Raw genomic sequence first — 118,878 nt, 5'->3', positions numbered from 1 at the left:
ACCGACCAACAGACCAACATTGCCATCTCATTAGCATGACTAAAAACAACACTGGGTCAAAAGAACCAATTGATGGTGGGTAAAGTAAGGCCATTATTACCTTGTTGCTATACCAGACAATACTAAAGAAACACCATATGAACAATTTCTCCCCTTGCAGTTTTGAAAGAACAAAGCTTTAATAGAAAATAGTTTTCCCTGACCTCTAATTCCCACATCTCAACATTTTTCAGTCATTCAAACAGAAATATTCTACAATGAAGTAATGAAGTAAAAAACAAACTGGCAATTATTATCTTGTTTCCCCTGTAAGGCACACTTTACACATGTAGTGTGGCGGGAAGATGCAGCGAAATGTGGACCACAAGGGAAGGTGTGTCCATCAGTAAAGTCATCTGTAATGGCTTTGATAAAAAATACACACTCCATCCCATATCACACCAGCTTCCCACCTCATCCCAGCTGCTTCCCGTCTCTTTCCCTTCATCATCTTCCCTCAAACTCCCATCTAATCCAATCAGAGTAAAGGGAAGCTGTGGAGACAGCAGCTGTATGGCAGAGTAGAGGGCCATAAAACGCAGAAGGCCGAAAGAGGAAGTCTAGGGACCTGGTGAGTTATTGCCCCCCAAACGTACACACCGGGCCCTGGGAACAGGGAACTTCTCACAGGGGGGGTCAAGTATGGACTGTTTTCCACAGGCCTGGACCTGCTCTGCACTCTGTGTATTCTTTATCACCTCATCACAGACCAATGATGACCCTTCACACGTTGCTGTCATAATACTGCATGAGTCTATTTAAAAAAGAGCAGACCTTTAACTCAGTAATAAAACCAACGCAATAAATTATCTTTTTTCCCAGCACTACATATTTACCCAGATCTCATGCTGAGTGCTCCAATTGCCCTTTAGGTGTGTAAGAATATGCCATAAACAAAAACAGGATACAGTGGGAAGAGAGAAATGTCAGAGTAAGCAACAGAGGAGGAACAAAAGAAATTCACATACATAAATGTATGTCACAATGGAAGAGATGCTTTGTTCACAGCCATGAGTCAATGTCTGGTTTTCCCAGCATTTCTCATTAATTTCTACATTTCTTCAAATAGAGATCACTGTTGGCTTATTAATAGTGTCATACCTGACACCCATCCAAACACACAACGCTGAGCTTAGGCTGTGAGAAAGTGAGGGCTGAAGTGTGAATTCCAGCCATGCCTGTCTTTTAGCAGCTTGTGAATTTATGATACAAGTAACCCTGGAAGATATGCCGAGCACACTCACTTTACACTCTCTTTAACTTTCAGCATGTGAGTAAAACACGCAAACATGCAGGAAAAACAGGGTCTGCACACTTGTTTTGAATTGAGCATGAAGAAAATGACTGAGAAAGACTCCACCAGGCAGAGATGTTGTACAAATTCATGACCAGACGATGTCAGACACCCATAATTCACTTTCATAAATAATATGTTTGCATTACATGATATTTATAAATTGTTTTATTCTATTCTGTCACTTTATTTTATGTCCTTGCATGGTCATATACTGTTTTGAATCTGTCTGTGTTTTGTGTATTGTCTATATTTGGGTAAGCGTGTTATGTATGAATTATAAAATGGCAAAATAAAACCAAACCAACCATAACTTCAACCCATATTATGCTTTATTCCTGGTTTTGTATCGTTACTCCTCTCTATCCTGTCACCAGTGCTCTCATCCCGTCTGTGGTAAATAGGATGGACTGTGGCAGATTAGTCTGACCTACTGAACCCTTGGGCCTCAGGGGCCAGGACATGATGGAAGAGGGTCTAAATGTGTGTTTCAGTGTTTTTGTATGTTTATGTCTTGGCACTGGTGCGTGCATAAGTGTGCGCATACATCTGTGCTTAAATGTGTGTGTTAATGTATGGGAGAATGATTCAGATGACCTTGGGCGGGAGCTGGCAGGGCTGAAATTGCCCTCGCTGAGACCTTTCTCATATCCAAATATCATCAGCGACATAACGTGCAGATTTGTTATGTTGGATTACATGTAGAGGTCACAGGTCCTCTACTATTACCTCCTTTACCAAATCAGCCCTAACATTTAAACATACCTCCACCCTTCAAGGCACTTAACAACAACCACAAGAGTTTCATCTTTCAGTTTGGTTATCAAGTATTCATTGCACCACTGAACAGTGAAATCAAAGGCACAGTTCAGGATTCAGATTACAAGAATCATATGGTCATTTTGGGTAGAACTGACCCACTGCCACAGTGTAGAGACTATAATTTAGTCAATGATTTTTCCACATTAGATTCTATTCATTGCAATATTTGTGACTTCCTCATTGAATTGAGTCACCAAAACAAACACAAACCTGTAGTGATAAGTCTAATCGGTCTTTTCCGGAAACACACTGGTTTTTAACATCAAGTCTAGAGTAGTGTTAGATCCATGCAGTGGCTGCATGTTCACATGCTAATGTGTTTCAAAATTTACACCTTTATTTTGTTTTTATCTCTCTATTTGCCTCCTGCTGCAGACAGTAAAATGATATTCATCCCAGTAGCACAGTTTTAGAGGACTAAAGAATGTTTGCTCTTCACAAATGAGAATTTTGCTTGCATGAGTGCATCCCCTTTGTGTGTGTGTGCATGACTATATGTTTGTGTGAAATCTTATCAAAGTATCTAAAATCTGTTTCCTGGTCATTGGTCGTATTACTTAAGTGTTATACAAACTATACTCTTGACTTGTGTTTCTAACTTAGTAACATAGTCTATTGTGATGTGATTATAGCTGAATCCTGTTTTAGACTCACCAGCAGGGACTCTGCCAGTGTACAAGTGGCAGTGTGTGTGACTTACATGCCAGTTAGGTTACATACTCTGGTTTGTCCTTAAGTTGTTTGTGACTAAGGGAGTTTGGAAGCATGTTGGTGTTATGTATGTGTGTGTGTGTGTGTGTGTGTGTGTGTGTGTGTGGGTAGGAAAGTATAAACCTTGCAGAACCCAGATGACACTGCTTGGGCTGTTATTTTCCCACAGTGCAATATAAATAGCCTCCTAGTGTGGGGTGACGGTGGGCAGGCTGAGGCGCTCAAGGGAGGATCCCATCTACACACAACAGCACATTCCTGTCCACCTGGCCCTGCCAGAGCCCCAGGTCACCTTACAGGATGTGTTCACATGCACACGCCCCTCCTCCACCTCCTCACACCTTTCCTTCATCACCTGTTTCCCCACCTCTCTGCCAACTCCCCTCCTCTCCTTATCAGGGACCCCTCGACTGAAGTCTCTACCCACATCACGCTTGGTCACACCAGGCCCTCGCGCTTGCTGACTCTCCACCTTTGACCACTGTGGAACGCCATGACGCACGCATTCACTCACACAAACACACACACACACACACACTATCTTAGTTTCTCACACAAACATACTCACGAAATCCTTGTTTTCTCCAAGGAAGCTGATCACTGCAGAACACTACATTAATGTGACATATGCTGTATGTCCAAAGCCACAGGATATCAACAACTACTGAGTTTTGCTGGAGATGGTGTTACAAGTTTTTCCTCGATTTGCATGCTATCTGCAACGTGATGCTGTTGGCTAAGTGACGGGGAGTTACAAAGTAATATATCAGCTTGAATTAATCAGATTATTACAATCTCAGATGATAATTTAAACGTAATCGTAATGGAATGTATGGCCACAGTTAAATCAATTATGAGCGATTACACACGGTGATTGCACTATGAAATTACACTTTTTATCTATGGCTATTCTGCAGGGCTTTTATCTTTATATTTTACAATAAAACTGAGGCCAGTAAAACACTTGCACAGGGTTTACTTTCTTTGTTAAGTATCCCATGTCTGACCGAGTAAATGATTATACCGATTTAGTGCTGATCTGTGTGCTTTCTTAAATTATGTGCGCATTATCTACCCCGATGTTGACATTTGGCTCATATAACTTCAAGTTCACACAGGAAAATGATTTACTGTGATTAAATGCTTGGAAACCCTTGTATCAGCTCTGCATCTCTGTAAATTAAACACTATGTGGCTTCTCATCTTGATGACCCCGGTCTTGCGGCCAAACCAACCCTCGTTGATGCTTGTGTCGATCTGATATGTTCTTAAGTCTTAAATACTACATGCTATTATAGTCACGCCAACAGAGCAGAACACCACCTTCCACCCCAGTTCTACTGATTAAATTCAAACCTTTACTCAAAATATCCACAGGTCTTTTAGCCTATTACAGAAAGAGGGTGCACATAACACAAATGAAAGCTGTCTGCAGACAGCTTCTTTTACAGCAGTCAAAACGGGTCAGTGAGGAGGAGGTGATAATCAACCCTAAATATACCCCCCTTAGCTTCCTGTCCCCCAGATCTGCTTACACTGTAAAGATGACATTAGACAGACGATGCTTCAACACGCAACATGTGCAAGAGTCTTGACGGGGACACAGACGGCATCAAAACTTCACACCCAATGCTCCTACATGAATGCTCATCTCAGCACAGCCAGCACAAAGTTCCTGCTAGTCAACACTTATGCTAACTAAACCTGAGATCAGTGAAGTGTACATATCTGCATTAAAGGTTAACAGTGTTGTTTGCAAAATGCTATGGTGCAAAAAGTGTAATTGTAGGTATGAAGTGTGTCTGAAGCACATAGAAGCATCCAGAACCAATGAACGACACTCGCTGCAGTTATGTAAAGCTGTTTATGCAAGCAAATCTGCTGCTAGAGCCAGGCAATGAAAAGTAAATCAGTCCCTGCCACAACTAATTATAGAACGGAATCATATATACACACACTTCATACTGACTCTCCAGCCGGCCATCTTAGAACGTAAAGGCCAGGTGACGTTCTACTTGAGTGACAGGCACTGATTTGGTTTCCCATGGCCATCATGCTGGGGGATGATGGCGTGTTTATGGTTAAGGGGAGTGAAAAAGAACACACACACACACACACACACACACACACACACGCTCATACCTTCTCTAGCGTAGTCAGTCATTACTATCTACCCCCTGAACACCATGTTCTGCAGTATAAATCTACAGGCCGACAGCTGGAGTCACCTTGACTGATGATCTCTGAATCAGCGTGAAGATGGGCCACGGTGATGAAAGCGGCTCTCCCGCCAGCATGGCAGAGACCGATGGCTGTAATCCAGGCCAAATTTTATTACTAGTCTGTGGTATACCTGAAATATTAAAGACTCACACACATGCGGTGGATGCAAAACTGTCATGACACACCCATTGTTTTGCATTTGTTTCTGACAGTTTTGAGTGTTAATTTTAGTTTGAAAATGAAATGAGTAGCGTACTAACAAACCTGTGATTATCTAATCTACGTTTGTTAACTGATAAACTGGGTGGTTTCATATCATCTCAACCAAGGGATTTGAAGTTGGGGTTGTTGATGCATTTAATACAACTGTGGTTCAAAGGGATATGAAGCACCAGTGATGTTTAGCTTTCCCAACAACTTTTCAAATGCTTTTTTTTTCCTCTTTGAAATTGTGTCAGACTTGTGTGGTAGAGGTCTTTCATCAGAGCAGTGGCAAGGAGGAACTAATCAGTGTTTTCTGCTCACGAGGCAGATCCACACCCTTTCTCGAGCATCTTTCCAAAACTATAGAAGCCCACATCTGGAGTGACATCATTAGGAAAACAGTGCTGCAGACAAAGTGATCCTCTGATGTGAGTTACTGTCGGCATACATGGCCAATGGCTTTAACATGAAATAATTGATTAATCAAAGTGTTGTAGGAGAAATTCTGAATTGAATTAAATTGAATTAACAACCTTACAATCTTGTGACAAAAAAAAAAATTACAACATAAGAATGCAGGGTTTACTTAGGAAGAGACGCATCTGTGACAGTGGATTCATATGTTTTGGTGATAGATAATAAAAGCAAACACAAGACAGGGTTTATCAACAAAAACAGCATCTGACCAAATGCCTGAAGAGCGTTTGTTGTCGTGCCAGCACCTGACACCCAACCACGCATGGAGAGCAAGAGCTTGACATTGGCCCCAGCAACAAAAGAATTGTCAGTACGGACCCCTGAGGAGATCAATTTGCTCCCCCCTTGTTCAGGCCTTTCAGCAGGGTTGAATAGAGGACAGAGGGCCGGTCGCGGCAGCAGGAGGCTCGGCAATGTTTCTCTAACGGGGTGTAAAGACAAACAAATCACTGGGACGAGATGTGGTCTTGTTATTGTGATGAGCCTGTGATTTACACCTGGATCATTCAGGCTGATAAGGGATAATTAGTCTGGGATTACTGTGGTTAATAATGGCTCATAAAGCTAGTGTGAGAGTGTTTGTCTGTGTATGAGGAAAGGGGTTCTTATGAGCGTTAGACATTGTTACAAAGGTTGAGCTTGCTTGTGATTTATATCTGTGTTGTGTATTTTGAAATACTTTTCTTCTGATAACCCACAAAAAACGCGTTTCATTATGTGGGCTACTGACAACGCCAATGCGTTAACCCTAACGCCTATGATGACTGGGGCCTCAACTATATCGATGAATCAGAAAAAAAAATGCTCTTCATCATGATGTCCTTAAATGACTTCTTTTTTCCGACTATAGCTTATTTAATTTGCAATGGTATTAAAAAGAACAAAAAAAAAACCCAAAAAACATTTTATGAGCTGGAATCTGAGAATATTTGGCACTTTTGCTTGAAAGATGACAAAAGAATTTCTAATCAATTATCAAAAATGTTGGGAATTCATTTTCTGTGGATTGACTAATTGATTAATTGCCCAATCTATAGTAATCCTTTAGCTGGTTATGGTTATGTTTTGATTTTTTTTTTTTATGACATTCAAAAAATTTGACTCCAAATGAGCCCCCATCAAAACAACAACTAACTCACTCAACTTGTGGACTCAGACTTTTACAGAAATTGAACCTCAGAAACCTGAACCTGATAAGTGTTGACAAACCTGAAACGTGCAGATAAATAGACTGCATCAGCACTGATTAATCAGGTGGAATGGAAACTCACCTTCATTTACTCACCTGTCTAAGCTCTATCTTTCCTTTTATTTCACGAGACACTGTAAAAGAGGGTGTTGTATGGGTCTTCAACAACAACAACAAAAAATCACCGTGTTAAAAGTTTAAGCATAGCTTGTTTTGGAGATCAGTAAAAGTTGTTGTTTTCCTCTACCTCTCCAACGTTTTTCAAAGTAAAAATGTTCATGTCCAAACTACCTGTAAAATACAGCTGCAACGTTGTAGACCTGAAACCTGGCACACGACCTGGCATTAATGGTTATGCTAATGTAAAAAGGAGACAAAGAGTGGGTGTCAAAAGACATGCCGGGGAAAAACGTGCATTTCACTGGGTGGAGAAAAGAAAAGAAAAAAACATTGAACGGGTTAACTTTGAGTCATACCAGGCTCAGAGAAGTAGAAAAATGAGAAAAAAAATTCCTCCGCCGTGGCGACACAGAAAGAAAACTTGTGGTGTCTTTTTATGTTGTGTCCCGGCTAAAATTAACGAATATATCGAGTAATAAGACTTTTCTAAAGTAACGACAAACACCATCATTTTGATATCAGCTTTTATCAAAAGTTTTTAACATCTTTTAAGCCCGACGATAGGTCCCCGCTGACTTCAGCGGAAGGATATGTGTTTGGTTCTTCACTCCCATTGACTTCAGTGACTGGTGAGCGTTCAGAGGTGGAAGACTTTTTAGCTCCGTGTGCCACTGAGTAGAAGTTAAATTTATGTGAATTTTATACAGTTTTAACGTAACGGCACGTAGCAGTAACGCATGTCAAAGAATTACTGAGATGCTATAGTTTGGCACTACAAGTAGTTTTTTCCTCTTAATTGCGTGTTAGCCGTTTCCAACGAAAATTTTTGAGAACTAACCGTCCCGGGAGACAGCTCGACTTTGGGCTGGCGACCTTATGTGGATTTTACAGAAAATATGGAGCAGATACCCGGTTTCTCCTCGGGCAAGTCACTAGTCGTTGTCTTCTGCTTCATCCACCTCTCTTTGGGTAAGTTTTTTTACTATGATAAAGTTGCATGGTTTTCTTTCCTCTAATACTTCAAAACTTGTCTTGGTCACGTTTTGCTGCCTCTGCATCTGCGGCACACGGGGCAGACATAGCATCTCTACACTCCCTGCTGTTGCACTTGTGTCTGACTAGCTAGGTGTGTTGTCTTGAAAAAGTCAGCTACTTTTTAAAAAAGCAAAAACTGTTCCTGGACGTAACATTTAGTTTAAAACCAATTGAAAGGCAGCATTGTAACCGTATTTTGTGGTGATTGCTTGGTTCCTTCTGCGTTTGTATAGGTATGGCCTTTTGTCCAAAACATACAACAGCTAACGTAACGTTATTCTGACATTACTATAACATTATTTTAGGGGTTCAGTGTATCCCTGTAAAACATTTTTAGTAATGGTATTCCGCAGTATTTTTTCTGTCAGTGTTATCTTTACTACCCAATTATAAAATCCAAAATACTCTCGAACCATATTCACATAATTTAAAGACTATAATTGATTGCTCACCCCCATAATGCCATTGAAACTGAAGTAACGTTGTCCTAAAGTCAGAGGATCAAGGTCTGATTAATGTGGATACTAAGGCCTACTAGTCTGAGCTCAGTCGCACCGCTGCCCAGATGTTGAAAAGCAAGAGAAAGAATTCAAAATGGACACTTGAACTTATTTAGCCTGTCATGCTGAATTAGAGGAGTAGACAGTGATGAAGGACTGAATAAAATGTGGGTAATGGGGCAAATCTATACAAGTATCATGATAGTTAAATAGGGTCTGGGACTAACTGTCTTATTTTTTCCTCTTTATAAAACGATACACATGTGTTATTTAACGCTACCACTCTTTTTGAACACCTGCCTCTCCTATATTTGGGTCAATTGTCTAAACAAGTGCATTCTCTTTAAATATTCTAAAATGTAAAATAAGAAGGAATGAGTGGGTGTTAGAATTGAGAAATGGTGGAAATGACCTAGATGTATCTGGAGATTATCTTAATCACTGAAATGAGGCACTTATACTGTACATTTGTCATATAATTGCTAGCAGTGTCCATGTGTATGTAACATGGCAAAGAAAGGGATGACTGGTTTCTGTCTTTCTTTATTAAGCACAGATTAGTGTCCACTAATCAGGGTTCAATAGCAGGTCCTAAATACATGTTTAGGCCATGGGTCAGCAGTTAAAAAGGATGTGTATGTGTTGTGTATAAAAACAGGAAAAAGATATCTTTGGACATTATTACATTACACTACCAAACCTTAAAACGAATAAGAGAGTTGTTTGAGGAAGGTCTCTAGGACAACAGGTGGTGTGATTGTCAAATTGTAACCCAAATGTGCAGCATGTTGCTAGGCCAGGATCATTTCCAAAACAGCAAAATGTCATGAACAACATTGATTTCACTTAGACTATACACTTTTGTTTGTGTTTTCTAATATAGGTTATACTTGAGATTGAATGAAAAATATACTGAAATATAGAAAAGCATATGTTAAGAAACATGGGTAGATTGAACAGGGCAAAGGCACAAAAAAGCATTAAATGCCTCAGTTTGAGATAGGATAAACCAAAATATGTAATTTCCTTGAGATGAGAAATGTTTTATTTGAACTTACTTTGAACTGAGTTTGGTTGGGTTTACCACCAGTTGGATTCTCAGCTCATCTTGGTTGTAATATTTAATACCTGAAACTATATGTAGACCTTTCTGGCATGGTTAATATTATGACTTTTGGCGAAGATGTCTATTTCAAGGGTCAGGCCTTTATTTATTTGTAAATATAATTGTACTGAAAATCCTATGTGTTTTTTACCTTAATTTGACTTTTTCATGAAGTGATGTTTTACAGCATATATAATCATTATTGATGATATTGTTATGCTTTTTTAGCTATATTTTTCTCAGTGGCTGCTGTGAGAAATGTGCTGGAAGAAATAGCGAGTAGCATTTTTAGCCTTTATATAAGTCAATATGACCAGTAAATGGATTTAATCTCATGATTTTTTCAACATGGTTTTTTTTAGCCTTTTAGTTCAAAGTTGACACATGCAGCCCTGCTATTCTTTCTCATGTTTTTTTTCATGAACTATAGGTGAACAGAGAAGTTACACAAAAGAAGAAAAGACAAAGTAAAAGTGCTGCAGGCAGTGCAAGGAGAAGCACTGGAATGTTGTTGGTGTTTGACATTCCTCCCTCCCTCTCTGTTCAACCTCTCTCTCTCTCTCTCTCTCTCTCTCTCTCTCTCTCTCTCTCTCTCTCTCTCTCTCTCTCTCACCGTGATTTTCTTTTTCTCCCTCTTTCCATCCTCACCTATCCCTTTTTCTAATGCCGATGAGTGAATGTCCAAATAGTTGGGACACAGCACTTTAGTCTGTAGCACTGAGGAACTGTGATCACAGCCTGTGATGCGTGCAAAGCGCAAGTGGCTTTCCATATGGCAGGACAGCATGGTAGAAGGTTTTGCTTACCTTGATGACAAGAGGGAGGTTTGAGGTTTACACATATTGCAGTAAGTGCCTTATGTAGCTATATCACTGTGGATGTTTGCACCATGTGAAAATGCTTCATCAACAAAACTGTGTGAAAATGTCTATGTCTTGCTGTGTAGACCATTTTCGATCATATGGTAAGGAGTTGGCAGTCCTTTGCTAACTGCTGTGACAAATACAGCTGCACTTCCCATAGCTTCTTCACAGTAAAAGCCTGCCAGATGTTTGCTGTTTGAAGGTTTTTAATGTGAAGCAGCAGGTTTGAATTAGCACTATCTTAACTTCACAATTACAGCTGTAGTATGGCAAATGAGTTTGGGTTATAAAATGGCTGCAGTCTGCTGAACATGAAAATCTCAAAGATGATGCTCTCTATCTCATCACCTGTATGACTGCACATGTTAAGCCAATCAGTTTAGTGCATCACAGCTCAGTTGGTGTAATGGTGAACAGTTTGACCTTACTGCAAGCAGGATGTTAGCAAAGCATGTTATTCCTGTGAAAAAGGCCACACTTGTCTGGTCCGTAGATGATAATGTCAGTGTTACAAAGCTCTGACTGCAAAGGGTAGTTGGTGACATATTCATTCATTAACTACTAATAACAACATACTTGAAGTACATTGGCATTTGTCAAAAAGTTCCTCTGGTTTGATTTGCTAACTAAGCAAAAAATGTTGCTAGTGATTTGCATGTAGTGCTAATGTATGTGACTTCTTCCAAAATAAGTACATACATAATTTAATCATAATTTTAATGCATATAATGGACAGTGAAGCCCATTTGTGTTGATGCAGGCACATTGTTACCACTTTTCTACAGTCCAGTGTTGTAGCTGAATGTCAATTTTATTCTTGAGGAAACGTAGGTTTCATCTTTGTGGCACACGACTTAGTCTTACCCCCATGGTGTGGGCATGTGGATGGTTGCATATATTTGCTCAGTGCAAACAGCAGACAGCTGACATGCGTGTGTGTATCTATTTGCGTGTGTGTATGTATTGCATTGTGGATACAAACTGACAAAGGCCAGCAATTGTGCCACCCATGGTTTACTTGCATCTGACCCAAGCTAGAGCCTGGTGTGAAATGTGATTTATCTGTGCCATGCTTCGCCCTGTGCTCTGAAGACAAAGCTATTTATTGAGTTGCCCACCACACTGCATTATTTACTGACCACCAGCTCTACCCACTGCCTTGTGGCTGTGTTATTAATATTGTTTAAGACATATTCTCTGTGACATCCTCCAGGCTTTCCCCTTGGTTTATTTCTTATCTCTTCTTGTCTGCTCGCTGCAGTCTCAGTAAGATAAATTTGTTCATCATGTTTCACATTGCATTCAGTTCAGCCTTCTCTACCCTATTGATTGATAGTGTAGTGTAGCCAGGCCTCCAAGTGTTTCTGTCCCATGCTTGTTGGTTGTAGTGGGAGAGTAGCAAATAATGTGTGGAACTGTATGAATCATTGGGACTGTTCCCCAGATGTATGTGTCTTTATTTCCATCGATTTTTAAACCTATAGACCTACAGTGATTAAGGTCTTGAAATTGAAATGCATAGCAGACACGGTCAAGGTCATAGTTATGGTACTGTTACCATTTTGCTTCAGTCTGCTAATACAACACCCATACCTGCTTGACCAGTTTGCTCTCTGTGAGTTTAATCCTCACACATTAGATAATTACCAGTCAAAATGTGAATGAAGCTAGGTGGATGTCCTGCATGAATCACATGCACTGTTACTATAGAAGGCGGTGATTGTGGATGTGAAGGTCGAGGGGATTACAGAGCGTTGTGTCTGCACTGTTGAACAGGTTAGCAAATTAACAGGGAATTACTGCGGCCTGCATTCCTTGGCCAGCACAGCCCCGTAATCCTGGAGACAGGCAGGCAGGGCGCATGGAGTAATGAACCAAGCAGGGCACATTAGGTAGGAGAAGGAGGGAAACTACACAGAAGAGTTTAGAAAAAAAATGCTTTGTAATAAATTACTGCAGTATTAATTTAGTTCTATAATATTTCTTTTTGTGTAATAACCAGTTCTCACCAGTATCTTTTTTATCAATCTCATTTCAATGGATATGAATGTGTTAAATAGAAGTTTTTAAATGTGGACAATGGACAATGATTTTAGATTTTTTAGATGACATTTTAAATTTGAATTGAAAACTTTTCCTAGCATTGCAGATGATAACCTAGTAGTGCTGGATTACCTGTGCTGAATGATTTTAGGTGGGACACAGGATTACCTAGTTAAAACCTACCTAGTTTAACAAGTCCAGTGCATAGAAAGAAACGGGCTGTGGCTAGTCCATTTGCTTCTACTAATTGTCACCCAGTCACAAACCTGTTGTCCTTAAAACTCTTCTCTGATTAACAATGACAGGGTTGTTTGTTTTGGAACAGCACTGTCACCTCACAGCAAGAAAGTTCTTTGTTCGAGCTTGCCAACTGGCTAGGACCCTTCTGCGTGGAGTGCATGTTTTCCCTGTGCCTGCATAAGGTTTCCTCCAGTGCTCCAGTTTCCTCCCACAGTCCAAAAACTTGCAGGTCAGGTTAATTGGCGACTCTAAATTGCCCATAGTGTGAACATGAATAGTTGTCTGTTTCTATGTCTCAGCACTGTGATAGACTGGCGACTTGTCCAGGATCTACCCCACCGATGTGAGCTGGGACTGGTTTATGACCTCAAGGAAAAGTGGTATAGCTAATGGATGGATTGACTTTGCATATTTTGCCTGAGAGACTGGAAAAAAAAACATCAGGGGAGGATATAGGGAGAAACCTTTATGTTTGGATAAACCAGACTAGCAGAAATAATTTGTGATGGTTAACCACCCATGTATCTCAGTATGAGAAAAGAATTCTCATACTGAGATATGAGTTCTTGTTGTTGGTCATTGTTGAATGCTAACAAATAAAACTGTATCAAAATGTGTCATAGCAAAGATATGAAATGTTTTAGAACATACACTGAAAAAAAACATTTGACTCAACTGGATGAAAGGGAGTTTGACTTTCTACCATGTGCTTCTGAATACATAATATCAAAACATATATTACGGTAATGCAGTGACTATTATTAATGTTGTAACTGCAACCCATGTTATTTGGTAAATTCAATTCCAAACACTGGAATATATTTAATCATAAAATACTCTAGTCTACAGTTCAACAATCTCAAAAAGTCACAAAAGTCCTGATTTGTTTCAACACAAAACAAAAAAGTTAAAAAGGAGAAAAGTCTGGATATGAATGAGCCAGGGAAAGTCCCTACATTCTGCACTCTATGTTTCTGTCTGTCTCTTTCTTTCTCCCTTCAACAGCCACACACACACACACTCAGACACTCAGACACTCAGACATGCACATACACATACACCACACATACACGCCAGCAAGCCAGCAGTGTGTCCTGCTTTACCAAAACAGCTCAGCCCTGCCCCATATGCTCAGCTTTAGATGAGACTCTCCCAACTTTTCTAAGTAATTACAACAGCGAGGCGACTGTCTCAGTTGGGAGGTCAGCAGAGTAATTACTGGGGCTGTCGCAATCAAGATTTTTGTCCTCCATCTTAGTCTCATTTTCATCAATTCAAACTACTGGCTCCTTTATTTCTCTTGTACTAGTCTGTGGTTCACTCATGCATTTCTCATGAATATGTTCAGGAATAGGTTACTGTGTTTTAACCTCAGGCAGGGGTGTTTTTGAAAGCAGGTGTACCAGGAGTGCAATGGGTTACATTAAACAAAGGATCGGAAGTGGATCAAGTTTATACTGATACTGTTGCATTTAAAAATGATTATATCTGTCCTGATCAGGATCCAAGAGATCAGCTTGATACATCCCCAGTAATCACACGCTTTTGTTGCTGCTGTTGGCACTGACCTGTTTCTTACTGTAAGTCACCACCCTTAAACTGAAGCTGACCAGGGAGACTAAAACCTTAAAGCTCGAGCTTAGCTCGTCTGCTTGGTTCCTCTGCTGTTTGTGTGGGCTAGCTTCCCTCAGGGTAATAGTGTTTAGTTTGAGCCGCGTCTCCCTCCTTCCATGCTGAGCAAAGGGTATTTTATTGCAAGTTACCATGACAACTCTTGGCTGGCTGGATATAGAGGCTTGTACAGCAATTCCAGGAAATGGGGTTACTTCCTTACTCAACGCGAACAACTTCCTGCCCTCCGCTGTATGGATGTGTGCCAGGGCTCAGGGACACCCATTCGTGTGCAGTCTTTGTCTATAGTTTCAGAATTACTTCCCCATCTGAGTCCACAGCTATTAGCTCAAAGGCCTTCTATCGCCCCCCCCCTCCTCTTTCTACCTCTTTGACAGTCTTTGTTTTTCTCATGACATGGCTGGATCCCTCTAGGGACCCTCTGTGGTGTCAGTGACAAAGCAGTGGCGAGTGCTGAGGGAGGATCCAGCGTAATGCCAGCTGAGCACAAACAACCAGACTGCCCCTTTCATTTTTGTTCCGTCTAGACAATCAAAGGCTGTGATCTGCTTCTCTTTCCTTAGAGCTTATTTACACCTAAAGATGTGTGTATTCAGTTTTTTTTTTTTTTCAGTTTTCCCAGGAAAAAGAGCAGATTTGTTGAAACTCATTTTTACATAGAATTTACCTCACCACACATCCAAAAGTAGTTTCGGTTGCTGTCGTTCTCACCTCTTTCAGTAGAGACAGCTCAATATATTTTTCTCATAAAAGAAAGTGAAAAGTTAAATGGAGAGAAAAACAGATGAACTGCTGATTATGCACAACAGTTTTTTGAAGTAGTAATCAAAACAAGACTACGGGTCTACAGCCATGCTAGCAGCTCTGTGAGTCTGTGCTTAGGCACAGCAGTGCATTAAGCTCTGATAATAGGTCTACTTGAAAGGAAAGTTTTCACAATTCACCCTCTTCAGAACTTGAATGTCTGTACCAAATGTAATGGCATTCTAAAGCTGTATTGATTAGTTGATTAACAGATTAGTTGTTTGAAGAAAGATAAACAGGAACTATTTTAATAATTAATTATTTTTGGAGCAAAAATGCCAAATATTTCATGGTTCCAGCAGGTCATGTGTTGGGATTTCCTGCTATTCTTAGTCTTACATGATAGTAAATTGAATATGATTGGATTTTGTATTTTGTCAAACAAAACAGGTTATTTGATTATATCACTTTCATCGTTGGACTTTTTAAATTGTCATTCTGGATCTGTGGAGACCAAATGAATAATTGATTAATTGAGGAAATAATCAACACATTAACTGATGATGAAGACAGTTGTTAGTTACAGCCTTATGGCAATCCATCGAATAGTTGACAAGACATTTAAATATAAACCTAGTCAGGGGATAACCAAAATCATTTGAATTTATTCTTATCTTGATTTCATATAATAGTTGTCATTTGGTCTGGACCAAAGTGGTGGACAGACAAACTGACACTGCCATCCCTAGAGCCATGCAACTTGTATGCCTAAAACATGCCCCACCTGGATTTTTACTGGTTGTGACATCTAATTTTTATCTGTTTTCTAATATTCAAAAGAAACACAGATGCGACCTGTGGTGACTTTCAGATTTCCACACTTTAAGATGCAGTGGTGCCACTGATGATGATGATGATGCAAGCCATCTGTGTAACAAACAATGACGGGCTGTCTCAACACTCTAATACACGGGAAACTAGAACGTGTCTGACAATGTTGAACCCTGGGGCTGGATTAGGTTATGTCAGGTGAACATTAGCTCATTGTTTACTGATACAGGGCAAATTTTATATTGTTCAAAGCTTGTGCTTATATATTAACTTTTTTTTTTATATAGAGTGCAAAGACAAATGTTTTACATTTTCAAGAGTTACAATCATAATATTTTCTATCTGCCTCCCACTTGCAGGCATTGGCATTTTCTCTTATATTTTAAGTAACAAGTCTCTTTTGATCTAACGTATGGTGCTGTCATCAACCAATGTGTTGATACAGAGTTGGCTGACATGCAACAAGGGCCCCCACCTGGAATCTAACAGGGGACCTTGTGGTTAGGTACACCCCAGACACTTGCTATTTTTATCCTCATGTTGGGGCTTTGTGTTGGAGTGGAGTGTATGACATAATGCTCTTTCTACAGTAGAATAACTCAAAGCAGGTACCATGACAACAAGGTCTTCTTGAAAAATCTGTTTCCATTAGCCTTTATCACATCTGCTGTTTTTTGATTTGCCACCATCTTTTTTTTTTTTTTTTTGCTTTTTCTCTTTTTCTTTTTAGCAGCGCACTGAATAGTTTTCATTTGCCTCTCAGTAAATCTACATTACTGAAACTCACAGCAGATCAGGTTCTTCTTTTTTTGTTAGCATTTAAGTATCCATGTTAGGGCTGCCCCCTAGTTGGCCAAACAGTAGTCAATGAGAAGAGTCTTAATCGAAAAGATTGCAGAAAAACTCCACAGGAACTGGCAACACTCAATCAGTCATAGACAGACATTGTTTACACCATGAAATTTCCTGCTTTCATAAAAAAAATCTTTGTCGGGTCAGCCCTAATGTATTTTTTTAAAAATTTTATCTTTCTTTGGTTCTTTGTCTCAGCAGCATTTTGTTGTTTCAACACTGTTTGAAAAGTGCTCTACAAATAAGATTATGAATATTACAATGTTGAGGTAACTGAGGGAAGTTTGAGAAGACAGTTCTGACATTTGTGTAGATCCAATGTTTTCATACTCTGCATTATGGCATTTATACAGATACAAATTCCATCACTTGAGACTGCACACTCCTCTTCCCAGCCCCACTCAACTGCAGACACTATAAATCTCCTGTTCTCAACACACGCACACACACACACACACACACACACACACACACACACACACACACACACACACACACACACACACACACACACACAAAAAGACTAAGGATTTTTGATCAGGAAGTGTCTAAATAATAGTAATCATCTGGTCAGGTAACTTCTCTGTGTTTCCTCTCAGTTCACACCATCTGGCTGTAGTTTCACTGTTGACTTTGTCGATCGGGTCTTATCAAGGCTCTCATTCCTGGGAAATTCTCCTGTCTATGGGTCATTGATAGTGAAGTGTGAGAACAGCTAGGTAGAGAGGATTCAATGCTGGTCATATGAGCTTGAGTTACGAAACATCAGTCTGCCATTTTAATGTGTATTGAAATAGGGTTGTTCATAATTAACCGCTTAACCGTTAAGAGACAATAAGAATTTGAATTTATTGTATTTTAATCTTTTAGGTTTAATTCCAGTCCGACTGCCCCTCTGCTCTTTTTTAATCACACGTTGTTGCTGTAAGTGAAGCGTTTGGTCTTAGTGGGTAGTGACCTGTAGCATCTCCCTGAGGGAAGGAGCTGGAAGAGATGATGAGCAGGATGTGAGGGGTTCCTAGATGATCTTCTTTGCTTGCTTTACAGTCCTGTGAGTATAGATTCAAGCAAGTGGGTTGCCTCTGATTTTGGATGGGTTGTTTGTGCATCAAGTGACAGCTTGGTCCACCACAATTCGGTACAGGGTTTCATCATTATTGGGGATGAGGCCGACAATCGTTGTGTCATCTACATATTCTATTATTCACAGAATTCACAGACTTGTCTATGGATAATGTAAAGTGAGGAGAGCCAGGGGGAAACAGCACAACTATAAGTAGCTCCTGTACTGAAAGTAAGAGGGTGAGGTTAGGTTATTAACTTTCACCCTCTGTGGTCTGTTCCACAGGAAACTACGAATCCAGTGGCATTGGCAGAGTCAATGTTCATGTTCAAGAGTATTATTTAAGAGTTTGAGTGAGTTTATGGGATTTAAGGCAGAACTAAAGTCTATGAACAGAATGTGGCAACCTGAGAGGCAAATTTATATGGGTGCATCAGTGGAGAGGTGCAGGATTTCAGGTATTACAGAATGAGGCTCTCAAATGCTTCCGTGGCCACAGATGTGAGGGCAACTGGTCTGAAGTCATTCAGGCAGGTGATCTTTGTAGACTTACAGGTAAAGAAATGACGGTAGAGAGTTTAAAGCGCTGTTCAGTCTCTTGAACGTAGTTCTCACCTCATCCTCCTGGATGTAGAGAGGGTGGTATTGGAGTGGGAGTAGGGGGGATGGCTGGTGCCTAAACCCATTTAGATTTAGCATGGTGTGTGTGTGTGTGTGTGTGTGTGTGTGTGTGTGTGTGTGTGTGTGTGTGTGTGTGTGTGTGTGTGTGTGTGTGTGTGTGTGTGTGTGTTATTTTATGTGTGTTCTATTTTGTGTGTGTGAGTTAAAGTGGCGTAATAGGAAGCGGGCTGTCCCAGATCTGGTAAGATCATTGCGTCTGGCATTACAACAGCATGTATGGGAAGCTCGTCAAACCAGGGTACGTCAGCATCTTATTCCACTCTCTTCTCTTGGTCCTCTCAGTGCCCCACCCACAGCAGCTTTACTCTTTTTTGACTGATTTTGCTATTGTCTGCTATCTAGCCATAGTCTATGGTGCTGCCCTGATTTATAGTTCAGAAATCAATTTGATGCCCTTTTTATGATTTACCATATTAAACATTATTTTGCATTAAATGTGGTCTTAAATTAAACTAAAAGTGAAAGTTCCACTATATCACAGGTCTGTGTGCATATGTGTGAATTTTTTGCATTGTGCTATTATATTTACCTGATTTACGTGTGCTGACTTGTAGCAAGTGTGCATGCTGTATGTCTGCTAAGTACAGAAATAGTCCCAAAATACCACAGTATATTGTGTGATGTCTTGTAATGCAGCAGTAGTCTGATATCAACTCTCACTTTATTACAGCGGAGTGTCTGTGCAAGTATGCACATAGAGACATGTGTGTGTGTGTGTGCGTGCTTGTTGGGATTAGGAATTTCACAGTGGTTTATGTATGATATCCCCATGTCTAATGGACTATGTCTGTCAGTCTGGCTCTAAGGCATTAGTCTGCCCTCACTCTCTGATCAGACCAGTTCAGAAACTAGACCTTGTATGTTTAGCACTTGAAAATGAACTATGTGTGTTAAACTTTGAACACCACAAAATTGTGTTAAAGAAGGTTTATAATGGTTAATGTGTCTACTTAAGACTACTAAGATAGAGTGACACTGTGATTAATCTAGGTGCAGGAAGTAACACCACTGCTGAGCACACTTCCTGTATTGCAATGACTGTTTTGTAAAGACATTGTTGGCGTTTCTTCGAAATCAGCTGACCTACCCTCAGTTCTGTAAAAAGAGCGCTGATCTGCAAAGTGGGGATACATCACACAACCACTTAAACATATGACACTATAAATGAAACAAAATGTAAATGTGGCAGCATTTGTATAAACGGTGCCAATGATTTACTGGAGTTTTGCTTAATTAATCACTTACACTTAACAGTGGCTCCCTTCATTTGGCTACCATATCACATTGATAAATAAAGACTGAGAACACCACACTTCTGTTCAGCATGTTGGGCTGGTATGGTGTGCGTGAAGACCACTTGAGCCATGTGTCTCTGGTGGTTTGAAAGCCGTACAAAGGCTGATGTGTCTGGCTATGAGTATCTCACTGGCAGGGAGATAGTTGGGCTTTGTTGTCTTCGTCAAGGCTCATTTCTGTCTGCCTGCCCATTCGGCCGCCCTGTGACCACTGGCTGATTCCAGGGTGGCTTTGCATAGTTGGCTAGATAGGTGGTGGGCCCTCTGCATTATATCTCTGTAGTGATGAGGGGAAGGAGGAGATACCTTTAGACAATATAGAGGGTTCCCCTCAGAGGGGTGAGAAGTGCACGTGGGGGGTATCTTACCACCTCTGCTAACCAATTTTCTGGGGGAAACTCTGAATGACTTTTGAGCAGTGCCAGCTTTGAAATTTAGCAACAAGGCTAAAGCTACTCAGCTAATTTAAATAGGTCATTTATTTGACATGCATAAAAATAGTTTTTTATTTTTAGGCACATGAATCCAGAGGACATCACCATTATGGTGTCTGTGTATGTCTGTGTCTAGACACAGCAAGTCTAGACCAAGACATGATGGAAACTGCATACCATTATACTTGGTTCTCCAAGTGGATAACCAACTGACTGCTCACAATATACAAATATGTGCATTTTAATTAGGAAACTGACATTCCTGAAACTACTAGAACCCCTAATTGTTTTAAGGTGTGAAGACTGTCTTCAGTATGTGAAGACAAACATTTTTGAATCTGTAAATGAATGGCTTAATTAGCTTAGTTAGTAATACCAATGACATATGTAATAAAATAGCCCCACTTAAAATATTGACATCTAGCAGATGAAGTGCCTCTTTCATTGTCCACTCTCTAACTCATCTCTTGTCTTTTGCAGCTCTGCAATGTATGGATGATAAGGCACCTTGTGTGAACAACGCCACATGTCTGACCTTTGCCAATGGCACTGAATACTGCAGGTAAGATTGACTGGCCAAGACTAACATGCTTTTGAGTTAAACTCATGCTGTCATCCCAACACTACAACAAAAATGTGAACACAGTAATAGAAACAGCTCATAAGGGGATTGTTGGATGTGAAAGCCAGTACAGAAATAGGGTTTTTAGATCAACCACAGCTTGTCCATGGGACCATAAGGTTTTGCTCAGGCATGAAAGGGGGAATAAAAGACTGCTCTGTCTGACAAAGTAAACCAGTACTGGGAACAATACCAATACACACATTTCCACCTCCAAGATCTTATTCATGAGATTTTGGGGGTTTTGTTACAAACTCTCTTGTTGCTTTAGAACTGATAGCTCTAGTCTTTGCCAACATATTTTATTGTCAATTGATTTGTTGTTGCTGGGGGATGTCAAGAAAATGACAAGACATTTTTATTAACCCGCTCATTGTAACCGATGAGAAAAAATTATAATTAACTTGACTGACTGAATCAAAATGACAAGTAGGGTATTAATTGTTACCACACATGTTAGTGATACCTTTTGTTCCTTGGCACATGCCACGTTGTTATGGAAACATATAAGTTGTAAATAACCTGTAAGTAAGCCTCCTCTACTACCAGTGGTGCAATCAGACCATTAGGGAAAAGTTCTGTATTGTAAAGGAGAGCAGGGGCCTCTGTGATGTATGCCTTCCACTTTCTGACAGCTTAGCGTAGTTTGTAATTAAGACTGAGCTATCTTTATAAATGTGTTGCCACTCCCAAGCCAAATTCCCAACGAAAATACACACATAGCTGGTTCATGAACCTGATCATATTTCATCAAATGTGATGTGAATCGCACTGCATGTCTGTTCCCAGAGTTTTTGGAATTACAAAATTCTGCTGCTTCTGTAAAAAGGGAAGGAGGAAACAACACTCCGTAATTAGTGTTTGACTTTCCCTCTGTCTATTTGAAGTTCAAATAGTGCAGGTGCAAAGAGGTTCATTGTGTGTAGTATCTGTATGTGTGAGTGCGTGTGTACATTTGAGAGTCCTGTAGACTCTTGGTAATCTTTTATTGAGAGTCAACTATTGTATTAAATTAAACAGAGGATCTTAATGTCAACTCTTAAACATACAGACAACCAGTTAAGTGAGGCTTGTATGGGTGTGATGTGATGTGATGTGGTCTTGCTGCATCTAGTTAGTTAGAAGCTGCATTTTTAACTAATGTGATGCAGGTGATGATTGTGTGGTTTAGGCCAGTAATAAAGATATAATAAAACATAGGCTAGGGTGAATATATTAACGTTATCTAAAGATGAGCAGTCTGTTTTCAATTTTGGAGATATTTGTCAGGTTGAGGAAATAGAGTTGGATTATCTTGGTTAGATGAGTCCAAACAACAGGACCGGATCAAAAATCACACCCAAATTCAGAGCTGTGTTTTTAATATGGGCTGACAGGCATACAGTACCAGTATAACAGTGCTTTATGACAATACTTACTGGCATGTGTCTCCGAAACAACACTCAACTCATTTGCAGCACTTTAAGGCTTGACCACATCCTATTAGGTTTTATTTTTACTATGTTGTTTTTATTACTTTTACTATCATTTAGTCGCGATTATAAATAATATTACATGTAATAATTTTAGTGTATTACTACTAGTGAACTAGTAATTCTTAATTTTTAAGGGGTTTCTGACTATTAGATCTTTCTTCTATTTAGTCTCACTCATTCTCAGCCAGGCTGTCTCCATTGCTGACAATTAAGTCAGTATTTGTTTCTCTGAATTAATGATATTGACGATAAAAGAAAAACAGTAGCGAGCCCTCTTGCCCTGGAGACACACAGAGGAGTCTCCCAGTTTAGAAAAGTCAGCTGACAGAGCACAGGCCTACTGTTAGACTGATTAAGTAGTTGTTCAGTTTTTTCTGCCATCCACAGGCAAACACGAACAACACACACGCACATAAAAACCACACACTCATACACACACAAATGCACGCACTTGCCTCTGTCTGGCCTGTCTCATCCCATCTGTGCTGTGCTGCTGGTCAAAAGGCTCATTGTGTAAAAATGTAATTACATGTGTATTAGTCTTGTCAATATATTAAAGGAAGCCATTTGTAAGTAAACAGTCACTGTAGCCTTTTGGCTCAGACAAGCGTAATTATGTCACATGGATCACGCCTGGGGTCAGACTGAGTGTAACTTTAATTAAACCAACAATTAATATGACAGGCTTACATTAATAAGGGGCATCAATGCCGTCAACTGGTGCGACAGTTATGTTTCCTCTGAGTTTACAGTTAGCCAACTTGTTTTTAATGCTGAGTGTGGGAAGGAAGAACAAGAGCCATAATGTTAACTTTTTGCAGTTTATGTAATAACAAAAAAACAATGTTCATAGATAATACAGGTGAGGGCAAAATTGTTTTTGTTTGATATCAGTAAAGAAACAGCTCCACGGTGGAGACGAGGCCCTGTTTTGATTGGCAACAGAATGAGCTCCTGTGTATCTTGTCATTCTACAACTTGTCTCAAGTGCCTTATTTGCAGATTTTCCATACATCGTGGAAACTCTGGAAAGCTTAGTAATAAGTATGTGTCTGTTTTCCATTGTTTAATTCCTTTTAGAGACTTTTTTAACTTAAGTTTAGCTATTTTTTAAGGGAGACAGAAAATGAAAAGGGAAAAGGAAAACTTTTAAGAAAGCAGAATCCAAGGTACCAGAGCTCTATGCTTGCATACAGTACAGTGGCATTGTCTAATAATATGACAATGACAAAATGGAAATGGAAATTTTTACTTGCATGAAAAGATCAGGTTTCTCATTTTAGAAACGAAGAATGCTGTGTGAGAGAGTTAAAGTACATGGGAGAGGTCGACCTGCAGCCTTGCAGGGCAGGTTGCAGGGAAGCTGTCTAACCGGTGAAACTGCAAGCCATCAGCTCTAGGTGTGAGAAAAAGGTGTGTGCTGTGAGTGTGTCTCTACCTGGATTTGTGCATGTCACAAGTTTGCATGCTAGGTATTTGTAACTTACATCATTGCTGAGGGAACACAAGTATTGTTTCATGAGGTATTGGCTGAGGGCACAGAAACATTGTTAGCAGGCCACAGAGGATTCCTAACACTTGCATGGAGTCTGACTCGGTGAGTTAATACCTGAGCAGAGAGAGTGAGACTACACGCATTATGTTGTCCAAACTCTATTTTCCTCAAGAACAAGATCTCTTTGTCTGCTGTAAGGCTATGGTGCAAACTGATTAACTCTCCCTTCCTCTCCCTCCCTCTCAGTGCCTCTTTTTTCTCCTGTCTCTTTTTTCTCTTGTAGTCACTGTCATGACTTTATGTATTTAAAAAAAAAGCTTTTCTTAAGAGTGAGGACTGAGTTACTGTGTTGTGTAGACCTGCTGCCTGTTTGATCTGACAGGTAGAATTTGCCTGCTGGGCAGACAAAGGAAGAGAAAAGGCCAAAAGAAAAGAGGATGTCTATTTTCAGGTAATTTGAGGAGGAATACCTTGGAGCACAACTCCTTACTAATGATGAGAGAGCAGTGCTAAGGGGGGAAGGGAGACGAGGGAGAAGCAGAGCGGAGAGAGGAGTGTAATTTCCCTCTTGCTACGCCTCCTTCATCAAACTGTCACTCATCCATCCATACCTCAGTCCCTCCCACTGCCTCAGGGATTTAGATGCCTCTGGACACAACTCACCTGGCCTCTTAATCCTTTTCCCACAATCCTAGACTCTTTTCATTACAGTCTCTTCTACTACTTTATTTTTGTTTAATCATCAGTCCACTTGCCTCTGCCATTATTTTTCAGGTCTTCACCCTTTACCTTTTATTATAGTCATACTTGCTCCATCTTCCATTCATATCTGTGTGTTTGTAGAGCTTTGTTTAAGACCTTTTGCCCTCACTTTAGTTCTCTGTCAGTGTCAGCCACTTTGTGTCACCTCGCAGAAACCTGTGTTATGATTATACTGTATGTCCACATCTCCTCTCAAAGTCTTGTGGCAGAGGAAAGAGAGAGATGTTTCACACCCCCACAGCAGAAACAACACCCCATCTATATGACACAAATACACACATTTGGTGGGGCAGCTCTGGCTCAGGACGTAGAGCGGGTTGTCCACTAATGGGAAGGCCTGCAGTTTGATTCCCAGCTTTTTCTGTCCGCATGCCACTAGTGTCCTTGGGCCAGATACTGAACCCCAAATTGCCCTCAATGTAACAGTGGTGTGTGAGAAGTGCTAAATGTGTGGGGGGAAAAAAACCCTGTATGAATGTGTGTGTGAATGTAGCTTGACATATAAAGCTCTTTGAATGGTCAATAAGACTAGAAAGGGCTGTATAAGTGCAGTCTTTTTACCGTTTACACTCGCTCACACAGATTTGGATTAGATATATGATCCAAACTAAAGTTAACACATGATGGAGTAGGAAATTGGAATTGGAACCCACAGCACTGATTTCCTGGTCTCGCCCTCCAAAATACTTATCTCCTTCCCACAGCCCGGCTCACTGCACTGTAGATGTGGTTGAGACTGGAACCACAATGATAAGAGTTTCTTTGTGTAAATGCTTGTGTATGTACTCTGGCTCTGTGTGTGTCTCTGGATAGTCAGGGGCACCTTGAGCCTGAGGCAAGTTCACATGCTGGCACAGAGAGGTGTGAGGTTCAGTTAACATGTTACATTCATTAAGATTACTTTGATTATCCATTAATCAGTTTTTTTATTGTTGAATTGATTCATTGTTTATTTTTGAAACGTTATTGTCACAATTTCACAGAGCCCAAGATTAAGTTTTCAAATTGCTATTTATGTCTAATCACCACCCACAAGCTGAAACCAGCAAATATCTTGCATAGTTGTTTAAGTAACATAAAAGAGCAATCAAATACTAAAAGTGTCAGTTAATTTTCTGTTAGTTAACTAATTGATTAATTGATTGATTCTTTCAGCACTAATGCCAGCTCACTAGACTGAAAGCGATGAACATGCCATGTTGTCAGTGGTTGCTCGGCTTTGACGCTGTCTTTGAGGGTTACAGTGATACAAGAAAACAGACACTCAGACAAACAAAAACAAAACAATAAAGGGTAAAACACACAAACAACACGCTGCTTGGAGGCGTGGAGATTCAAACCCCACTCTCAGAAAGAGGAAGCCTTACAAAACAGTGGGGAATGTAGCAACCAGACCATAAACCCACATACAGTGAGGTGATAAGTGGCTCTCTGTCACACATTGATGATGACACCATGGGGTCAAAAGTACCTCAGTTTTGTCATAAGGTCACACAATCTTCCTTCATGTAGAGTCTCTGACCAGTGTGAGTTTGGTTGGTTGATTATTTTTTAAAAATCAATCATTAATGCACCAGCAACTTCTGTCAATTAAATGTAATTAAATTTGAATTCCATTTAAAGTGTTTAGGAGACAAACACCAATGAAATACATCAAAGAGCCATAAAAACACTTTTAAAAACACGTAAAAGAATCTATACTTGGTAAACAAATGCAATTTAGTTATCACGTGATCCCAATAGGAGAGTATAAACTATATTCTTTTCTGTTACAGATTTCTAAATCAGTCAGTGGTTGTCTATGCATAGCGTAGACCTAGATATGGAACTTTTATAAGCCAACAGACCTATAGTTGGAGAGCCCACTTTAAACAACCACACAAACAGGATAATGAAAGAACAACATAGAGAGACGGTTAGAAGAAGCTTTCAGAGAGAAAATGGGTCCCGTGCTTCCTCAGATGACTCTTTATGAACATGTTTCTAAACACAGCCTGAGATTTTACCACATGGTCCTGGTTTAGACTCCACCCTGCTCTGCACTCCTTTATTCTGTCTACACTGATGCTTTTCAGTCTGGCTGCCTGGCTTCCTTCACTCTCAAAATGTCTCGCTCTCATTACTTTTCTTGCTTTTACTTCCACCTCATTGTGCTCTTGTCACTGTACCCGCCTTCCTCTTTTTTGCTATTAGTCTGTGTAACTTTGACATCACTCTCACACCTCCCTCTGCCTGCCTCGTCTTTGATGATATTTTTTGCTGCCTCTGCTCTTCGCTATGAAAATGAGAAGAAAAAAAAAACTATGCTGAGAAGCGTTGAAGCCTGCCAAAAATCCAACTCACAAAAAGTACATCGCTTCTAACGATTATTGAAGTAATAGATTCATAGTTTCCATCCCCCGAAAAAGAACCCATAATTTAACCTTTTCCTCTAAGTTTAGGTTCATTTTATTTTTCCACTGGAGAACAGACCTCTTCTCATCTGTGGCACCCTCTGATCTATGGGCCTAACTGGGTACACTACTGCTAGTGTCTCACTGCAAGACCTGTTTTACGGTGTGGCAATGTGGCAAAGACCTGGCACAACTCACTGTCATTCTGTGATAGTGCCAGTAGCCTCTTTGGGATTTCTGAATTAGGCCATAAGCTCACCGAAGCAGTGGTGGCTTGAGGTGGTGGTGTTACTGAGAAATATTTTACATTTCTGTTTGTATGTAGTTTCTATTCTTTTAGATTGACTGCGCATGATAGTTATTGAAAACAGTAATGGAGACTGCATGTGAGATTGGAAGGAAGTAGAAAGGCTTTAGTCAGCTGCCCACGCGTACACAACTGTAGGGCTCTTTTCTTCACCTTTTTGCTTTAGTTTAGTTCTTATCTATTACTTCAGTTCTTTTGTATATACACTCATAGCAGCAGTTAACAGCATGCACAGAAAAGTTGTCAGAGTATTGAATGTGGACTCTGAGTGTAAGTAGAACAGATTGGGTTATACACTGGTGTACCCCAACCAATGAGATATGTGAGTGCTCTCCAACCAGTCTTGGGAGCTCGTCAAGCAGGCTCCACCCTTCACCTTTGAGGTCTAGAAAGTGCTTCCCTGTCTTCTGGGTCTGATATGACTGTGAAAGTCCATCTCAGCTTATCATTCATGTGGTCCAATGTCTCCAGAAAGTTTTTGATTCACACATAATATGAAGAGTTTGGTCTCATGTAATGGCTCACACTAGTCATTGCTTTGAGCATCAGAGATTCTGCATACATTTGCCATAATCTGTATATCAGTATTGGAAAATTGTAATTATGATTTGTGCCATGTTGCCCAGTCCTGGACCAGTTTTGTGATTTGAACTTGCTCCAGACTTTTGGGTCTTTTAAAGTTGCAGTTATTATCTAAATGGCAGCAGATCTTATTAAAGGAACTACTCCATCCAACTCGAGCATCCTGAAGTTCACACTTCTTAAAATGATCCACTGTTTGCTACAGTTTGGTGAGCCCAGGATCCTTTGTTCCTGGTTTTCCTCCACCACTAAGCTGACAGCATGGTCATGCATAGAAGCAAAAGTAAAGAGAGTTACGTGTTCTGCATTTGACTTGCGATGTCCATACATGCAGACACAGGACTACATTACAGTGAATAGACCACCTATGCTCCAGCCAAGACAAGGAATGATCCAGGGATTGAAATGTGAGCTGGTTTATGCTCTCCCTCTTTTTCTCTCACATTGTTGCTCTGTGATGGCTGCAGGGGGAGAGCATGATGGAGTTATTAAGCGTCGCTGAGACTAGAATAGCAACTGGAGGAGGAGGTGGTGTTGGGGTTGTAGTTGGGGAAAGGAAGGTGGAGAGGTAGGAGGAGAGAATTGGCACAAAAGAAAGGGGGAATGAGCGATTGGGGATGGGAGGAGAATGAGGAACCGGGAGCCCAGGACATAGAAATTAGGAATGGAGGAGGTGGGGAACATTACATGAGTGAGTGAGAATCAGTCCACCCCTCTCTGCACATTGAAACCCCTACGGCCAACCAGGACAGGCAGAGGTCAGCATGAGGTAGTGGAGGAGGGAGAAAATGAAGGACAGAAGGGGTGCAGAGAGAGAAGGGGGGTGGGGGTGTGTGAGAAAGGGGCGCTAATGTGAACCAGCTGTAGAAACCCGACACTTCAGAGTGGGTTAGAAATGAGAGGTGGAGGAGTGAGAAACGGAGGGAAAGAAGGGCTGCAGGAAACTACACAGAGTTAGAGAAGGATGGAGAAAAGAGGAGGGAAAAAAAGTCCACATGGAGCAAAACAAAGAATCCCATAGATGAGTTTGGCTGCAGAAACCCTCTCTGCTGTTTTGTTCATGAAAGCTGAGCTGACTGTGTGTGTATAGGTGTCAATGTGCATTTGAGTGCAAATTCAAGCTTGTGTTCTGTAGTGTGTATGAAAATTTGTCAGAAAAATCAGACAGCTTCCTGTGTTGTACTCAGCAACAGACTAGTGTGTCAATGTGTTGGGTTATCTCTTCCTCAGTGAGTCACAACTCCCTGACAATAATGTGAATCATGCACAGCCATGTCTGATTGCCTTAGGCTCTAGTGATACAGCCACAGGCTAATAATGAGCGCTCTATCTGGCAGTGAAACCTGAAGGACAGGGTGGTATCGTTTCCTGACGCCATGGCATTTGGTTCTGTCAACACTGGTTAGATAGCAGCGATTGAAATTAATAGAGCTTACTGTGCATCTCTCCTGTCAGCACTTTTGAATTTTTACTAAAATCTTTAAGTAGCAAATTAGTTTTGAAGGGTGGTGTTGAGTTGCAAGACAACTTTGCAACAGAAATTATAACACCTGTGAGTTATTTTCTCGTTAGACTAATGAGAAGTTCTATTTAATGCAACAAAGAAGTGTCACTTGCAAACAAAGTCATATTTAAATTCCAAACTCAAAAGCCTGTCAATTAGGCTAAACATTACAACAAAGCACACGTTTTAAATTTCCCCTCTCTCTCTCTGAAGTCGGCATACTTGACTTTGCAAGTACGTCTCATATTCCCTATAGTTTTAACAGTGAAAATGTGTGAATTGTTCCCAGTGAAATGTAAACCTGGCATTAACCTGGACACGGTGTTCTTTGTGTGTCAGCCTGCTAATGTGATGTATGTCACAGGGCAGAGGGCTGTGTCATTACTCTGGGAGAGGGGGCGGAGAGGTCGTCCAGGAGAAAACAGAGGAGTCCTAATTCCCAGGATGGCTGTCGTGTTGTGATATCATGACCAAGCTGTGTTTTTGTTTTAGTAGTGGGGAGGGACGTCTTTGTGTGTGTGTGTGTGTGTGTGTGTGTGTGTGTGTGTGTGTGTGTGTGTGTGTGTGTGTGTGTGTGTGTGTGTGTGTGTGTGTGTGTGTGTGTATGTAGGGGGTTGCCGTGCAGACATGCTGATATATGGACGCAGATAGGGAAGAGGGAGGATGGCCATGGCTAATCTGACAGGGTTGAGGTGAAGCGGGATGCAGTTTGTATTTTCTTTGAAGATCTGATATCACTAATCTACCATCTTGTTTATCTGTTCATCAGCACCACGAGTGTGTGCAAATAGAAGTTTTTAGGGAGATACACTGTGTATTTAAAGATAAGGCTGGCATTATTTGATGTTTTGCTATTGTCAACAAATCCCATGCAAAGACCCAAAACAATGTGTTAGTCTGACAAAGTACTTTCCAATGTCCCCTGCCTCTCTATGCCTAAACCATAAATCTTTAAGTTAAGTTTATACTTTCATGTTTAAATAAAGTTTTATGGAAATTCTACTGAGGTTGAGTAGATGGTGCATTTCTTGAGGATGATTTTTGGGCTTTGGCTACACAGACAATACTTATTACAACTAGGATCAATGAATTTGTTGACAACAAGAAAAATAATAAATACTGCTATACCTGCCCTTTACTTGAAGATGGTAAATACATTTATGTCATAGTAAACTTATCTCAATCTAGTCTAAACAAATTGTAAATTATAAAAAAAAGTATGGACACATTGCACAATATGTTTATTCATTTAAATGAATAAACACTAGTTTGTGTACATATCAGTGCATTTGATAAACTGTACATTTGTGAACTAAATATCTTAGAGTGGGAATTTGTTGTCATATGTTGTTTGTCATATTTGAAGAGACAGTGAGTGACTCACACATCATACCAGGCAGACGTATCAAATGTTTTTGATCTGTGAAACTGCTGTCTGGCATGATTCATGACTCTCCTACTTTCCCATGCGCTCACGACCTAATATCTTCAAGCTGCTTTGGGGTGGAGTGGCCAATAATAAATAAAAGTTAGTAAGCATGAGACTGACTTTCAAATAATTCTCATCTCCACTGATTTGTCTCCATTTCATATGACTCATAACATTTATTCTACTCTCTTCCCTTTATGTTTTTACAAGCTACAGGTCTGTGTATTTCTAAAATAAACATATTTTTCATTTGGAATTAGTGTATTTGTTTGCCTGTGCATATGAATGAGTGTGTCAGGTACTGTGTGCTGTATTTCTGTACTCCTATTATGTTACCTGAGTCCCTCTAGGGAGGCTGGATTAGAGGCCTGTGTAAGAGGCAGCAGGTTGCTCAGTCGCCCACAGTCCCCAGACAACGTGTCTGCCATGTGCCATACACACACTCAGAACGTCACAGGCTGATCAAAATAGCATACACAGGAAATTACCTGACCATGATCTTTTTTGCTCAGTAAGGAAATAAAACCCCTCACCAGGTACTGTCATACATAGAGAAGTGGTGAGTGAAAGTGGGAGGGACTGAGAAAAAACTGAGGAATAGAAAGTGACGAAGGGAGCATGGTCTCTGATGAGATCCCTAGTGGACACATTGTGAAATATTGCAATTTCCTACCCACTGCTCAGCACGCAGCTGAATCACTGTACTGACAAAGAAGAGAAATCGAAAGAAATGTGTGATGAATAAGCAGAGGGAAAAACAACCACATGATTTGTAGACCAAATGTGGTAATAAGTCAGTAGATGTGCTGCTTTTCTTTCAGTCTTGTAGTCACTATACAGTTCTTTGTGAACAACTGGCAGTTGTCAAGAGTTCCTCACTTACTGTATATAGATTATGATGGATATAGATGTAGATTGATATATAGATTATGGCATTATCTGTTGGCAGGAATATTGTCTTTCTATTACTGCCCAGCCCAAATAATTGCTGATGCTTTCTGCTTGTTGTTTTTAGTTTCTACCAGGCTTCAGTCAACAACTTCCAGATGACTCCACCTCACATCCTTCTGCTTTTGAACTTCTTCTTTGCCATCACTGACCCCAGTTTAACCCTCCACTAAGCTCAGCTTCCCCCTTTTCTCTTAGCAGGACTCATGGGGCAATAGCTCCGGGTTCAGAGCAGTTTGTTCAGTATCAATAATCGAAAGGTTAATGGTTCAATTCCTGTATCATCTTAACAGCATGTCAAATATCCTTAAGCATGATGCCAAAACCCATACTCCTTGTGTCCAGCAGCTCATGGCCTTATGAATATGTGTGTGTGTGGGTGTGTGTAAACTGTCGAGTATGAGGCTTAACACTGTAAATAGCTTCATATGTTCATATGTAAAGACACTAAATGGATGCAATCCAATCAGCATTTACCATATGGTTTGATATTTGGACTAACTGAACAACTAGTTTCTCTTTATACATAACCACACATTTTGCTAATACTCCTACTTAGGGATGTGGTTTCCCACATAATGTTCAGATCATTATACGGCACTGGCAAAACCTTGTATTAGACAGTGGTGTTTACTTGCACAGGTTCATTAGTGTCTTTGATGTGTGTGCTACAGGACTACAGGACTTCTCAGCTATCAATGCTCTCACCAGCATTTGTCTGATGTGGTTACATGCATTACATGCACCTGACTGAAACTCACTCTTTTGTTTTGTTTGTTTGTCTCTCCCTCAAGCACACACACATACATATTTGTTTGCTTAACTCATCTTTCAACTTTATCGTCTGCATTGACGTGTGATTAGCTTCAAACCCTGGTGTGTCCCTGGTGTGTGCATGTCTCATCACTGTTTTGTGTGTTTTTGTGTGTTTGTCCAGGTGTGCACCTGGCTTCCTGGGTGAGTATTGCCACCACAAGGACCCTTGTCAACCTGGCTACTGCCTGAATGGAGGTAACTGCTCAGTGTCCATGTCAGCTGGTGTACCCGTACCAGGCAGTGCCACCTGCACCTGCCCTCTTGGTTTTACTGGACAGCACTGCCAAACTCCCCAGAACTCTACGTGTTACCCGAACAACCCCTGTGCCAATCGCGGTGTCTGCACCCTGCTCTCCCTGGACAAGTACAAGTGCGAGTGTGCCAGAGGATGGACAGGTGAGACAATGTCCCTCTCTCAGGAGTTTGCAACAAGGGCAGGGTTGTCTGAAGGATAGCTAAAGTACTAATGCTCGTCTATTTGTCCTTTCCTTCCTCTACATTCTCAGGACCGCGGTGTGAGTATGAAGACAGCTGTCTATCTAGTCCCTGTGCCAATGGTGGAAAGTGCAGCTGTCCGTCTGCTGGTAGCTACACATGTTCCTGTCCTCCAGGCTACACAGGTCCTCGCTGCCTTAATGACACAAATGAATGTGCCGCCACACCCTCTATATGCCAGAATGAAGGATTTTGCGTCAACACCCCTGGCTCATACAAGTGAGACTCTATCTTATCGTAACCCAATTGGGTAATTGTCTGGGCAATTTGAACTACCACAATGTGACTACTAGAAAATAACAGAATATTTAGTTTGAAACAGATGTCCACTGGCAAGACTGAATGAAATAAAATGAAAAGAAACTGACTCTTTACTCATTACTACAGGTGTACCTGTGCCCCGGGGTTTACGGGCCGACACTGTGAAAGCTCATACATCCCGTGCTCTCCTTCACCTTGCCTGAATGGAGGCACCTGTCACCAGAACTCTGAAACCAGCTACTCGTGCCACTGCCTTCCAGGTAGGAGGATGCAAATTCTGAAAGACTAAATCTCTGTTCATCTTTTTTAAGCTCAAACTGAATATGAAACCGGACGGCACTGAAGAGAAATAGAAATTTAAGATAATAAAATTAAATGAAGGTAGAGAAAAGAAGTGACACTGTAACCGATATTTATCTCTAAATCAATGTAGCTTTGAGTTTCAAAATAGTTACATTATGTTGTTTGAGGTGCAAACAGTCTGATCCTGTTGGCAGATACACTGTGCTGTCACTTTGCTGCAGTTTGCAAGTAGACACAACAGACACGCACACAGCTTGTGTTTATACACTACCAGGACATGAATACTTATGTACACCACAGGATATCATATTAAAATCTATGTATTGGATTTTATCTTCCCAATTGACACTTAATTAAAACGATGAATAATTCAATGAATATTTCTTTCATTTGTGCAAGGTTTCAATGGGACTAACTGTGAGAACAACATTGATGACTGCCCCGGTCATCAGTGTGCCAATGGAGGAACCTGTATGGATGGAGTCAACACCTACAACTGTCAGTGCCCTCCAGAGTGGACTGGTAAGGGATTTATGTGTATGATTGTTTGTTTATGTGTTACTATGACCACTATTATACTATGTGTTCGACCACCATTGCTGTTGTTTTCATTGTAGTACAGTATGTAGAGTTACCATCCCATTGCATGTTGAAGCTTTAAAAAGCAGTATTAGTATTACTAGTATTATTATTATATTAAAGCAGTATTTTATACATGCTCATAGGAGGAATATCTCACATGTGTTATGCAAAACCTGTTTTAACAAGGTTTTTGTATACCTGCTTAAAAAAGTTGTGTGGAATATGCTTTGCAGTATATTCTGTCATCTGTCACATTTTTAAAATGAAACCCACAGCAGATGATTTGCCTCTGTAACCTTTCATTTTCTATACTTCACAGCCATATCATTAGGAAATGGCTTATCTGCTGTTGAGCCCTCATTTCTTTGTGTGCCGGTTGAGCAGTGAGGTGGAATAAATGTGCTGTGATCAGCGATAATAGCTTGCATTACTTCATGTTGTCTGTTTTGATACCATACTTCCTACCATTCTTCTGATGTCTTTCTCTGTATTATTGAGGTTTGTATCCTATACAAGGTGTATCTCTGCTAACACACGCGTGGCATACGCAAGCTTTCCGCTTACAAGACAAACATGCATACATCAGCTTCCTTGGGCCAGTCTGAGTTTATGTATCACTAATCCAACCAGGGGAAGCAAAGCCAACATGATGCTGGAGCAGGGTATTTAAAAATTGCCACTGTGGATAAATAATGTTCTTAAACTGTATGTTTTCCATGTATGCAAAAACAGAGCTTTCTAAATAACATGGAAAACATCTAAAAAATCTAAAAAATGTTTTATTTCTCTACCAGAAACCCATGAGGTTACCCACTGAGTTATGTTGTAGCCTGCTATTAACTTCATTTGTTTAATTTTTCTCCCTCCACTCTATGTCCTCCTCCCTGCCCCTCCACAGGTCAGCATTGCACAGAGGATGTGGATGAGTGTCGTCTGCAGCCAAACACCTGCCAAAATGGTGGTACCTGCAGCAACCTCATCGGTAGCTACGTCTGTGTGTGCGTTAATGGCTGGAGTGGCCCCGACTGCTCTGAAAACATTGATGATTGTGCTACAGCTGCATGCAGCCCAGGCTCCACATGCATCGACCGCGTTGCATCTTTTATCTGTGTCTGCCCTCATGGAAAGACAGGTGGGCCAATAGTGGGAAACCACATGCAGACATTTTTATACCAAACTCTAAAATACATTCAAGATATAATGTGGATCTCTGCCATAGTTCCATACTTCCCTTTAGATATTATGTTATTCTTTACAACTGAAAAGTAAACAAAAAATCCAAACAGCTGTAAGATATACAGAATAATAAATAAGTATTAATCTCTACACTAAAACTTTATATTGACATAGATCACTTACTGTTGAAAGAGATTTGAATCGTAGGGTACAGCATTCTGTGGAAAAAGTCTAACCAGAACTGATGGTTTCCTAAGCAGATCTTTTTCCTCAAGGAAAAGGCACTGAATGTACTCCATTTCAAACAGTCAAATCCACTAATTATACCACAAAATAGATTTGCACTTCCAGCCTGTTGATTAGTGACACATTCCTAGTTTTGGATTAAGCATTGCTGTAAAAATAAACCTCTCTCTAGCTGCAAATGTGCATTGAATTTGTTTTTCTCTGAACAGGACATTATCATATATTGGAGATTCTCTGGAGACATTTTTGTCTCACCACAAATTTTATTCCCATTTTATTCAAATGGGTGAACATATTGTTTTTACTCATACCTTGCCAATACATTTTTCTTTCCAGGTTTGCTGTGCCATAGAGATGATGCCTGTATCAGCAATCCCTGTAGAGAGGGCTCTCATTGTGACACCAACCCCATCAGTGGCATGTTCAACTGTAACTGTCCACCTGGATATGTAGGCAGCACCTGCAACATCGACAGAGACGAATGCAGCATTGGTGAGAAAGAATGCAACCCCTCTTAAACTTCTGTACATACAAAAGATCAATTTGCTCAGTTCACAAAGTTCAAACCCTTTCCTCTTCATCCTCAGGTACAAACCCTTGTGAGCATGGGGGTCAGTGTGTGAACACTGATGGCTCCTTCACCTGTAACTGTGTTAGGGGTTACGCTGGGCCGCGCTGTGAACAAGATGTCAACGAGTGCGCTTCAAGCCCCTGCCAGAACGATGGCACATGTCTGGATCGCATTGGGGACTACACCTGCATCTGCATGCCTGGTACATTCATGTAGAAATTATAGATTACCTTACATTTTAACCGACTTCAGCAGACATCCAGATAAACTAAATTGTCCCTCTTTGTGAGTCTCATTGTTTTGTTGTTAGGATAAGATTTAGTGGATAACAATACAATGTTAATTACTAGAAAGCACTCAGAGAAGGCATGACTCCACCAAGGCACAATCCTCTAAATTTGTTTTAGTAATTGTAGAAAAAATTTAATTTGCATCTAAATCCGGATGTTCCAGATCTGGATCAAAGTGCACGAGATGGACAATGAAGCTATTCATGTGCCACATTCTTTCCATTCAAGGAAGTGCATTAGTTCATGAGAGAATAGTGAACATGTTTTTAGAAAAACAATCTTGCAGTGTTTAAAATATAAATATATACACATAACATATATACTTTAAAATTTCTCTAATCTGATCCACACAAGAAATTGTTTTGTGTTCCATAGCTTAACTGAAGTCTCACTGAAAAAGCTTGACATTTTCTTTTTAGATATGCAACAACTGGTAGAGGTAATAACTTAGGCAGCTGACACTTATAAGTGTAAATAACCTGTTCAGAAATTGCAAAGAAATGGGACTGGAAACATAATCTCCTTAGCCAAAGTAACTTTTAAGAATTGAAGAAATTATTATAAAAATTATTTTTTATCCATTTGTGCAGGATTTGAGGGGACTCATTGTGAGATAGAGGTAGATGAGTGTCTCAGCTCCCCCTGTCTGAACCAGGGTAAATGTCTGGACCAGGTCAGCCGCTTTGTCTGCGAGTGCCCAGCAGGTTGGTACACATGAAGCTTTATTTTATATTTTTTCTGTTTAATTTCTGTCCGCTCAAAGTGAAAATGAGTTTGCTAATGTCGTCCTAACTGTTGAAACTGTTCTTTACTGTATTTAATGCATTTCTAATGTAATGATACTATGTTCATCATGTTGTTCTATGTTCTGTTTTCAGGCTTCAGTGGTGAAATGTGCCAGATAGACATTGATGAGTGCTCCAGCACACCTTGTTTAAATGGGGCCAAGTGTATCGACCGACCCAACGGATATGATTGTGAATGTGCTGAAGGTAAAAGAGAATAACTGTATCATGCCATAAGACTGTGAAATTGGTAGGGTGCATTTCATTAAACCCAAAGTCCTGTTTGACCAGAAAATAATAAAAAATAGTCACATGATAGGTGATGCAATAGCTTTGGCTATTTTTCTAAGAAGATTTTTTTTTCCCCCACAGGCTTCACTGGTCTACTTTGTGAAGAGAACATAAATGACTGTGTACCAGAGCCATGCCATCATGGTATGTGTAAAGATGGCATCGCCACCTACTCCTGTGAGTGCTATGCTGGATACACAGGCTCCATCTGTAATATCCAGGTCCATGAGTGCCACAGCAACCCCTGTCAGAACCGAGGACGCTGCGTCGACCTGGTCAATGCTTACCAATGTAACTGCCCACAAGGAACTGCAGGTTAGTACTTGGTGTGCTAAAAACTATTGCCTGTGTAGTGAGATGGTAACTTGCTGGGCCAGATGGTTTGTTACAACCATCTGAGAATGCTTCATTAGATTCCAGTTTGGAAAAGGGCAGGTGTTTTCAAAAAATACATGGTAGGTGATTGGATGAACCATCTGTCTATCACCATCTATCACGGGCTAAGTTTAGCCAATCAGATTATGCATCCTTCCTATTTTCACTAACAGTGGAGCAAGTTGATAAATCAAACTCCTGCCAAAGCCAGTCAGAAGAAGTGCAAAAACATCTTTTCCATCAAGAAAAGCCTTCAGTGCTGTTCTTTGCTCTTCTTTCTTTCTTGAAGAAATACTCTCCAGCCATTGTAATTAACCAACAGTAGCTCCTCACTGTCGTCACACCTAAGACATGCCTGTAGCTGCCAGTAGTTCCTCCCTCATAGGACTCTGATTGGTCCAAATCACTGTGGTTCGCCCACAAGCGAATAGCTTGGAGCCTGGCAAGATGAATTTTTCCTTGTGAGAAATCCAGCTGCCTCGCAAGTTTAGTGAGACATGTGGAGGAGACACGATGAAAGCAGATGTTCAACAGCTTTGGGAGGGCAGCATTATTCATTGAGAAAAAGTTAACTTGCGTGAATACAGACAGTGAAAGAAGTCACTCTGAACCACCCATTAGACCGGTGTGAGTGCTGATGCGAGTGATGTACAGGTGAATGGAATCATCAAAATGATTAGAGCACTTTTTCATCTGTATTTTAACTGCCTTACAAGCCAGAGGCCTCCTTGTATCTTTCATAGTCTTGTACAGTGTGAGCCACATTCTTGAAGCAAAGCCCTGCTCTGCTTGACCTGTGTGACAGTTTGTTTCTCACATTTCACTGAAGTGTAAATTAGCTCTACAGAATCTTTTTGGAAAAAATTTGAATATGAGCGAGCCATTCTAAATAATTTGTTGTTGTTGATGAGCTCCTGGGAGTTTTCTTGAGTTGAGAGAACAGCTTGAATTGAATGTAAAGACCCCCATCCCCCACATCTCAGCTTCCTGTGTAGCTTTCAGTGTATTGTAAAGTGTAGAGCACTCGACATGTGTGTTAACAGTCACAAGTCTGGGTCGATCGGTGCTACCCGACATTGCTCTGTGGATTAGTAAAATCAGTTCAGTACATTGTATCACCCTGAGGCCTGGTACTGGAGTCTGTACTGTACTCATTTTACCAACATGGGCATCAGATCACCCTGTCAGGTCTCACTTTCAGGTTTCATGCCTTCACTTCCCTTTCTTTGATGTGCCTTGTTCTCTCCCTGTCCAGTTTTCTCTTCTCTCCCTCTTTCTGTTCCTCCTCCTTTCCCTCTTCCTTGCTTTCTCCCACTTAAAACAATTTGTGCCTCTCATGTCAGTTGCCTATGTCATACTTGTATTCATCTGCTGTATTACAGGTCTGTCTCCATTTTTGTTAACATTTCCCACTTCTTGCCTAACTTCATTTATATGGAGTCTTACTCCCCCCTGGTGGCAATTAAGTTTTTTTTACTTGACATTACTTGATCTACCTCTAATACAATTCCTTACAAACTTCAGCCAAAAGTGATGTGAGAGGGCTTTTTGTTGTGCTACTTTTAAATTATACAGTCAGATAAAATGAAGCATATAACCCCAATATTGTTACCCTATAAGAGAAATTTCATTTTCTCCTCAGGGGTAAACTGTGAGATCAATGAAGATGACTGTGCCAGCAACCCCTGTGAGTACGGAGAGTGCCAGGATGGCATTAACGAGTACAAATGTGTGTGCGCCCCAGGATATACAGGTATATTTTGCTAAATTCCAGTAAAATCAATGTTATAACAGCATAAAATGTTTCAAAAATGAAGCAAGTTACCATAACAAAAAATATTTAGATTAATACATCAATCAAATGTGTGCTTTTGAAACATCCAATTCCCTTTCAATTGCTCTTTAACAGGAGTTAAATGCAATGTGGACATCAACGAGTGTAACTCAAACCCATGTATGAGTGGCGGAACCTGCTTGGACAAGGTCAACGGGTTCCTCTGCGTGTGCCCACCCAGCACACATGGCCCTCTGTGTCTCTCTGGGACAGACCACTGTGCTCCTCAGCCTTGTGTGCATGGAGAATGTATTGAACAGCAACACGAGTATGTTGACCTTATACTGCTGCTCTGAGGTTTTTTGTTTTGAGATGCATCTGTTCTTATTAAATCCAATCCAATTCAATTCAATAAAGATCCATTAGGTTAAGCAACAGTTGGGCCAACAGCCAAGTAATTTTCCCCATCCCTTTACTCTGTTTAGATGTTGAGGCCCCTTGCAGTTGAGAAATTCCTTCCAGCTTGCCTTGCTTTCCAAATTTGCCCCTGCTCAACATTAAAACTGTAGTATCAGCACAACTACTTATATATGATTATATTATATATAATTATATAACAATCTAAGTATTAGATTCTTGAACTGCTGGAACAGCCTGCTGTTATTATGCTGTTTTATTGGCTAATTTCACATTTTAAATTTGTGCTTACCTTTTCTTTGTGTAAAGGTACCGCTGTGAGTGTGAAGCTGGCTGGGTGGGAAAGCACTGTGAGCAGGAAAAGGATGAGTGCCAGCCCAGCCCGTGCCAAAATGGTGGTACCTGTCTTGACCGACATAATGGCTACACGTGTGTGTGCCAATCTGGATTCAGAGGTAATAACACTAATAATGATAATATTGTGTTTCAGCATAGTATTTTTAAAAACTTATTACTGAGAAATCAATAGAAGAAATGGCACTAAATTTAAAAAAAGAAATCTTTAACTTCTCCTCTCTCATTAGGTGTGAACTGTGAGAAGAACATAGATGAATGTGCATCTGGGCCCTGTCTAAATCAAGGCTTTTGTATAGATGGAGTCAACAGTTACATCTGCCAATGTAGTCTGCCATTCACGGGTTAGTGAAACCACATTTCCACCTGCAATAGCAGTATTTATAGTGTCCCCTTGAATATCATTTTAGCAAAGATTTTCATTTTCCTGTTTTTCATCATTGTTAAAAATGTGTGCAATGTCAAAATAGGTAAACACTGTGAGGTGGAACAGGTCCCATGTGCCTCTCATCCATGTGAGAGGGGAGTGTGTCATCCATCAGTCGACTACACCTCTTACACCTGTCGCTGTCCAACTGGTTGGCAAGGTACGTATGTATCAAGACACTCGGTCTGGCTGATTGAGTTTGTGATGTGGGAAAGAGGGAAACAGTGTGCCTGAGAGAAATCATATCCACTGTTATCTATTACTGCTGAATTGCTCCTGTACTAATGTTTGTTTGTTCAAAATTGTGTAGGTCAGCGCTGCAGTGAGGATATGAATGAATGCAAAAACAGCCCATGCAAAAATGGTGGTGAATGCATTAACAGCCAAGGCAGCTACACGTGTAAATGTCCATCTGGATACAGCGGACACAACTGTCAGACAGACATTGATGACTGCTCACCCAGTGAGTTTCTCCTTAGCTAATTCTGTCACCTTGTTAGTGGCTGTACAGACCCAATGGAACCTGCCCCAGGAGAAAGCAGCATAGAAAGTCCCCTGAGATACTGAGTTATAGAGAAATAGCATTGTTAAAACAGGGATATTTTGCAAGACAGCTGTTGGATTTCTCTTTAATAAGTCGGATAAATTGTTTATTCAGTGTCTATTACTTACATTAAATTTTTGGTCATGGAAAGCCTCTCTCCTCTCATTTCTGTAGACCCGTGCCTTAACGGAGGCTCTTGTGTGGATGGTGTTGGGAGTTTCTCTTGTGCCTGCCGCCCGGGTTTTGAAGGGGTGCGCTGTGAGACTGAGGTAGATGAGTGCGCCAGCCAGCCCTGCAGAAACAGTGCTATATGCAGGGACTACGTCAACAGCTTTGTGTGTGAGTGCCGACCGGGCTTTGATGGACTCCTGTGTGAACACAACATCCTTGAATGTACTGAAAGGTGAGCCATTCATTTAATGCATGATCCATAAAATCTGCATTTTATTACCATGCTTCTTAATGCATCTGTTCTTAAGCTATTTATTTATTTATTTATTTATAAGATGTATGACATTAAATGTTGTTAAATGTTACAATTTGGTGGTCAAAGGTCAAGGTTACTGTGACAAAAAAAACACATTTTTGGCCATAACTCAAATTTATATGCTAATTAGGACACAATTTAACACAAATATCTAATACGATAAAATAAGTGATGATATTTTATATCCAAATGGTCAAAGATCAACATCACTGTGACATCATATTGTTCTGCAAAAACACTTCAGGCCATTTTTCAATGCTGTAACTGAGGAAAGGGAGATTGCGACAATATTTACTGCAACTTGGCTGGTTGGCTGTCATTCTAGTTAAGCACTTCTTTCTTTTTCTCCTTCCCTCCAGCTCCTGCCTGAATAATGGCACTTGCATTGATGACATCAACACCTTCTCTTGCCGTTGCCGTCCTGGTTTTTATGGGACATTCTGTGAATACGAGCATAATGAGTGCGACTCTCAGCCCTGTAAGAATGGAGGAACCTGCACTGACGGCCTGGGCACCTACCGCTGCACCTGCCCGATGGGATACAGTGGACCCAACTGCCAGGTCATTTATATGTGTGTTACAGAGTGGGTCTGTAGGTAACGTGTGAGCATGGAGGGGTGTATGCTGTACAAAGTCTCTTGTAATCTAAGGTTTATATATAAATACAATTGACCAACTTAGAAGAAAAGGTCTGCACACACAAAACTGAGTGCTCACATACTGAAGACGGCTTGACAACTTTATGATCTGGATAAGAAAATAGATGCTGATTCGAAGCCACAATTTTTTATTTATTTTTTTTCAAATGTGGGTTGGTTAATGGGTGACTTGGAGTCAGTGTGCAGGTGTTACCTTTTTCATTGATGCTGCTTTTCAAAATAGTCTTGCACCTGTACATGATGTGCCTATGACTAGATCCTGTAGGTTAGATGTATCCAATTGAAAATGTCTCACACAAGAAGGTGACTGGAGGTAGTGTATTTCCTTCTGTCTCTGTAACATCTGCAGCCAAGTTTGACACTTTCTTCTTTTTTCTTATTTGTATGCAGAACTTTGCAAACCTGTGTAGCCAAGTGCACTGCCAAAATGGAGGCTCTTGCTCTCAGACAACAACCTCCTGGACTTGCCACTGTGGAGAGGGATGGAAGGGACTTTACTGTGACGTCCCTGGCTTGTCCTGCCAGGACTATGCTGCCAAAAAAGGTGAGGAACTACCTCTAGTTTTTGTCTAAAAAAAAAAAGAACACATTATTTCGAAGTAGGACAGGGCAGACATGAAATGTCATATAGGGTGATAGTGAATTCCTGTAAAATAGATAGAAAGTCAACCCAAGAGAAAAGTATGATTGTAGCTGAACAGAACGTTGTTCACTGTAGCCTGACAAAGATCATTTTGTTATTTTGTTGTTGTTATATAGAGTAAGTTCGCAGTCTTCACCATATGCGCCTTCTTTTCCAAATTACTGTAGGTCTGGAAGTGGAGAATTTGTGTAAGAATGCTGGGCGGTGTGTAAATGAGGGTAATTCCCACAAGTGTCACTGCCAGCCAGGATACATGGGCAGCTACTGTGAAGAGATGGTTGATGAGTGTCAGTCAAACCCTTGTCGAAATGGAGCTACATGCAAGGACTATCAGGGCACATACGAGTGTATAGTAAGTAAATTCTCAGCTGTTTTTGTATGTATGTGTTTGTTTTGTGGGTTTTAATACTTTTATACTTAAGATTTTATGTCGATACGAAACTAGCAATATTCCTAAAGCGCACAATGAGCTAACCTCGGTCTCTTGTTTCAATGCTACAGTGTAAACCAGGCTACCAGGGGGTGAACTGTGAGTATGATGTGGATGAATGCCACTCTAAGCCCTGCCTCCATGGAGGAACCTGTATCAACCTCATCAACCGTTTCACCTGTGCCTGCCCACCTGGAACACATGGTAAGACTATATAGCATATCCACTAGGTTGAAATGTAATGGAGGATTAAGTTAAAACCTGCTTAAAAACATAAAGCAGCATAAAGCAGCTTTTAAGTTAAAAATGCAGAGGAAAAAATGCTCCTATGAGTTAGAGATAACATTGTTTGTATTTCATTGAAGTGGATTGGTTTGAGCAAATGGCAGCCATTGCAGTGGGAACTAAATATTGACATGGCGTATTTTGTGTAAAACTCAAACAAGCTTTAGTTTTCCATAGTTAAAAATGATTGATTGGTGCTATGATTACCCTGAAAGCCTCTAAAAATGATATCAAGAGCACATAAAATTTTGTCTTGAAAAGCAGCACCAAAAAGTTTGTTACCTTACTTGATACATACAACTATTTATTTCTGTTACCTGTTCTGTAGGGCTCCAGTGTGAAGTGAACGTGGATGACTGCGCACCTAAGCCTGGCTCCTGGGAACCTCGCTGTCGGAATGGGGGACAGTGTGTGGATGGCGTGGGCCGTTATACATGCTCTTGCCCTCCGGGATTCGTTGGAGAACACTGTGAGGGAGATCTCAACGAATGCCTGTCTGGGCCCTGCCATGCTCCCGGCAGCCTTGACTGTGTGCAGCTGGTCAACAATTACCAGTGTCGCTGTCGCCTCGGATACACAGGTGCATACATTTTAGCTGCTCAAAGGGACAACACATCACATTTCTTGTCATTTTCTGCGTTAGAAAATCAGCAAGGCATTAGTGTTTTTATGTACAATGTTTCCATAATGTAAATGTCTTGGTAATTAATCCTTAAAAGTATTTCAGTTGCTAATTATAATTTCTTTTCCTGTGTGATTTTCTCTTGTTTCTCCAGGTCGTCATTGTGAGTCCATGGTGGATCTGTGTCTGTCTAAGCCGTGCCACAACGGTGGCGTCTGCTCTATGAACATGAGCTCAGTACATGGCTACATCTGCTCCTGTGCCCCTGTAAGTTTCTTTAATGTCAGCCCTTTTCTAGCTTTATAGGATAACACGATTTCAATCAATTCTCCTCTTTTACGCTCGCAAACAGGCTTTACAGTCATTGCGTTTCCGTGAACTCTGCTAATTGATCACACGCAGTGTAATATTCTAAACAAAGATCACAGTGTTAACCAGATGCAAAGTTGTGTGTATGGAAAAAAGAGTGTCATGGCTGGCACAGGTGTGAGAAAACAACACACTCAGAGATAGTTTCACAATTCAGAAAAACAATCAATACCAGTAAAATTCCTCCACATTTTTCTCAAGCTTCTATCTTCCAATGATAATTCTCTGAGTCTAATGGCTGCCACACATTCCTCCTTATTCGACTATCAAACAGTAAAACTTAACTGTGGTTAATAAGGAACACAGGTTATTGAGGAACATAATTTCGATTTTTCTCTTTAAAAAAGGTTTAATAGGAGAACTGTCTGATCACAGTAAAGTAGTTATTCATTGTATCTAAAAATACTGAGTAGCTTCAGACGATTATAAAAGAGGACAGGAGGGTGACATACTACCTCAGCATTTTCCTTTCTTTTGCTCTTGGACTAGAACATCAATCTTTTCACACTTAATGCTTGTTTTTCTCTCCACTAACCTCTTACTCCCTCTCTTACTCTAATGCTTGCTTCAGAGGGCCACACCATGGCTCAGGTATAGTAGACAAGCAGCAGAATTGTAGGAGAACCTAGATGTACATTAGTTAGTAATTTGTTTTATTAAAGATCCTTTATGCGTAGCCAACTTTTAAACTGACTGTATTGCTATCACACTTAAACAACATGTTATGTTTAATAGGGCTTCAATGGATACAACTGCGAAATCGAAATAGGAGGACACTGTGCAAAACTACGTTGCCAGAATGGTGGGCGCTGTCAAGAGTCAGCAGCTGGCCACCTGTACTGCCAGTGCCAGCCAGGCTTCACTGGGCTACACTGTGAGAATGAACAGAGGTGTCCATGGATCTGCAAAAATGGAGGAACCTGTATCAAAGATCCGTCCAACCCAAACCAGTACAGCTGCCGCTGTCCCATGCACTTCTCCGGACGATACTGTGAGAAGATGCCGCCTTCACCAGGCACTCAAAACTGCCCCTATCTGCAGTGTGCGCGGCAGTCAGGGGACAAAGTGTGTGACGACCAGTGTAACAACCATGAATGCCAGTGGGATGGAGGAGATTGCTCTCTCAACTGGCAGCAGCCTTGGATTAATTGTACTGCCAGAGTTCCCTGCTGGGATTTCTTCAAGAATGGACGTTGTGATAAGGAGTGTGACAACCCTGGGTGCCTCTTTGACAGCTTTGAGTGCCAGGAAATCCCATCAAGCCTCTGCAAGTATGTGACCCTCCTCTTCGTTTTTTTTTTGTTGCTATCCAAAACATTTTGAGGCCAAATCACCAAACACCTCCTTGTACTTTGCATTTACAGGTATGACAAGTACTGTGCAGACCACTACCACAATGGCATCTGTGACCAGAGCTGCTACACAGAGGCTTGTGGCTGGGACGGCCTGGACTGCTCTGCAGACGTTCCAGCCAAGGTGGCAGTTGGCACGCTGGTTATTGTGGTCCGGCTGCAACCTGAAGAGTTACTTGGAGACTTAAATGGTTTCTTGCGCTCCCTGGGAGCCCTGCTGCGCACCAACCTGCAGGTGATGCGGGATGAAAATAATAAGCTTATGGTGTACCCTTACTGTGGTGAGGAGGAGGGGCAGGGACGATGCGTACAGAGGAGCAGAGGCAAGCGGGAACTGGAGAAGGAGGTTATTGGGTAAGGATAGTTCATGACGGGATAGTCACATAATTTTTCCTCATATAATCCTCAGAAGTTTGAAATTAATCAGCAATTAACTGCATGTTATTATGCCTCTGCACTGGCGACAAACAGGGACAGAGGCATTATGTTTTCGAGTTGTCTCTCTGTCCATCAGTATGTACATTCATCCCATCAGTAATGCAGTAAGGGCATTTCTTCATATTTGGCATAAATATTAATTTGGATAATACAGACATAAAGGTCACAGTGACCTCACAAAAGACGGTTTTGGCCTTGTGAATGCAATATCTCTGGAACTCCTCAAGGTAATCCCTCTGAATTTGGCACAAATGTCCACTTGGACTCAAGGATGAACTGTAGAACTGTGAACTGTAGAATTTGGTGGTCAATGGTCAAGGTCAGTGTGACCTTAAAAAACATGTTTTTGGTCATAACTCACTAATTCATACGCTAATTATGACACAAATCTGTAATAGAATAAAATGAGGAAGTGATGACATTTTTTATGTCAAAGGTCAACTTCACTGTGACATCATAATGTTCTGAAAAAACACTTCTGGCTATTATTCAACACTGTAACTCAGGACTTTTCCTGGTAATTCTTACTGTATTTCCACATTTATCTGTGCAGCTCTAGGGTGCACCTACAAATCGACAACCGTGAATGTTCCCAGAGCTCTGTTGACTGTTTCTCCAACACTGAAGAGGCTGCGTCCTTCATTGCAGCAGCGCACATCAAGGCTGAACTGCCTTACCCTCTAGTGTCTGTTCGCAGTAAGTACACCTGTCATTAATGGAATTTAACTTAACTTTACTCCCATTACATAGTTTTTAAGTATAAGTAACAACCTTAATCAGATGAAGACGAAACATGTGGATTTTAGATTTGTCTTTGGATCCTCCAGGTGATCCGCCAGTGCCACCGAAGATGGATTATCTGATGTACCTGATTGGAGTGGCAGTGGTTATTATTCTGCTTATCCTGGTGCTGGGGATGCTAGCAGCCAAGAGGAAGCATAAACATGGTGTCCTGTGGCTTCCTGATGGCTTCTTGACCAATAAAAATGACAAGAGAAGAGAGCCTGTCGGACAAGATGACTTTGACCTGAAGTGAGTTGATATACAGATGAGCAGCTTGTGTTAATATATAAAATGGGATATATCATAACAACTACTGAGTGAGAATTCATACTAGTGTAAAATGTAGGGTGTCTCAGATGATCTGGGTAAGATTTGGGCAGAGGAAACAAACAAATACCATTCCTACTGTTAAGAAACTGTTTGTGCATAGATACTGTAAGTTAAATGGCTTGAGCAGTTTAATGGCATCAGTTGAAGACTGTTTTGTACTGGCCAGCTCCCAGGGATTAATACTGGTGTTAGATTGACCGTCGCTCACACTTTAACTTTTTTTCTGTCATATCAGGAATTTCAAGACACAGGATGGAGCCATGATTGATGGAGGTCAGAGTCAGAGATGGCTGGACGAAGAGGTCCCATCCAAGAAACCAAAAGTAAGTGAATTGAGAAAGAAAAGAATGGTCCAAATAAAGCTGATGGATTGGAGCAGTTAAAATATAATTAGGTAACAAATGTTGAAATATGAGGGAAGGTTTTTGGTTGTAGTGAATCTTTAGTAGTTTCAAGTTCTGTTGCTTTTTTATAGACTGAAGACAAACCCCTGCTGCCCATTGCTATGGATGGAGGCATTGACCGAAGGGAGTGGACCCTGCAGCACCGCAAGGCTGCTGACATCACGCTCACTCCCCCACAGGCCGACCTGGACACTGACTGTCTGGATGTTAATGTCAAGGGACCTGGTGAGAAAACTTTACTTCTACACTACTCTAGATCTGATTCATTTTCAATAACTTCTTTAATAATGAATTTCTCCTCTCTCAGATGGTTTCACCCCGCTGATGTTAGCATCACTGCGCAATGGTGGAGGCCCAGACTGCAGCCTGCATGGAGAAGAGGAGGAAGAGAGTGGAGGAGATGAACCAGGACCAAGTATTATTTCAGACCTGATTGCTCAGGGTGCTTCACTCATGGCCCAGACTGACCGCACAGGAGAAACAGCGCTCCATCTGGCCGCTCGATACGCTAGAGCTGATGCGGCTAAGAGACTGCTGGATGCTGGAGCTGATCCCAACGCCCATGACAACATGGGCAGAACTCCTCTGCATGCTGCTGTGGCGGCTGATGCCCAGGGTGTCTTCCAGGTGAGATAATTGTCTGATCTTGAAGTTTACTTATGAACTGATAATTCACTCTGAAATCTACTTCACTTAGGCCTTTCATCATTAAGCATCTTTGTCATGTGTCTGTATCTTTGTCTTCTCCCAGATTCTGATCCGTAATCGTGCAACAGAACTGGATGCGCGAATGAATGACGGCACTACTCCCTTGATCCTGGCAGCCAGGCTAGCTGTGGAGGGCATGGTGGAAGAGCTGATCCACTGCCATGCTGACATCAATGCTGTAGACGACCATGGTCAGGAAACCATACTTGTTTGATTTACTCTTTTTGTCAAATATCTTCCTTTTGTACTGGATGTCTGGTCTACATTATAGTCTGTACTATATGCAGCCATTTGGATTACAACAGAAACATGGATTGTATTGAACCTGCACTATTAGTATGAGGAACCTTGCTACTTGTTAAGCAGGTTAAGTATCCAGATAAGATCAATCCATCCAAATTAGACATGTTCATGGTGGCAAACCTTAATGACCATGTAACACTTATTTCAATCCTTTTAAAATTTAGTTGGATAGCAAATTGTTAAAAAGCTTTCATTAGTAGCATAGAAATACAGTAGTTATGAATGGTTAAATAGCCACTAAACTGTAATCATTTCTTTCTGCTTAACATGGATGTGCTTCTTTGTCTTTTAGGCAAATCCGCTCTGCACTGGGCAGCTGCGGTTAATAATGTGGAGGCCACTCTTGTGCTTTTGAAAAATGGAGCCAATCGTGACATGCAAGACAATAAGGTTTGTTCTTGTATTTTCATTTGTGCTATTCCAAACCTTGTTCCTCAGTTTGTGAACTGATTACAAATACTTTATATCCAATGGTGTAAGTGCTTGGAAAAAGTGACATTTAATCCATAAACATTTTAGCAATAAGACTTTCATTCACAGTTTTATTTATTTATTCTTAAATACAAAGTTTAAAGTGAAACCTCAAACAAAACCCATCATTTGTGTATCAGAACTTACTCAAGACTCACCTCATGTAGGCTTGAATGGTAACCATAAAAAGAAACCTTTCAAACCCCCCCAAAGTTGTACTGGAGTAAAATTAGAAGTGAAAGTAATCACAAAGATAAACATATACATTCCATAAGTACTCCATAGTAAAATAATTACTCTGTTACTTTACACCCACTGAATAGACTGAAGGAACTGTACAGAACAGTAAAAAAGACTCAATGGTTTCTCATACATTAATATTGAATTTGTACTATGACATTATGTGTTAAACAGAGGAGTATATTTATCATCTGTGTTTCCTTCAGGAGGAGACACCACTCTTTCTGGCAGCCAGAGAAGGCAGCTTCGAGGCAGCTCAGGTTCTCCTTGACCACTACTCCAACCGTGACATCACTGATCACCTGGATCGGCTGCCCCGTGATACTGCTCAAGAACGAATGCATCACGACATAGTCCGCCTGCTGGACCAGTACAATTTGGTTCACAGTCCACACAACGGGCCTAACCACATGGGTGGAGGAGGGAACTCTGTTATGTGTGGGGCCAATGGAGCAGGCTTCATCGGCATGCGCCCCGGACCACAGGGGAAGAAGAGCAGGAGGGGTGGAGGTGGGGCAAAGGTTGGAGGTGTCGGTGGGGGAGCTAAGGAGTTAAAAGACATGAAGGTGAAGAGAAGAAAGAAGCCTGCTGGAGGTGAGGGGCCAGGTGTGGGTGCTGGAGTGGGAGGAGGAAGTGGAGGAGGTAATGGAGGAGGGAGTGCAAATGGTGTCAAGGCAGCAGGAGGACTTCCAGAGAGCTCTGTCACCATGTCACCTGTTGACTCCCTGGAATCACCACACTCATACACAGGCGATGTGTCCGGCACTGTCTCCACAACAGCAAACTCCCCTCCCCTCCTAAGCAGCCCCACCTCCAGGCCAATGCTGCCCCCTGTCAGCCACATGCTGGGACAGCAGCAGGGCTGGGTGGGCATGACCAAGCATGGCTACAGCGGCCACATGTTCGGCCTCGTACCACATCAGATGGGGGGATCTCACCCTGGCATGGGCCAACACCACGGCCAGGGCCCGATGCTGACCCCTATGAATGTCACCATGACTAGAGAGCAGCTGCCGCCCATTGTCACATTCCAGATGATGACTCCTGGAGGAGGCCAGGCTATGCTGAAGCAATCACAGCCGGGACAGGTACAAGTCACACAGTCCCAAGGGCAGAGCCAGGGTCAGGGTCACCCTCAGCAGACGCCAGGCCACCTCCACTGCACCCAGAGTATGATGTACCAGATGCCTGAGCAGATGAGCATGACACACGGGCTCTCCCACACCCTGCAGCACCCCCACACTGTCAGCCACGGGGGCCATGGAGGAATCGAAGGCCAGTCTCGACCACTGCCCTCATATGCACCCATGCAGAGTCCTGTGGATAAATACCCCACGCCCCCCTCCCAGCACAGTTACGCCACTGCTGGTTCAGAGGGAACCACCCCTGGCCACTCTGCCCACCCACCCAGTGAGCACCCGTATCTCACCCCTTCACCAGAATCCCCAGACCCTTGGTCGTCCTCTTCGCCGCACTCCAACTCAGACTGGTCCGATGTCACCACCAGCCCCACCCCTCTGGGGAATCCCCACCATGCACTGCCATCATCACACCACACACACATTCCAGAGCAGGTGCAGCCGCAGCCGCAGTCACAACAGATGCAGCAGGCCTCTCAACAGTCCCAGCTTGGAAACATGCAAGTGTTTGCGTAGGCTGGCTGGGAGAAGCAAACAGACTGACTTTGGGGTTCTGTGTAGTTTTATGACAACACATAATAACTCATTCAATGCTTTTCTCACCTTTTTCGTTCATTTTCTTTGTATGTTCTTCATTATTATTATCAATCACCTCCCCTTTTATGTTTTCTTCTCCTCTTTGCACTTAAGAAAACTGTGTGTATAGTTTCTAAAACATCATTGAGTATTATCAACTAGATATCAAAAGTTCTCAATACCAAAAATCATGGAGTTAGTTATCTGTCCCAAGCTAAAATCAGTTTTTTCATGTAGTTCCTTCGATCCCAGCTGGACATCCTCTGCTCTCTTTTTGCTGAGTCAAGGACTTCTCGTTTTGGCACCGAAACGCAAACTGTTTATTGAGGGATCATCGAGGAACTGCCAACCAGATGGCGGTCAGCTGGTGTTGCATCAGAAAAACAGACTGTTGAGACGGACACTGAGACAGGACTGCAGACATTCTGCGTTGATACTGTCTGTTTTGGAGACAATTTATAAGACAAGTTATTTCTTTCTGCTATATGCTATCCTTATGTGTTGTTTAATGTGATGAGCCTGCCAATACTAACTCCTTGTTGAAACCATTCACTCTACTTTTTTTTAAATACAATGGGTCACATTCAGTTAATGCTTTTATTCTCAAAGCAGAACTACCTAGTTGTTGCCATATTGTTTTTTATTCAAATATTGTTTTTTACTGTGCTAAAGTGGGAATTTTATAAAAGGCTGTTGCATGATTAGGAAGACAAACACCAAGAAAATTACAGAGTAGAAAGACGTGCACATAAAGGCATTTTGTTTCCTAACACAGTGGATTTAACATATTTCGAAGGCGGTTTGAATGTACACATTCATATCCTGTCTTGTGATCACAATTGGTGCGTATATACTTCCTGTGTTGTTGAGGGATTAATTCAGAAGCTTGACAAACTTTATGCAAAAACAAACATTAGTTTTGTCACACTCACTGTTACACTTGTGCCACCGGGTTTAGTTTGTTGTATGATGAAATGTACATAGACGTATAGCACATTCTGCTTGTTGTTACTGAGCTTAATTTGGCAAAGACTTGTTGACTTTTTAAAAATGTATGTTTATGTTTTGTTTTTTTTATATGAATACTGTGCGCACTTCTTGAATGATTCTGAATGTTACAGAGGTGCATGTTTTTACCTTTAAACTGCCTCTTTTCTAAATAATTTCTCTTCCAAAATCATTTAACCAGTTTTGCCTTTTGCTTAACTACAATCAGTGTATCTCTACACCTTTTTAAATTGTCATTACTCATAAACCAAGTCTGGAGGCAAGAAAGGTTTAATATGAGGGTTTTTTTTGTCTTCCTTCTGTTGATGTTGAGCATAGCTTTGTGTGACTGCTCTGTAAACACAGACAATCATTCACTATTTTACTTTTGAAACCTAAAAAAGGAAAATCAGTCGTCTCTAAGACAAAATGTATCTTTATTCAGCCAAAAATGTACACCTAGTCCAAATTTCTGTCGGTTGTTGTCTCTGTTTGCGAAAATCGTGCAATCTCGAAACAGTGAGACACGCAGCACACATCCTGTAGCAAGAAGTGTTGCCTTTGTTTTGAATTACTACTGTATGTATCTCAGTAAATGAACCAAATGTTCCCAGTACCTGACTTTTCAGGGCTTTATTCTCTGTACTTAAGATGTACCTGCAGTTTCATAAACAAATGCTGTACATTGAAGTGTCAGTCAACATTTTTAACAAGAATTGCGCATGTTAGTTCCCGTACATATGCCAAGGCTATGTGTCTGTTCTGTATATAAAATGTTTTTTTATTGTACCTTCCTCTGTTAACCAAATAGCCTATAATATACATGGCATATGAAGTAGTTGTCACAATGTTTATATAAGGTAGACTAAAACTGATAAAATAAGTTGTCTGTTGGAAAAAAAACCCCAAATGATCAACCAAATGTGCTTTCTAAAATAAAGCCCAGATCTTCATAGATTTCTGCACTTGTCTTTTTTTTTTTTAATGGACTGTGTTTTCTCATCATTTATATGGATGTTGTTGGTGTTAATTTTGAGTCAATTTATAATTTAAGCCTTAAACAGATGCTGTTGATTCAATCACATAGCACTTTCTTTCTTCTGCCAAATTAGTGCTCAGTCCTTAAAAATATGACTTTTTATTTTATATTGAAAGTATAATAAGATGACGACAGTAACTTGATTCCTTTAGTAAATATTATTGTACCAGTGTGCTTCAGAGAAGTATCTGCTTCCTAAAAGTTTTTGTACTTTCAAAACAACAGAGAAATGAACAGTCGATTCCATGGATAGTCATGGGATGTATTTTAAATTGAATTTTATTCAAAGATAACACCAATATTCAATTTACTCTGAAATTAGTTATTAGCAATATTAGTAACAAATCATCAAAGTCATAGTTCTTTTCCTATAAATCTGTATCATTCTGACACTTGAAATTAATGCAGTAGGTGTGGGTCATTAGTTCAGTCTTGCACTTTCGGCCCTGCTATCATGTCTGACAGCGTTCTACAGTGCAGTGTCAACATATTGATAATACAAGCTGAAAAACATTAGTATGGCAAAGTTCCAGACAAAAACACACTTTGGGCAAATTTTGCAACTTTAAACATATTTTAAATTTTTCAGTGTCATCACTGAATTACATAACATGTAAAGGTACTATAATGCACAACATGGAACTGGACATTAAATACACCGTCTGCTTTAAAAATGTGTAAAGTGTGATTTTGACCACCAGGTGCTTTTTTTTTTTTTTTTTTTTTTTTTGATTTGCAAGTCCAAAAATACTTAAAACCAGCTCTGTTAGACATGGAAAGTCTCCCTAATCAAAGCAATCAAAAGCCCAAAACAGGCCTTTGTTAATAACACTATAGATAGATCAACCCCTTCACACTTCATTTGACTACTGATTACTGTGTAATGCATATAAGCAGTGTAGTTTGTTTCCAGACCAGCAGGTGGCCCTAAATCTCACAGGAAGCCTTGACGAAGAGAAGAGAAAGAAATCTGTACACGGAAGTTATTCCGGACTGTACATGTTTGAGGTTTTTCCTTTCAGGAGTCTCTCTCTCTCTCTCTCTCTCTCTCTGTCTCTCTCTCTCTCTGTCTCTCTCTCTCTCGCTCTCTCTCTGTAAATTACTTTTTCCTCCTCTGGCGGTCAGTTAAACCGTAATGGCGGTGAACGCTGCGGCAGTGTGTGTGAGGAGCCTGAACAGATAGTGTGCAGGTATCAGCGCACGGTGGATCACCACAAGGGCCAATGGACGCCAGGAGCTGAAGTGCAGCTGTTTTGACAGCTGGGTTGAGCCTCCAGTACCTGGTCTGTGAGTCTGACAGAGAAAGCTGCCGAGACCAGACAAGACCCGAGCTCTGAACACTAGAGAGGGGTTTTGTTTTGTTTTGAGACATTTATCTACGTCTGTCAAATTGCTTTTAAGGCGCCATTGAAGGAAAGGAAGAAAGGTGAGAGCTGCTCTCAGTCAGCGACTCCTCCTTGAGTAAACATCTCTTTTTGTGTCTAAAAATCTTCCTCCAGTCTTCACTGTGGTTCTGTGTTTACCTCCCAACATTAACTTCACTTCTAACTACTTCCACTGTATCTTTTGTGGTCCATTTTTCCCTTTTCTGTCGCCAGCGACCCACCGACCTCTGGCCATGGCTTCTTCCCGGCTGAAGTACCTCTCTCTGGGCGTGCTGGTGTTCCAGACCACCTCCCTGGTGCTCACCATGCGGTACTCCCGCACCCTGCAGGCCGAGGGCCCGCGGTATCTGGCCTCCTCAGCTGTGGTGGTGGCCGAGGTCATGAAGATCCTCACGTGTGTGTTGCTTGTCTTCAAGGAACACAGTGAGTGCACGTGGACACAGTCAATGTCACCTTAGTCATATGGCTGCAAATAACCCACAGTTGTCATTTTTATACTATATTATATTAGTAATAATATGAATAATTGTAAAGTCTTTGAAATGTCAGAAATTGGTTAAAATATAAATAATAATCTGATATCTTTTAATTGCTTTTGTTGTCACCAACAGCCCAATACTCTGAAATATACACACTGGAGCCTCACACTGGAGAAACTGCTCAATAAATGACTGAAATGATTAATCAATAATCAAAATTGTTGTTTAATTTTCTGTCAATTAACTAATTAACAAATTGACTCATTGACTCATACTCATACAAATATTACATGGAAAAAAAACATGAGTGAACATCAATCATAAATTACTGATAACAAGGTTAAAGGTGATGAAACAAAAAACTAAGGCTTGTTTTCATCCCACAGGTTATAGCATGCGAGCTCTGAACAGCGTCCTGCGTCAGGAAATTGCCCACAAACCCATGGAAACACTGAAGCTGGCGATCCCCTCTGGGATCTACACACTACAGAACAACCTGCTGTACGTCGCTCTGTCCAACCTGGACGCAGCCACCTACCAGGTACAGCAGAGGGCGGGATGGGTTTGAAGGCCATGTGGTAGAAAATGAATCGCAGCATGACTCAGTTTAACATGCGCAGTAGCTGATGTGTCTTTCTCAGTGCTATAACAATTAGCATGTGGTTCTTCTCCATGGATTAAATAGTTTTCTCATTTTGCCTCCATCAGGTGACATACCAGCTGAAGATCCTGACCACGGCTCTGTTCTCTGTGTCCATGCTGGGCCGCAGGCTTGGCGTCTACCAGTGGCTCTCTTTGCTGATTCTTATGGCCGGAGTGGCTCTTGTGCAGGTCAGCTTCTGGATATCTTATATGTGGTTCCCTTCGATGGAAAAAAGTTAACACCTAGAAAACAACAGTGATTTTATGAGTTGCTGCTTTTAAATGGAGACTTTTATTCCACTAATGATCAATGTTGACCAGTTTTAGGGACGTGAGCTGTTCAATAACTCCAGTAGCAGTATGTTAACAAACCGTTGCTTTGGTAGAAAGCTCATCAATGATGATGCCAAGCAGGTTTAGCTTTTTCCTAAGTTTGGTGACTGTGGATCATGTACCCAAGACACATTTGTGGAGAATCATCACTTGAATTAATCACATTCAAGAGCAGCATGAACAATAAAACTCTAGAGAAAGTCGATTAAACTTTCAACTTTTAGCAAACCACTGCAGGTTCTGTGTATCGCCTGATCTCAGCACCTCTAGACTTTTACGCTTTTGTCTATAAGGAGGTTCTCAGCACGATTATCTCTTTGAACCTGCACATTGCTTTTTATTTTAGTACAGAATTAGTTAAAAGTGACACCTGTGTGTGCAGAATCATCCTGAAAGACTTTTAAAATTCATCTTGTTAGTGCTTTTAAACGTAAGAAGAAAGAAAATGTGGCCAATTCTGTAGCTGTCACTTTGTCTTTGCTTTAATGAATGTGTGATCTCTAATTTTGTGGGCAGATAAAGAAAATAAACTCTTAATCTCTGTGGGAATTACACAGTTAAGTAAAGGTTAAATAAATAAAACAAAATAATGAGGCCTGAATGAGAACGCTGTATAAATATTGACTGTCAGTGGTTATGAGGGATGAGCTGATGAATGATGAAGTGTCAAAAAAAGAAAGACAGTTGTGAAATCACCTCCTCCTCCTCCTTGGCAAAACAAAGAAAATTCCAGTCAGGTATTATTACACCGGATGTGATCTTAATGCTGACTGAGCACTCATACAGAGGCACAGTAGACGAGGAGGAGGAGAAGGACATGAAGCTCCACCCTCATAAATCTACAGGATCAGCCAGGTAGAAACGTTCACTCCCAAACTGCTCTCAGTGTGACGAGGCTGAGTGCAGGAATGTGACTGTGGTTTATGCATGATACATCCTGAAGGCTCAAACAACAGATCATCACATGAAATGTGATATGAAGGCGCAACCATAGCAACTGTTCTGTTTGCAAACGGTATCATCTAGAAATGAAGAGCTATAAAAACAGCGAGAAGCAGCTAAGAAATAATTGGCCTGTTTTGCATTAATGCAGCGTCTCATTTTCACTTTTTTTTTTTTCCAGGTTTGAGGTGTTAGTTCTCACTCATTAGGATTGTATGTATAAAAAAAAATCTTCCTCTCACCCCCATGTGGGGTGGTGATGTGTGGCCTCCTCAAGCTCGGGTTCTCTGCCAGAGGCCTGGGAGCTTGAAGGTTCTGTGTAGTATCTTAGCTGCTGGGACTGCACTCTTCTGGACAGACACCTCAGATGTGGACTCTGCTGGAGCCACTCTCCTAGTTCGGGGGGGTCACAGCCTCTAGTGCTCTTTTTTTTTTTTTTCTCTGGGACCAATTTGGACTTCAACCTCCACATCTGTTCCAGTTGTTTTTTCAGTCCCTGGTACTTTTCAGTGCTCCTTCTTTCTGATGTTACTGTCAGCTGCGATTATCAACATCTGTCACAACTGCCCCTTTTCCGCTCCTTGTCAACCACCATGATGTGTGCTCGGTGAGCCAGCCCCTTCTGGTCAGTCTGGAACTTCAAGTCCCGCAGGATCTTAGCGCTGTTGTTCTCAACCCCTTTTGGTGGCGTGTCCCATAAATAAATAAATATATATATATATATATATATATATTTAATCCAAATGGAAAAAGTGCAATAGCTACAAAACATTTCTTACTCTGCACAACCAGACATAAGCATTTTTCTCTTTTGGCATTAAAACCCATTTTCTTGCTTACTCCAGCACATAACATAGGAACTAACACTGCAGCATTTTTACAGCTCTGCAAACTTGTGATGACGCCTTTGTCTGAATTTCAGGTTCCCACCATGATAGATTTGAGATTTGAGTGCTATTGTTAAGATTTCATTTCATTGGCCTGTTGAAAACATATGATACATATATTTTTACGGAAGATGTTGCTTGTTTTGACAGTTAGTGCCCATCAGTTTTGTTTTGCATCTTCTTGTATTGACACACTGGTCGCTTATAGCACTGTCTCCATTTGCAGCAATGATATGCTTATTCACTTGCTTTCAGAGAGTTCAAGAAGAAAGTCGATACAACTCATATTAGCTTAGCTTAGCATAAAGACTGGAAACGGGCAAACCAGCATATCTAAAGCTCAGTAATTAACACCATGTATCTTGCTCGTTTAGTCTGTACCTATACAAAACTCAAAGTGTTAAAACAAGTTGCTGGTTGTGTGCTGAGCTGATTCTTGGCGAGGCATCACTTAAATCAGTTGTTGAAACATGTAGTTCATTTTTTTTCTTAATTCCCACATTGTGTAACATTTTCAAGATGTTTCCAAGGTCAAGATTGAACTTTCAAGCACAAGGTTTATTATAAACCAAATGTTTCTCTTGTGCCTGTAGTGGCCCTCTGAGTCTGCTGCAGCTCCGGAGAAGGAGGCCCTGTCTGCAGGATCCCAGTTTGTAGGTGTGACAGCGGTTCTGGTGGCATGCTGCTCCAGCGGCTTCGCTGGTGTGTACTTCGAGAAGATCCTGAAGGAGAGCAAACAGAGTGTTTGGGTTCGCAATATCCAGCTAGGTCAGTATTCAGCATCTTGTCAAATCTGTCAACTGTTTGGACTGTTGTACGGTATACCAGGTTTTCTGACCTGTAAAATATAATTCATTGCACTGAACAGTGATGTTAAAGTGCTGAGAACAGAACTATAAAACTCTGCACAAACATTTTCTGACATTTGATTAATGCACGTCCATCAACAGAGGAATACCGTTGAGAGATGGCATTGTTGGAAACGGATTGAAAAAGAGCCCAGCGCCATGTTTCTGAAGTGAGCTCTTGTGTACAGTTTCCTTTCTTCCCTGCGCACAGAGCCAGCTGGGCTTTTTACCTCCGATACATTTCTGTAAAGATGAATGTTCCTGTCTTGTTTATTTTTACCCTGGAACGTGTGAGGCGTGTGTTAAGTCTCCTGTGATTCCTGGTGTGAGCTTGGAGCTTTTTCACCTGCATTAAATATTGGAGCCTAGACAAGAGCAGTGAAGAAAATGCTTTGCATTTTTGTTTTGGTAAGTAGTTGTAAAAGTGATACAGCAAAATGGAAAATGAAGGAAATTAAAGTTTAGTGCTGAAAAGATCATTTGGCTAATCAATCAAGATTTTTGATAATGTAATCGTTAAGGTCATTTGATAAGCAAAAGGCCAAACATTTCTCTGTTTTGTTGTGGCGTGTTTATTGAATATTTTTGGCTTTTGGACTTTTGCACCAACAAAACAAGCTGGAGATCATCATCTGGAGATTTTTCACAATTAGAATAAGTGTAGTTGAAGCCTTATAAGAGAAGTAAGCAAGAGTACATGCTGTGTAGATATTAGCAGAACAGAAATCTTTGACTGACTGATCTTTAGCTCACTCATTTACCTACTATATGTGTGTGTTTCCAGGAATGTTTGGCCTTGTATTTGGCCTTTTTGGGATGCTGGCCTACGATGGGGAGAGGGTGAAGGAGTCGGGAATGTTCCAGGGTTACAACACAATCACCTGGACTGTTGTAGCGCTGCAGGTGACTCTCACTCCACCGACAGTGATTCAATATGTGTTTCCCACCAAAACTGTCAAATATATTACCAAGCCTCTGGGGTAACAGACTCTTTAATTTGGTGGATCAGACTCCCTGTCGGCCAGTACAGGTCATGCCTTTGTCCATCTGTGTCTGTGTGTTTGTTGTTTCTCCAGGCGCTGGGTGGTCTGGTCATTGCAGCGGTCATCAAGTATGCAGACAACATCCTCAAGGGCTTTGCTACATCGCTCTCCATCATCCTGTCAACTCTTATATCGTACTTCTGGCTGCAGGACTTCGACCCCACTGGGTAGAGGAAATAGTCACTCTCTTTCCCTCCGTCTCTCCTCTGTTTATTTTTATCTGTTTTTCTTTCTCATAATCACAAATTTCTCAGGCTGATAGAGTTATCTGCTCTTGTCCACAGTGTGTTCTTCCTGGGGGCCATTTTGGTTATCGTGGCCACTTTCCTGTACGGCTATGAAGGCAAGCCGTCCCCCAACCCCAGCAGGGCGTAGGACACTCACGGCTGACACTACAGCAGCAGTAGGAGGTCTTGTTGACGCGTCGAGACGAGGAAGGGACAAAATGAGGGGGACAAAATGAGGGGAAAGGTCTTTATCATATATTGTGATCGTGAGAAGGAGGAGCAGAGGAGTAGGAAGCGAGGAGGTAAGCAGGTTGGGAACAGAGGACAGGAAAAGGGAGCAAGCACAACGCTGTGATAGGTCTCAAACACCAAAAGTGCCTCAGCTGGGAAGAGTAACCAGTGCGAAGAGAAAACTGTGGCAAAACAGGATTGTATGTTTTTCTTTCTTCCTATAATTTCTGCTGTAGAGATAATCTGAAGCTGAAGAGATATTCTCCACAGGACCGACTGATTGTGTTCATTTAGAACCTGTTTGACTGCCAGTCGCTGTTACTGCCACGTCAATCACACCTATACAATAAAGAACTAAAGAGGCAGACGGAGGAGTTTCTAAATCTTCTTCAATACCACATTTTTTAGACGTAGTGTGACTTTAGCCCAAACTGTTGGCTTGTTCACCTCGGAGTTGCAGTATTTAAGGCTCTGACGGTCTTGAGTTGTCCCACTTTGGGCCTCTGAAAGCACATTTAAGGCCTTTTTGCCCTTGAATGAGTCTTCCCAGCCGTTGTTTACTCCAGAGCTGTGTACAATACTGCAACAAGCTCTGACAGTCACATGCTTTGGGTTGCAAATGGTAAGGGTTGGCGTAGGGACCATGCTTGGTGTTAGAGCTCTGCACCAGAGGAGGGATCTGTACACCGCTTAAGAGGCCTGTCTACCTGGGAGGCACAACTCGGGGCAAAAACTGATCAGTTTTACAAGAGCCTTTAGACTATAGTAGTTGACGTCACCAGAACTAGTGTTGTTATCTAAATTATCATCGCCTCGTATGACTCTGGTCCGTCTGTAATCTGGGTGTGTGAATAAAAGGCTTAATTAATCTGACTCTTCAGAGATGCTGTTCAGGCTGTAACAGGGGGGGATATTTAAAGTAATTGATTTCTGGAATGAAAAGAACAGTTTGATTATATGGTAATTTTGTACAACTTGAAATTATGTTAACCTCTGGTGTAAATAATAGCACCATTTAAATTGTAACCAATAAATCTAAATGAATTGTCTGTTAACTTATTAATTCATGAATTAGGCTCAAGTTTACATGAGTTTTCAAAGCCACTGATTATCGACATCCAGCTCCTTATGTCCTGTGCTTGTGTAACAACATATTCTGTTGTTTCGAAGTAAAAGTGATCAAAAATGTTACTAAATGTGGCTCAGCTAAGTCTGAACTGACTGAATTATTGATACTGATTACATCAGACACCTGTGAGGTATTAGTTACATAGAAAGTAACCTTGGACTGTACACGTTTGCTGGTGTTTTTCCTCTGGAACTACTTTTTTTTTTCTTGGGATGAAGCGGGTATAATTAATAACTTTATTATTTTAATTACAGATATGTGAATCTTTTATAAAAGAGAAATGTTTCCTTTAACTTCTTTGAATGTGTTATCATGTTATTGTGTGTCTCCTCCCTGATATTTTCTATCATGCAGCCCACACATTTACATTTTATACTCAGACTAGAATGCACTATAGTAAAAATTTATAATCATCTTTGTGGCCTGTCATTTGCTTCGCATGTCGCCTTAGAACTGCAAACTACAAGACATGAATAAATTCACACTTTGATATATTTGGCATTTGTTTTAATGAGTTTAAAAACACTGCATGCAAAAGCCAGACAGTCTGAGAGAAAGGACTGTAACACAGCAGAGTTTCATGTTCTTCATATTATAACACTGTAAACCACCATTACCCAGTTGTCTTTGAACAATCACTGCAATGAACTCCAGTCAATCAGCAGAACAAGTAGGAATTAATGAGTCAATCTCCACATGAAGTGCCGTGTACCGCTCTACCCGAGTCCTCAGGCACATCTGTTACTGTAAAAGACACTTGAAGCTCCGATACGCACAGACAGCAAGTGTGTGACCTCATGGTCAAGTATAAATGTATTTTCTTTAACACTTTACTTTTAATTGGGGCAACTTGTGAAAAAAAGTTTCCATTTAGTTTCACCCTATAAAAGCCTCAATTCTCTGAATAAAATCAGACCAATAAAGATCACCTTCTTAGTTTCTCCAGTTAAAAGTGCTGCTCTAGATGTTTCCCTTGATTGTCAGCGTGGGCTTTCAGATGCCGTTTGTCTCACAAACTGCTCCTGTGTCATGGCTACAATAGGCATGTTGTTAAAATATCCACTGTCCATGATGAGTGTTTTGCAGGGCTCGCAATACACTGGCAGAACAGTCCTCCCGGTGATCGTGGCTCTACTGTCGTTCTAGATGAGGTGTGTATGTGTGTGTGTGTGAAGGCTTGTTCGGTTTGCACCAAGAGTAATGAGCAGCACGGGTAAAATAACGTGGTTACATCCTCTGTCTCTCTTCATCTCTGTCTCACCTGGACCAGCTCAGCAGTTCAGCATGACCTGTTTTACTGGCCCACTGTGCGCTGAGTGTGTACGAACAGAAATACAGCACATAGACCTGCCTCGAAAACAGTAAGCAACATTTTACTCCCAGATTCAGCTTGAGTGTGAGATGTTTGTATTCTGTAAGCTGCACTCTGGTTTTCATTGTCAGTCAAGAATCATCATAAAAACACATTTTATAAAAGATCATAATGGCACAACAGATTGAATTGTGTAAACCAAATACTACACCAAAATTAAAAAAAAAAAAAAAAAAAAAACTCTAAAAAACAGATATTCTCACTTACTTATAGCTCTACGTAGCAATGTATGTAGATAGTTTTGGTTTTATTTTGGCAGTTTTTGAGATATCTGTTTGTGAGATTTCTGTCTCCACTTCATCACATTGAAGGTGACTAGAAAGCCACTTGTGGTACTTAGAGCACTGACAAATTACATTAAAAAAAAAATCAACAACGTGTATCTTTCCAAATAGTAAATAAATGTAAATACTTTCCACTGAAGAAACAGTCCTTATAAAAACTGTTGATAGCAAAGTCTGTACATTATGCAGAGTATTTGTTACTGTTTGTTACTAGTGCCATGACTCTAAGGATGGCAATGTCTGTTGGAAGATGTCAAAAACGATTACATTAGATTGCCATGAAATTTTGTAAAAACATACACAGTCCCCAGATGATGAATCCTGACATTTCCTCTGGCGCCACTGAGAGGTTTAGTGAAACGTCTTGCATTGGATGGATGGTCATGAAATGTGGTACTATTAGTCCCCCTCTGGATGTACTGTACTAACTTTTCATGTAGCACCATCATCATGTAAAAAATTAAGACTTTCCTGTACTTTACAAGCAAATATCTTTGCTTCATTCATCAGCCTCAGCTGTAAGCATTGTCATTTTGAGCATGTTAGCATGCTCATATTAGCAGTTAGCTCAAAGCAACACTGCTACTGCTAGCATGGCTGCAGGCTCTTAATAACCTAATCTGTGATAACTACCAAAATTTCATTGACCACCATTGTTTGGGAGGCAGTATCTCACAGACAGATATTTCGAAACTTGGACACATACAATCCCGAAAATCTGCATGGCTTTGTACAGGCTAGAGGTAAGTGAGAAACTATGTTTTCTTGTAATTTGGATGAATCAATCCTTCAAGTACAAATACATTTCTCTTTCACTAAAATCTGTGTTCTTCAACATCATATACTGACTGAGTGAAGACATATTATAGCTCTGTTTGTCCTCTCACAGCCACTGTGGGCAGACTCGTTTTATGACTCGTAAAATGAAGTAACCTTGCTTCTTCACCTCACAAATCTGATTAGATGGGACATGGAAAAGGCGAGATCATGTTTCTGCTGTAGGAGGCTGTCATCAACACAGGCATCACTGGGTTTCAAAAGGCAGAGAGGGAGAAGCTCTGCAGCTTGGATGAACTGGCCATTTGTGATTGAAAAAAAAATCCTGCTGCAGGGCTTCTTTTATGACTGTGTGTGCGCATATGACTAAATCCAAACTGGTTTTTCTACATTTTCTGTGATATGTAAAAAGCAAAGTCGCTCTGAGGATGCATGTATGTTGACAATCTTTCTGTTTTTAAATCATCTTCAAAAATGATCCTACAATATAACATAATCACCCCTGTGTGTGTGTGTGTGTGTGTGTGTGTGTGTGTGTGTGTGTGTGTGTGTGTGTGTGTGTGTGTGTGTGTGTGTGTGTGTGGTGTGTGTTGTGGGTGTGTCGGTGTTGAGAGAGTGTGTGTGAGAAGGTGTGAGAGAGTGTAGAGAGAGAGAGGATGTGTGTTGGTGTGTGTGTGTGATGTGTGGTGTGTGTGTGTGTGGAGAGAGGTGGTGTGTGAGGGTGTGTGAGAGAGAGAGTGTGTGAGGCAGTCTGGTGTGACAAAGCAGCAAGCCTGGACCTGACCCTGGGGCTCCATTATAGAAAACACACAACCACAAACACATACACACATGCCTGCACGCCCACACTCACGTCATCTCTGAAAGCAGATCATCCAGTAACATTTCAGTTGATATTATAGTTATGTTATGAATAAACCCCCCCAACAGTGCCATCCTCCGTGGACCTGTGTGACACCATAGACACTAATACCATTCCTTGGTTACACAGCACTTCACTGCGCAGTACAGAGCAGGCCAGGATTATGTCATCATTAAGGCCAAAGAACCTTTTTAAAACAGGGTCTGTGTTTATGCTTGATCATTTCTTTCTGGGCCTGAGTAGCTACAGTACAGGTTTGCGTTACATCCCAGCACTGGTGGCGGATTTTCAAAGTTATACAATACTTCGCTCAGTTGTGCTGGGCTGGAGTAAAAGCCTGAACACCCAACAGCTTAACAGCACCAGAAGTAGAGACCGACATACTTTCTGGATCGTCAAAGGCAGCAGTGGGGAATTAAGGCAGTTGTCCCCTCAAGATTATACACGCAAAAGACTGCAACTCTTATTTGTGCCATCGACAGTTCATACAAGTCTCAGCCTGCTTATAGATCTTCATTTGTCTGTTTTTGTCTTCATCTGATTATCTCAACAGCCGTTTCACTGGAGAAGTGGCCCACTGTGATATGATAAAACAAACGGCCATTCAGAAACTCTCAACGCTCTATTTGGGTGGTATGACGACAAGCGGAGGCCCTCTCCTCGGCCTCCACATCAGAACCTGGGCGTCATTGGCATTGGGCCTCCCCATGGCGTTAAGAGGGATGGGCTCCATGCGGGTCAGCACCCGAGGCTGGTCCTGATGCACCCGGCCCACCAGCCTGGCCCTGGAGCCCAGAGGCAGGGACGGATCCACGGCGATATCGACCCTCATCCTCCACTTGATGGTGTGGAGCAGGATCTTCTCTCTGGAGGTGGTGTTGAGAGCCACCAGCCAGGTGGTGAAGCTCTGGTCCCTTTTGATATTAGTCAGTAAAGGCGTGTTGGATTCACTGACCGGGACAGCCCAGGTGACGCTTGGGTAGAAATTGTCATTCATGCTGACGATGAAGCGGGATGGCTTGGAGGTGGGGCCCACTATGGTGACAGTCTCTGTTGTGTTTCCATACCAGGGGTAGCTCACACCGTCTGAGTCGCTGATAGCCCTCACTAGGCCCTCTCGCAGCTGAGGCAGCTCCCAGCTCGACCTGGAGGGAGACAGAAAGTATGAGAATAGAAAACAAAGACACTTCTGTGTCCCATTAACTTAACGGATATGTCAGGTAATGTTCTGTCTTTAACAAATCCCATGAAAAGACCGAAACCAACAGTAAGCTGAGCCTACCGACATTGTTTTGTATCCAAAGCCTTGTGTACTTTATTCCTCTGTGCCATAGACGTCCACTGTTGTCCAAAAACCATTAAAAACACATTCATGAAGCACATTGCTGCACTGGGTGACATGTTCCTTCATTAAGATGAACATGGGCACTGAAGTTTATTTTGAGTCAATTCCACACAGTCCTGATGCAATAAAGACTCACTACAGCACCATATCTGTAGCTGGAAATAGTCCCCAACTAATGCACTACATTGCCCAGCTGTTTCAGGAAAATATTTACTTGTTATTTATTTACTTATTTACTTGTTACCTGTTTTTATATTTGTTTATCTTTGGTGGGAAAGATATGGACTTGGGTTTGAATGTCACATAAACATTGGGGAAGTCAGAAAGTTAGGAGACGGATTAACACGTTTTGTTTTGGTCTTTTTACAGAATTTGTTGACAGTGGCAAAAAATACAGAACATCACCAGCCACCCTTTAAAATGAGAAAACAACACATTTTCACATTGTGTTGAAACTGGATTAATCAAATAGTTGATCAACTATTTTAGCAATTATCAAAAAAAAATCTAAATTTACCATTTACCAGGCAAAAATGTCAAATATTCTGAGGTTTCAGCTTCTCAAATGTGTTGATTTGCTGCGTTTCTCACTGTAAATACACAATTTTTTGGTTTGGCTGCTGCTGGTAAATTGTAAAGGTATTTTTCACAATTTTTTTAGAGAAATGATTTATTGAAAAAATAACTGTCTAGCATCGATGGATTAAGCATCTCATGACATGAAGAAACATTAATGAATTAAATGTTTGGGAGTGATATATGTCCCACTTTTTTGTATTTTGGCGATGGGGATGAGTCTGTTCCTAATATTTGGATAAGGGATCGCTTGCATATTCCTGCATCTGAGGTGTAAAAAGTTCTACATTTTTGTTTGCAAAGAAAACAAGACAATTTCAGAGAGGAATTCTTATCCAGATACACGCTTGCAGTGAGACTACAGCAGCTGCCTTTAAATGGTATCTAGTGGTTCAGTATGTCAGCGGATTACCATCATCTCTTTGTTGTACCCAACAGTTTTTGTCATCTGGTGGTGGCCCCCTTCCATCTATTTGTCTGCTTTCGTGACCAATCCGATGACACCCCACCCTAAGCCCCTCTCACCCCTACACCCACCCACACACCCACTCCCTACACCCAGCAGGATTAAACACCCCCTCATATATGTTTTCCAGATAATGTGTGTGTGTGTGTGTGTGTGTGTGTGTGTGTGTGTGTGTGTGTGTGTGTGTGTGTGTGTGTGTGTGTGTGTGTGTATTGTGGGGGTGTGGGGAAGGACATGTCTCCATGGGCACAATTTGAGTGTGAGAGCAGCAAACTGTTGTTTAGCTCCTCTAATAGCAGCTTTTCTATTTAGGTGCCAAAGTCACAGGAACAGAATCTGTCGGTGGGCGTTTGAATGAAGGAGGCTGATGAGCACAGTTAACCTGCTGCGTGCACAAATGCTCCTCTGTGCAGCTCAGTGTGATGCACAGGCACGAGCACGTTATTATACTGAATGTACAAGCAATGCATTCAAACCCTCACGCAGGCTAGATTAACCCATGCATCTGAATGGGCACGTCACAGGGGTGTAATGAGGACGCAGGTGACAGATGTGTGAACTCACATGCCGACGTCTCCATAGGTGTTGTAAAATTCCATCTGGGTGCACGCCTGGATCCAGCCCACCACCCATGTCTCATTGCGCGGAATAGGGGGCATCACAATCCGCGCCGAGGCTTTGAAATAGGGCGTCTTGTACCGGAGCACTATTGGCGAGTTCTCCTCAATGACGGTCGGGCAGTGGTCTATGGTGGCGGACAGGTCGTACACCACGATGTTCTCTCGTTTGATGCGTGACTTGTTACAGGCTATGCTCTGGATGCAGCCCATGTCTGTGCAGGTGAAGGTGATGGTCAGGAGCAGCCAAGTGAGCCTGACAGGCCTGGGGAACAGCACAGCTGACTGGGACTCGACCAGTATCAACACTATGAGGCCGTGCATCAGATGAGACTGTTTAAGGCAAAGGTGGGTGCTACCACGCTGTAGGCCCAAATCAGAATCACAATAAGGCTTCAGTGGGATCACAGGAGGGGTGGGGGGGGGCAGCTGGGTCCAGTGAGACTAGGATCCAGTTTCAATCCCTCTGTATCATCAGGCTGATGTATGGGCACATCCAACAGTTCCAGGGGTCCTGCTCTGTGGCTGACCCCGTGCTCTGACCTCCCTGGAGGCTGCAAGCCAGGAGAGAAATGCCCTGCAGGGATTAATGAAGTATCACATCAATTTTTGTATTCTCTCTGTTTCCAGTGTGCCCTCTCCTCTAGGAATCCGACCCGTACGCGCTCCTGCTTGAACCCCTGCCCTGTAACCTTTGATCCTCCTCTTCCTTCCCCGAGCTGTCATGTCACAAGAGGCTTCGGGGGACCGGCGGACACCGGGGCGCCGGCAGGGGGACCCGGTGGTCGGGCGGCGAGGCTTGTTGATGCGGCACTGTACATGAGATGCTGCTGCTGCTGCTGCTGCTGCTGCTGCCTAAAGCCTGAGCGGCGGTGTTACAGTCCGTCATGCCTGTCGAATCGACGGGAGGGAAGCCCGGTGAAATAAACAAAACCTGCGAGTCCGAGCATCTGTGATGGTGAAAACAGCTTCCTCCTGTAGAGCTAGACGACACAAGCGGGTTCTCCGCGATCAAAACGAGGGAGACAGTGAGCTGTACATTCACCGACTGTAAACACCTGACATAGACTGATGAAACAATGGCATTACGGCTAAAAAAAAAAAAAAAAAAAAAAAAAAAAAAAAAAAAAAAAATCAGATAAACAGTCTCATAGTAACCGTGTAGGCCAGCGTAAGCTGTGCGGCATCCTCATTTGATGAGAGCTGCACGGCTGTGTGTCGCTGTTCAGTCTGCGTGGTGCTGAAGATGCTGAATGGACCAATGAACGGCAGAGGGAGACTCAAGGCGTAGGAGTGCCCGCGTCTGCACAGTAGTAGCTTTGCGACCTCTTTCCTCCATATTGGAATAATGCTCTCTAATCCCACAAACACAAAGCAGACAAGGGCCCAGATAACCCCCAATGGATAGGGTGTATGGCTTTTTAGATAAAACGCAACAGGTAGCTAGTCTTTGTCACATCCCAGAGATGATTTTTGAGGTTATTTAGCCCACACGTTGTGCTAATGAAACACTACTTCAAAATCTATCATTGTCATCTTTTAGTATACACCATCTGTAATTAAATATAAGAGATTAAGTGCCTGTAATTGTGTAGGAGAGTATTTGATTGGTTAGTGGGAGTCAGCTGCCAGCAGCATTATGACATTTTTCAAAATAAAACTAGCACCAATTTATGACTGACCCATGTTAAGAAGAATAGATAGATAGATAGATAGATAGATAGATAGATAGATAGATAGATAGATAGATAGATAGATAGATTGCTGCTTAATTATAGATCAAAATCTACTTTTGAATTGATACTGTGCTTACTTACATGGTGCATACTCCTAAACTGATCTGCATTTAATCAAAGTATCACACAGGAAAACTGGGGCCATATAATATTGCAGCATAGAAAATTAAACACATTTCATGGAGAGTGGTCAAGTTGCCCTCAGGTTGTGTGATTATATACTCACTTTGTCTAAACTGTGACACTCAAGCTGCTTAGTATGACTGGTCAAAATACTGTCACAGCTGCAAGAAGAGCTGAAGTTTCAGCATCATCACACAGAGGAAAATGTTATGACAAATCTAGCTCTAAAACTGTTAAAAACCCTTAGTTTTAAACATAGACTATCTGCGTTTAAAAGTTAAAAACAGATCTGTGTTTGTCTTGTCAATGTAGGTTACTGTAATGTCACTGTTACAGTTGTTATTTTATGAAAATTATTTTGAAATCCACTCACATACGCCGTGCTCTTGCGTCATTTCCGGGTGGGCGGACTGCTGATTCACAGAGGGGAAAGCAACGTTCGCACATGAAAAATATAAACATGTTACTTTTATAGACTCTATTAACTCAACCGCAGTATTTTCCGACAGGTTATCATGGTAAGTATTATTGACTTTTTATTCAGCAGATAACTGAATGTATCAGAGGCTGAGAACTGACACTTTAAATGTGCTAAACCAAAGTAAAAGCTAAACTAAGCTAAGCTAGGCTAAGCTCATGGTAACTTGGCTGCTGATGATACCAGGAATAGTTGTGTATTTGTTACTGTTGGCCTCTTATTGTAAAGAAATGAAGTCGTGTAAAAGCTCGAAGTTTATTTCCCCTTGACAAACTCTAATTAGAACCAGTTATGTTTTGTGCAGTTTAGGTCGCAAAAACACCAATCATGAGAGTTCAGAGATATCTTAAAAAATGCTCTTACTAAAAGCTAAAAAATCCAATTATTGAATTAATGATAATATACAGAAACATATATGTTAAGCTGTAACGAGAAAATGTTTTATATTTTTACCTGACAAGAAGTCTGATGGATTAGTATTCCTCTCATATTAAAAATAAATTATCCCTTGTGATTATGTTCTTAAATGTGATTTCTTCTGTATAGGTCCCTACAGACTTTAAAGCCCTAATCCAGAGGTTTTATCATCTTCAGTCTGAGCGAGTAGAGACGTATCAGCTCTTTGAAGAGTAAGTTTGAATCCAGTAATGGTAACTTGCATGCTACTAATTTACTGCGTACAAGGATGCACACATACTTTCTCGATCATATTTCCGCGTATCTCTTGGGATCATTTCTCTTCAGTCAGAAGCACATAAATAGAGGAATCTGAATTGTATGTCTCATAGATTTCTTCTCTTGTTTTTGATGTTATTCTTTGGCTGATGACTGCCTTCCAGAGGACATGAGGCCTACTTGAGGACAGGCCCTCAGTATGACTTCGACCACTACAGACAGCTGGTCCATGAGATAACACAGGCCTTTTGCGGCATCTCCAAGGAAGTGCTCGAGATCAAGGGGAGGCTGCACCATGAGTTTGACAGGCCAGACCTCTCTGAGCACATTGAAAAGCTGCAGAGCAAAGAGAAGCAGAAACTTGAACTGGTAGGAAACTCTCTGTGTGGTTTGTTTTTATATCAGGTTCAGAAGCTGACCAGAGAATAGGAGACAGCAGTGCACAAAATAAGGAAAATGTATAATAAGTATAGTATTGCTTTAATTTAACACTACATTACCTTTGTTGTGGTATGGTGGACTTAATATGTTACCTGCTGCAGACTGTTTGTCCTATATACCGGAAGTGAAGGTGTAAAGGTGGCATAATCAGCAGACATATCCAACTGTTTTAAACAAATAAACAATAAGAGGCTGTGTACAGAAGAATTAATTCAATTAATTTGTATTTTTTAATTTGTAAATTTAGTTCTAAATTCTTTTCACTGTATTATTAATGTAAATGTAACCATTTACAAAGATATCTAAGGCCTCCATTTACTGATTTGTCTCAAACATCCTCTTTACCTGCCATAACTAATGATGTTCCCTGTTTATTTTAAATTAATGTTTGCTAAGTAGTAGTTTGATACAGTTCCCCTGGTTCACCACATGGGGGCAGAATTCTTATGCAAAACATTTCATAACTGATCTCCATCCTGAAGCATTCAGTTGTTGTTATTATGCCAGCAGCTCAATCAGACGTAGAGGTTTTAAGTATACACCACCAATGGACGACAACTGTGCATGATGCTTCTGATCGGAAGTTTCTGTGTCTTTATGTGCCGTCTGGGCAGTAAACACCATTTGAGTTCAGTTAAATCAGTCAATGATGCTGCTGTGTTTTTCCAGTGGTTCTGTTTCAAGTCTGTGACATGAAACCTGCACGAAAGCTGTCTTTCTGTAACGCTCATTATGGCTGGACAGACAGTTTGGTGTTGAAATGTTAACCACTTCGGTGGTTCCCCACATTCTTGAAGTCCACATCTCATACATCTGGTGTTCAGCGTTGATGTGTAGCACTTTTGTATAAAGTTTTACACTCCTTTATAATATTAACTCAACTTCGTTTCTGCCAGTAATGCTATAAAGCTTCTATTATCTCAGAGTTCATCCTCTGTCTCTGCTCCATCCTCTGCTGATGAATGGTTTGCATAAATCTTATCTGATGTGCCTTCTCAACAGACAGCCAAGCTGCAGCTGGCCAGGCAGCGGGCCCAGGATCACCCGGAGGACGAAGGCTGTCAAGAAAAGATTCAGGAGATCAAGCAGGAGTAAGAGCAGCTCATACCACCCCTGCGTTTACTGCGTTAGCTCCCCGCTGACCCATTCAGTCACTCGTTTTCAACCTGCTGTCAGCTGTGGAACTGCTCAGGGGCTCACTTGCTTCCTGTGTCTCTCCAATTTAACAGCTTATCCTTTGTTACCACTTTTATTTAATTTTGTTGGAAAATAAATAGTCATGGATGTACACAAAACACTAATTAAACACTGTGGTGTCTTTGTTCTTCCCTTGTCCAGAATCATCAAGAACAAAGAGGCTCTGAGTGAGATCATGCAGGACTTTAAGTACGACTCAGAGGAGTGTGATTGACAGGTGACTCCCTGGGGGCCTGCAGCCGCCCCCTCACATCACCAGACAGCAGGGCTGACGGGTCAACTCGGCCCTGCTGCAACTTCCATCTTGGACTCCTCAGCTGCACTTATTGATCCCCCCTCTAGCCCCACCCTGCTCGCTGCTGCAGTTTTATTCCTCCCAGGGGGCTTTTCACATTCTGGCTGTGTATGTGTGTGTGTATGTGTGTGTGTATGTGAGTGTGTGTGTGTGTATGTGAGTGTGTGTGTGTGTGTGTGTGTGTGTGTGTGTGTGTGTTAGTGTTAATGCATGCCTCAGCAAAAAAAAGAAAAAATGCCTTTCTTGTAATGAAATTGATGAAATATGTAAATACTGAAGAAGTTAAATAATACTTAAAAGCTCATACATCTTTGTTTAATTGATACATTATATTTTTAATGATAAAAACACTTTCCAAGATATTTTCTGTTCTTTACTGTTGGTTTATACAGATTTAATACACAGTACTTTTCAGACTTAATGACCACAAGTAAAGTATATAACTTAGACAAAATCCACATTCCTTAAATATACAGTTATAAAAATATATTGTATCACGACGTTTGCTCAGATACACAACAGTATGTACACTTTACAGATAGTGGGGCCTTAGTTTATTGGGGATTAATAACTGATCACTAATTCTGCAGTCTAGAAATATCTAAATTTAACTACACTGATGGTACAAAACACAATATTTTTTAATGTTTGATAACTGGCTTCACGTAGCTCATTTGTGACTTTACAAATCCATTTAGTTCTCACTGAACTGATAGCTAACAGACTGACCAACAGTGACACACGTGGAGATATTGATACACTGTCATAACGGCCATAAGCCCTCATAACAATGTAAATTTCACATATTCAGATTTGTTTGGAGAATTGGAAAACTATAAAACTGTTTGTTAACCACTGTTTTACAAAAAACATTTCTTGACCTGCAAACATAGATACCCATACTTGGTACTTATTCCACATTCCCTCATGTTACCGTCACTGAAATACATTATATTTTTTCTTGAGTAATGCTTTATTACAATTTGACTTCAAAGTAGCATTTAAGACTTGCTTATCTTACATTACATTAAGTTAATAAAACATATGTGAACTATTACTATTTATATTTTATATATATATATATATTATATATATATATATATATATATATATATATATATATAGAATAAAAGTGCAGTTACTGCGGGCCTAAATGTAAGAGTTTGTGCAAAGACAGATTTGGCGAGCGGAAATGGCAGAAAAAGGCTGCATTGTCTCACTTCAGTTGTCTTCCAGCCGGGCCCTTTAAACTCAAGGCTGATGACCAAACACTGCAGTGTCCCTCGGCCGGGCCGTTGGACCTCTCGCACAGCTGGGACACTCGGGGCCAGTTATCTGTCAGTGTTCCTTGATGCTGTTCTTGAATTAAACACCACAGCGGTGCTGAGCAGTGGTGCTATGAATTATCGTCTTGTAGAATCTGAAAAGACAAAAGCAGATGATTCATACTGGGATAATTCAATGGGAAAACCATGTAATTTATAATCATCAGGATAACTGCTCTGTCTGGCTTCTTTTTCTCCCCGTCTTTCTTTGCATCATCTCTTTTTTTATTCTCTGTGCATCATTCCCAGCCCCCTGCTACCTTTCTCTCAAGGTAATCAATGGGAACCTGTCACGCTTTGAGAACAAAGACATTATTCAGGCGACGGCGTGTGCCCTATTAAGCCCAAAAAGCCGGAGACTGCTGAGCTTATTCAGTCAGGTAGAGTGAAGGTTTCTGTAAGTTCAAGGACTGAGCAGCAGAGGATGTGGCTGAAGGATCTGAACTCTTCACAAAGTCACATAAACACACAGAAGATGCCGGAGCTCTGCGTGCCATTTGGCCCGAGTTATTTTTGTGAAAGGGGCTCCTCATGCCAAGAGACAACAAAACACAAACAGAACACATTACAGTGGGCTGTTAATTGCATTTACATGTTCATTTCTCTTTGTTGTGGTCATCAGCTGAAGATCAGACGTCTACATCGTTAAAATATGTAATAAAATCAGAGTGCATGACTGAGAGCATATCTACTTTTATGCTCCCACTTCTGGGCCAGTAAAGCCAAAACCGCACATTTTACCTGATCATAAAGTACAGACTGAAACTTCACAGAGCCAGTCCTGTTTATGTTTGTAAAAATGCTCACCACATGGCATAACACAGGCTGGGTCAGAAATTCAATTGGGGACATCAGTGCAGCAGTGGCTGTGTGTGTGTGTCTGTGTATGTGTATGTGTGTATGTGTGTGTGTGTGTGTTTGTGAGAGTGGCTCAGCAGAGATAATGAAAAGAGAGATTCTGCTTACCTACCTGGTTGCGCGTTCTGTGCGATTTCTGCAGCCACACCCGCCATTGATCATATAGTTTGATTGACATGCCGCTGCAGCCGTACGCATGCTTGCGGACCCAGCCGAAGAACTGCTTGAGTTCCCGCCGCAGGGTGGAGTTCTGCTCACCGGGCTTAGGATCACACGAGCCGCTCTGCAGACGCTCTGAGAGAACAAAGGAGGGAGGGAGGGGGTGAGGAGGAAGAGGGGAGAGCAAAGAAAGTGAAGGAGGGAAGAGAGAGGAGGGAGGAATAGCACCAAGGTTATAGTTCGGACAAGTGTTAGTAGAAGGTGGTAGGATTACTCACAGCCTGCTCACCAGGCAATGAGAGTAGAGATGTGATGTTTCATCTTTTTGGCACTTTTTCAACAGATATGAACATTTACTACCACCCAAAAATAAGTAGAAAATATATATCAACTGAAGATAAAAAATACAATAAAACAAACAACGTCATTCTTTTAATAAATGCATGTTGTTGAGCTGCAAGTAATTCACATTTTCCCTTTTAATTACTCTATCTATCTATGTGATTATTGTTGTTGTAGGCAGTTTAAATTCCCATTGTTGTGTTGTTTTCGGTGTGTTTTTTACTTATGTACCCAGACCTCTCTGGAAAGCAGTTCTGAGTTTATTAACCTGCGAAATAACATAACAGAATTGTTTTTAGATATGCTAACAGCGTGGCTGTAGGGAGGGCAATATCAGCCTGTCTGTCAGTTTCTCCACCACTTTGGTCCAAACTGAAATACTTTCACACATTCATGTTCTCCAGAGGATTAATTGCAATAACTTTGGTGATGTCCTGACTTCTAATCTTGTGCCAAATTTCCAGATTTCCACACTTTGATTTATGACCAATTCTCTGCAAAGCTAATGACATTCCCATCATCCTCACCTGTGCTTTGTGTTTAGTCCTAATTAGCAAATGTTAGAATGCTAACATGCTAAACTAAGATGGTTGATGATTCAAAGTAGGTTTTGAGTATGTAGTATGTTCACACTAGAAAATCTGACTAAATGAAGTACTGTATAGAATTGCATATTATGAATCTGGGACACGGATATGGTAAACATACGTGCTTAACATCAGCATGTTAGTGTTATCATTGTGAGTATGTTAGCTTGCTGACATTAGCACTTCCTCACAGCAGACTCTTGTTTTTATTAATCCAGTAATTTCTTTTAGCCAACAAAATGTCAAAAATGAGAAATTCCTGTCATAACCTACCAGAGTTCAATGTTTTTAGAGGGATAGAAATTTAATTTTTATAATATCAGAATTAGAATTGGTTTACAAACGCTAAAATATTGCTCCGGTGCATTATGAGGAAGTAATTTAATAAAGAACAATTCTGCATGTCTCTGACCACCAACACTTTGAACATTTATGATGAGTCATGTTGTTTAATATTCCAAAACCAGACTTATACTGGACTACAGTTTCATATGGGCAGAAACGTTTTTCAGTTTAATGTCCTGAAGTCTGCCACGATCAATTCTTTATGGCAAACAACAGAGCCAAATAACAGCCTCCTCCCTCCTGGGAATAAATACCACATAACCTATGTAACTCATTATCTGCTCCCAAACCTGCTTCCACTCAAGCTTTATAGGCCCTGTGTGTGCCTCGAACAGACAAACCAGCTTTTTAACTTGATCAATCTTTGAAGCTGACGACAAAATCTATCAAATGTCCCCCTGGCCCTTTGCAGTTCCTTCTAATCCGATGCTGGGAGATCTCTATCGAGGTATCTAGCCTATTGATGTTTGGTTTCTCTTGGGTCACATGCGGTTTAGATCTGCTTGTTCAGGATGTTGAATCAGGGATAAGCACATTGTTTTTCCGGCTTTAATTGGCAATGAAAGGTTGATTATTAGAAAGGAAAGAATGGTCAAGATTTGTGGGCATTACAGATTTTTGTGAAGCATTTAAAAGCCATTTAAGTCATGAGACAGCCAAAGAAAGGAAAAACTACAATTATACTTTTTAACAGTTAGTGGATTGAGTCTGGGCTGTCCACAAAGCACAAACACACTTCTGTTTATACAGACTTACATTAACATTTCTTCAATTATTCACATTTGCCCTGCAACCAAAACACCAAATCCCAATGATGACTAAGGTATGACAAAGAATTACTAATGTTTTGCTTTGTTTTTTTGTTGTTTTTTGTTTTGTCATATCCTCTGTAAAGTACTTACCACTGCTGGGAGTGGAGGCGGCAGTTGGGTGACTCCAGTCACTCCAGATACCGGCCTTTCTTGAGCCATAGATGCCAACTGGGTTGCACCTCACCTGGACAAAATAGACGGTTCCAGGCTGAAGGCCTGCCAGCCGACATGATGTCTGGTTACCAACATCATCCACCACCTGAGAGAGGGCAGAAAATGTCAAAGAGGATGAAAAAAAAAAAAAATGGATCTGTAGGTGAAGGAGAGAATCAAAATCAACTCCAACTGAACAGAGATATTTTCTGCATCTTTTCTCTCAGTTTTTATTGTTTTATCTCCTGCAGGTACAGATGAAAGGGATATTTTATAATCACTTTTTTTTCCTAATTTTTGGTTTCCTGTCATTTTGAATGTAATCTGGATAAAAGTGGCTTCACCAGCGGCAAGCAAGGTTTTTCACACTAGAGTGAGATTTGCCTTATGATGAAAGCACAAACAAGGAGCTGAAGATGCAGCATGAGCAACTTTTATGTTTATTGTTCGTTGGATCAGTTGTCATTAGGAGTCATAGCAGTAGGTGAGTGTTTGTGTGTGGCTAAGTCTGCAGGTCTGTTTGTGTTTCAGTGCCTCAGTGTGTGCACCACCTTCCATTCAGTGCTGTCCTCTAGTCTGTAGCGGATCTGATATTTGGCCTGAAACAGGATGTCCTTGAGCTCGGGGGGGCTGGCCCAGCGGACCGTCAGCTGGTCGTCGAGGTCGCCGACGCGACCCACCTGCACGTTGGCAGGAGGGTCTGTGGTCACTGGACAGACAAGGACAAGCGTTGAGTTTGTTTACAGCAGATGTACAGTATGTACAGCAACGCTACAAGAGGTCTGAGTGACCTCTAGAGAGAGAGATGAAACACTGAGGGCAGACAAGCATCATATCACATGGTGACGGTAATCAGTGCTGAGCCAGCAAGCAGTCACAGGAAATTTCTATTTCAAATCTGAGAAAATGTCAGTCTGAATTTTCAACACCAACCTTATATTAAAAAGTGGGACGTGGTGTCTAAAAAACGTGACCATTTATCAGGCAGGAAGGGTATAATGAAAGATGTTACTGAGTTGCATTATGGGAAGTGTAGCACCCAGTATCCAGACTAAAAGTCAGGATATCTTTGCCACTGCTGCTTCCACTTTGACCAGTAACCCTTTAAGATACAAAAGAACATGGGTCAGCATTTGTTGAAGCAATGGATTGAATTTTCCAACCATGATAAGAAGAAAAAAAAACCTCCAGAAGTCACACTCTCATACCGTATCCATAGAGGCTCCTAACGTGTCATTAGAACAACGGGCAAGTGGAAGATTTAACTGTCTTCTTTTGAATATTTAAAAATTCACTTGACAAAGAGACTTGTTTTCTGCGCAGACTGACTAGCAGGCTTTGGTTCAGGTCAGCTTGTGCTTCCTGTAGAGAGCATGCTGTGCTGTGTCAGTATTAAATAAAACATTTTACCTACTGCAATAAAGTGTGCAAGCAAATTAAGTGCTTTGAAGGGGAGAAAGACGAAAGATAAAAAAGAAGGAGACAAAGGAAGGAACTTATTAAATGTCTTGTAAAAGAGTTTCCTGTTTCTAACCTTTTGCTTCAGACATCCTCCGCCGCTGTTGCGTGATGCTGTTTGTCAGCTGACGTACTTTATTTGTTCTACTGCATTCAGCTCGAGGGGGAGAAGAAAACCAAGCCAGAACAAATATTCTCCAAGCTCATTGTTTCTGTTATTGAGGCAGCGCAATGCATCATACACATGGCATTGCTCCTCCTCCTCCTCCTCCTCCTCCCCCTCCCCTAACCCTCTCTTAGCCTCAAAGTTATCTGTTCCTCAGTGTGCAGTGAGGATGAATGGAGGGAGAGGATGCTCAGTCACGGACAATAAACACTGCGGTCAAAATGTGGCATTCACTGGAGGCCATGAGACTACGCTGTTCTATTAGAGCTGGAGAAATAGTAAGGAATGCCTGCTATTGCTCATACATGACTAACTAAAGCTCTCATTGAGAAACCTGTGAGGCCATCACCTGTGAGGCATCTGCTGTTTTTAACTTTTAAAACAGTTTATATTAGAGAGTTGCAGCATGAACCCATAATGCTGTTCCAGCAGCGGGCTGGAGGGAGGAACCATAAAAACAAATCCCCTCTCCACTAGAGACGTGTGTTAGCCATATGCAGGAGAGCTGCAGACAAACAAATATAAAAGAAGAGAAGTGGAGAGGAGAGGAGAGGACACAAAAAGAAAAAAGAAAAGAAAACAAAAGAAAAGCACAGCAAAAGAGCAGGGATGTGCGGGAAACGAAAGCAAAGGAAAGGAAAGGAAAGTAGAGGAAAGGAAAGGACAGGAAATAGTTGTGTTAATTAACCTCAGTGATGTGCAACTACAAACGTCACTTACTCACCTACATCCAGGATGTCCAGGGTGGTGATGTCAGAGGTGGCAGAGCCCAGCTGATTGGTTGCCTCCACCCAAATCTCATACGGGGTGAAGAGGGCGAGGTTGCGGGGAATGTAGCAGGAGTACCGCTGCTTCCCCGAGCCGTAATTTTCACACTCCTTCTCTCTCCCGTACCACCTGTACAGAAACACAACAAACACCGTGACCAAAATAAATTCTGACGTTTGTTTCAGGAAAGGCACACTGACTACTTATATATAACACTTAGCACACAAGCAAAGCAACACACTGCAGCCTCTGAGTGTAGTACGTGTTACAGATGATAAATCGTATGTGTCACATACTCTGTATACATTTACTGCTAGTCTACCTGAGCGCTGTTGGACGAGGTGATCACCTGTGAGCTGCAGCAGGTCTGGGGCGCTCACCTCAATTTGTACTTGAGGGTGTATTTGGTTCGGATGTGGGTTTCACCCGGCCCCCCAGGGCTCCACTTGCAGCTCAGGTCCTTCGTGTTGCGGGACCAACACGTTAAATTGACCGGTTTTTCTGGAGGCACTGTTGGAAAAAAAGAGCCGGTTGGAATGAAAAGCCTCATTTTAGAAGCAGAGCAAGACTTTAAAACAAACTAGTGTCTGCATATTGAAATTAAATGTAGTCAAATGTAAATCAAAGTCAAAGAAAATAGGACTATTTCATTTTAATTTAATTTTAACAGAGAGAGAGAGAAAACAGCATGAGGCCAATTCTTTAGCCATTCATGTGAAGCATTCACTCCATCACTCCATTAAAAAAAAAAAATCTGATTAGTTCTACAACCGGCTTTAAAGCATTACGGACCGACAACAGAGTAAAAAAGATGCAGAACCAAAGATGAAAAGAAAGTTTACACCTTGTAAGGTTTGGCAAATACACCAGTACTGATCTATTTAAATGTTTTTTAATTGATATAGGAAATGCTCCAGATAGGAAATGTTTTCGTATCGTTGAAGAGTCAGTTATAATTTGGGCTTGCGATTCTCTAAACTACAGTCATACAGTGCGTTCAAGTTGTTGGTTGGGCCAAGAAGTTGGAACAAATAAGAAAACCAGTATGTTGTTTTGCTTATGAAACTGCAATTTTTGACATTTGTATATTCACAACAAACTGTGACAGCTGGCTTCATAATATCTTAATTTGGGATCAGTTATTTTAATGACCGCTTTGTCTTCAAAATTGGATAATTTACGTTATTATTTCTGAACATCACTTATGCTCGAGTGGCATTTTAAGTCCCTTGCGGAATTTAAATCAGGTTTTAATCAGATGTATCAATACTTTTCAGAATTTTTCTCAACATATGATTAATAGTTTTAAAATGAGAATAAGACTTTTATGTTGTTAATTTGGCAGCTGTATGAAATGACAAACATTACAAATTGACTGTAAATATAATTTTCGATTGATTATTACGCTTTTACGAGCTGATCAGCCAAATGATCCTGATGGGGTCGTGATACATTGATGCAACCTTAGTTTACAAAATCTACAATAGTTTTCTCGGCTAGTTGATCAAAAGCAGAGAAATTTTGTGATGCTTAGTGTTTCAGAATAACCTTTACCCTAGATTTAACTTTATTACACTGAGTGTGCTAAATATACTTTTAAAAATCCATTCAGTCTGTATCGCCAGCATCCTCAGCCCTATATGACTATGCACTGACAAAAGAAAGCCTCCACTTACTGCCCACATAGAGACAAGAGCCACCCAGGATGTGTCCATCTGCTCCGTGACACACCAGGTTGTCTCCAGACTGCTGCTGGGAGCCATTCAGGTTGTGAAGGGTGACACTCAGCACGTCGGAGGACGCCACGCTGAATGTGCTGCTGGGCAGACGCATCCCATTCAGCGTCCAGTACAATGTGCTGGCATGGAGGCCGAGCTCAGGCCTCAGTGTGCATGTGGCTGTCAGGCTGGAACCGATACACAGCACTGGATCCTGTGGGGAGATCACGGCTACATCTGGGGATGGACACACGCACACACACGCGCGCACACACACAATCCAATCTGAGCCTCGTTTATCTTGTTTAATTTTTTTCTATATTTAAGGCAATCTGTATTTTTTTACAACTTGGGGCTAACTAATTTTCATTATCAAATTGGGTTGATTATTTCTTCAAATAATCAATTATTGTTTAATAATTAATTATTGTATCAATTATGCTTGTTTTGTCTAATCAACAGTATAAAACTCAGAGATATTCAATTTAAAATAATATAAAACCAAAAAAAGCTAATATTTCAGAAGCATGTTTAGCATCTTTATTTCATAAATGACTAAAATCACTAAACAATTATCAAAATCATTTTAAATTCACTTGCTGTGATCAACTAACTGTTTATTCAACTAATTGTTTTAGTGCTAATTTGACTAATCACTGAATGTAAATTAGTTTTAATTGTTATTTTCCCCACTTTTTGATTATTTTTTGCACCCTGTGGCTGCTGTTGTATTGTGTGTTTTTTATGCCTGATGAAAGTCAACGACCAAAACGTTTCTTTTATTTCAAAATTAATGCTAACAGTGCACAGAAGCCCATTACTTTTTTTTTTTTGTACAATTTGTTTCTCCTGTGTGCCCGTCTACCAGGCGTACATTATGATCTACATCATTTCTACTATTAACAATCATGTATTAGGTGGCCTGCGCGGCTGTCGGTCTGTACAGTTTGATTTAAGAGTTGAACACATTGCCATTAAGAGTCTGAATGTCTTGCCAACCTTAAACAAGCTTTGTGAGTGTAGCAGCAGCAGCAGCAGCAGCACTGCACCACAACAGAGCAGGAGCACAGCACATATTTATGACCCTGTAATGAAGTGGATTTATGGAGCCTCCGAAAGGTCACCCTGGTTTGTTCGTAAAATCCTTGAATGCTTTTCCATACGGCAAAGTTTACCTTTATGATTGATGCCCATGAGAAAACCTGTGCTGTGTGTTTGAATGTTACCATTGGGCTCCTTCTTAGCAGAGATATGAGGGTTAATGTGTGGAGTTTTATTAACCGTGCTGCAGGTGGGCGGCGGACAAGCTTTCTAACATATGTGCCACTATGCTGTTTCTAGCCTCACTGGATTTAATGTGAAGAAAAATGCACAAATGCACAGAGATAAAAAAAAAAAAAACTGCATCTACATGTAAGAAGAGCGAGGATTGACCTTTGGGCCATGGTGAGCAGGAAGTATGAAATATACATGAGAATGATAACCAGCGTACATGTGTTTTACATGTTATATTCACCACACATAAAGAAGCTACTTGCAGATGATTACCTCAGTCTCATGGTAATAAATCTCTGCATGCTGATGACTTGGAATGTTGTTATCTTTCTTGCTTTTCCTTCATGCAACAGCGCCGATGAACGCTGTTTAATTCAATTTATCTTGTCAGCTTCTTCATCACCACGTCTGATAGGTGTAGTTTTCAGTGTAATTCACCGTTAGGCACACAATCACGTCTAACGAGTATAAATGTATTGTCACTGCATCTGGATTTATTTTAGTGGAAAATGCTACAATTAGGCAACAATCAGATGCTTTTTCATCATTTTTGTTGACACAAAGCCATGAGTTGGTTAGTTGGTTAAAGTCTCATCAAATTAAAAGTTTCCCAAACTTTTGCACAATATTCAACAGTTTTCCAAATAATAGTTGAGTGACATGATTATGATATAAATTTGTTTTACCATACCATATATAATCATTGTGCGTAATACTGGATTTTTATATTTATATTTTTGTGTCATAATGGTGAAGTTTCTTAATTTCTTCTAGATTAGACAAAAAAAAAAAAGAAAAGAAATCCCTACCTGATTAATTCATCCATCACCACTTTTCAGTTGATTTTGAGATCATCATACTGTATATACCAGTGTAGCAATATAAAATCACAAAACCTTTGTCACAAAAACTGTATCACCTACTCCTAATACTGCATATGATTGGACACGTACTTGGCTTCTTCTGGAGAAAATCTTGCCAAAAACAAGGTGAGTAGATTTTTGTGGTCACATATAATTGTAGTGTTTAGCATTATAATTGTTATGGTGGGGTGATAATAACTTCTTGGGAGGTGAAACTTGTGAAAAAATGAGTCATTCTTTGTGCTGATTTTAATAAAGTTAAATAATTGATTTAAACAAAAAAAAATAAAACAGGAAGTAGATTTGTTGGTTTGGAGCCTCCATGTAGCAGCTCACAGCGGGACGCACTAGTCTCGTGCGGTCGGAAGCGACAGGAACAAAGTAAGTCACAGTGAGTAGTTTCTGTGTGTCTGTCAGTTCAAGTTTGGTACTTACGTGTCGAGGAGAACAACACATGCGGAGCAAGCAGGAGCAGAAACACGAAGGAAAGCATGGCTCTTTCTCTGCTGTTTTCCCTCCTCTCTGTCGACTCTTCCAAAGACGTGAAAAAGAGACTTGAGGAGGAGGAGGAGGAGGAGGAGGAGGAGGGGACGGGACTGCGCGGCTTCACTCTCCGGCGGCTGTTCTCAGATCAAATGTGACTCTTCAGTGAAACTCAGTGGAAGACCAAACTAACTGGAGGCAGTTGGAGGGAAGCACGAGGTTTGCTTCCTATTTAACTGCAGAGAGACTCCGCTGCTGCAGCCGTAAAACTCAGGTTCACACTGTTTGCTCCTCCCTCTCCTCCTCTGTTTTCCCACACACTCACAAGTGCTCCTCAATTTGTCCCCACCCAGACACACACTCAAACGTATCCAACACAAAACACCACAACATCGCACGCTTTCTGTGCTTTTGGTAGTTTTATCACTTAGAGCCAGTGGTTGGCTTCTTCAGGTGAGCTGGTGACGCCAACAGTAAAACACCCAGGTAACACAGGAAACATCGTGTTATACTCGAGATTAAAGTTCAGGCAGTCGAACAAAGATGATGTAAATTATATGACAACTAAATGAGGATAGGCAGATTAAATTATGAAATAATTTCATATTAAAGTGCAGGAGTATTTTCCATTTTATTGTACACAAATAAATACACGATGTAATAATAATAATCATAATCATAATTTTGAAAGCGACCATTCTGTGCGTTTATCTTCTATACGTACCATTAGCCTACTGATAATACTTTTACTTCTTAATTATTACAGAGGTTGTTTAACAAAGTGAGATTGACTGACAGACTGAAGACCGGGCTCTTCTTCCACTGTAAGTACATCTCATGCTTTATTCATATCAAACATAGCAGTGGCACATCGTATTACACTTGCAATGTTTACATCTGGTGGTGTAGAAAAAACAGCGATAACAGTAATGATTATTCTTATTCTTCTCTATGACTTAGGCAGTGCATCATAAACAACAGACACAATGACAAAATGCAGCCTGTCTTTTTTCCACTTAAGTAATGTACCATTGGCTCTGAGTTCTCTCACACACACACACACACGTAGTTTTTGGCTCCTCAGCTCTTTGCATTGACCTGATAATTGTGACATTGATTGTGGCCGCATGACCCATCTGCTCTGTGCAGGACATCTGCCAGCCACAGCTTGGCTCTTATCCACTATCTGCTACATTTTTATGAATGTCACCATTGCTACATTATGCACTGCAGTGAAGGTTGCTCTGCAGGTTTGTGTGTGTGTGTATGAGATGAAGGGGGGTGGGGGTGGGGGGCAGCAGCGTGTGCGTGATGATGATGATGATGATGATGATGATGCGCGTGACGCCACGAGCAGGAGCAGACCAGCGGAGCAGACAGGACCCAGGCTGAGGAGGCAGCAGCAGCAGCATCCGCAGCAGCAGCAGCAGCAGCACCGCCACAAAGGGACTCTCCGCTCCTCCTCTCTCCAGGGTTTGAGATGCTCCGGCTCGGCGGCAGGATGTGTGGCTTCTCGGCCCTGCTCTCGGTGCTTCTTGCTGGGCTCGCGGCGGCATCCTCGGATCTCTTTGACAACCAACTGGGCGACATCAATTACTGCAAAAAACAATGCCAGCTTACCATCAAAAACAAAAGCCCTGCTAAAGTAAGTTATTCCTGTATGCTTTAGCGTAGGCTGTCTCTGCAGAAAGCGCATTATCAGCAGCGAGCTGACAGCTACATCCTGCTGTCCGACATTTCAGCGCCTGCAGCGAAACACAGACTAATACAACACAGTCAGCATCGAAAGGCGGTCACTATAATGTAAAAATGATTAATAAAACAAAATGAACGTGTTTAGATCTGTGCGTAATGACAGGCACCATGCTGGCTCCGATTTTTCGCCGCATCCTCCTGGATGCTACAGCGCACCATTAGGCCGAAAAATGGTTGTAGCTTATTTTCCTCTGCACCTTAAAGACTCGTCCAAGAAGTGAACCGCATTCAAGCTCATCTCGACATGTACTTGCCATAAACTGCGCCAGTATTTTACCACGCTTTACCCGCAATTCACATCCACCAGGCCAGACGTTGGTAATGCAGACTATGGAGCATCAGTGAGACTATTGAGAACCTTGAAACAACGATCCTTTATTACAGTTTTGCACAGCATCCTCCTGCTCAGACAAGGCCACACTGGACCGGAGCAGGGCGGCAGATGATGGCTTTTCATTTTTTTGTGAGTTTCTGAGTCTTAGAGCTTTGGCTATAGATTTCCAGTGTCGGATGTTTTCCCCCCTACTTCATCCTCCTCCTTCTCCTCCTCCTCCTCCTCTCACTCCTCCTCCTCCCTCCTCCTCCTCCTCCTCCTCTGCTGCCTTCAGGTGTGGTTCAGACATCCCGCAGGGCAGCAGGAGCAGAGCTGCAAAGCGGATCACAGTCACCTGGTTGCTTTGAAGACTGTGATTGAAAACAAGCGGCTTGTGCATATCGAGTTTAGGGTTACTATACTGGACAGCAACTGTAGAGATGTCGAATAAGCAATGGCCTTCAAACTATAGGGCACCGTCTCGTGGTTTGGCATAAACACCCCTTTCTCCTGTCTGTGAACAAACAGGGAGACGCAGTAAAGACGATGACAGGCACAAGGCTGTAATAAACCGTTCATGGTCGCGGTCAGGGAATGTCTTTGTCTCGCTTGTTCTCAGAGAGGTCACCAGAGGGCGCTGTTTCTGTACTTTGCAGTGAGAATGAAGACATTATGACGAGAGGAAGTACAGTAAGCTGCATCTTTCTCCCTCACCACCTCATTTTCCTCCTGTATACAACTGGCTCGTTATCACTGGTTTTTCCTTAACCGTGAACGAAAGCTCCCTATCAACTGTTTATGACAGGCTGTAATACAACAGCTGCTCCATGTCATTGAGAGATGCCATAACCCATCTTTGTCATAATTATGTACAGGGTTATCTTGAGTTTATCCAAGAGTGCAGGAGGCGTCTCTAATTTTGCACCTCAACCTCCCTCTTCTCTCTGTCTGGCTGCTAGGACTCCATAATGAACGCCTGTCACCGTGGCTGTCGCCTCTACTCCATCTGCCAGTTTGTCAATGGCAACGCCGGCTTCAATACCAGCAGGGAGGAGTGTCAGGGAGGTGAGTCGGTCTGTCAATCTGTGTGTGGGACTGTTTGTTTCATTGAGTTTGGTGGTCTTGGCCTGAGGTACATGTTGAAGCTGCCGAGGCCTTAATCCTTGATAAACCCAGTCAAAATGAATGACAGAACCCAATCAGTGTCATGAATTTGAACTTTGATCTACTCAGTGCACAGTAACTTCTTATTCCTGTTACTGTTACTTGGATGGTGTCTTAAAATCCTAAAATGTTTGAGTCATCCTTTCAACAAGACATGTTTAGATAGAAGTCGGACAGAATATGTCGCACCAAAGATCGTTTGAGGTGAAATCAAAAAGAGAGATAGATTTCAGATTTTCAAAGCAAAAACAAATAACAGCTACATTATATTTGCATCTGTCCCAGATCAAAATGTCGGACACAACAGCTCTGTTAAACGTTTCTCTTTTCCCTGAGAACTGGCACACGCAGTGGATATTTTCTGGGTCTTTGCGGCTCTTCGTCCTGTTTGAACTGCTGTATTGGAAATAAGTGCTGCGAGTTGCTGCCCAGACAGCAGATACCCTGTTGCCCCCTGTTTCAATAATGCGAATGCGGTGTGAATCGTCTCTGTAGGGGCCAGCAGATACATCTCGCTTGCATCTCTATCTTCCTTCCCAGATAAACATTCAGTACCTGTTTGTTTCTTCTTCTCTACCACACGACTGACTGTTGTGCTTCATGCCCACTCTCATTTTGTGCTTCCTCTTCCTCTTTCCCCTCCTCTATCTGCACTCTCAACTCCGTCTTCTTCTCTTCCTTTTTTTTTTTTTTTACCATTATGTGTCTTCTTTCATCTCGCTAGCCTGCCAGGAGGCATATATTAAGCTGCTGGAGCAGGAGGCCTGCAGCACTGGCTGTGCCAGCCAACCCTCTGAACCTGAGATCAAGAGGAGGAAGGTGAGGAAGGCAACTCTGCAGTCAGTGGCAGCACACACACACACACACACACACACACATACAGTAAATGCAGCTAAAAGGACCGACAGGACTTAAGATGCCTGAATACTAATATCACCACTAAGAATAAAAGTGTGCACACATAGGATACTGAAGGACATACGCATGCAGACAATGTTTTCCCTTGTAATAGAGTGTCCTGCTCTCTCTCCTGCAGCTGAGGGCCATGACTCTCCGCCCAAAGCCCCCCTCTGTGATGGAGGCCGTGTCCAGTTGGTGCAACGAAATCGTCAGTTCTGCTCAGAGCTTCATCTCCTCCACCTGGACTTTCTATCTGCAGGCTGATGATGGCAAGGTTGTGGTTTTCCAGGTAAGCCCAAACTAAATGTGTGTCCTGGACAGGCAGGCTTTGCATTTGAGCAGTGATTTTGTTTTTTTGTTTGGCAAAAAGTATTTGTCTCTACTCTGTCTTTTCTAGGTTTAATGTTTGAAGATATGTGGTTAAACCAAAACCTAGTTCCTCATCCTAGCTTTTTTAAATTTGATGGATGTAATGTGGTTTTGAGTTTTCTAGCAGTAGTAGCAGAAGTTCATTCTCTCTCTGGCCTCTGGGAAATGCAGTGCAGAGATATATCAGCCATGCTAAACTTGTAGCTATTAGATTCCTCTTCCTGCTCTTAAGTTCATCCTACACATTTGATGTGTGTGTGTGTGTGTGTGTGTGTGTGTGTGTGTGTGTGTGTGTATGTGTATGTGTATATGTGTATATGTGTATATATATATATACTTCTCTACAATCCTTATACTATGCTGCTGACAACAGAGTCAGATTCTGCTGAGTGTATAAGTGCTTGTCTGCAAAACACATAAACAAGTGCTCACTTTCTAAATTCACCATCCCGATACAGTATAAAAGGCCCTCTGAGACATGATGGCACCAAATTATGATATTAATATCTCCAAACCTTTTTTCACGTCATATGTTTTTTATTGGAGGTTAAAAGCCAGTCGACCTTTATAGATTATTGGTTGCGCTAACCTCTGCGTCCTGTTAAGAGTGTAAAATATATCCTGTGCTATATGGTGCTGTAGAGCTTGGTTCACTGCCAAAACATCTCACAGCCCATTTCAGTGTCAGTGCATCTGTGATGGTTGAGTGAGCAAGGGCACACAGCAGGGTGGGGGAAAAGGTGGTTGAATTCAGAGCACTGCAACCTTTTTTTTTTTTTTTTTTTTTTTAGCAGCACTTTAATTGTTTATAAATGTCCTTTTAAATTATGTCACTGCCCTCAGCGCCATGAATATTTAATAACCAAAACTCGCCTCAGGACAGAACCGCACTGCAAGATTGAACAGAGAGTGGACTGTGCTGAAGAATAAAGTTCTGGCTGCGACAAATAAATATTCAGACGTTATTTCAGAAATTTGAAAAAAATAAAACTGAAGACACTTGACAGACTCATGCATATTTACCCCCACCAAGGGGAAATCCTGTCTGTGTGTTTGTTAGGTGGGAGGATTCTGTTAAAAGGTTTGATGAATTCTGGTGGAAGGGCTGTAGAACCAAGAAGCTGCTTGCAGAGTGCTTCCAGTCGAACTTAGTAACCACCTATATGTTAAAGCTATAATAAGATTTGGTCTGACTAACCACCACTCTAACCAACCATATCCTCCAAATTTCAAAAGCTGGTTGAAAACCTGCATCTCTGTCATGGTTTTCCCATTTGGATAATGTGACTTTGATGGCAATTTTAGCTACGTAATTAAAGGGCTCAGTGGGAAATGATAGTATTTATGCTCCCTTACCCCTACAGAAGGGCTTCTGTAAACAGAGGGCTCTTTTATATGCTGAAATTCACTATTAGGTATAAGACAGCTGTTTGCAGGCTGGGCTCTGAGGCTCCACCTCATATATAGAGATGCAGCAGCCGCAGAACTTGAAATTACCAACGTTTCTATCGGACTTGGTGATGGATGTTTGCTCTTTATGGCAGTGACATGCAGGCTGAAGCGGCGAGGGGAAGCCAGGCTCCATGGGGCTGTGAGAAGACTATCAGGCCTGTGTTTAGTGGGCAGCTGGCAAACCTCCACCAACTTGACAGATTGACTCTGAGTGTTGAAACAACAGAAAAAGTCCAGCTAAGTTGAGGGACAGCGGGGGGGGGCAGTGTTGCCTACAATACAAATTATGTGGATGTCTAAAATGCATTGACTGTCTACTGTATATACATCCATCTGTGTGCTCATGTGGGTATTTGTGTGACTTCAAGCAGTGAGAATAGTTGTGTGAAGCCTCAAGCATCAACCATTCAGGAAGCTAAGGGTGGCGTTAGTCAGTGTTAGATCACAACTAGGGTTTGTCCCCTTTGAAGGGAAAAATAAGGAAAACATATAATTTTGAAGAAATACTGGTAAAACACATTCCTTTACCTCAGTCATACCCCTCTCACCACCTGCTTGCGGAACAGAGAAAACTGGTGACATGACAGTGTTTGAAGGAAACGTGACTTTGACTCATGATGCTACACTGAAACAGAATTATTATTATTATTTATTCATCCAGGCACAAGAGATTTCAGTGACTTAAGCATGAACAATCCCTACAGTGCAGTGTGTGAAGCACTTGCATGACAGATAACATATTTGTATGTAAAGACACGGCTTTATGGCGTTACATTCTTTTAATTGTGGTTTATGTTTGGATGTAAGGATGAGACTGGCTATATTCTATATTTTCTTTATTATCAACAAATGTCATGAAAAGACCAAAACCATTAATGTGAAGGTCTGTCCCTCATTACTTTCTATCTTCCCTACCATGACTATGTGTGGCCCATTTGAAAGCAGCTCAGAAATATATTTTTTAATTTTTAAATAGGGCTCAGTAATTTGTTAAAACAGCTGCTAAACCATTATTCAAACAGGAGTAAATAGCGCTTTTGTTGGGGACTAGTTTCAGCAGTGGATTAATATTACTATTTATGGCAGCAGGATATGGGATGTATGTGGGACTGACTCAAAATGAACTTTGTGTTCATCTTAATGAAGGAACACGTGACCCACTGCAACAGTGCGGCTCATTGATGTGTTTTTAGTAGTTTTTGGATAGAAATGGAGCTCTGTAGCACAGAAGAGTATGGTATAAAGATTTGGATACATAGATAACACTTTTCAATAGTTGTTGACAACTAGAAAGATATAGAAAGACAAGAAAAATATCAACCATCACCAGAATTATTTTTTAAAACTGAAGTGCTAAATCCTTATCATTTATATATGCATTTCAAATATAAAAAAATGCAACAACAACAACAGTGACGGTGAAAACTAAACTAAACAATAAAACAAGTAATGCACTCATGTAATTTATTTTCAATGACCAGATGGGGGAGCTGTAATTAAAGATTTTAGACATTTTTAACTATATCTGTGAATTTATACATTTTACTCCACATATTTGCCACATGGACCAAAAATGTTTAGGTTTGCATACATTTTTTTGTTTTTACCCGAGGGCGAGTTTTTATTTAATAATTGATTTGCTTCAAACTGAATGCAGAGATCCTTAAGAAGCACTTTATAACCATTTTCCTCTCTCAGCATGGAGGCACAAACATAACCTCAAATGATCCAAGTAAACCCAACATATCACTATTTGTAATAGTGGTTAAGAGTCAGTCTCGTTATTTTCCATTATGTGTTTACATTCATTTTTCAACCCACTGTGCTCTTTAACAGCACAAGACTGTTTCCATTCCTGAAATCAACTACATAAGAGATGTGAGATTCTGTCTTAACATAACCACCACTCCTCTGCCTTAGACCCTCTGTCTCTATAATGCTGTGATGTTTCTGAACTCTCAACCCCCTCTTTCTTTGTCTCTCTCTCTCTCTCTCTCTCTCTCTCTCTCTCCCTCTATGTAAGCCAGAGCACCTTTTGCACTCCTTCTCATAATGCATGACAGATGCAGATCAGGCTCCGTTGTTCTGATGGTTAGATCTCTTTAGTCTGCAGCCAATGAGAATCATCCCCCTCACATCTACCCTTGCCTCTCCCCAAACTCTGCGCTGGTGCTGCATCTGGTTTCAATGCACTTTGTCAGAAAACATGGCTCGCAAGGGGTAATAAACCCGGTTGTGAAATCACTTTTTCAACAACAAAAGGTTTGGAGGATTGAAGTGTTTCGGGATCTAAAACTAACCAGCCGTGTCTCACCGGCACCATCCAACATCTAGTATGTTTCAGTGTTTTGTTACTCTGGACAAGTGACTGAAGTCATTGAGTAGAAAACAGATCAATCATTTCCTAAATAAAGTAATGACAATGAATGAAACTGCATTTTGCTGATCCCACATTATAATGTGAGGCAGCACCAGTTTTATTGATCTGGTGAAGTGTCAGAATCGATGAATACTGGGAGGTTGACACTACTGCAGTGGGATATACTGTTCTGTTCTAAATAGGTGTGTGTGTGTGTGCGCGCGTGTGTGTGTGTGTGTGTGTGTGTGTTGTTGCTGAGGCCAGCAATAGTATTGTTAAACCGACTACAGCTGCTTTCGTAGTGGAGGGAGGGTCAGCAGTGAGGAACCAAAATCCCCTTTTAATGAGTTCTCCCGGGGAACCAGAAACACAGCGCACACCACGCTCTTTATCTCTCTCTGTGTAGCAGTAGCTTTAAAAATCATTTTTGTGCTGTCCCAGTACAAGGGGTTTTACTAAAATGATTTGGGTGGGTGAGAAAGATGCCGTGAAAGACAGCCAGACACATTGAACAGGCACACATTTATTTTCACATTCAGTTGGTGACGAAGTTTAGAAAGAAAAAAAATCATAATTTTTTTTTTACTTAATTCTTACCATATATTTCTTTTTTGACACAATTTGGCCACCTTGGCCAGGACAGTGGTGTTGTCAGTTGGCAGACGGTTCATCAATAGGACAACTGAGACCCTGTGTTAAAAGGCTGAGGTATCCATGAGTAAAAATCTGAAGCGCCAAGGTTGGACATGTTTGGCTGATTCTGACCATAATGACCTATTAATGGAGCAGAGAAAACAAGGAGAGAATCTTTGGTTTCACCTTATTTGGAGATCCTAAAGTAAATACACAACCTAGTATCAACAGAGTGTTGATGCTTTACTCATCTAGTCATCTAGTCCTGTTTTAATACTGACCTTAATGTAATGGTAGGTGACTATCAGCTGGGTTTTACAGTTAAATCTACTGTACATTAAAACTGAACTCAATACCTCAATCACATCATTTTCACTTTAATTAGTATCAATTTTTAATCAAATGTGTCAGAAAGTGGCTGCCACAGGTCATTTCACTCAGTTAGGAACCTTCCTAAGCATGTGTCCTAAGTGTTAATGTGGTGTTAAAGGAGTAGTTCAATATTTTTGGGAAATACGTTTTTTTTTTTTTTTTTTTGCTTTCTTGCTGAGAACTGAGAAGACTGATACCACTACAATGTCTGTACGTTAATGTGAAGCTAGCGCCAGCAGCTGGTTAGCTTAGCTTAGTTTAGCATAAAGACTACAAACGGGGGAACAGCTAGCCTGGCTCTGTCCACAGTTAACAAAAGGTATCAAAATCCACCTCCACGATCGATCAAATCAAACAATCAACAATCGAAACCACAGCTTGTTTTTACATTTAGATTTTTGTCTAGCTGTTTACCCCCTACTTCAAGTCTGAATGCTAAGCTATGTTAATTGCCTCAGGCTCTAGCTCCATTGTTAATGCACAAACACGAGAATGGCAATCCATCCATCTTCTCATTTAAATCTCAGCAAGAAAAGAAATAAATGTATTTCCCAAAATTTCAAACTTCCCCTGTAAGGTTTCAATCTTCAGGCTGCCTCTCCTCACATTTCTCGTGTTTGATTCATCTACTGTGGTGTTTCTCTCTTTTCCTTTTAGCTTCCCAGCCAAGTAGGAGCTCCTCTGTGGTGTGACCTCACAGTGTTAAACAGACTCTTCCCTGACAGCTCTGCTGGTGAATTACTGTGGTGTAATTGCTGCCATGCTGTTGTTTTTTTCTCCTCAGAGCCAGCCAGAGATGGAGTACTCTCTGCCTGAGCTGCAGGCTCCTCGATCCAACGTGGCAGACAAACCCTGGCCTCAGGTCCACTCTCACACCCAGAGGCCTCATGGTGAGAGCATAACACACACACTCTACATACATGCACATTTATCAGGCTATGTATAAGCAGCACATGAATGTTGCTGCAATATCCCCTCATTAGGTGACTCAGACGTATCCGACTCTTCTTTTTCAACATGTTGTGTTGCAGGTGTGAGGGGACATGGAGAGAAGGGATCATCCAAAGCAGGAGGCAAAGGGAAGCACCCTGTCCAGCACGCAGACGACCCCACGGCTGAGCACGACTTCCTTGGCTGCATGTCAAGGTGAGCCAGAGCTCAAGTTGCCCTGCCGAGAATCAAAGAGTTAAAGCAAACCACGCGTTTCATTGTCTGATTTCCTCCCTTCCTGTTTAATGTCAGTATGAAAATGAACATGTAGAGACTTGAAACTTGATCACAGCGAATAACTTGTCTGCTTCTATTACTGTCAGAGTTACAATATCATTGTGTTATTTAGCAACGCATACTTTCACACACACACTTTCATCTGCCTTACCTTGGTATAATGTTTTTACTAACACAAAGTTAGACATGGTATTCATTAAGACGGAAGTCAGTGAAGTTTCACATGTCTAGAGGGCGATTTGAATACCATACATGGTCTTTAGAAAAAATACAGCAAAGCATCTAAAAAAAACTAATTGAAAGTGATTGGTATTTCCAAAACACTGGTTTGATTGTTGAAATGTAATAAATGTAACTTTAATTGCATCATGGAATCACTGTGAAAGTGTATAAAGGTATGGTTGTAACGCATTTATTTACACTGAGGCTGGTTCTACTTGATGCAGTAATGATTCAATTTCTGTAATTCTTGCCCTCCTCATTCTCATTCCCTCACTTGCTTATCCTTTTTTTTTTTTTTTTTCTTTGTCCCACTCTTCTGTTCTCCAGACGTTCAGGTCTTCCGCGGTGGATTTTAGCGGCCTGTCTCTTCCTGTCCATCATGGTCATGTTGTGGCTCAGCTGTGCCAGCCTCGTCACCGCACCAGAGCAGCACATCAAGACACAGGTACACACACACACACACACACAGAGATGAGCTCAGGCACTAATGAATACAAATGAAAGCAATGACTTAATGAGCTCAAGGTTCAATTGCAAATTCAAGGGATCTGCCTAATCCTGTTTATTGACTCAGCCAGTGCTGCGGCGAGAAGAGGCACGGTATTGTTACTCGCAATTCAGTCTGTGTCCATGTTCTCCCGTGTTTTGTGATATTTTCATGTCTTAATTTGTACACTCACAGGCCTCTACAGAACTACCCGATCCTACCAGCACTTTCAACCACAACAGCTTGTGTTAGGGCATTCCTGTTTTTTTTTTGGTTTTTTTTTTTTACAGTTGATTAAATCCCTTCACAGTCATCCGAACGTGTTCTCCGTCTCTACTTTGAGTGACATGCATTGTCAAACCGTGGTCACGCACCTCAAATTTATTGTGGTCACATTGTTTAAATCTTGTATGTCCAGGCTGTAGCTAAAAAACCATACACGCATTTGTGTGCTCTGGTGCACGTCACTCTAGTTGGTCACTTTATATCTACACAGTTTCACAGATAAAACTTCTGTCTCCTTTTTACCTCAGTGAAACCACTCCGGACTGTCTGTTCCCATCAATCGTCTGTCTGCTCATCAGAGAGTTATTAGCGCTATGGTTGTCTGCATCTGCATTAAATCATTGCAAGAACTGTCAGTTTATGCAACCATGAAAATGCCTAAAACTGACACATTTTCCAGTCTAAGTTTGGTTTTAGTCACTGTTTCATGCAGGCAAATCTAAGCTCAAAAGTCAAGACAAGGTGGGTTAAAGTACTACAAGTTTTTTTTCACTGTTATCACTTGTTCTGTCTTTGGGTCTTTTCCAGCTGAGTATCAATGGAGATAAAGAGTTTCTGGACAATGCCCACAAAGTCAACCCGTATCACCTGAGTCCTGTGATCGCTGTCGCTGTGAAACAATCAGAGGAGACCCAGGAGGCGGGGCCGCTGCCCGTGAAAGTTGACCTCAACAAAACATGTGTTTAGAAAGGACCAATGAGAGAGCTGCTGTCTTGTTTCCCACAGGGTAACCATGTCTAAAAATCTGTGGCTCCTCAGCAGAATTTTTAAAAACAAATTTTTAAGAGCATGGCACCCTCTCTTCTTTTGAAACGATCTTACTGTAACATCTAGCTTGTGTTGATCAGACTTTTCAGGTTTTCAGTTAGCCGCGCCTGTCATTTCATTTCCTTGTACAGTCCAAGTATGTCCATCCTCAAATTATCCTGAGTGATCAGCCTGCTCATTGCTTATTGATAAGACGGCACTCTTCCCTCAGAGCCACGCTGGAGACAAGCAAAGAGGATGATTATGGCTGAGAGCTTTCATATCATTTTTCATGTCTAGTGTGGACAAGAGGAGACAAATGCTAAGATTCATTTTAGATTTAATTTTCCTCGTTCTCACAGGGAGTTTGGCTGAATTAATGGCTGGCTTAGAGCAAAGAAAAGGAGTTTCAAAAAAAGAGTGTGAGAGAGAGAGAGAGAGAGGGGGAAGATGAATTACAGGTGAGCAGTCCTGTGAGCGCTGCAGAAAACAGATACTGTTGCTTAGTTGATGGTCGGTTTACATAATCAGCATTGTGAACTGTTCAGTAATGTCGTCTGAAAATTGAAAACCATGTTTTGCACCTCACACAGCGGAAAACAAGTTTTTGGTGAGCAACTCATTCTCACCAAGTTCAGACAAACAAAGACATACTTACTCAAAAAACTAAAATGGCATTTTTTGTCACCTTGTTCCTCTTTGTGTGCGTGCGTGCGTGCGTGCGTGCGTGCGTGCGTGCGTGCGTGCGTGCGTGTGTGTCTGTCTTTGGAAGTGTCTGAGTATATGTGCAACTACAAACGGTGCACATTCATTTATGAGTAACACATTCAGAAGTGGAACTGGATTCAAACTGGACGCTCTGTCTGAGAATGAGCAAACGTGACACGTTTATTTATTTTCCTCTTTATTTATTCAGAATCATCGACATGAGTCATCTGATAAAGTGTTATTGAAGTGCCATGTACAGTTATTTCATCATACAAATGTAATTTCTCTGTATGTAAAATATACTGTAACACAGACTGGAAAGAGACACATAGAGAAGGAAGTTCGCACCTATTACTGTATTATTATTATTATTATTATTATTATTATTATTATTATTATTATTATATTATTGCTCTTATATCACTTAAAGAGTTCTTAGCTGTTATATGTGCCATGTGCTTTCTAATAGCTGACTATTTTGTATGTCCTATGAGCACATACTGAAGGATAACCTCTGTAACAATGTGTAATGCAAAGCTTTTAACATAGACCTTTGTTATTGAACAGAGTTGCACAGTCTTAGAGAAGATTTTCTGTTTTCCTCTCAGTGCTTTCGATGTCCTGTAACGCTCTCTTTTAATCCAGGCTATGTAGACAATAAACCGTGCATGCAAGTGACGCTTCGATAGTTTATCTTAACCGCCCGCCATGCCAGTATGGCACGACTCTACTATAGACTTGTGACTTTTTGTGTTCATATTTACTGTAATCATTGAATAGAATGTGTAATGATGAATGACATTATCCTCATGATTTACAGGAAGGACTCTCAATGAAAAAGCCATTCAATCAATATCTGTGCTGGTTCCAACTGAAGGTATATCACATGGAATATGATATGAATTTCAACCTGTATTGTTTCCTTTTTACTGGTCTGTTTATTTTCAATGAAATGATACTTACGACATGATGAATAAAGTGTTTTCATTGTACATAAATAAGAGACATACGTGTTTTTTGTTTAAGAAGAATACTTATAATAACCAGCTCACAGTCACATTATATTTTTTATTTCCTGTGAGAATGAAAATATAGCTGAAAAATTGAGAAGAAAAACAAAAAACTGTATTCAGTTTAATATGGAGCCTGAACCAGTCCAGAAGATTAATTAGAAATGTGTTACATGGCCACAAGTATGTGGACAACTGAACTTTTCTCCCACATGTGATTGTTGAATATCTTACCAAATTACAGGCATCAAGATGCTGCTGTAACAGTCTCTGCTCCTGTAAGAAAGCCAACCAAGAGAATCTGGAATCTGGCTGTAGGGATTTGCTCCCACTCAACCACAAGAACATTTGTGAGTCAAGCACTGATTTTATAAGGTCTGACTCCCAGTTCATCCCACTGGTATTTGATGGGGTTGAGTTCAGAGCTCTGTGCAGGCCAGTTAAGTTCTTCAAAACCAAACTGTTCTATATGGACCTTGTTTTATGCAAAGAGACATGGTCGGTTTGCTGACATTTTGCTGATGCTTTTGGCCATGTAATGTTGGTCATTCAGTTTATTTGCAAAAAAAAAAAAAAAGCTAAAACAAAATCTGTTATTTAAAGCCCACCAAGGATTTCTTTCTGGGTAAAGCTGCTAAAATGACATCCCTGTTATGTAATAAGTATTTCAATCCACTAGGTGGCAGCAGAGTTTAAGCTGTTCAATGAGAAATTTATTGTAGTACTGAATGAAAAATGTAAAATACTGCATCTGCTGAGTCTTGTTTTGACTTCACTTGCTTAAGCAATGACTTCTATAATCATTAATGTTATGCTTCAGAGAGGGTCAGTGTTTTAATTCCATTTCTTATCCCTTAATATGGCTGAGAGAAAGTTTTCTTGGCCAAAGGTGACAGCTGTGCAGCTGAAAAGAGAGACAGTCATGTTGAGACAGCTGTGTACCATTACAGACTAGCTACAGAAAAAGCTGAGTTGGACAAAATAGTCAAGAGAAAATGAATGGGTGACATTTACTTCACAAAATAAATTAATCTTAAAAGTTTATTTCTAAAAGGATTAAAAAATGGGGGGGGGTTCCTAAAAACATGACTGATGAGAGCTGTAACACCAGGTGAAAGCAAATGTTGATGCTGGGAGAATAAATTAAGCACCTACCTGCTTTCACCTGCAGGAGACAAAAACATGTAATGAAGTTCTTAAAGTGAGTTAGAATAAATTGAGAGCTGGCATGGTGGAACAGATTATAATCCCATACACTGCTGAATGATAGATTGGAAGAAAAGAAAAGACAAGAAACAGACCAAATTCAATCAATTCATAATCAAACCACAAAACAGGGGCAACAAAACAGAGCTTCCAGTGCATGTGTCCAATTAGCATAACATGCTGGTTGGCTGTGTGAAAGACAGACAGACAGAAGGAAATATCAAAACATGCCTCCCTCTTGTCAGATGTGACATGTAATCAAAGGGAAGAAGCTTTTCTACACGAGGGGTTTATATTACACCCTGTGATGATTAGAGACCACCTGTTTTAAACCTAATTTGCCACTGTTTGCATATGTAAACATATTAAGCTTATAATAGAACTGTAAGGCCAAAACGCATTTATGAGACATAATTTGAAAGGTAACTATTTCTAGTTTATTAAAATGTGCTTGTGTGCACACCGGACAAAATGTGCTTTTGCATGCACCCAACTTAAACTACATGAGCACATACATATTTTTTTTTGTATTTTTCAGTCCTCGCCTGTAAAAAAGTCATATTACATAACTATCAACAGGACTTCATACAAGTACAATGAAAAAGCTCCACAATACTTCTACATCTTGTCAAAAACTGCTCTGTGAATCTTCAAGGCTTCTAGGCCTAATAGTTTAGTTTAGTAGGCCTTTATATTTCATTTTTTTCTCTCTAAAAGAAAAAATGGGCGAAATGTGCTTTAACTCTTTAATATGAAATAATAAGAAACATACTGAAGCATTTTGATGCCTAAGAAACCTTTCTCAGCTGTTTTCACACTTCCTATTGGCCTTGCCGCTGAAGTGCCCACCCCCCTAGTTTGATCTGATTGGTCAGGGGAGACGTCTATCTAGGCTACAAGCTAGAGTCATTTAGAAAAGCTGTGAAAAAAATGACTTTTTCTGACAGAGAGAATGTCATTAAGTTTTATGCTGGATAGCCTGCCATCTTCCCCAACCAGCCTGAAGTGAAATGTGATTGGATCTTTACAGGGAGGCCTCTGTTTCGTAGCCAGAAAGCTAACAAACAATAGTATCAGCTAATACTACCGCAGATGAGCCTGGACTGAGAGAGAGAGGAGGAGAAGTGAGGGAATATCAGCGTAGTTTGTCTCCTTTGGACTTCTCATGAAAATATTCATAACGTGGAATACTTTTATAAGGAACCCTTTTGATTTTTGTGATCTGTGGACCCTTTTGGACTAAAGGAATACAAATAATGGAGGAATGGAAAGAAAATGGAGTTCTACACGTCCAAAGAGTAGGCAGTCACCACACTCCGCTGGTACACAATGCTGGTAGATATCAAAAAATCTTTATGCGCTTATGGTTAGCGCAAAATGAACTGAATATTTGAATTGTAGAGACTCTAACTGATCCTGTCTATATTGACAAAAATTTAAGCACCTTTTAATGGGCCCGTGGACGGGCCGGCGGGCCTTATGACATGGAAAAGTGATACTCTCCATTAACACTGCAGTGTGTGCAACAGGTGATGGAAGATTATACAGATAACAGACTTAACTTTGTTTTCTCATACTAGGTCAGTTCCTCAAGCTGTTGTGTGGGTAGAAGGTGCAATTTGTGTCTTTGACTTCCAATTCACAGGAGGTGGGGCTGGATCAGAGCTCTGACTTATCTGCCATACACTCAGACACTTTAGGCAAAGAGAGAAAAATTGCCCACTGTAGTGCCACTTCAATAACTTGACCAGGCCGGCCTTCACTATGTGTGCAGTGAATGAGTCTGGCAGCAGCTGGGGTCCCATTGATAACAAACTGGAGACAGAAAGGAAAAGGGTCTCGTGTGTGTGTGTGTGTGTGTGTGTGTGTGTGTGTCTGTGTGTGTGTGTGTGTGTGTGTGTGTGTGTGTGTGTGTGTGTGTGTGTGTGTGTGCATGTTTGTGTGTGCATGTTTGTGTGTCACTGTGATCTGGATAAAAATAGATCCCATATTTGTGTGCAGATGTGGTGGAGGAGGAAAAAATAAAAAGTAGGAACAGATTGTACTTTTCACACTGGCACGTTGACTCATTTAATGCAAATGGGACTTGTTGTCTCACTCTTTCTCTGTCTCCAACAATCAGCCGTTCTCTGTTGACGCAGGGAAAGATAAACTGAGATTTTATGGTCCTTGGAGCCTCAGGCTCAGACGACACACACGTCACACAAGTTGACATTTATGACCTGATGAGAGTTGTGTCCCTACTTTGATCACAGTGTGTGGATGATCGTTCAGTAATTCTGAGTTTGAATCCAGGTTTCCTGCACCTAAATCTCAGGAGGAATCATTTTTGACACCGTGAGTGATGCTTATTTTTTCCCCCCTCAGCCATAGCCATCATTTCATACATCAATATTGAGGTCATGAGTCCAGATTTCCCCAGAAAAAAACACAACTGTAGTGAATATTACGATGAACTTAATGCTTTTTAAATCCTTCCCCACATTCCCAGAAGCAACACTGAGCATACAGACAGGTAAAATCAACATAAAAGGTGCTGATGTTAATATGTGTTGGGCCATGTGCCGCCAGAACAGCTTCAATGCATCTTGACATTGAGTCACTGAGTCTCTGGACTCTCTGGGGGATGAACACCATTCTCCCAAAGATATTCCCGCAATTGGTCTTTTGCTGATATTGGTGTAGAGCATTGTCTAACACATCAGTTCTAAGTTTTCCATAGGTTATCAGTTGGGTTGAGATCTGGTGACTGTGAAGGCCATAGTATATGATTTTCATACTTATCAAACCATTCAGTGGCCTATGGATGGAGACAAAGTCATTCTGGAAGAAATGTTACATCAAAGGATAAATCAGAACAACTTTGCATCGATTTGCAGTGACTCTTACCGCTAAGGGAACAAGTGGACCCAAACCTTGACAGCAGAATGCCCCCCACAGCATAACAGAGTCACCGGTCCCCTCTTTGTAGGGATCAAGAATTCAGGCCTGTACTGTTCTCTTGGTGTACACCACTTGTGGAGGATATGGTGAAAAATAATTTTTTCCACATTTCTGTTGACCAGCGTCTTGTGGTCATTGCACCATTAAACTCTCAAAAGTGGATTCCTCTTTGTAATGAGGGGTTTAAGCACTGCAACCCTACTATAATGTCCCTCTCCATGTAATAGTTGATGGACTGTTCTTGCTGACACAGTCAGATCACATCCTGCATTGACATTCTCAGTCACCTGAGAAAGAGTTGCTCTTCTTTTTCCTTACAGTTCACACTAATACACAGTCATCAAATGTGTCTGCCACAATGTCCGACCCTATTTACTGAAGTCTTTCCCATAGATCTAAATGCAGATGTCACTTTAGTGACTGTTCCTATTGAAACACTAGCCAGCTGAGCAGTCTGTGTGACTGAAGCTCCTGGCATCCGTGCCCCAACAATGAACCCTTTTTCAAAGTCACTCAGATCTTTTCCTTTTGCCATCTTGATAAATCAGAACCAACAAGGCCTGCTCATCATTTTAAACCTGCCACAGAGTATGATGGGATGTTAATTGCTTAATTTTACCATGCAGTGCACCTGTGTGGAAGCACTTTCATTTGTTATGTTTCTTCACTCATTTTTTTCAGGTTTTTCCTTTAGTTTGTCACCTTCTGTATGTCAACAATGGTAACTATAGCTATGTCCCTGGCTCCAAGTTACTCTGTCTGACTTCAGTTCTTTTTCCTACCTTTATGCACTGATAGCCCTCATTATTGTATACTTTGTTACAAAGGAAAAAGGTTGTTGCATCTTTTGGCTAATTAACTCCAAATCATGAGTGGCTCATTCAACAGTAGGGTGCACAAACACAGAACATCCAGTAACAAGGACCCCGTCACTTTGACTGTCACTCTGCTAATCACCCACAGGGGGAGCTATGGATCCAGGTTTGAGCGCTGGTGGCCCCATTATTACAATTTAATGGTTTATGTGAGTGAAGAGGCAATGTTCCTCTCTCTCTCTCTCTGTTGTTCGCTCTCTCTCTCTCTCTCTCTCTCTCTGTCTCTCTCTCCCTCCCTCCCAGCTGTGTGCTGCTCTTATCTGGCCAGACCTGCTGCAGGAGCCAACCTGCAGTGCATTAAACAAGCCACCACCACTGACACACACACACACACACACACACACACACACACACACACACACACACACACACACACACACACATCAACAGGCAAATACACACAGGGCATCGTGTGTGTGTTTGTGTGTGTGTGACTGTGGAAATGAACAGAATAATGAGAGAGGAGCGACAGTCAGACACAGTTAAGGGAAGGAGAAGGAGAGTTCATCAGGGGGATTGATTGGACAGTCTATTGTAGTGTATATTTGTGAATAATGTATCTCAAATATTACACTCTGAGAGAATGATGAAAATGTAATGTATTCTTGCTCTGTATACTATGTGCAAGAAAGTGAGAAGTAAAATAAAGGCTGTAAGAGAAGCAGGAGAAAGGGGTCTTAATAGAAATGTGTAATTTGGCCAAAAATATAGATATAATTGTTATGTATACATTTTCCTTTATCTTTCTCTGACATATTGTGGACATGCATTTATTTAAACCAGCTGTTTAGGTGGTTTGGATGGTTATCTGTTTCCCTAATCTGACAAATCTTGACATTTAAATCTTGAATGCTCATGGTATTGCTGTTTCTTAAACTCATGTTTCTTTGTGCACATGGACAAATAACAATGGTAGCTGGGGCATGAAACCTGTCAACTTTGCAGCCATCTGAGTCATGCCAACTGTGTGTGACAAGTGTCACAATGAATGTGATTCTGTGTCAGATCTGCTTTGACACAGTGAAAAGTTTTTGGTTTTTAGGGAAGGGAAGTGCTCCAACGACACACTCTGCATCTCCATCTCTCTGCCTCTGTTAGTCGCTTTGTTTCACACACATAAAGAGAGAGAGACAGGGGGGGAACATCAAGACATCCGCCAGAACGGACTTGGTTGGAGCACTAACTTTTATTTCACCACGACATCTGTCATAAACCTCCGCTGCGCCTAAAACAAAGATTCAATCAGAGCTTTAACATGTCAAATCAAAATTCCGAGCACATTTTTTCCCTCTCCCTGTTTTTCTGTCTCTCGGTCTTTTACAGCCGTACCAGCCATGCACGTACACATGGGGAGACAGACATGTACATACAGCACGGATGCTACCCGGACTATTAAACTCCGAGCTGCCCAACACGCCACTCTCTCCAAACTAAGCGCACAGGCATGAGCAGCCGGTTTCAAGCTGCCCTCTCTGTGAATTGATTCTACTATGAGCCTACACGAATCTCTCCTCTAAGGGGCGGGGGTGAACGGCTGCAAACAGCGTGTGCAGTCCGGTTCGAAACCTCACCGGATCTCACACAAGCAGAACCACCTGTATTCAAACATTATTTCGCGAATGTTTCCATTTCGAAAAAACAGAGAGACGACACATTTTTCAAGTGAATCCGTGGTATCACCCAGGTTGTGCCACCCCCGCGCCGCGAAATGGAACATTCCACAATTTATTCCAGGGAAAGACTGACAGTTTTTTGGGTCATGAAGCAGCTGTTCAAGTCAGCGGCTGGTCCCCCCTCCGCTGGAATAAGAAATTAGTCCATTTTAAAGTAAATAACTAAAGCCTCTGGCCGATAAGAAGGAATTATAGAATGATGTGCAGGCTCAATTTGACGGAGAGAGAGACCCCAAAACAGTTAAATCCAATAAATATGATTTTTTTCCCCTCCCTCCTCCTCCATCAAATTATTAAACACATTGGTGCTAGAGTTACCCCAAGTTATTATCAACACAAGGGAAGATGGGAGGCTGTATACCATAAGCAACTTACTCATTATTGAAGAATTACATTTGCAATCTATTCCTATGTGGTTGCGTTAATAAGAACGACTTATTTTCAAAGTGGTATGATGTAAATGCACACATAATGATGTGAAATTATTTTTTTTGCTAGACCGTAACAGCTGGGCCAGCCCTATAAATGCGAATGTTCGGGAGTGACTGACTAACTGAGGCTACATCGTTTTAGTTTTAAAACAAATCACTTTTGCTACGCTTGCGCCTGCTGTCCACACTACTCCGGAGCGGCTAAAACTGAGACTTTTGGAAACCCTGCTAGCCCTATTTTAGTTTGAAAACTCAGGGGTTGTGTTGTAGTCTGGACAGGCAAAAACGCAGACCTTTGAAAACGATGACGCAGACACCCATGGTCGCTCCCTGATTGGGTCTTATCAATCATGACTACCAGTGATAAATCCTAAATAGATAACGTATTACATGTGTTACTGACCTTGTTGTTTTTGCCAGCAGCTGTTTGCAGTTGAATTCTGCATTTCAACACTACAATTTTGCTGCTTCTCATTCCTTGTATTCTCTGCAACTACCCAACTGCAGATTAGACAATCTCCTTCCAGTTTACACCGGCATGCGCATGCCTAGTGTATGTGAATGGTCATATGATACAGGTTTTCAGGTCTGATGGTATGGACAGAAATCAGTTCTGATACATAGCTTAAATGGTCATCTGGACGAAGATCGTTTTAATTTTAAAACGGCATTTTAAAATGAAGTTTAAGTTGAGTTGGAGTTTCCCCATTGGCCGTTGCTCTTTCAAAATGAATTGGTGCCAACACATTCTATTAAGGGGGAGTTTACAACCCAGAGTGTTGCCAATTTAGCGCATTTGTCGTTAGATTTAGAGACTCTTTTTTCAAACAAGACTAGGTATAATTGTAGTATATGGCTGGACTGTGAATGGGTGCCAATCCTGGGCTTAGGGCTACGCCTCTTACGGGCAGTCACCTCACCCTGGTTTCCTGGCTGCTCGACAGCTGCAGGAAAATGGAGTAGCGCTTTCAGTTCACTGAGCCTTGCCTCCATTATGGCAAATAAACTACTTTCATTACATGTACCATTATTATAAAAGGAGGCAGAGGAATAACTAAACATATGATACACTGAGCACAGAGAGCAGAAGAGTTGCAAGGAGAGAGAGAATTAACTCATCGGTAACTGCTAAGCTAAAGAAACTAGCAGATCTGAATAGGTTGTTTTGGTGTTTGAATGAAATTTTAGGCCCCTGAAAGTCATGCAGAGAACCTCCGTTTCCTAATTGTCAAAGCTAATTGCCAGTGTTACTGATGGTAATACTGTTTTGCTTATATTGCTGTAAACGCAGGTTCCATTTGTGTCAATTACCACTCCACTTAGTTGGAGTTTGACAATAATTTGATGAATGGGAAGCGAATGCATTACAGTGATATGCAATATTTGTACATTTCTAAAGTATTTTTTCTTCTCTCTGACTTATTAGGTCTTTACATGGAATTAATACATTTGTTGAATGAGACCTGTTTGCTGTAGTTAACACACTTATCTTTTTGACCTTTCACTGCAGGTGCTATACTTGTGTGTAATTAATACTTCACACTTTAAACAAATGCCATCTAACACCTTGAATCTATAAATTGAACATATTCCAGCTATTAAAGGGTTGCGCCTAGAGGCACTTAGTTAGGTAACATCCAAGTATTATGCCAACATATAATTAAGCTTCATGAATGGTTCCTGCTGCATCAAATCAGTTTGAATCCAGTTTGAATCCTGAGTTAGTAGTGTTTTTTGTTTCATTTCTGTGTTAAGGAAATGTCTTACTCCCTGTTTTCAGGACTGTGGAACTAATAATGACTGTGGTTCATAAAGTTAACGGTGAGACTTGTAATGTGTTGAGATTTCAGTTAAGAATAGGCTTGGCATATGTTGAAGATTTAGTTTTAAAGTGCCACTGAATCCTGCATCAGTGGAAGTGTGTAGGGGAGTACTGATAAATACATAAAGCTTCATTTGTGATCTCAGATTACTTAATTGTATAATTTTGCTGAAAACACAACTTTTTCACTTTTTCATTCAGATAAACTGGTCTCATGTGTAACTGTTTACATTTCCTTAGTATTATGTCTTGTCTGGTAAATGTAAGAACCTGAAATTAACCCAAACCACGGACAATGCACTGTAACATTTTTTTAACATAGGGAGATTCTCTGTTGAAATTTTTTTTTATTCTGCAGCACTTTGTTTATCTTTGTTTTTAGGAATGATTTGCATGTATGATGGTCTTGCGTGTTGTATGACACAGGTTTCATTTTCTACAGGTAAATATAAAGAAGTTAGGGCCCGGCTGCTATTAAACTTGTTAGTATTACAGTAACACCAAACCCATTCACTTTATTTAGGTGTTCCTCCACATGACATCTCATATCTTATTTCAGTTATTTCTTCTATTCTTTTTTCATCTTCTCTTCTTGTCTCGTCCACCTGATCCATTTGTCTCTCTGCCTCTACATTTCTCTGTCCCTCCACACCACTCTCCATCTGTTGGCTTCCCTCCATCTCTTCTTCCATCCCCCTCTCGCCTGTCTGCCCAGAGTCACCAGTCATCCACCAGCATGCGTTCCTCCTTTGGTCATAATGGAGATCATATGTTGAAGCCAGCGCTGAAACCCAACACGGGACGTCCACATCAAATAAAACCTGCTGTCAGCAGCGGGGCCTGGCTCTGCCAAGGGGAGTGAAACCATATCTGTGTCGGCCTCACCAACACACCATAAAATGGAAGCCCAAAAGACCAAGAGACATACAGACAGACAGACCACACCTCTCTGGTAGACATTCCAGTCTCCCCCTGCAAAACTACAGTTTCTGTCACATACAGGTTGAGAGGTTTTCAGCCTTTTTCAGCCGCAAAGGCTTGTAGTTGTCAATCACTCAAAAGAGTGAGATGCACACTGGTTTGACTGTCAAGCGATTTGTTTAATCGCATGACAATTCAGTGTATGTCATCTTAAAATGTTAACACAGTCTTTGCAGTTCGGTCATCATTATCATTGTGGTATTCTCATAAGTCATCTGATATTCTTGTTTGTTGCATTAGCTTCCTTGCCTGAATATATGGATTTTCCGACAGCACATAGAGTAATGCTGCTCATCCTGGTGCACTTTGTTGACTTGTGAAATGTGTACATTTTTTTTTGCCAATGAACAAAACGCAGCTGATTTCAAGTTGGCCCCAAACATGGCTAACCTAATCTACATGATTATGATTATAACCTTGATTTGACCATGAAGAGTGATTTTCAAATTCAGAGAGAGTCTACACTGATCTGCAGAGAGCATGACAGGTCACCCTGGACAGCCGAGACTCTAAAATGTACATTAGCCTATAACTCCTGAACAAGCAGCAGCTCGAGTATGGGCTAGGTGTAGTTTGTTGCCATATTTGGAATGAGATCCAGTTGAATCCTTACCCAGCATTAATGAACTATACTTTGTTTGGAAGCACAAAATATTTCAATTCTATCTGTGCAAAGCATTTTAAGATCTGAGCAACACTGCAACAACAGGTACTTATTTCGTGCTATTGCTTAATTTGCTTATTTTTTGTGTAAAAACAGAAATATAAAAATACATCTGAGCAAGTTTGTGCCTCTGTAAGCAAACTCCAATGTCTTACCTTGCCAGACCAGAACCATGACTATAACAGCAACAGTCATTTTCAGGCTTCTATCCAAAAAGGGGGTGTTTATGTTTAACTGGTGAATATCAGATTATCAGAAATCTAAAATGGTGTATGTGTGTACGATTGTAATCGGCTGAAATCATTGGTTATTTTTATTTTTTTTTTTACAGTAGATTTGGATTTTAAAGGACTTCTTTCATGTGAGGGACTCCCTGTGCAGTGTTACACGCATGTTGCTTGCGGTCCTCCACCAGTTGTATAAGGTGGAGGCACCATTTCTTAGCAGATATGACTGAGATTGAATTCCCCTTGCAGTGCCCATGTCTGAACAGTGGAGATAGAGAGCCAGCGTAAGAGCTGGAAGATGGATGGAGGATTTGCGGTGATGGTACTGCTGCTGGGGGAAGGTGGAAGCTGGAGTGTCCTGTTGTTCGTCAAATAGCTGAGAGATCAGATGCTATCGGGCCAGGAGGTGTCTGCTCTGTTCGGCTCTTCTCTGCAGGCTGAGCACTTCACGCAGCGGCTAGTTTACGTAAAGGATAAACAGTGACCTGGGGGTTGTAATCCACTAGCAGGCCGAGCAAGAGCTGTGTGGATTACTGGAGGCTAACTGTAGCCTCTCCACTTGTTTTACACCTCAAGAGGATCCTAATTGAGTTAAATCTCATTATTTATGGCTGGCTATGGAGACAGTAATCAGAGTGGCTGGTGTGTCTTTAAACAGATCAGTCAGGAGCTGTGTCTGTTAATGCAAGAATGTGCACACGTGCCCACCACACACACACACCCACACACACACACACACACACACACACACACACACACACACACACACACACACAGTTCAGTTTTCAGGTTGCTCTCATGAGAAGACTTAGCAGTGGGAGGAGATATGTTCTGTGGTGTTTGGTGTGCGTTTAGATGCGTTGGGTGCACCTTTTATTCTTGTAGGTTTTGAAAGGTGCTATGTAAATACAATTTTACTTACTTACTTGCGTTAGACAGCAAGAAGAATCTCATGGAGGCATGAGGCACTTTAGCTTTGGGCAAAACGTACCTGGAGAAACGAACATCACCATCACTTGTAAATGACAAATATAATATTTTTTATTAAACAACAGTTAAGAAGATATTTTCCTCCCTTTTATTTCTTCTGATTTAATGAATCCAGCTGATGTAGATCCAGAATATTCATTGCATGCAGCTACCTAGACCAGCAATTTCCCGTATTATTAAAAGGCAGGGATCGTTGATATGAAGATATGAAGATATGCAGTTTCATTGCTGGCTGATATGAGAATTATGAATGGCGACAGAGGGCATGAGCTGACCCTGTGTGGAGTCACTGTGCTGAGGGGTCTGCAGCTCTACTGATAGACAATAGGGAAGAGAAACTCCAAGAGCAGTTCACATAAATGTCACGCTTTCTGGACTGTTAATAAAAAAAAGAACTGGGCTCACGATAAAAGCTTTGGAGGAGAAAAAGAAAGAGAAATTAAGCAAGCAAGAAAGAAAAATAAAGACAGAAGAGGAGGAGAAGAGAGGAGTGTGATAATATATTTTAGACAAAAGAGGAAAAGATATCACACAATATGGCGGTGGAGAGAATTCGCAAAGATTTTGAGATGGTTGGGGTGAGGTGATGTGGAGCCAAGTGAAAGAGAGAGAAAGAAAACGAAAGGAGAAAGATGGTGGTTTGGGAGTATAGAAACCTCTCAACCATATGCATTTTTATGTCTGCAATATACATGCAAATGCCGGCATGCATGAGCAATATGAAATCAATGAGCAGAGCAACATTACCCTGAACAGCGCCAAACTCCAGCCATCAACAAACGACAGACGGAGCTGCAGACAGCAGGACATCTTTGGCATTTTATCCTGTCAATCATGTCCTGGTTGTGACGGCGCCTAGGCCTCGAGACCAATGTCCTTCTTTGGTTGCTGGGATTTGGGGAGTGGCTCATGAGGAGTGATGGCTGACACTTGGGTTGGTGTGACTGCTAGGTGCCTGAGCAGACAGGTTATACTCGCTTGTGGACGTGTACACGGACAGCTGCAGAGACCATGGAGGCCTAGTTGTTTTCATTTATGCTCCCCTTGGAGCACGCATTACCTACACGCGCAGTGGATTGTCGACTATGTTTTCTGCCCATGCACATTACAAGTTGACGACATCCATACTAGAAGAAGAACAGCTGCTTTGGCTACTTTACTTATTCCCTGCTTTCAAGGTTATACACTTAGTTTGGCTGGACTTTCCTTGATTTATTGTTGGTAGTCTTACACCTATATTCACACATCCGCACACTGCACACATTACTGATGAACTGACTGCATACCTAATATATCTCTCTTTAAAAACTTATTTTACTTTAAAGGAGGCACTTGCAAGTTTTGCTTTTGCAACATAGCTAACTAGGCACGACCCGTCTTATCACTTTCCAATAGCGACTCACTGTAGCCTCCGATCTGCTCTGAAGCTGTAGCTCTGCTCAGAGGGCCTATTATAACCTTTTGTCTGGTAAACGCAACAATGGCTGAAGTTCTTGTCAAGTCCTGGCAAGAAACGACAATTGGCGTCAGAGAAAACGTACAAATAGCCCCTTTAAAGAGTCACATGTGGTCTCCACATTGGACATGGTGCGCAAAAATCTAATTCCCACTAATCTTGCTCAACTCTGCAAACCCCAGTCTGTATTCATGACTATAGAAAAGTGAAGTCATGTCTTGGGTTAAAAAAGTTATTCTAAAATAAAATTGATTCTTTTTCTTTTTCTTTGTCAACAGACTGAATGGGAAAAGAAATTAGATAAAAGAAAATTTAGAGCTGAGGTCAGACAAAAAACAGGCAGTGAGATGGATCCTGGTGTCTGTTGGTAGGGGGACCTGGCTTTTATTTTGGCATACAGCTTTTAAGGAGCGCCAGCATACACATAAAAAAACCCAGAAAGACATAAAGCCCCCAGAAGAGGAGCTCTGTTTTCGGCTGCCGATCAGGCAGCTGGATGGGGTAGAACTCTTGTGTAGCAGATGTTTTATTGGGACAAATGAATGCTTGAGAGTACGTTTTACTGTCCATTTTACATCAGACATTTTGGCCAGCGACAGGAGAAATATGTCACATTGTTTGAACTCCTGTACTTCGATCTTTGTGAGAATAATTGTGAGTTTCGACAGTGAGGACATTTTTGGAAATTGAAGATATTTTGATGATAGCTTTTTGAAATGGCTCTTTGGAGGTTAAGACATGTTTTACATCAACAGAGTTACAACTGTTGAAGTACAAAAATAGTATGTTTTTGTGTGTGTGTGTGTGTGTGTGTGTGTGTGTGTGTGTGTGTGTGTGTGTGTGTGTGTGTGTGTGCATTTTCACACCTGTTATTTTGCAAGAACAGTGAACGGAAACCATTCAGTCATCACTGAGTCCATGTTTTGACACAACCCGATATATGCAATGCATTAATCTTCGCACACATAATTCATGGCAGAACTTTGTGTGTTTGTGTACGAAAATAGCAGCAATTTTTAGCCACAGTAGCAACGTGGCTCCTGAGATGGCAGTGTCAGTTCACTCACTGATCTCAACAGCAACTGGATGGATTAACATTTACATTGTCTCCAGAAGATTTGTGCTAGTGCTAATTAACTCGCAATATGTTAAACTAAAATGGTGAACATAGTGATGTTCATCGCAATGAAGGAGACACAGCGATTCAAATGAGAAACAAAAGAATTAAAGAATTTTTAAGCGACTGTATTGAAACATAAATTGTGACTATGTTGAGGTCTCAATTGTGGTGCTTTCATTATCATTTTGTGTTGTTAAAATATATATGGAGGTAAACAGCATTTTTTTGTTTCTTGTTTCCACCTCTAACCGAACAGCTGCTATACATTATTAAGTGTCATTTTTCACTCTATATGACCAGTTAAAAATGGACTCCTCTTTGAAAGGTTTTGTGATTTTTATCATCACACATACAGAAAAGAAATGTTGCTTGTGTAAAAGGGGTTGCATTTTTGCTGGAATGGCAACAAACGGCACAGTCTGTGCTGTGAGGATGTAAATGGCTGTGTGTGACATGGCTTCTACAGTATATGGAGGGTTTGAGTGTTACACGTGGGAGTGTGTGTGAGCGTGGCTCCATAAACACAGGGGTGTTAGAACAGGAGTTTAAGAGGGCGGAGAGGTGTGGAAGAAGGAGAGCCAGTGTAAATGTTTGTCCGAGTGGGAGCTGTAAAAGCATTAATGTATGTCGCACTGTGTGTTTTAAGACCAAAAGGTGCACATACGTGTGTCATTGTGGATGTGTGTGTGTGTGTGTGTGTGTGTGTGTGTGTGTGTGTGTGTGTGTGTGTGTGTGTGTGTGTGTGTGTGAGGTCTGAAAGTGTGTCAACAGATCTACTGATCATATCTCTGTGAGTGAGCGTCCTTTTTTTTCATGTGTGGTAACGTGCATGTTCTGTTGTCTGCATTTGTACTGGCAGTAATGTAGCAGGCAGCAGAGAGATTTATTGTTTCTCTTGTGTGTGTGTGTATGTGTGTGTTTGTGCATGCATGTGTATTTTGTGTGTGTGTATGTGTGTGTGTATGTGTGTGTGTTAGTGTGTGTGTTAGTGTGTGCGCGCGCATTCAGGTCATTGTGAGAGGAGCTGGAAGCAGCTTCCTCTCTCCTCTTCTCTCCTGCAGTAATCAGTAAGAGTGGAGGCCTGGCCTTCTCTACCTCTCCCTGCCTGTGGTTTGTTCACATACCGTCTCAGCCGAGCGGGTAGGAATGTGTGTTTGTGTGTGTGTGTGTTGGTGTGTGTGTGTGCGCGCGCACACGCGTGTAAGCATTTCTATGTGTTCTCGTGTCTTTGCGTGTCCTACAAATTGTGTGCACAGTAAGGTGTTAGTGCATCTTTGTGTGTGTGTGTGTGTGTATGTGTGTACACATTTGTGTGTGTGTATGAGAAAGCGAGAGGAAGAGAGAGAGAGAGAGAGAGAGAGAGAGAGAGAAAGAGAGAGAGAGATTTGGTGTGTTTGTGTGTAAGAACGGGGGGTGGGGGTTGTGGAGGCCCTGTAAGGGAGAAGACAGAAAACCTGAAGGTAGTTAGTTGGCCTTTTCCCTGCAGTAAACAGCACATGATACACATGAATTCACATCAGTCCACTGAGGAGTTCATGCACATCACATAAACATGATAAACATTTTAATCAAACTGTGAACATAGCTGGTTGAATGTTAGTCTTGGGAAGGTTAATATCATAATGAAAAATGAAAAATATTGGAATCAGATCAGAGTTTTCCACCAGGGTACAGGCTTCATGTACAATGTGTTGGTGTGTTGTTGAAATGCAGCTGCAGGAATGTTGTCTGTTTTGGCTGTGTTCGTTAGAAAGTGAAGCGGACACACAAGCCTGCGAGCAGTGGTGTTTTTCAGTCAGATGTGGGAAGAAGAGGACAGAGGAAAGTATTAAAACACCACTGTTTATGCCTTTTCCCAGACAGTCTGCGGACTTGGTGAGCCTCTGCTGTTTCCCAGAAACTGCTACTACACACACACACACGCACACACACACACACACACACACACACACACATACATATTACACGCAGACACAAACACAGCACGACACACGTACTCACACACACACACACACACACACACACACACACACACACACACATACTTTCATGCAGAAACACCTACATTTCTCTTAGTCTGTCAAGACACGCACATGATGGACATGCAAACAAAACTCTCTCTCTCTCCCTCTCTCTCTCTATCTTCTCACACACACACACACACACACACACACACACACACACACACACACACACACACACACACACACACACACACACACATATACACACACACACTGCCGCTATCAAGTTCATTAATGAATTGCGGCTCCCGAACAAGGCACAACGCAGGGTTTATATTACACCAGCTTGGCACAATCCCTCAGCTGATATAATCACGATGTGATGAGAGGTTGTGATGACACATGAACAGAGAACATTTGGTGCCTCTTCAGTATATGTCACTGTTACAATAACCCACTTACTATGATGTTATGATGACTTTGCAGTCATGGCAAAAATGCTTAGCGTGTTTCAGTAGCATCAGTTCTATTACACAGCTTAATTAAATTGATCGGCTCATCTTACTCTTTGTTTTTGGTGTTTAAGTCATAAATGTTTGAGTCATTCTACATTATTGTGAAATAAGTCCTTAGCATTAAAACAAGGCAGTCAGAGCTGCAGTCTGATGTTATCAAGAACACTTCCTGGAGCTGGTCCATCACCTGTGTCTGGGCCAGCTGTGACTAGACGCCGTGCCATTTGCCAGGGTGATTTTCCAATGATGTAACTGCTTTATGTCATCCAAAAGATCTGCACAATTTGGTGGAAACACTCAAACAAATTAATTCTATGCAGGTATGCGCCCTGTAAAAACTGATGACTCATTTGTATTGAGCACAGAGTACAGAGCTCCAGTCAGACAGCACAGAATCACCAGGCCGTGATCAACTTCTGTTCTCAGAGTTGGGTGCAATACGAAAACATGGGAATTTAGTTTATAAAAAATATTTTCATGAATAAGCAACTTATAACTATAGGACTGCTCAAACAGTTTGGAAATCTCCCAGCAGTCAGTTTGTACTGTGTTGCCGTCGCTGTCGGTTGTGAAGATGAACTTTGCTGTGATATTCAGCCTCAGGTGTCATCGGGTGGTAAGCCTGAAATTGGTGAGTGAAATATATGTACAATATACAATTTGCTTTTGAAAGAAAAACATGGGAGGTTGTAGAGGAAGACACAGTCGCATAAAGAATTTTCTGAAATTTGTTACAAAAGCTGGTGTGGTCAAACTGTTGCGTTGGAGATTTGAAACAGTGTGACAACCTCTGATGACCTTTGCAGCCCTCTCTGTATCCGTCTTGAGTCTGTTACTCATGTACAGTGGGGTCGAGCGCTCTGAGACCACTATCCCATGTGCGCACATACCAAGCACACGCAATTAGCGTGTGGTACACCCAGTAATTACAAAAAGAATCTGCATGTTGTCTCTATAATGGGATTGATTCACAGCCGATTTCACAGGCTGTTATTAAACTGTCAGTGGACAAACTCCTGAGATATTGATAACATCACCAGATTTGCATATTTTTCCATCACATTCTAGTAGCTTTTAGACGGACTTCTTCGTACTCGCACACGTCTCGGTTGGATTCAAAGATTAGCATAGTAAATGAGTATTAGTGTCACATTGTCTGTGGTTTAGTTGCGATGAGAGGAAGATCACTGACTCTCTTGTAGAATCCATATGCAACGACGATCTGGCAGAAAAGCAGCACTTCTCACTCCCCAAGTGGGGTAGCAGTAGGTCAGCTGGAACGTGATGTCAGATCTATAATTCAGTGTAAAGCACGGCAGCAGTATTAGACGAGAGCTATACAAAAAGAAAGAAGGTGAGAGCAATGATAGGAGAGCGGGAGAGAGAAACGGACTTAAGTATGAAAACTTATGTATTAATTGAAAGAGTTCAGTCAAGTCAATTATATTTGTATAAAATCACAAATCACCAGATTGCCTCAAAGGATTTTAAAATCTGTACAACTGTAAGTCGTGTATTTTTGTGTTGTGTTCTCTCTCTTTGGAGTTGAGCTCCATTTATTCTGACAACTAATAAAGCAGAACCTCCATGTAAAGAACACTGTCCATCCCAGCTCCTACATGAATGAAATAAATTCACTGACAAAATGTTTGCTGCAACTTTAAGCTAGCAGCACTTAACTGTTAAAAACAACTTTTCACGTACCAGTGAAGTCTATTTACTGATGACTTAAGGTAGGCTTTATTATGTTAACAAAAATATGCATTAACATTAAGAAATAACAAGATAGATTATGACAATAAATGGATAGCAAAATGGAGAGGTGTGGGGGCAACGGGAACTTATAATGAGACGAACCACAGAAGAAGAAATGAAGGAGGAGGGGCTTTGAAATTGATCTTTATAGATACATGGGGGTAGATATACTTGGTTTGGAGGCCTTTCTAGCCAGATATTAATATATGGCAAACGTAGAGCTTGGTTCGACTTTAGCTGTATGACCCTGTTTTCTTTTTGTTTTCTTTTTTTCCCTGGGGCACCACACCCTCCCCCATACTCCAAAACTCTCAAACTCTCCACGCTACCAACAGCTGGTTTCTGCTTTTGAAAGCCTTGAAACTGGTGGCATTTCCCTAATCGGACTGAAGGGGATCGGCATAAAGTACATATAGATTTCTTTGGGGTTTGTTTTTATTTTTTAACTAGTAGGATTTACCTGATTTGATTTGCGCTGGAGGCAAATAACTTACATTGCAATGAACACGTCAGATCTCACTTCATGGTATTTCTTTTATGCCTGAACATATATATAACATATATAATGGAAACTTACCTAACCACCTTCATGTTGTTTGTATGATTTGACTGGTTAATGATTACAGGACTTCAGTGATTCAGGTTTAGGTGCTGCTGGGTGCTTCTGAATGAGGCTTCTTCTGACCCGCCTTGATATCCCCACCTCTACCCCCTGCCACACAAGCACACATGAGCAGAGCTGCATCTCTGAGTAAAAAGGACAGTACAGTATGCTCCCATCTCTCTGTCTCTCTCCTCTCTTTGAGCTCTTCCTAAGCCACCGCCCAGTCTAATTCCAGCCTGCATCTCAGTGCCTGGGAAAAAAAAGGAAAACACAGAGTCATAAACACACCAGATTAGGTCAGAGTTGGTTTCATAACCACTCCGTGACCTCTTTACTCTCCCTCTCTTTTTCTTTCTCTTTCCCTTTCTATCTGTCTTGCTCTTTTTCTCCTTTCCTTTCTCTCTTTTCCTTTCTTCTCATCTCCCTGCTCTCCACTTTGTGCAGACCAATCTGTCTTCTATTTGGCTTTGCTCTCTTTTCCAATCTTCCCAATCCCCCGCTCTCTTTTTATGTGATCTTCACACTCTTTCGCCCACTTTATAAGGTCCCGCTGTACCTCTAAACTTCACAAGTCCCGCGCTCCTTGTATATCCCTTTTTCCTTTTCTCAGTCTTTTCTTTTTCTTTTTTCCCTCAACTCGCTCGCACAGAATTTATTCTCACTTTTTCTGTGCTGCAGCCATCTTAGTCACAAACTCTCAGCAGCACGGTGTCTCAACTTGGCAAAAAAAACATTTCATAACAGCATCTATAGCCAAGTCATAGGAAGTCAGTCTATATATGACTTCCACCAACCATAAAAAAGACAGTGAGATTGATGAAAATAGCATTGTGGTGCAGATTCCTGGTATATAGGGGTAAAAAACAGCACATTGACTGCTCTTGTAAAGTTGTGGGTTTACTGTAAATCTTATGCAGGATCTTTGCTGTTTGTTATCTCTTCCCTCATTTGTTCTGTTTCTCATGTATAAATTGAGTAATAAGTTTTAACATCGCACTCCACCAATTTTACGCATGAAGATCTCTACTTGACCTGATACTCAGCCCGTGAAAACGGTTAAA

The 118,878-nt window shown here is 41.2% G+C and overlaps 6 protein-coding genes across 6 annotated transcripts; 4 read left to right on the top strand and 2 right to left on the bottom strand.

The window, feature by feature from the left end:
- Positions 1-7,720: 7,720 nt before the first annotated feature.
- Positions 7,721-53,804, top strand: LOC111232224 (neurogenic locus notch homolog protein 2-like). Its single transcript, XM_022759641.1, is given in 36 exon segments — positions 7,721-8,048; positions 20,878-20,959; positions 32,852-33,126; positions 33,237-33,444; positions 33,613-33,746; positions 34,189-34,311; positions 35,270-35,503; positions 36,130-36,285; positions 36,381-36,566; positions 37,245-37,358; positions 37,533-37,646; positions 37,812-38,045; positions 39,748-39,858; positions 40,015-40,207; positions 40,606-40,751; positions 40,881-40,994; positions 41,121-41,237; positions 41,388-41,540; positions 41,796-42,024; positions 42,468-42,669; positions 43,158-43,311; positions 43,578-43,762; positions 43,912-44,044; positions 44,454-44,705; positions 44,902-45,014; positions 45,852-46,387; positions 46,481-46,822; positions 47,460-47,602; positions 47,734-47,938; positions 48,255-48,342; positions 48,495-48,648; positions 48,731-49,050; positions 49,175-49,322; positions 49,727-49,824; positions 50,352-51,671; positions 51,673-53,804. Coding segments are annotated over 36 exon segments (7,707 nt in total). The 5' UTR covers positions 7,721-7,975; the 3' UTR covers positions 51,991-53,804.
- A 1,058-nt stretch (positions 53,805-54,862) lies between these two features.
- On the top strand, positions 54,863-62,493 carry LOC111232221 (UDP-N-acetylglucosamine transporter-like). The gene is made up of 8 exons (XM_022759633.1): positions 54,863-55,312; positions 55,485-55,694; positions 56,137-56,291; positions 56,459-56,581; positions 59,148-59,322; positions 60,187-60,305; positions 60,479-60,612; positions 60,730-62,493. The coding sequence occupies exons 2-8, from the start codon at positions 55,505-55,507 to the stop codon at positions 60,818-60,820; spliced, it is 987 nt and encodes a 328-aa protein (XP_022615354.1). The 5' UTR covers positions 54,863-55,312; positions 55,485-55,504; the 3' UTR covers positions 60,821-62,493.
- Positions 62,494-65,949: 3,456 nt separating this feature from the next.
- Positions 65,950-68,544, bottom strand: LOC111232217 (protein FAM78B-like). Its single transcript, XM_022759630.1, has 2 exons — positions 68,279-68,544; positions 65,950-66,472 (listed from the first exon to the last, which is right to left on the bottom strand). Exons 1-2 carry the CDS (start codon positions 68,542-68,544, stop codon positions 65,950-65,952), a joined length of 789 nt encoding a protein of 262 aa, XP_022615351.1.
- Positions 68,545-70,598: 2,054 nt separating this feature from the next.
- rex1bd (required for excision 1-B domain containing) lies at positions 70,599-73,451 on the top strand. The gene is made up of 5 exons (XM_022759609.1): positions 70,599-70,708; positions 71,215-71,297; positions 71,508-71,712; positions 72,787-72,875; positions 73,123-73,451. The coding sequence occupies exons 1-5, from the start codon at positions 70,706-70,708 to the stop codon at positions 73,193-73,195; spliced, it is 453 nt and encodes a 150-aa protein (XP_022615330.1). The 5' UTR covers positions 70,599-70,705; the 3' UTR covers positions 73,196-73,451.
- A 974-nt stretch (positions 73,452-74,425) lies between these two features.
- Positions 74,426-84,598, bottom strand: LOC111232204 (cytokine receptor-like factor 1). The gene is made up of 8 exons (XM_022759608.1): positions 84,541-84,598; positions 81,926-82,204; positions 80,630-80,759; positions 80,206-80,378; positions 78,409-78,566; positions 77,795-77,963; positions 75,568-75,753; positions 74,426-74,696 (listed from the first exon to the last, which is right to left on the bottom strand). Exons 1-8 carry the CDS (start codon positions 84,596-84,598, stop codon positions 74,680-74,682), a joined length of 1,170 nt encoding a protein of 389 aa, XP_022615329.1. The 3' UTR covers positions 74,426-74,679.
- A 1,369-nt stretch (positions 84,599-85,967) lies between these two features.
- LOC111232231 (transmembrane protein 59-like) lies at positions 85,968-98,554 on the top strand. The gene is made up of 8 exons (XM_022759653.1): positions 85,968-86,233; positions 87,616-87,721; positions 88,545-88,639; positions 88,857-89,009; positions 94,690-94,795; positions 94,937-95,051; positions 95,682-95,799; positions 96,655-98,554. Exons 1-8 carry the CDS (start codon positions 86,069-86,071, stop codon positions 96,811-96,813), a joined length of 1,017 nt encoding a protein of 338 aa, XP_022615374.1. The 5' UTR covers positions 85,968-86,068; the 3' UTR covers positions 96,814-98,554.
- Positions 98,555-118,878: the final 20,324 nt, after the last annotated feature.

The sequence above is a fragment of the Seriola dumerili genome, unplaced genomic scaffold (assembly GCF_002260705.1).
Source record: "Seriola dumerili isolate Sdu_G_001 unplaced genomic scaffold, Sdu_1.0 BDQW01000322.1, whole genome shotgun sequence".
NCBI lineage: Eukaryota > Metazoa > Chordata > Actinopteri > Carangiformes > Carangidae > Seriola > Seriola dumerili.
The sequence above is the reverse complement of the archived record's forward strand: the minus strand, read 5'-3'. Positions and strand labels throughout refer to the sequence as shown.

What these genes read in the sequence shown, in the direction of transcription:
- rex1bd (XM_022759609.1), top strand. An exon ending in ACGTATCAGCTCTTTGAAGA is followed by an intron (nt 71,298 to 71,507) that starts GTAAGTTTGAAT and finishes ACTGCCTTCCAG; the next exon opens with AGGACATGAGGCCTACTTGA. An exon ending in ATTCAGGAGATCAAGCAGGA is followed by an intron (nt 72,876 to 73,122) that starts GTAAGAGCAGCT and finishes TCCCTTGTCCAG; the next exon opens with AATCATCAAGAACAAAGAGG.
- LOC111232231 (XM_022759653.1), top strand. Translation starts at nt 86,069, where the DNA reads ATGCTCCGGCTCGGCGGCAGGATGTGTGGCTTCTCGGCCCTGCTCTCG. An exon ending in AAAACAAAAGCCCTGCTAAA is followed by an intron (nt 86,234 to 87,615) that starts GTAAGTTATTCC and finishes TCTGGCTGCTAG; the next exon opens with GACTCCATAATGAACGCCTG. An exon ending in GCAAGGTTGTGGTTTTCCAG is followed by an intron (nt 89,010 to 94,689) that starts GTAAGCCCAAAC and finishes TTTTCTCCTCAG; the next exon opens with AGCCAGCCAGAGATGGAGTA.
- LOC111232221 (XM_022759633.1), top strand. Translation starts at nt 55,505, where the DNA reads ATGGCTTCTTCCCGGCTGAAGTACCTCTCTCTGGGCGTGCTGGTGTTC. An exon ending in CCGGAGTGGCTCTTGTGCAG is followed by an intron (nt 56,582 to 59,147) that starts GTCAGCTTCTGG and finishes TTGTGCCTGTAG; the next exon opens with TGGCCCTCTGAGTCTGCTGC. An exon ending in GGACTGTTGTAGCGCTGCAG is followed by an intron (nt 60,306 to 60,478) that starts GTGACTCTCACT and finishes TTGTTTCTCCAG; the next exon opens with GCGCTGGGTGGTCTGGTCAT.
- LOC111232217 (XM_022759630.1), bottom strand. Translation starts at nt 68,544, where the DNA reads ATGGGCTGCATCCAGAGCATAGCCTGTAACAAGTCACGCATCAAACGA. An exon ending in ACCTATGGAGACGTCGGCAT is followed by an intron (nt 66,473 to 68,278) that starts GTGAGTTCACAC and finishes GTCTCCCTCCAG; the next exon opens with GTCGAGCTGGGAGCTGCCTC.
- LOC111232204 (XM_022759608.1), bottom strand. Translation starts at nt 84,598, where the DNA reads ATGCTTTCCTTCGTGTTTCTGCTCCTGCTTGCTCCGCATGTGTTGTTC. An exon ending in TGTGTTGTTCTCCTCGACAC is followed by an intron (nt 82,205 to 84,540) that starts GTAAGTACCAAA and finishes GTCCATCCCCAG; the next exon opens with ATGTAGCCGTGATCTCCCCA. An exon ending in AGGACAGCACTGAATGGAAG is followed by an intron (nt 77,964 to 78,408) that starts GTGGTGCACACA and finishes GCCCTCTCTCAG; the next exon opens with GTGGTGGATGATGTTGGTAA.